The sequence below is a fragment of the Zeugodacus cucurbitae genome, chromosome 3, assembly GCF_028554725.1.
Source record: "Zeugodacus cucurbitae isolate PBARC_wt_2022May chromosome 3, idZeuCucr1.2, whole genome shotgun sequence".
NCBI lineage: Eukaryota > Metazoa > Arthropoda > Insecta > Diptera > Tephritidae > Zeugodacus > Zeugodacus cucurbitae.
Genome location: NC_071668.1, coordinates 24727487 through 24851223, shown reverse-complemented (window position 1 = coordinate 24851223; position 123737 = coordinate 24727487). Strand labels below are relative to the sequence as shown.

The 123737-nt window shown below is 35.7% G+C and overlaps 1 protein-coding gene across 3 annotated transcripts; it reads right to left on the bottom strand.

Annotated features, from left to right (window-relative positions):
• Positions 1-15942: 15942 nt before the first annotated feature.
• Positions 15943-113769, bottom strand: LOC105216913 (uncharacterized). 3 transcript variants are annotated; one of them, XM_011191665.3, is made up of 7 exons: positions 112983-113768; positions 96877-97010; positions 24289-24497; positions 21091-21226; positions 19917-20182; positions 19128-19263; positions 15943-19064 (listed from the first exon to the last, which is right to left on the bottom strand). In XM_011191665.3, exons 2-7 carry the CDS (start codon positions 96920-96922, stop codon positions 18379-18381), a joined length of 1479 nt encoding a protein of 492 aa, XP_011189967.2. In that variant the 5' UTR covers positions 96923-97010; positions 112983-113768; the 3' UTR covers positions 15943-18378. The 3 variants fall into 3 exon arrangements, with proteins under 3 accessions (XP_011189967.2, XP_028899131.2, XP_011189966.2); XM_029043298.2 differs by having other exon boundaries at positions 15943-19263; positions 112979-113769; XM_011191664.3 differs by having other exon boundaries at positions 15943-19263; positions 112983-113769.
• Positions 113770-123737: the final 9968 nt, after the last annotated feature.

The following is a 123737-nucleotide window of genomic DNA, read 5'->3' as shown; positions in this document are numbered from 1 at the left end:
CTACTCCAAAGCTGTTTGCTGTCCAAGGCTACCCCTAGGTACTTAGTGCGGTCCTTCGGTGAGAGTTACGTTCCATTTAATAAGGGGTACATCCATGGAGGAATTTCGTATTTCCTTGTAAAGAGAAGCAGATCGGTCTTCTCCGCATTCAATCCTGTTAAAACTGAAAGCAAAATTTGGTACATAGGATCACACTAGGGATGGATATTTGATGGAATTTTTGGGAAAAGCGAGCATGGCCTCGCCCCCTACTAAGTTTTTGGTACATATCTCGTAAAATACTAAAGCTATATTAACCAAACTATCTAGGAACGTTTCCTTAAGCCACTTCCTTATACAGTATAAAAATGGGAAATCGGATTATAACTAAGCCCGCATACAAAAGTTAAGTTGAAAACGCCTAAAAATGATTTAATTTAGTAAGAAACAAGTAAGGAAGGGCTAAGTTCGGGTGTAACCGAACATTTTATACTCTCGCAATTTATTTATTTAACTTTATTTACATTATATAATACACAATTTGACCCACATATTCGTCATATATATTGTATAAAGTCCATTGAAAGTTGGAAACCATAATATTAGGGTAGAAGCACCGAGGTCCTCGTGTTCAATATATGGGGCCTAAAAACCTATGGTCCGATTTCGGCGATTTTTAGAATGGGGCTGCCACACTATTAACATAGTATTTAGGCAAAGTTATGCACCGATATCTTCACTAGTGCTTACTTTATATATTGTAAAGTAAACGATTCAGATCGTCTTCAAAGTTCTGGTATATAGGAAGTAGGCGTGGTTGTGAAGCGATTTGGCCTATTTTCACAACATATCATTGGGATGTAAGGAAACTATTACAAACCAAGTTTCACTGAAATCGGTCTAGTAGTTCCTGAGATATGGTTTTTGACCCATAAGTGGGCGACGCCACGCCCATTTTCAATTTTGTAAAAAAATCTCAGTGCAGCTTCCATCTGCCATTTCTTATGTGAAACTTAGTGTTTCTGACGTTTTTCGTTAGTGAGATAACCCACTTTTAGTAATTTTCAACCTAACCTTTGTATGGGAGGTGGGCGTGGTTATTATCCGATTTCATCTATTTTCATGATGTATGGTGACGTACGTAAGAGAACCGACTGCAGAAAGATTGGTTTATATATCTTAATTGGTTTGCGAGATATATACAAATAACCGATTTGGGGGCGGGGCCACGCCCACTTCCCCAAAAAAGTTACATCCAAATATGCCCCTTCATAGTGCGATCCTTCATACTAAATTTTATTTCAATAGGCTTAGTTATGACACTTTATGTGTTTTCGGTTTTCGCCATTTTGTGGGTGTGGTAGTGGTCCGATTACGCCCATTTTAGAACTTAACCTTCTTATGGTGCCAAGAAATACGTGTTCCAAGTTTCATTAAGATATCCCAATTTTTACTCAAGTTACAGCTTGCACGGACGGACGGACGGACAGACGGACGGACAAACAGACATCCGTTATGTGGACAAAACTATAATACTCTCGTAGCAACTTTGTTGCGAGAGTATAAAAACACTAAAGGCCTTAAATTTCATTGTAAGATGACACAGAAGGGCTCTGTCCACTAATGGATCTAAAAGCATATCTCAGAAGCTACTCCGATTTTAACGAAATTCGATGTGGATCATTTTCCCAATTCTATAGTTTATACTATGTATACTAGAACTACTATATATACATAAGTTAAGCACCGGTGAAGATATCGGAACAAAACGTTGAACAAATACTTTATTTCTAACAGTGTGCGTCTATGACAAAAATGGGAAAAATTAGGCCAATATTCCCACTAGCACCATATACTTTAAATTCGGATTTTCAAACTACCGGTGGACTTTATACATTACATATATATCTTAATACATAGTATGTGAAATATCTTAGCAAAATTAATTGAACGTAAAATCTTTGATATAATATAGCTTGCTGACAAAAATATGTAGTTGAAATCGGTTTAGAAATTACCCCAATTCCCATAGTATGTATGTATATAACCAGTTTTGTTTTCTTGTGGATTTTATTCCGATTATCCGGGTCAAATTGTATGTTCTCTCGCGTGGTTTCACCCGAACTTAGCCCTTACTTGTCATATATATAATTGTTTATCTAACTCGTTAAGTTTTAGGTGCTACTAACAACCGCCTGTTGGACGAAACTATTATTATCTGTGCAACATGCTGCGAGAGTATAAAAACGGTCCAAATAAATTGAGTGTGAACTTAAAGAAAAATATCTCAAATATAAAATAAGTTTTTTACGTTATACAACGACTACATTCGAACATAAAATAAATCGCATGGTTTATATAAGTGTGCTTTCAGTGAATATATGTATGTTTGTTTACATAAAAATCTTCGTTTATACCAAAATAATTCATGCATATAATTTACTTTTACAAGGTTATACTTACATACATGTAAATGTTCATAAAGACTGTTGAACATATTTTACTAGGTGTGAATTCACATTTGTGAAGTGCTCATTTACTGTCCGCAAAAGAGCTTTTGAAGACATCTAAAGCTGAAGCTGTCAATTTGTTATTTTAATTGAATATCCTTGCAACATAAACTTACCACAATATACAGATAACTGAACATAAGCTTTTGTGCTAATGAGCGCTCTTGTTAAGTACCCAGTAGGGAAAATGATGAAAGCTTCACTTAAGCAGCTTCCACACAATTTGTTGGTAAGAAAGAGAAGCAGGGAACGTTTTACAAAATATTCGTTTACAGTTACGAAGTATGGATTTATGTATAAATACATATTCATATCTATATATATAAAAGAAAGTCGTGTTAGTTACACTACTTATAACTCAAGGAGAACCCGAACCGGGGGCAGGACATAGGATGTGGTATAAACAAGTAAGGAAAGGTTAAGTTCGGGTGCAACCAAACATTTTATACTCTCTCAATTTATTGACATAGTTTAAGAAAATAACTCACAAATTTATCCATAAATTTGACATAAAGTTTAATAGAGGACACAGAGACACACTATTATAAGAAAAAAAATTCCTCTGAATTACATAAAATTATCTGAGAGATTTAATCATATTTTCGGAGCTGAGTTCATCATGTTCGATATCTGAGGCCTTGAATAGTTATACTCAGATTTCGACAATTTTTTCACAAGTGAAGCCAGAGATGATATGCAGTATTTGTGTAAAGTTTTACTCCGCTATATTCATTGGTTCTTAATGTGTACATTATCAAGAGAAGCAATCAGATGGAATTCAAAATTCAAAGAAAATAGTATATACCAAATTTCATTCGAATTGGTCGAGTAGTTCCTGAGATCTGGTTTTTAACCCATAAGTGGGCGACACCACGCCCATTTTCCATTTTGTAAAAAAATCAGCAATTTGGCGGCCACGAATAAAAATGTAGATGACTTAAAATACATAATTCAGAATGAGATCATTGGGACACATCATTCATTCAAATCTATTGACTGTGTATTAAATGAACATGAAGCTATCAACTATCCAATTGACTTTTTAAACTCCTTGGATGTGCCTAGCTTACCACCACACAATTTACGACTAAAAGTTGGTTCCGTAGTAATCATGCTTCGAAACTTAAAATAACCAAAGCCATTCAACGGGACGCGTTTGGTAGTAAGAAAATTGTTGAACAATGTTATCTACGCGATTATAATCAAAGAAAAGTTCGAATCTGAGGAGTTCTCAGATTATCCCAATCGATATGCCATTTCAGTTTAAACGATTCAATTTTAGATTCGTCTTGCATTCGCTATAAAAATTAACAAATCACAAGACCACCCAAATAATAAAATTAACTTAATAACATCCAAAATCAGCTCATTTATTGCCTTTAAGTCGGACCGCTGGACCAGCTAGTAAAATTTATTATTTACATTTATTATATAATCAGTAACTCTAAGGGAGTCTGAATGATATCGTTTTTTCGGGAATAAACCGTTTTCTTTAGTGGGAAAGCGGCAGCCATCGCGCGCAAAGCTTTTCATGTTCCTGCAAGAAAGTTTTTAAAAGTTCAAGAATAATGCAGTCTTCGTGTGCCTTTGAGTTTCCAATAATGTTATCTAAACTACTACATTTTAGAAGTATCACAGGTATAAATTAGAGAAAAGTAAAGTTCTTTCAGTGATCTACATAATCAATGGGTCTTCACTGAAGCTTTGAGCCAGTTTTCGCTGCTGGGTAGGTCTTTAGCTACGGGTATATTATATGATATGATATGAGTGTCTGACGCAATTTGTGTCCGTGACTTGTTCCAGTGCCTGCAAGCCCTATCAGCCTCCCTTTAAAGAGACATCGAGAAAACCGAGCGGTTGTCTACGAGAATAGCCAAATATCTGCTGATGCTGTTGAAATAACCAAATCATTACAACAGGGAATATAAAGCAGCAACAATTTCATACTCCAGACGAAGCTGCAACAATGCCATGTCACATAAACCCATAAGCAATGTGGTTCACATGAATTCTTATACACACATGCATATGTTCGTGTGAGAGTGTGTGTGTGCGTGAGTTCATATGATTTCCTTTGGTCATTTATGTTCAACTACACATTAAAGCTTGTGGCATTGTCCAAACAGATGGTCAAGAATAACAGTACTACAACAATATACAACAATTGGTAATGTTTTGCTGAAGTTGGCAAGCGCTGCTGCAGCTGAGCCAAAACCAAGGGCAGCTTGTGCGTGCGTCGTTCGGCATCTTCTCATAGCGGTGCTTGCGTAAGACTCGACAACACTGACACGGCGTGACATACTGCAAGGAGCAGTAATCGTTGTTGTTGCTGCTATTGTTGTTGGTCAAATAAGATCACTTCGGAGCAATGAAGATACAAACAAAACCAAAATGAGCAAATAAATAATTGTTGTTTTTGCTGTAATACGAGTACAAAAAAAAACGTACATAAACAACAACAAGTAATGCTCAGACAAAAATGTTCGACAATGTTTGTTTAGATACATGTGCGTGTGTCTGTAAATACATACAAGTGCGCCTACAAATTGCAGTCACATTGTTACACACGTATTGTTTTAGTTAAACATAAAGTTGTGTTTTTTATGTGAACATAAAAACAAAACAGCTCAAATACGAAACACGAGCCAAGCGAACAAAACAAGCAAATTACGAATTCCAAACGAAAATACATGTGTACATAATAAAATTGGGCATTCAAATAAGAGAAACAAATAAAATTTATTTATTATTGAATGGTATAAATGACCGTATGCAATGTTAAGGAAATAAACAAATATAATCGTATATGCAATTTTTAAGATGCACAGTCACTACAAAAACTAATCATATATAGCAATGAATTTGATCTAAAAATATTTGTAGTATGACTTAAAATAGAATTAGTGATAAAATCTCGTACATACCTAGCAGAAGATTAAAATCACTCATTTTAGGTAGGGTTTTGACTTGCTTACTCTAAAATACAATGAGTTGTTTTGAGATTTAAATTTCCAAGATAACAAAAAAACTATTTTTAAATAAACATATTATATATTAGGATATTGAATACTTATATGCTATAGAAGGATTACAATGCACCATTATTACAGAAAATTGCAGATTCTATTAGTTACCGAACTTGACGCGCTGATCATCAAATCTCGATAAAGAAGTACTCTACCGAAGGCAAATATTTTCAAAAACAAATTTTCAATTTCCGGCTGTAAAATTTTGGCATTGCCGCAGATTCTGCAGGATTTACAACCTGGTATATGCAAATATTTCGCATGCATTGTTTTTTTGTTTTTCATGTTAGAGACAAATTATTCCATGACGTTCTGAAGCAACATTCTCCGCGTACAATGTACAAACAATTAGACGCACTTTAATTATAGTTTCGTATTAATGGGTAATATACACCAGAAAAAGCGCATTCAATTGCGAACTGTTTTCATTTTACCAACTTCTGAAGTATGGCAAAAACTGTATCGTTAATCGAGACAGCCGGCAGTGCGAATAGGAAAAACTGGTTACTCAATTATATTCTTAATGTACTAAATTAGTTTAGCTGTGCGAAAAGGCTATAATAAATAAACATATAATACAATTTTACAACATTTTTCAAAGGCACTCAAACATTAAACTATCAGATAAATGGCATATATTCAATATTTTTTTTCTATGTAAAAAACTATTTATTTATTTCGAACTTTTTTCTGTCTCATAGATACATACTAAAAGAATAATTTCTGAAATTTTGAAAAAAAAAATTAAAGCTCCTCCACTGTGACGTCATTTCCAGTGACCCCTCGGAAAAAAGGTGCGTCCGCGTTGTCAGCATAACTCCTGACAGGAGCATACAAAATAAAAAGAAAAACAAAAAAAGTGTTTTAGGTGAGACCATAAACTCGTGTTTGAACGAAAAAAAAAAAAAAGTAAAAATTGGAATTTGGCAGACATTTTTCCAAAAAAAAAATAAAAATTTCGGTCAAATTTGAGCGCACACCTTCCAAAGGCTGTATCTCCGAAACTATTATTCAGATCAGAAATTTATGATAATATTCCTGAGATGTTGTAGATTAATAATAATCCAAAAAACAAAAAAATCGATTTTTTGAACCGACGAAACCCATGTAACCCCATAAGTAAGAAATTCAAATTTTATTTGATTGCAAGGGCTGTATCCCTTACGTTAGGCTTACTTGTGGATCAGTTGTAAAAGCCCACTTTGTGGACCGCCTTCACCGATTGTCTTATTTGAAACAAATTTGCTTTGTAAGATCCTGTAAAATATTACATAATACTATGTGCTTCCTATATTAATGTATTGAATTGAATTGTATAGCATATAAAAAAATGAGCCCAATCGCTTTATATTTCCTTTATTATAAACTAGCAGACCCTGCCACACGTTTTTGTGGCTAATGTATACTATACATTAAATTAGTAAATCTTTCAATGCAGAGAAAAAATTCTTACGAAATCAAATTTTAAAATGATTGATAGACATTATTGAGGATCTGTGTTAAGCGTAAATCATCATAATTTGTAAAACTTTGATTTTTTTAATCGTATATTGAAGAAAGAAACAAATGACCAAATTTCATAGTTGGCTTTATCTTGGCTTTGGTGACGATATTGATTACCTTCTTCACAGCCAGTCTTGTTTCAAATCAAAGTTTGATGTTGATTTATGTTACGCAGCGTGATGACAACTCACACTACTTAATTGCAAGTGAGTGTGGATAGTACAGCAATTTAAAATAGTCTGTGGGATAATTGAATACGTCATCCTGGTTTGTAGCTGTGTCAACTTTAAAGGAGAATTCGAAATTCTAAATTGCCGCATTAAGATCAAAGAGATCCTTGTTTTTTTACCACCAATATATGTAGGTCATTCAATCAGCCATTTATGTTTATTATATTATGGTTTCATGTCAGCAAAAACACGATTAATAAGCTCCTCTTTCGAGGCCATGAAGTGACAGAAACCCGTTAAAAATGTTATTAATCCATCGAGGTGTCAACTGCGTCGCTACCATTTTCAACTATTTCTACATTCGCAGTATGATATTTTTGGAAAAACACTCGTATGTTATTTTTTAATTGGCGATTCTTTATGTGTCGCCACAAATTAGATGATTTTAGGAATGTGATTAGTTCGTCAGCAACAGTTGATCCAGGAATAGTCTGGCGAAAATCACCTGCCAACAGAATCATGACTTCACCAAAAATATTTTCGTTGTCGCGTAGATCTTTTAAAGTCCTGTGCAGTACCTCCAGCGACTTGAATATCTGGAAAATCTTCTATATATCTCGTTTTTTTGGCGATTTTGCAGACTGGTGTTTCGTTGATTTGCAATTTAGGAGTAATTTCAAGGCCGAATTGCCGTTTGTCTGCCTACTATCCCCATTATAACTGGGCGTTGAAAATGAGTGAAATCGGTTCAGGATAACCTCAACCCTCATGTACTATATATGCTGATTTTCGTTATTCTATTGGACTTTATTTCAAATTGTGTGTTTATGTGTCAATGTGTCAATAAATTGCGGGAGTATAAATATTCGGTTGCCTTTCCCTACTTGTTTTGGGCTATCGACACAGCCTCATACAATTGAACAAAGCAACAATGACAACTTTCAAAATATTATTATTTTTTTGTTTTTTTTTTAATTTTGTTGTCAATTCAAATAAAATCATCTTTTTGTTATCTTCCTCACAATTTTTCGATATATACTTACTTTCTAATCCTTCCCTGGCCTCCCATAAATATCTCAAAACTAAAATTAGCCAGATCGGTTTGGCCCTTCTCGACTTTTTTCGAGACTAACGACACAAATTGTTTGTATGGGTGATTAGAAAATTGTGGATTTAAGACTTTTTCAAGCAATTTTTCTAATTTTTTCCGCCTTAAGAACCATCCCGGTACCTCTGAAAACATTCTAAACAAAGAATTTGCGAAATCGGTTCAGTGGTTCTCGAGTTATGCGCTTAGCAACACATTTTGCGATTCATTTTTATATTATAGATAAATATTTTGCCTAAGTCGTACCTCGAACAACACAACACTAAAAAATTTTCAAACAATAATTTCGGTAGTCATTGTATGCCACAATTTAAGAATATAATAGAAAACATTCACACCAAGTTCAGCAACACTTGTCTCCATGTGGTTTCTTTTTTGTTAGATATGATAGGAAAAAGAGATTTCAGAAATGAAATGATTTTATTTCGCTGCCTGTACGTGACATGAAAATTATTTCTGTACTTGAATATCGTGACTGCACTTGAGCATGCACATCGCATACAGACACACACACATTTCTACACACTTGCACAGTGTCACAGTTAAAGCTGTAGTTGCATACTCATTGCAACTTTATATACATTATTTATTAAAAATAAATTTTTAAATTCTTAATAACATGTGTTGAGGAATGCAACAATAATTTCCAACAAAACATTGAAATAATATAGTATAGTTTGTATTGAATTTGATTAATTCTAAAAGGATAGAGGTTTTCACCAATAAAAGATCTAAAGATTATGGAATGTTAAGTTATTCTTCTAGCTGATATATATAGAATTCGTATACCAATGACCAACAACAATATTGTCAGTTTACAAAGTGGTAAGATGTGAACTTCGCATAAACATATTTCGGCCCATTAAGTATCGCAAAGTTATATGAAAGCACTACTTCGGAAAAAAATAATGTGTGTAAATATTACAAATATTGTGAGGCCCTTTTCTTAGTATGATTTTTCAGGACGCTAGAGAGATCGATGACAGCTATTATTAAATGCGAGCTTATCGGAATATTTGACGTTTCTATGTTATAACGAAGAACTCTTGCTAAATTTAGAAATAAATACGTTTTAATGATTCTTATGGTCTTCTCATACAAAACAACTGACTCTGAAATAAAAATATAAATACCTTTACTTAATTTGATACCTAAACAAAAATTTAGGTCACTAGAAGATGAGGTCAGTCGCTGTGATTATTTTTTTGATTCTTAAAATTTATAATATTTTTTTTGGTCTTGCATATTTCTGTTAACGTTAATATAAGCACACAAAAATTTATGATCCGATCATGACTTAGATCTGATTATCTCTTAAATATTAAATAGACATGGCCATGTTATTAAAAAAATTTCTCAATTTCCAATATTGAATATTTGGAAATTTTGGCTCAATTAACTTAGACAATTAAAATAATTTTGTAATTTTCCCAATTTAGTTTGAATAATTAGTAGTAAAATAATACAGCTACACTAAAACCTCTCATCATTTTTAAAGTTCAATTTTGTTTAATATAAATAGTAATACTGCAATTAGTCAATTTAATTGTATTGAGGTTAAGCTAAGAACATAAAAGGTTCAATTTACTTCAATTTTTTTACAACTCAATGTGTAAGGCAACTGAAGAATAGTTGGCAGTAAAATTATTCGGGCAACAGTTGCAGTAGGATTACATTTTACGATTATACAAACAAAATTTAAAAAATTGCAATTTTTTTATTACAATTGTACCTGGTATACAATGATGAAATACTAACAACAATTCAATTATAATAAGTTAAAAATAATGATTAAAAGCTAAATATTAGAGGAATTCATTTGCTGTTACAGTTGCCTTGCTAAGTCTGAAGGCCTCTTATGTTTCAGTTATGTTTCTTGTTCAGCAGTTTCGATGAGTCTGGATACCTCTTCATTTACATGCTGTATAAGCCTTTGCAAGTTTGGTTATTTCGTTTACTACTTAATTTACACCAAGATTACGGTGAAGGTGAAGCAGATCTAACATACCAAGGAGCATTAACTATACTTCTTAGTACCTTATTTTGGAAGCGCTGAATGCAGGCAATACAGTTTTGACTTGAACAACCCTGTTGCTGAGCTCCATAGGCCCAAATTGGCTTTAGTACTTGATTGAAAGCGTGGATCTCCTACCGACTAGATGGTAAAACTTAGCAAATTTTACATCAAGCTCACCCCTTTTTTGACATGCTCTTTCCAGCGGAGCTTAGGGTGATTCCTAGGTAGCTTTATTGTGATGTGGTATAGGAGTACCCTTATATAAATGGGATGGTATGATGTTTTTCTAAAGTAAAGTCTACGTGCATTGATTTGAAAGCGGTTAATTTAATGCGCCACTTAGAAGCCCATTTAGTAATTGTATTGACTGCTGTTTGCACTCGAAGGGTAATGAGGTTGACTCTTCTGCTGCTAACAGGGCTTTGTCATCTGCAAATTTCGCTGTCACTTAACTTGAGTCAGTGGGGATATCACTTGTAAAAAGCAAGTAAAGCATTGGCTCCAACACGATTCCCTGGGGAACACCCGCTTCTTTCGGTTGCAAGTTTGAGTATGCATCCTCTTGTTTTATGCGAAAGTATCTATCTTTTAGGATGGATGGATTTTTGGAGGATGGGATCATGTGTAGAAGTTCACGTAAGTGAGGAAAGTTTTTGATTGTCATTCACTTGGGAGTGGCCAGAAACGATTCCTTTCCACATGGTTCAAGCAGCTCACAACTTCCGGTTTTAGACCAAGTATCCTCTGGGTAGCTAACAAACATCCGTTTGAAGGCGAGCTAAAGTGAGAAGGCGAACCCGCTCCTGTGGTTGTGCGTAGGGTTTGGGACCCACCACATAAAAACGAAGTACCAATGAAAAATCGACGAAAGCCTCGGATGGGACACCCAAATTTTGACTCAGCGAATTAAAAGACAGCGACTACGCTGGCTAGGTCATGTTGTCCGAATGAACGAAAACACTCCAACTCAGAAAGTGCTCGATACAGTACCCGCCGGGGGAAGCCGAGGAAGGGGAAGGCCTCCACTCCGTTGGAAGGACCAAGTCGAGAGGGACCTGGTTACTCTTGGGATCTCCAACTGGCGCCGAACTGCGAAGTAGAGAGAGAAGTGGCGCACTATCGATTCGGCTATAACCGGCTAATCGGTTGCAAAGCCAATCACATACATACATACATCTATCTTTTAGGTAGGAAGCAATTATTTTGCAATATTGTTTGAGTAACATGCATTTCAATTTCAGCAGGAGACCCGAATGCAAAAAATGACAAATGGCAATTGAGTTATCTGTCATATCTACTTGTAATGTATTTTTTGACCTATAGTTGTCTGTCGGCAACTACACTTCCTTTAGTATAGATATGCCAAAGGGTGCTAATTACCTAATTAAGAGTACATTTGGACGCAATACTTACTCACATATTAGTTAATTTGCTTTTGAAAAAAAAGTTGATTTCATAGAAAAAAAATCGATAAGGTTTACAAGGTTTCGATTGAACCGAAAGGCTTGAGTACTATTCTGAACTGGAAGAAGTAAAAATAATTTCTTCTATAGATACAATTTTAAATACTTCATAGTTAATATTTCATTTTCATTGAATAATGATCTTGAATATTTGACTTCCGGGCTATTTGAATTGATAAGTGTAAATGTCTGAAATTATGTATGCATTGCCATATATCCGATTGTGCAACTTAATATTTAATTAATAACACAAATACCTTATTTAGCAACACAATTGCTTAATTAACCTAACATAAAACTTAGGCTTAAGGCTACGTGTGATAATGTATGGCGGAAATACAAAAACAAATGGGTAATCCAATTAGGGATTATGCTGCATAAAGGACCGCTAGCTGCTGAGCACTGGCAGTGGCGTTGTGTATAAGTCAACGCAACTACATTTCTAATGTAAAATACAGATATACATACATACATATTTCTTTATCTACCCGCATTTAACTACTAAGTTTGGCCAGAAGTGACAAGTGTGATTTATGCGATATTTGAAGTTTTGCTAAGCCAACACACGAGTCAGGAGTAGCGACCGCCTTTAATACGCACAAGTATGTCTCCCTAACAGAATTTTCAGCTGTAATATGCCAGTTGAACTGCCAAGCGATACTTCTTAAGATACTCAGCTGACCAGCTTAGCACCTAACTACTTCCACTTAAATGACAAAAACACACACAGACAGATGCACAAAGCGCGCTGCTGATTGTAACCACATTGCCACATTGCCACCTTGAACTTGTGATTCAGAGTTGGTTCTTGATTGCGTTGCGCATATGTAAGTAACTTGTAAGATGTGTTCGTGTGTGTGTCATGTGTTTTTGTTTTAAGCCAAGCCAAACCAACCGTCCATTAGTGGCGTATGACATTATATATGTACATAAATATATACCTAATTTGTGTGTAGTTTTGCTTGCCGTTTTTCCCACTTGATCCCATTTAAAGTATTAAGACTAATAAATTTCTGTCATTGTGCTGTCGCATAGGGAAATTTGTTAGGATTTCGACGGTGCTTTTGTTTCTCATGTTCCTTAGGTATTCACCAAATGCGAGTAGATTGCTTCATTGGGGAATTACATAGCTTTGGTAGACGATTAATAAAATAGGATTATATGCCACCACACACTATTTACCTGTATCTTAGTCGGCTTTTGGCCTTTATTTGTGTGAAATAATTTTTCACATACAAAAATACAAATAATTTATAACCATACAGATGAATTAAGCTTCACATGCAATTAGGTATGACCAGTGGAATGTCAAGCCAATTAGAGTGATAACATAAGCTTATAGATTTGTCACAAAATCTATGACATTAATAAAATATTCGATGTGCCATTAGCCACACATACATATATATGAATTCGCATTTATTTCATCAATGTTGACTGACAAATACAGTAGTAGTTGTTAACTATAAATTGCGGATTATTTCTGATCTTTTAGTAATTCCTCAAAGAAAGTTATGGAAGGACAGTCTGGCAATAGAAATGGCATCATCGAGATTAGAAATAGAGCTAAGATAAGAGCACCATGGGTTGCACATGAATTCAAAATTCTTAAAGATGAAATAATTAATCGAACAAGCTCATGTTCAGTATAAATAAACTGTGATATAAGCTTTCTTATTATACTTTATACAATCTGACTAACCGCTAGTAAACATAATTTTTCACACTCAGATAAGTACAATATTTGGTATATGGGAGATGGGAGGGTGGTATGCTAATTCTAATATTTGTTATAAATCACTCTTTTGTAGAGATCTTATAAACGAGATCTAGAGGGAGGCTCAGCCAAACACGTTTTGAAAAAAAAGAAGGACACAGAAGGGAATATATGCCGCCCGACCGATGAAAACTCTGTCATTAAAGAAATTTTAAAGACAGCCGCTGTAGTCAGTAGTAGTGAAGGTTTTTTAAACTTATTAAAAGCAGAAAACATCTTATTTGCCCATGGGGTAACGTTACTTACTTGAGAAAATGGTCCTCATTGTAAATATATTAAAAGAAAATAACAGGACCAAAATAAGTAAAATATTCCGAATTGAAATAACTCTAATGGGTTTTATATTAAGTATATACAATTAATGATGATAAAGACGAGTCTCTTAAAAGTAATGTAAGGATTTATTAATAAATATTTATACAATAGTTTAAGCCTGTCTAGAATTTCCACTACATTGTTTTTTGTCTAAACCACACTTTAGGGTCCCAAAAAGTATTACTGAGTTGGTAGAATAGTGAAAAGGAAAGTCTGCATAATCGGTCGGTGATTGCAACTTGTGTTTGTTTAAACACGGATCAAATACAGCTTTTGGATAATAAATCATGAGGATGTGAATTCAGACAACGTTTCAATATTAAACTAATCTAGTCATTGAATCCTCAGCGAATTCGATTTCGATACGATAAAGGTTTTCGATCGAAAATGTTAATGCAATCATTGATTCCGTCGATAAACTGCTTTACCACAAAGTGAGAACATAAACTGTTTTATCGACCTTAATTGACAAATTTGATAAAAATTAAAACTGGCATTTAACTATTGTGAAATTTCTTCCAAAAATATGTTATTCACCTGAGGCTCTTTGAGAAAATTCTTTCGCTATTTCGAGGGTTCAACTTTATATCGCTTTTAAACATCTTTAAATCATTTTTGTAAGTCTATTTTTGTCTCTTGTCTCTAAAATACCCATTTAAAATATAATTTAGTCCGTCATCGGTAACTGTTTACATAAAAACTTCCAAATGGTTTATTTCTTTTAAATTTCCGCAACTTACTCATCACCGGATAGATTTCGACCAAAATTTTCGATTTTGCGAATTGAATGATTTCGTAATTAGCGACATCTATTAGCCGCGGAATGTATTTTTTCGAGTCGGTAAATGAGTTCAATGTGATCGTAAATTTTATTTTCGATACGGTTTCAATGATTCCGACTTTAAACTTTTCGATCGAATCGATTCTTTTTTCGATCGAAAGGGATTCAATGATTAGGCCCAATATTTTGATACTTTCCAAGCACAGATCTACACAAATTTTTTTATAGTGTTTGAAAACATGCAACTCTTTCTTACCATTTTCTATCAAATTACCTGTCAATAAATAAAACTCTCACCAGTCATCGTCAAACAAATATTTATTATTATTATAATTTATATTTGACTTAATAATTCTTTTGTTTTCACATCATTTCCTGCTCATACATTGAATTACAGTAGTCGTAATGACAAATATTTACAATATATCAATTATCGCACTTAACTACATATAATACATTTTAATTAGTTTATAATTTACTTTTGTTAGTTTTCTTCATTTTTAATTTATTATAATTATTTTATATATAGTTATGGCATTGTTAATTTAATTTTGTTAAATTTGCAAGTAAATACACAATATTTATTTTACAGTTACGAATACTTAGGAATTTAATTATATTAAAAACACATTTCATGTATATGCTGTTGTTGTTTTTTGCTTTGATTTTTTGTAATATTTAGTTTAGCGCTTAATTGAGCTCGGACATATTAGTTAAATTTCTCAAAGATATCTGAAATTTTGATTTTTGTTTGCATTTTGTTTTTCCTTTGACATGTATTGGCTTATAAATAGAAAATTTGGACTGTACGAGTACTTATAAATAATTTTTGGTTAGATTGGCGCACATTTGGATTTTGATTCCTTTTTAATTATCTTTATTTTTATATTTAATCTTAAGTAGAACTCCTGTGCGGAGCTGGATACAGAATTTTATATTGCCACGCCTTAACTGCGTATTTACAACACTCAACCTGCTACTAGCTAAGTATGTATGTGTGTATACAAGTACATATATATTTTGTTTTGTATATATATTAGTCTAAAATTTGTGAAGTATTAAATTTAAGTTAAATTACAAAACTTATATTTACAGATAAAATTTATTATTTTTTTCTTTACTTTAACTAAAAGACCACACATTATTACTGTTGTTTTTGTTGTTGCAAGTGATTTACAAAGTGTTTTGATTTGATTGGCTGCATGAAGAAGTTACAAATTATTATTGTTTATTAATTTAATTTATTTTCAATTTATTCTGCCTGCTATATATTTCACTTATATACTGCATGTATATACATATGGATGTATGTGTATGTATGTCTGCAAGTGTGTAATATTACTTATCACTGTTGATTTGGCAAATGTCCTGGAATGTTTTTATTGTTGTAAAGAAAACTTCCTTATTTAAATTATGAAAGTAGTTTCTTAGTCGTCGGAAATAATTGCATAAAATACACAACGCGCCTACAAAATTCAACCTTTTTAAAGTTTTTCCTCACAAATACATAAGAAAATTTGAAAAATAAACTTTTTTATCCAAAAATATTTATATTATACACTACATTGTTACACGGCAAAAAATGTTTGTTACTCTACTCAACATCATTATCGTAATTATACTCACTATCAGCATATTTATATTTAGTAAAAACTTTGGCAATTCATAAAATGTTCGATATGTTTGTGTTGAAGTTTAAGACTTTCTTTCATTAGTCAACAGTAATGGAGTTTGATTTTGATCATTTAACACTAAGTACTAAAATGTAATCAATTTCTTATTAGCTATACACATTTACATATACTAGGTATATGCTTTCGTGTGTAAAATTAAATATTTTCATATATAATACAGTATATATGTATGTACTTATATGTATGTAAATATTTACAAAAATGTCGTTTCTAAAATATCCAAGAATTTCAAGAAGTGCAACTGAGATATCGTCTTTCTTGATAGGACTATTTTCTTAATGTCATCATATATGTATATTCGAAATATTTTTGAAGTTTTCGTGCAAATTTTTGGGAGATAAATATACTGAACCAAATACAGAAGATTCGGAATACTAGTTTTTGGAACTGAATAAAGATACTGACTATATAGACCAAGAAAACATTTTTTAATCATAATCTATATCTTAACAAAAAATAATGCAATTTTTAAGCTCAAAAGGTTCTATACTTGAAAGCTTTCAATTAATTTTCCATTCATATATTTCTTGGACTGATGTCAAACACAATCAGATTCAGTTTTACAATATTTGAAAAATTACAAGCATATATTAATTGTTTAAAGAAATCTTAGGGAAGGACTCTGCTCGAAACCTAGTGAAGAAAAAAATAAAAAGCAATGTAAATCGCAAGTCAAGGGCCATGGTTGCACCACAACTGCTGTCAGTCTGTTTGAAATAGCAACTAACTACAAATTGCATAGAAAGTATAAAGAAATATCTTAATAAAACGGAGTCTTAAAGCTTCGGAAGTATTTTCGGCGAATTAATCCATACAGTACGGCCTTTGCGGACCTGGGTGATTTTTTGCAGATCTTATACCATACAGAAATATATCTATTTTTTTAACAATAAAGTCGAATTTATCCAAAATAATTGCTGTAGAATTAGGCAATAAAGAAATAATATGCGTCAACGATTTCGATCGCTACTCGCTCAGTTTGACCAAACTCAACACTACTCGCAAGTGTCGGAGATACTTCGTGGGTGCTAAACTTCAACCTAATGCTGGAAAACTTTTGCTGTGAATGATCAGCATAGAACGCGATCGAGAGACGTTGGCGCCGCTAATCTGTTTTATCAAAGCGAGTTGTATGTTCGTTTCGTTTTAACGGCTATGAAAAATATATAAATAATTAAAAATTAAAATATTATCTTTCTAAAGATATCTTGTAAAATTCTTTAATTGCCTCCGACTACATCTCGTTGCACTCTCTTCTTTCTTAGCAAATATAACGATTCTATTTTGATTTATATTTTTCATTTTTTGCTAGCTAATTACATTTAACAGTAATTTGTATGTTATGTATGTAAATGTTCATTGTTCATTTAGACTAGACATTGAGTCTAATGCTAACTTTGTGGTAATTGAATTACAACTATTTTGCAAGTTCTCATACATTTTCAAATAAATTGTTTAAAAAATCAGTAGTTGCTTTTGCTTTATATTTACACATACATGTTATATTTATAAGTAAGTAATTTCGCTGTTTCCAACTGCGCTCGAACGGACTTTTACACACACAATAACAAATTCACACACACAGACACACGCAAACAACGAATACATACACAAGACTGCAGTTTTAATTTGAATTGTTCACATTATAATTTTAAATTTTTATAAATTTTTTTTTGCAATTTTTTGCGTTAAATCATTAATTTCATGTATTTTCAGTTACTGCTTGCAATTTACGCAAATTGGTTTCAAACGGAGTTTTCTCTTTTATATCGCCGTAACTGTAATTTTGAAATCCAAAACGTTATCGGCAGCAGTCGCATTCGATTGCTGTCCTTCGAATTTATTGAAATTAAATTTACACTTTTCACTTTTGTCCTTCTTCCGCTTGCCGTTGTTGTTGTATTTTTTTTTTGGCCAATAGCTCTCAGTTGCATGCCTCGTTACCCTGCAGCACTGCGACACGACAGTCCAGTCCAGTTATGTTCGTAGCCCCTTTTCATTTCGCTTACACTTCTTCAGCCGTTGCGCAGCGCAGTTACCTCACAGCCAGCAATCGTTTAATTGGCAATGCCGCGTCGGCGACAGCTGTGACAACATCGCCATCCGCGGCAACGGCGCCGCAACGTGCAGCGGCGAAAGTGGCATATGTCGCCGTAGCGGATGTTGTCATTGCTGTCAATGCCGGCAGCATTTCCTCACATAAATTAACAAATTTCAATTCTTGCGCGCTTTTGCATTGTCGTGCCACGCCTTCATTGTTCTCATTAACATGCCAATGCTGTCGACACACTTGATTCTCTGCTTGGTGCTGTTGTTGTTGCCTGTGCTGAAGTTGCTGCCACTGAAACAGTGGTATTATAGTTTGGTATTCTGCGCTCATCATCTGATTGATTTCGCCGCCAACAATTCGTTTTTCAGTCGGCTGCTGCCATTGCATTAATTGCTTCTCCGTCTTTCCTTGTTGTTGCTGCTGCTCATGCGTCGATGCTTGTGCATTTTGTTGTTGCACACCTTGTTCGTTATCTTGTCGTTTTTGTTGTAGTTGTTGTTGTTGCTGTTGCTTTAGTTTATCATGCAGCCGCAGCGTTGGCTGCCGCTTGCCGAACAACTGCTGCCACATGTGCAACTGTTCCAGACAGCCGCTGGCGATGGCCGTCGCCACCAGTAGCAACAGCAACAAACTGGGCGCATGCGCCACTAGATGTGAGTCCGTTTTGCTGGCTGCATTTGGTTGAATGAAAAACGATAAGATTTTGGTAACAAATATTTCCCGGAGTGACATACCTTGCACTGGATCGGCGCGCGAATTGCTGGCGTAGACGGTTTCGCGCGACTCTAAGACGGGCGCTTTTTGCGGGCGATCGCCCTCGACGGACTCTTCGTTGCTGCGCCAATACAGTGTGGACAGCGATGCAACGCACTAAAATGGAAAGTGAAAGGAAGACAAAGAAGGTTTAAAGATTTTTTTTTTAATATGAGTGGGTTTATATTGAAAAATTATGGAAGTGGTAAAATAAATTCATTTTCTGTGAACTGATAACAGAAGGAATTTTTCGTATTAAAACATAAACATTATGTCAAAAGCATCAGCAACATTGACTTTTAATAAATATTTGAGTGTCTAGAAGCAATTGAAAAATTGTTTTAACAAATAATTTGGTAGTCAAAACAAGTATTTTAAGTTCATCTTGTCATTATTTTCATAATTATTCTACTACTCGGAGCGGAATCGAGTTCAATAACATTAAAATTATCAAAATCGCTCGAGCCGTTCCAAAGTTATAAAACTTGGTTTTATCAAATTCTTTGATATTAAAAACAAAAAACTAAATTTATTTAGCCATTGTTTTCATAATTATTATACTATTTGTAGCGGAGATGAATTCACTAAACCCGAAATCATTGGAATCACTCGAGACGTTCTTGATTTCTAAAAAGTGTAACTAAACCGATTTCGAACATTAGATATATTTTAATTTGTCACATATCGTTAAATAGTTATAAGTCTCAAACAAGCTATACATATAACTATATATATATACAACATATTTGTTTCCAGAAATTTATACTAACCTTTAGTTTCATATCGGTGTTTCGAAAATGATGCTGTTCAACACGAAACTGCAAGCCCAAAGTCGAAGTCTCCAAGCCCTCACGACCAGATAGGACTGAGGGATATTTTCGCAAAGTGCGCGGCTCAGCTGGTTCACCGTTAACAAACCACGAAAGTTCAACAGCAGGCTTTGAGCGACCAACTGTGCAGTTTATGCGCACCCAGTCGCCAATTTGATAGCGTGGACGGGCACCACTAATCTTCGGTGGACCCTGATCAGGCAAAGCTTAAAGAAGAAAAATGAAATATGAAATAAAGACTTAAGAACAAGTGTTTGGAGGATATACTAATAACTCAAAGTATTTTATATAAATATAAATAAAAAGTTGAAATGTTTAAATTAATTATTTGGTGTGAAATATATAAGTAATCTACATATATATACGAGTATAAGCATGCTTCAATAATAATTAATTTTTGATTTATCCCTCTCTATTCACACTCGATTCATCGCAATACGAATTTCCACAAAAAAATATCCATTTTCACTTGGACTGTACAAATAGCCAAGAAAGAACGACTGCAGGTGGAATAGAAAAGCTGAAAAAGAGCATGAAAAATTCGTTCAATGAGCAGGGAAAAAATAAATTGGCTCACCACCAGACGAATTGAGTTATAGTCAGGCAATTGGTAAAACCACAAGCACAGAAATAAAAAAGCGCAAGAGAAAATTGTGGAGCAGGAATTATGGAAGAAAAAATTAAAGCATATTTTCGATGTGAATGATTCACACGAATCATTTGCGTTTTGCACACTAAACTATATATTGGTGTGAAAAGCTGCACAATTTGACAAATAACTGTTAATTACGCTAGACTAAACGAATAAATTGGCGAGTAAGGTGAAAAAGCATATTCAACGTTTTTTTTTCAGCTAAAAAATGTTATGACAAATTGGGCGAAGTTGAAAATATTTTTGCGAATTTAGCAAAGATAATATTGAACATGCGAATTAAAAATTGATATTTTTTAATAAAATATATTTCTGAACCACTTTAAAATATAACGCTGAAGCTACTTTGTCATATTTATAACATTTTTGGCCATCTCTTTCACCTTGAACATTTTTACTTAAATTATTCTTAAATTATACTTAAATTTGTACATTAGAATTGTTCAAATCATTTATACTTACAAACCACAACCATATCGCCGTGTTCGGTGACTGTTTGAAAAGAAGGCGCTTCACCGGAAACTTCGCAACGGAAACGACCCGCCGACTGTAGGTTGACATTGCGCAGCGTAACTATAGCATCGCTGGAGTTGTGAAGCTGAAAAAGTGTAAAAAATTCCATTGAAAATCATATAAACATATTTAGGCGGAAAAATGAGAAGAGATGTTGTCAGTACATATAAAGCAGCTACTCTCCAGTTGTCAAAATTGTACGAGTATATACCCACATGATAATTTTGTGTTTGCAACTACTGTTGAACGTACGGGGCGTATGAGTAACTTTTGTTGGTGAACTAAGGCGAATTTAGTTCCAAATTGCCCGCATGTAAAATTTATCTTGCTGACTAAACTTTACTACCAAATTGACAGTCAAAACGTGCTTTTTATAGCAATTTGTCGGTATATACAGTCGCGGGCATGCATATGTAATCATTGAATTCATAACTGTGTATTGGAGCGTTCAATTAGCAATTTTACATTAATGTTATTATTGCGATTAATTTTACATACTCGCTTTGAACAAAAGCTGTAATAGCAGCTAGAAAAGAGCGTTTATAAGAAGAAAACTGTATGTAAATTGTTGAAATCAACTTTTCAACTTCTGTTTTTGCTGTCTTAGAGATCAAACAATTTTTATACAAGCGCATGTATGTAACACGAATTCGAAATCGAGAACTGAACATGAATTATCAGTTGTGCAGTCTCGGAACTTAAAAGAATGCAACCTCAGTTATTCTTTGTAGAACAAATAGTATTTATTATCTTTGATTTGTATTTTCATTTAAAGTTTAATTAATATCTTATCATTTTATTAAATTGTATAACAGTATATAACAAAAGTGTAGAAAAAACATGTAGCCTGACATGCGGTCAGAAAGATTTGAGTAATCGTTTTTCGAATCTTATTTATCGCAAAAGGCAAAAAAAAAAATTTAAAATAGCTTTTCTCGTAACGACAATTTGAGCACTAATCGGCAATATGGAGACAAAGCATCTGAAAATTGGCCACTATAAAGGGATCGCTTTTAACTACAAATTTTTCTACATCATAGACATGACATTTAAAGAAAAGAACTCTAAAATTGTTCAAAACACAGTTTAGAAAGAAGCATTTTTTAAATGTGCACCAATGCTTTTCTTTTCTATAAAAATATAAGATAGTACTACCATCGAAAGACAAAAGCTTTTCTGACAGCAAATTCCGTTGATGAGAACCCGGATAATCAAAGAGTGGGACGTTTAATTTGTCATTAATTTTTGTACATCATGAATTGTAATTCTACTATTCTCACTGAATTTTATTAAGATTTCTTTTAATTACAAATATGTACGTTTTCAGACCAACACATTTTTTTAGCCTTGCATTGCACAGTAAAATATATATGAAGTATTGAACTTTTATGAAATATGAGAGAAACCAGTCATTACTATTTTACTAAATTACTAATATAAGAGCACGTAAAATATTTCAATTGAAGAGATCACACGAAAACCTGTTGTTTTAAAGTATTCGAAGTGATCTGTACTGATGTATCAGTGGCTTCAATTAACTCTGTCTTAATCGGACTTTTAGTAGTTTTAGGGAAAAAAATTGAATGGAATATTTAGAACTGTCTGAATACATACAATTTTAAACTTAGTTCCTATAATATTATCTACTGATATTGTATTTTCCAATTCTTTAAATTCATATTGTTTATTCGCATTTGAATTTTGAAATAAAAATTCATGACTTCAGATTTAGATGTCCGCCACTGTACGTGTATTGGTACTCATAAGTGTGTGCACTATGGCTACTATGGCGAAAAGTTTTATTATGTTTACATAGTCTTTTGTGTACTGATCTGTTAGAGCGTGATTTAGTCATTTTGTATACATACAACTACTCAACGCTGCTTTCATGTTTCATACACCGAAGGTTGCAACAACTCGACTCGTTCGCTTTGAAGTTCATGCATTGCAATCAGAAAATTTATTGCTATTTTACTGGAAAGTGAAGACGGCTAACAAACTGCTACCGGAATGCGCTGAACTTTAACCACAATAGTTGCAGCTGTAAAATACAAACATTGCGAAAGGCATGTAAAAGGCAGGTTGTAGCTGGTAGCAGGTATGCAATGTACATTTTTATAACGGAACTTGGCAAACATTTTTCGATTTCTATTTCTTGGAAGCATGTACACTACATTATACAAATATTACAGAGCTATGCACTAGGAATGGCAGTGCACCTCTTGCCAAATATATATGCGGTGTATAGCAGTACACTTACAGAAGAAGCATTTACTTTACATGCGATTGGGTTGCAGGTGAGCTGGTGTATTTGAGTGTGGGTGTGTGCAACTTTTTGTGGAAAGCGCATGTTTACTTAACCACCGCTCTCTTTGCAGCAGTTGCACTGCAGTTTATCAAAAGCCACTCCTTTCCAAAGTTTTCCATTTTGTGGCGCTGTCGCCTTGTTACCTACCAAAAGCGACCACCAATTGGCTGCCAAATTACACTGCTTATACTTTTTTATCTTTTTGGCACTCACGTTTTGCGTTTCGCTTTTACTGAAATTTATCGCTTTCAGTTCGGTTTGCGCGCGCACAAAAAGCGCAAAGTTTCCTACACCTTACTGACTGAAAAAGCGCGCAAATGCACATGGCGTACGCGCTGCATTATGTGCACCTTAGTCGCGCTTACGAGTCTCGAGGTGAACAAAAAATCGAAGTAATACAAGCAGAAAGCAAAACTTATTCAGTTGCACTTTCGCTTTTTATGCGCGGTATGCATATACCAACGCGGCTGACACGGTCGGATGTCTTGCAGAACGCAGGTGCAATGCAAACATGTCTGAAATTTTATACACAAAAGTTTTGCATACAATCGATGATCGTGCAAACGCTGTTGGACATGTCGCCTGCCGCAACTCGAACACATAGTACATATACACAGGCACACCCACAACTGCAGCCTTGATAACGCGTGAATTTATGATTTTGCGTGAGTGAGTTTAAATTTCGGCGGAAGTTATGTGTAGCCTTTGTGCAGCACTTAACTGTACACACATGCCACACATACGCATACAACACTCGGTCACACACGTACCTATAGGTGCGCGCACGTACGCACCTCTAAGCACCGCTACGACTGCAGCTACTCTAGTTTTTCACTCACCTCAACTGATACACCCGGCAGCAGAAACGTTTGTGCTGGTGGCATGTCTCGTGGCACGTATCGATAGAATTCGTTGCCGTCCTTGTACCACTTCACCGAGTACAGCGATTCGCCATCCAAATCGTAGAGGCATTCCAGTTGTGCTGATGAACCCTTAACCACGTAATTTGGTATTCGCACTTCGACCAGCCGCAAACTTTGTGTGTAATCTGCAAGTGAAACGAGCGCCGCAAAGATGGCAGCAAAGAAAAGAAAAGTGGTTAAAGTATGAGTAAAGGTACATAAAACAGAAGTTGGTGAGATATTTTTTGAAAAATTCGCAAAAAACAAGTACAGTAGAGATTTAATTATCACGTAGTTGCAGTCATTTGTAGTTTCAGTATGAGACAACTGGCATAAGTGTATAATTAATGGAACAAAGGATCTGAGGATTTGATTTGAAGTTTTACTTTAGAAGATATTTTAATTTTTTATATTCAAACTAAAGTATCACATAACTAAAATAATATAAGTAATCTATTTTTTGTTACAACTATTTGTTGAAATTCAAAGGCATCACGAAAAGAGACAGACCATTTTACAATAAAGCAATGTTCTCTCGCCAGTTCTGATAAACAATAATTGATTTTGTGCTCTCTGCTCCCGAGCATTTACAACAATCTTCGATGAAGGCATAAAGGTTAGGCAACATTCATGCTTTGGAACTTACATAATCAAACTGGACAAAGTTCTTCGCGAACTAGTTCAAAAAATCTCAGAAATAGTATTTTGTCAAAGTAATCATTTTTAAACTCTAGTGTTTCAGTTCTGTTATAAGAACAATACACTATACAAGGAACCAATCAAGTATTAGGGGTGTATTTAGCTTTCAAGGAATCTTTAGCATTTCGTAGCATTCGTTGTAGTATAGATTAACATTTGTCTTATACCCATGATTTTAAAAGCTTTTTTGTTTTCTAATTATATTCGTGAATTGGTGTTTCCAGACTCTAGGCTCTAATTTCTTAGTTTACACTGTTACACTGTTCTATTCACCATTCCTAAATTTTTGACGATATTATAGAATTAACCTTTAGAAGACCATCCCGGTCTATTTTGTCCCGGTATAATTGTGAAGCTCTACATAGCATAGCTGAATTATATTGTTTTCGAACTGGATCGATCTAGCTAGTTTAATAGAAGCAACGGACTTAAAGTACCTATGTTAAAAGCAGTCCAACATAGTTTAATCGCATAACCTGAGTGGTCATCTGAGAGGTCTATCTACTAACAACAATTGATCACTGAAAAACTTTGTTGCCCCACCTTCCTCCAATTACATGATCAAATTGGGTCGGAGAATGAAGGACCGTAAATCAGTTTAGAAAATAGTAAATTACTACACAGAATGCAATTCTTAAACTAAAATTTTGAGATTTTAGAAACAATATTATTGGAATTCTTTGTAATGATATTTCCCAAAATTTCCAGAGCATATATTGCCTATGACAATTAGTTTGACAGCCAACTCTCTCAGAAAATATAAACCATAAAAGAGCACCCTGTATAATAACAGCATGATTTTGACCTGCAATTATAAAGCAATATTGCCATGTACAATCGATATTTTTTGTAACAAACAAAATAGCATAAATTGTATTTTTTTCGCCTGTGAATTACAGCAAATTAGTACAACTGCAACTAAAGCAAATAAGCAAATGCAACTGATACAGATCAAAATGTTATTAAACGTTTGCACACACACGTACGAAATATGTAAATATTGCACGCATCATTTAATAAATAAACATTAAATGCAACTAAATTTACCGAACATTGATTTAAGGTAAACGCGTAATTGCGACAATATATTTTATCTCATATCTGCCAAATTTATTGAATATGACTAAAATCATCGATAGGCAAACAATAATATGCAAATTATTGATAAATATTTATACAATTGCAGTGCAAATGTATAAAGCGCTTGAAATAGAGATAAAACCATTTCTGTATTTAATATACGTATTTGTTGTTGATTTTATATGAGATAAAAAATATAATAAAAATAATTTCATCAAATAAAATTATTAAATGTTATATAGCTGGCAAACGGCAATTATGTAAAAGTTTTTAAGCTATTATTAAGTGAGCAATTTGGTGATTTAGGATAGTAAAATTTTTAAAAGATACTAATATTTTAAACTACCATTAAAATTGGGATAAATTCCATACAAGACTTTTAGATGCATTAGGAAAGTGAGAAGTTTATAACTAAGAAATATCTCTCTTGCAACATTTCGGAGTAAAGCAGATAGAATTACTGAAATGTGATGGATCAAACGTTTGGTTTTTCCTTTTTTATTTATTATTTTTATTTTTAAAAGAAAACAAATTAATATTGCCTTTTATTTGATTTAAGACTAATTAAATGCCCAAATAGCTACATAACCACATCTAATTAATGTTTTATCTACGAGTTCATACGGAATAAATATTTAATTTGCAATTCTAATATTTTCTCTAATCACTCTTTTATTTATATGCTTTATATTCACCACATACACAAGGCATATACTCGTATACTCATATTAACAAATATACCTAACCACGTAATCTTTGCTTGCTGATTAGTTGCCTCAGCCAAATTCCTGCTTATCAGGAAATTCGAGCGAATCTCAAATTATACAATTAACGACTGTATAAATAAAATGCTTTTAATTAACAAAAGATAAGCAGAAATAATTGCCTTCATTGCACGTAGCAAACTAGCTACTCATAATTTGACTCTAATCAATGAAATATTAGTTCAAATCTAATTCAATTGAATATACTCAAAGGCTAATTGATATTCTCTGAATTAGCTTTAAATAGATTTGCGGTATATATGTATGTATGTGTTTATTGTTTTGATTTTAATTTATTTAAATGATTATCTATAATATTTTAAAAGTGAAATGCTACAAAGTAATCAAATCAATTAGTCATTCAATTATTTTCATGAAATATTTAATTTCTTTTGCTTTAGAAAATACCTTTTTCTATTAGTCACACAAATCAAATAAATCATACTAAATAATACAAAAGCGATTCACTTTCGACTAAGACAATTATACAAAAATCATACATAATTTAAAAGACATACATATTTCGAAAAGATTTCGAGATTTTTTATTTACTAAGTTTACTAATTCCTTAATTTTTTGAAGTGGTTTCCAAGTATTCGAATTCACAAAATCAAGTTAAAGGCAGATCTATATATCGTCTGTTCATTTTTAAAGTTTTATCAGTTCTCATCGTCTAACTGTGAAATCTTTGAAGAAGTCCATCGAAAGCCAAAGTTCATTTGACTACAATGAGACACATTTCACCTTAAAAGTTTTCATATTCAATTACCAGAAATATAGGAAGGTCAGTTATGATGATATATGTAAACTAATAACGGGTGATTTTTTTGAGGTTAGGATTTTCATGCATTAGTATTTGACAGATCACGTGGGATTTCAGACATGGTGTCAAAGAGAAAGATGCTCAGTATGCTTTGACATTTCATCATGAATAGACTTACTAACGAGCAACGCTTGCAAATCATTGAATTTTATTACCAAAATCAGTGTTCGGTTCGACCGCTTTTTTATCGACAAATTTTGTTCAGCGATGAGGCTCATTTCTGGTTGAATGGCTACGTAAATAAGCAAAATTGCCGCATTTGGGGTGAAGAGCAACCAGAAGCCGTTCAAGAACTGCCCATGCATCCCGAAAAATGCACTGTTTGGTGTGGTTTGTACGCTGGTGGAATCATTGGACCGTATTTTTTCAAAGATGCTGTTGGACGCAACGTTATGGTGAATGGCGATCGCTATCGTTCGATGCTAACAAACTTTTTGTTGCCAAAAATGGAAGAACTGAACTTGGTTGACATGTGGTTTCAACAAGATGGCGCTACATGCCACACAGCTCGCGATTCTATGGCCATTTTGAGGGAAAACTTCGGAGAACAATTCATCTCAAGAAATGGACCCGTAAGTTGGCCACCAAGATCATGCGATTTAACGCCTTTAGACTATTTTTTGTGGGGCTACGTCAAGTCTAAAGTCTACAGAAATAAGCCAGCAACTATTCCAGCTTTGGAAGACAACATTTCCGAAGAAATTCGGGCTATTCCGGCCGAAATGCTCGAAAAAGTTGCCCAAAATTGGACTTTCCGAATGGACCACCTAAGACGCAGCCGCGGTCAACATTTAAATGAAATTATCTTCAAAAAGTAAATGTCATGAACCAATCTAACGTAACGCAAATTTTATGCGTTTTTTTTTTTTTAAAAGTTATCAAGCTCTTAAAAAATCACCCTTTAGAAGACTCTTCCCTTGTGTCAGTTCTTGTTAAAAATATTAACTTGAAATTTACGAAAACAACACTACATCATTACATCCAGGAAACTCCAGTGAACCAGTAACAGCTTAAAGTGAACTCAAAGCATATGCAAAAACACGAATAAACTAAATATTTCCCACCAGCAATCCAAAAAACTTCATCCACTTGACTAGCATTAAAGTTTCATGAATTTTTGCACTTCCTTATCTCATTCGCCCATCGCCGTTTGATTAAAGAAAGGAAAGAATTTGCCAACACCTACAAATCAATATGACACGTGCCAAAGAAAAGCAATACGGGAAGCAACAAGAAAAAAATGTATGCTATTCGCAAAATCTTAACTTACATCCGTAGCACAATACTGACTACATTAAGTAGCTGCCGAAGAGTACTTTATTGCTTTTGTTCTTGCCCTTAAATAAATTTGTTGGCTAACTTTAACGCAGCCTCATTGATAGGTGGCGGGCAATCATTATTGTTGTTGCAGTTGTAATGAATATTAAAGGAAGCCCATCAGCATTTTTGCCGGAAATTTCCAAAAATAACGGATGTGAAAGCGCCAAGGCGCAATGCGTATGAAGTGTTAGGAGGAGGTTAATCTTACATTAGTATTTTATTTAGGCGAATTAAGGAGTTAAGGTAAAAAGCAAGAGAGAAGAAAATATCAGAAAATAATTAAAAGGAAAATAGAGTGAGGGAAAATAGAGTATAAGCCGATTTTCTCAAATACAAAAAATGTATCGCTGATCTTATAATATAAGGTCTTAAATATATTTTTTGAATGACTCATTCCGTGAATGAGTATAATACGAACGCCTTATAACTTTATACATATAAGGAACCACTATGAAATATACGTATACACAAACAATATATGTATTAATACGGTAAAGTTATAAGGCTCAAAGATATTATCTGAAGCTGCTGACCTCTAACCCGATCGATCTAATTAATTTTTGTAAAATATGAAATATATCGAAACAATTTGTATAGTAGATGAAACTTTATGAACCGTTGAGAATCGACTTATTGCTTAACTAGTCAAACAAACTAGGTACAGTTGCCTTACATAATGCCAGCTACTGAAATTAATACTAATTCATGTTTTCTTAAGCAGTTGAAGCACTTGTTGATAAGAAAAGGATTTGTGTAAAGTTATTTTTCATAACCACATATTCCTTTAATATGTATCAGTAATGCAGTCAGGCAAAGCTTTCCACAAAAATATTAGGTGTAGAACAGATAAATTTTATAGTCACAACCAAGATATGGTTATATATAACCCACTTTTGCGTTTGCTTAAATAAATAGAGCTTTCCCTCAAGAATGAAACCTTGCATATTGAAAATAATAGCTTGAAAGTCTGCACATCTTTATTTTGTGATGGACAAGCAGTTGAGGTGGTAAGCACTCACCAAATGTGTGGTTTCTAGCCAAGTGCGCATACGTAAATATATTTTATATTTTACCATAAGTGATGAGTGGTAAGTGTCGCCAGTGAGTCAAAGGGGGCATGTGTTCACTTATTCCACGTTATAATAGAAAACCAATATATTAGTGTACCGTGCTCATACGTTGGGATAAATGTTGATATGCTTACCGTGAAAGCTACACATTTTCTATCATTATAGAATAAAGCTCTTACTGAAAGCATTAGTAACCCAGTAGGTGATAGAGGTAGTTTATATGTTTAGCTTTAGCCATCGCTGGTACAATAAGCTATTTGGACATACATATATATACATATATATACAGAAGTAAAGCTCAGTGTATATGTTAGAAGCCTGATCAAATTTTTTAAACCGCAAACTTTATAAAATAATATATATATATATTGGAACGAATCTCCGGGTTTTGTTGGCTTTTACTGTATAAAGTGAAGATCTTTTATTTGCTGTAGACCCCTCCGTTTATCTTGGCCTCAACTAAAAATTTTACACGTACTTGATCAAGATTGTCTGATGGACAGGCAACTGATTTTTGAACATGAAACTTTCTAATGACATTAATACGAGTATCTCCCCGAGACCAGATATTTAGACCGACACCGTTTACAAAGTGATCTCAGAATATAGGAAAACTATCATCCTCATACGCTTCATACCAATACTTGAAAATATATATGATTCCTCCTAAACTTTACTGCTTGGTTAAGTAACAAAGTAATACAGTTATATAGTACGTGTGTGGTGTTGTGGCTGCTTGTGGTTGCATTATCAGTGAGAACGTATTAGGTAAAGAGTTCACGCTTAGTGTAAATGTAACATATTTTTGCCTCAAGCGCAGCATTTAGGGAATAGAACAAGCGCACATATACACAATTTAGCCAACATATCTACTAATACAAATGTGCATCCATTATTATGCTTGCAAACGCTCCATTTGTATTTATATTTACATACAGCCATATGCACTTACAGATCTACACAAATTCACATAAATATATATTCATGAGAGTGTGTGTGTGTTTATATCTCCGGCAGATGACCTGTGGCAATTTGCTCTGAGATAACAATAAAATGCAAAAGATATTAGCAATGGCAGTGGCAATGCCACCAGTGGCCACGCAGCAGCACACAAAGCGCACAAAGCGCTACAACAAACACACACATAAACAAACATACAAACATACACATCTCTGCAACCGCTTGCTGGTTGGCCTGTGTGTTGCTGCTAGTTGGTTAGCTAGAGCATACATATAGGCGAATGTGCAAGTAACTAAGTGTTTCTGCGGCCTTGCGGTCCTGTGGCCACTGAGTAACAACATGTGGGAAAAATAAAAATTAATTTATTATCAGTGGGACGCATAAAGTTGAAAGATTTGTGGTTCAATTATATGATATTGCGCAAGTAAAAGCGCAGGCTACGAAAGGCGCTCAAAATGTGCTCCCTTCGCTTATAACGGCATTAGTAGTCGCGCTCTGTCGGTGGAATGTGTATGTGTGTAACCGTTGAATATGTGCTGCGCATAAACACACTTATGGCCACTAATCTGCCCTCATTTGTTGTTCCTTTAGTATGCTACGTTCAACGAAGTTATAAATATAAATGTATGTATGTATGTATGTATGGCAGAGTTCAACACTAGCAGAAGCTTTAGAAGTGACGCTTTGTTTTATTAAAGATGAAACTCTTTATTTGGTAGTTAATGTTTATGTGAAAATAATTGGCATAGCGGCATAAATTTAATACTAGATTTTGATAAATACATTTTGACGGCATTTTTGTAGTTGATAATTTTGTATCCAAAGAACAGTGCTGGCCAAAATTATTTTATGTGTCACAATTATTTTACGACGTAGGATTTCTTGGAAACAATGAAATGTTAGGCTTATAAGCATATCATTTTATCTACTGAATCATGGAAGTTCCACCAGCCTTTCAGTGGATACCTATCAATCGCTTCGAGGCATATGTCATTCGTTTCCTAATTTCATTATATGTGCAACCTGAATGAAATTTTATTTGAATGAAAATTTATCGAAAGATAATATAATGCGTGACGAGGTCCTGATAGGGGGCATCTTTCTCCCTATCCTCTCTCTCCTCTCTCTCTCTCTCTATCTGTCTCTCTCTCTGAAAGTGCGGCTATTCTAATACGACCACTTTTTTATGATCTTAAGTTTAAACACGAGTTTTATTGTACGATTTGTCTTTTACAATCAAAATTATACAACAGACTCTGATCTTAACTGTTAATTCAAATATAAGCAAAGAGAATCTCAGCCTACATTCTCTTCAAGTCAATGAAGGAACTACAAAATATCCCTGCAGTCCATTTCCTCAGTATGCTGTGAAAGCAAAAGTAATTCGAACCTCAGTTGAATTCAATTTGCCATCGATTTCATTGATTTCTGACTTTATGCAGTGCTTTGAAAAAACATCACTTTCTTCTGCTTCCAAGATTTTCAATGTTCTTGAAAGGTTTCAAAAATGCTATAGTAAGTCCCCATGGATAGGTTATCCAGATTGTAGACACCATATTTTTTTAGCTTTTGTATTTTATATGCTTTGGACTCGGATCATCTATTGGCCATCTAAAGCAATTTTGTGAACTCTTTTTGATGTTTTCATCCGAAAGAACCTCTTTCATAGTATTCGAAACTTATATGATCTGACCTGCCTTACAAACTACCTGCTAACATTTAGTTCGTCTGGTCAGACCCCGAACCAGAACATTGATCAGTGTAATCAAGTCGCTTGTTGAAAGTTTAGTCTTCAAAATGTTTTCATATAAAGAATGTTTGCAATAAAGAATTGGTGTATAGGTAATTAGTACTTGAGTTAATATATAACTGAATGTGGACATATGTTTAAATTAAGAAACCGAAGATTTACTTAGATTTTGACATATTGAGAATACAAAGTGGACTCTGGAAATTATTAGCAGGGTATAAATGAAGAAATAGGCTCCGCCGATTACTCAAATTATTTTTTATTCAATTTATAACTTTTTTAACATTCACTATATTTTATACACAAAAACAGTTTTTTACATTCAATCCTCATAACATATGTACATATGTATTTATGTCTGTAAGTAAGTGATATAAAATGAAAAATTGACACTTCCTACACAAATATAGAAATGTATAATATATCAATTTCCATATACCACACCTAATCCATAATCGTCAGATAAATAACTTTATTTACATTTGTGCCTACAAACTCGTAAAGCAATGGGCATATATAAGCAGCACGTGATTATTTTCTGTTGACACAAAGTTCCACAAGCAATTTGATGACAAACATAATTAAGTAACCGACGCTGCACGAAGGCGCACATACAATATATGTATGTATGTATATGGACGTAGTTAAGAAGAATGGAGACAATTGAAAACGGAAGAAATGAAAGACGTTCGATAATCGCTCAACGGAAGGTCGTACAAATACAAAACATACAAAACCACACATAATTTCTGTTTGGCAATAAATTGAAAACAATTAATAATCGACGGTAAACAGCAGGAAATGAGCAAGAACTGCTTACAACAACTTGCAGTTAGTAAGCAAAAAAAATCAAACAAAAACAAGAAAAAGACACTTTGAAATCATTGACAAACGATATAAAGTGAAGCGTGCTGGAGCACACGGATAATCTATGCCGGCCTCATGGCGTCCACTACATCTGTAGGTAGGTAGGTAGGTACAAGATGTTAGACAAATGAGCGCTGGAAATACGACAAATTACCGTAAAACCCACAAATACTTAGCAAACCGTGCTCTCGGTGTAGGAAGATAGGCGATCAGCAGAGGCGGAGATTTGGAGTGAAGAAAGCATTTGTTTTCGGTTGCAATCGATTTCGAGCGCTTATGGCATGGCAAAGCCCGGCTGTAAGTTTATTGTTTGTTTATTGAAAAATAATTGCGCATCATGGTAGCGACATCCGACGTCCGCAAAAACAACCATGTAATATAAATGTACGGAATTTCTTGAGAGGCGGCGCGCCATCAACGGACATTGAACAAACGGCAGCGGGGCCGATGAATCCCAGCGATAACCCGCAGGTAACCTTTTGTGCGCTACTCAAAGGGACCATGTAGAGCGCACAAGCACAGCGTTGCTCTATGCATATTTGGCTTATCTTTTGGAGTTTTACATCATCCCTGTGGTTCGTGTTTTATGTTGCCTTGCTCTGCTCATTTTTCACTGAATTTGCCGTTTTGCCTTCTGATACACAGCATAGATATGTTTGCCTGTGTGGTTGTTGTTACTGTCATCATTATTGTTGTTGTTGTTGTTTGTATATTACTTATCTCTTGCTGTTGCTGTTCTTTTGGCGACTGTTTGCTGCTCTTGCTCTACCGGCTCTATGGCTGCTGTTGTTTTCCGTTTATGGACAAATGGTTTTAGCATATCGTCTAAATCAATCTGTTAACAATACTTATGGGGATTTTGCTCAATTTTCACACTTCCAACTCCGAATGGATGAGCTAAAAGTACAACAAATAACAACTTTACTTAGCCACGAATTCTGCATAACAATGTGGCGATAACAGCAGCAACAAGCAGCTGCATTGCTCGTGCCCCAAAGTTGATTACCGGCTGCTGTGTGCAAATGCGTGTCCAGACACCGGACTCAAACCGCCCACTACCCCGTGCGGCTGTTGGGAAATTTCGATGCGTGCTTTCGGCTTTCAGCTTTCAGCTACTCATTGCTCATGCTTTTGATCCCGCTAGACGGCCTTTGCCATGGCCTTATGTAGCTTATCTGTGTGGTTATAAATTTTATTGAACTTCAAAGTGTACACCAGAAAGCATTGCTGAAAGCCGAAACTCACTCGTCTAGTGGGGCTTGTTCCTTTTATGGGATTTTATTATAGATATCCGCATGGAATTTGATCGCAACGGTTAAGCGGTTAATCAATTTTCAATAAGGCTGGCAGACGATGAAAGATTTCCGTTAAATTTCTGGTAAGCTCATCGACGTTGTGGTTGGGGTAGTGAAACTATGAATTTTTGTGAAAAGAAAATTGTTGATTGGACGCTATGGAATCTTAGATGAGTTGAAGAGCCAATACAAAGGCAATTGCAAATAGTACATACTATTCATATAATTGAAATACATTTGATGGCAATTATTGTTAGGAAGATGCAACTGAGAAGTAGAGAGTCACACATATACCAAGTCTGAACTCTCTTAAATGCAAATTATTATCACTTTAGGTGTTGTCAAGCGCCATCTGACGGTCCCAACGGAAAGTAGGATATTTGAAATTCTAAAAAGGGTTCTTCACTTCACTTGGTATTTCGGGTGGAATTAAAGCTATATAAAACTGGAAATTTGTTTCAGACTATAAATAATAATCGAAGTGCTATCCACTGCTCAAAAGACTTATTTTTGTTATATACCGAATAATCACGACATGTTTACTCAAGTATAGAACATAACGGTTTCTATAATTTCTAAATCAACTAGAAGTTGTATTCTATAAAATTGTACCCCTTTAGCATTCCTGCTTTTGAAATAGCTCGCTGATGGCAACACTTTTCATTTTCATAAACACATTGTAAGCAGAACATAATTGGCAGCTTCTAAACAAAAAATAAACAAATTTTCATGTCAAAAACTGTAGTATGCAATTATCATGGAAATCACTATAGTAGTATATAGTTTCAGCGGAACATATGATTCCGTTAAAATTTTTTATTTAATTTCCTACTAAACGAATTTACATACTAACTAACGAAATAAACCTTGGTATAGAGGTCGCATTTCAATGAACCCAGTGCAGCATATTCAAAATAACAAACATGCAATAAAAAGCGGAAAACTAACTTTGACTACGTCCAGTTAATAATAGCAGTCACAAATCAACCTTTATTATCTGGCTAAAGTTAGTGCCACCCCATAAGCAGAATGGTGCAAGTGTTTAGTATTTCGCACAGAACGCAATAATAATCACAAAAACTAATGCGCTCCCAGTTGGAAATCTATGTATATGTTACGTGCAAGCGTGTGTATTGAGTTACCGCTACACCTGACTGTTACCTTTGAAATGTAATTGAAGCTAAACAAGTGTGAGTGAACGCAGTAATGTGGGTGTGGCTGGGGTGAAAGTGCAAAGTTTCATTTGGCAAAACATCCTTCGACAAAGTGAAAGTTGTATGCAACCGAAGAAAATTAATTAACAAACAAATGTGAGAAGCGTCGAAAAAGGAAGCCAAACCAGCAAAAATGGGGAGAAAATAAATTACAAAAGCGTGAGCTGCATACCCTTATTACCGTTATAACATTCGTTCATGAGGTAGAGAGGAGTAAAACGGCGTGGGAAGCACGGAAGAAAGCAGCGCAATGTGACTGAATCTAATATTAACAAGAGTCGGATTTTACAACAGACAGAATGCGAAAGCGAGATATTGTATTTCACAAAGTAATGCATTACCTATTGATTACTTGAGTTAATCAGAATTAAAAAGTAGTGACTACTATAGATACATATATAGAATCTAGTGAGGGATTTCGCTAAGTAAAATATAGTAATAGATAGTCTAGAATTATCATAGAACTTATCGCTTCTATGAGAAAAAGCCACTGGAATTAATTAAAATAGTTCAGACATTTGATTATGCACGAAACGTATTGGACATATTTGTAAAGAATGTGAGGGTTTGCGAAAGACCTTTGATGAGTGGTTTCCAAGCGAGCTTATCAAAATCAATACGGAATTTCTTACTCAGGTCAGAGTGTCGATATATGGCAAAGGAGGGGGCTACACCATTTCAAATAAACGACCGACTTCCGATAATTATATATCAATCTCTTGGCACGTCTGACAGACGAATCACAAAAAATTGGACAACTTAAAATGTACCATATCAAAAAGCACTGACGATGTTAAGATTAAGCTGCAAAATTGGTCAACAACCCTATTCTTCGAATTTTTGCTATTCTCTGATCTCCGAAATAAGATTTAATGACACTTGAGAATAATTTATTATCTGATTTATAACTATAGCAACACTTTGTCATGACTAAAGCACAGTTTAGTTCACAGAGAAACTGCTATATTTGGACTTCATAGCTTAGCGCCTTATGTGGGAAGTTTTCACACGTCACTGTTGACAGTCATAACTTTGAAGTTGTAGATAATTTCGTATACCTAGGCGTCAACACCAATAATAATGTCAATCTTGAAATTCAACGCAAAATCAGCCTTGCCAACAGGTGCTACTATGGACTGAGTAGGCAATTGAAAAGTAAAGTCCTCTCTTGACGAACAAAAACTAAACTCTACAAGTTCCTCATCATTTCCATCCTACTTTATGGTGCAAAAGCGTGGACGATGTCAACATCCGATGAGATGGCACTAGGAGTGTTCTAGAGAAAGGTTTTGTGGAAGATTTACAGTCCCTTAAACATTGGCAACGGCGAATACCTCTTCTGCGGTATGGAATGGTGGGCTGTATGTGTTATTCGACGACAAAAAACAGCGGCTACGCTGGCTAGGTCATGTTGTTCAAATAGACGAAAGTGCTCCAGTTCTGAAAGTGTTCGATGCAGTACCCGCTGGTGGAAGCCGAGGAAGAGGGAGACCTCCACTCCGATGGAAGGACCAGGTGGAGAAGAACCTGGCTTCGCTTGATATAACCAATTGTCGCCAAACTGCCAAAAGGCGCTGTTGTGGACTCAGCTATAACCGCGTAATCGGTGTATACGCCAGTCAAGAAGAAGAAGAGGAACGAGTGACATGAGTCCTGAACCCAAAACTATCTCTACATGGGGGAAATTAATAACTTCTAAATTAGTCGTTAGTCTAAAAACTCACCAAAGGTAAGTCACATGATAAAGGAAATGATTTTTAGGTGCCAAATTAAACTCGAAAACTGGAAACTTTGCTCAAATATATGCTGCGAATTTCCTTCGCCCTATTTTATGATAACTCTCAAAGAAGTTGATATCTTTATAAATGCAAGAACTAGCCACCCATAAAATGCTTAATTAACTTTCATATCAGAGAGTTATTTCCACACAGCATCTAATATATCCACTTAATTCCTCGTAACAATAGATACGTACACTTTAAAGCAGTTAGTAGAGTACTAAAAGAGCAGTTTATGAGCACTTACCACTCAAATATCATACACGCACCACACACACCAACCGATGTGGCAAAGAGCCAGCCAGTGGGAGTAAAACTTGTAACTGCGAAGAGTTGTAAAGTGTAAGCCAAAATACAGTTACAGTACGAAATACAAAAAAATGATGCACAAAGCAATCACCCATGGTATGCCAAGTGTCTGTACACACACAAAGCAATAAGAAAATTAAGTATGATGAAAGATAGTCTCTCGTATAATTTCCGTAGGGTCCAATTACAGTTGAACTTTTATGAGGTGGAATGCACTTACACCTCAACTACGGTAGAGCGAAGGAATACAATGAATTTGCTACGCAGTAACTAAAGGAGTGCATACCAATACAATATGTAGCGGCGCATAGTAAGCAGATAAATTAAGCGGCAGCAGTGTGGAGAGCGTGCGAAGTGCGGCAAAATGAGTTGACCGGTGCAACAATGCTCCCACGTGATTGAAGTTTCAAATTTATTTAAAGCAAATTTGTACAGTTGTAATGGCAGAAGCAGCAGAGATCAGTAGTTCACTCGAAGTGTTGTTGAGGGGGGAGTGAAGTGTGGGAATGCTAATGAATGTTGATATTATTTACGCAAGTCGAAATATTCGTGCAAAGTTGCATACCAAACTGACATTTGAACTTTGCGCCAGCAGAGCGCACCGCCCTCGAAGCTGGCAGGCATGCCGAAGCCACTTGCTGGACGGTACAGACAAAATGGATATCGATTACAAAGGGCTTGACAGGCGAAATGCAGGAGTTTAATAAATGTGAAAACGCAAATACGTAGAGTACGTAGATTGCGTAAAAGCGAGCATTATAAATTAGTAAATATGTAGGCGTTCTTTTTGCGCTGTTTTAATGGCAAAGTTTCGAACGGCTGCTCGAAATTCGATTATACGCGGTAAGCTAAGGGTTTAACGGTTTGGTGGGTGGAAACAAAAAAGCAAATAAAATAAATCACTTTTGCAGACTTAAATTTCCTGTAGCTCACCTTGAAAGTGTGCGATTATGCCGCACACAAATGAAATTGCTGCTAACAATGGAGAGAAAGCGCAAATCATGCTGCCGAAACGAGCTTATATTGTTGCAATAACATTAAACTTTGCGCATTTTGCTTTTGAGTAATTTTTATTTTCATGTTTTTTTTTTGTTTTGTTTTTGCTACATCTTCTTTCTTTACAGTTGTTCAACAAACAGATGAAAATATCATCAGCGATAACAACAACAACAGCAGCAACAGAGACGACAATAAGCAAAGTAAGTGGCGTGTATGGGAGCACATAAAATAAAGGAAAAATTGCGCATAAATGTGGGAACGGTAGTGCGACCCATTACTAGAAGTGGACGCACATACAACAACATACAGCCCTGAAAGATAGCGAGTAGAGTAGTACAATAACATGCAACTCTGAAAGATAACGAGTAGAGAAGAGTAGCGAGAACAAGCGGGTAGGATAAAGCGAACGATCTCAGAGTTGGAATAGACGCGGACGCGAACACACGGCACTGGTAACCTTTTTAACTTGTTAAACAAATATTCTTAACTTTTAAAATAAACGTTGTAATGAACTATTTTTAAAACAAACGTTGTAATAAACTATTCTTAACTTTTAAAATAAACGTTGTAATGAACTATTTTTAAAATAAACGTTGTAATAAACTATTCTTAACTTTTAAAATAAACGTTGTAATGAACTATTCTTAACTTTTAAAAGAAATGTGGTAATAAACCTTTACGTTTTAAATAAACAAATCCACAAACCCACAAATTGGGGGCTCATACCGTGGAAAAATTGTGGATAAAATTTTAATGCGTGTTTTACTTATCGGTGACTGTACATGAAGCGGTAAAAGCGTCCGTAAGCGTCGATATCCCAACATTTTTTTCCGTTAACTTTCATTGAAGAAGACTAGCAAATCACTCAAGCTGCGGGCGAGAGTGAGCTAGTAAGAACATATTGGTTGGTGTCAGTGAATAAGCAGAACGTGCGTTGGAGAAGACTAGCAGATCACTCAAGCTGCGGGTGAGAGTGAGCTAGTAAGAACATATTGGTTGGTGTCAGTGAATAAGCAGAACGTGCGTTGAAGAAGACTAGCAGGTCACTCAAGCTGCGGGTGAGAGTGAGCTAGTAAGAACATATTGGTTGGTGTCAGTGAATAAGCAGAACGTGCGTTGAAGAAGACTAGCAGATCACTCAAGCTGCGGGTGAGAGTGAGCTAGTAAGAACATATTGGTTGGTGTCAATGAATAAGCAGAGCGTGCGTTGAAGAAGGCTAGCAGATCACTCAAGCTGCGGGTGAGAGTGAGCTAGTAAGAACATATTGGTCGGTGTCAGTGAATAAGCAGAACGTGCGTTGAGGAAGGCCAGCTGGTGAGCGGCGGTGAGTAAGCAGAAAGGCGAAATCAACTAGAAAGCACAAGCTGAAACAAAAGCGGAGCGAGTGTACAACGTGAAGGCATTTCGGCGAAAATACAAGTACAAAGCTTATGTGTGATGAATGAGCAGAACGGCGATTTAAGGAAAAGCAAAGGTATTTGCAGCAGCGAGAAACATTTCATTCAGAAGTAGTTTGTTTAGAAACATTGTAATAAGAGTAATTTGTTTAGAAATATCGTTATAAGAGTAATTTGTTTAGAAACATTCCATTCAAAAGTAGTTTGTTCAGAAATATTCAGATACCGTAATATTACTGTGTGGTGCCCAAAATATGGACAGACAAACGATACTGACGTTTAACGTCAGGGAACTGCAACAAGCACTCCGTGAACTAGACATTTCCGTTACTGGACGTAAAGCGGAGTTGCAAAAAAGACTATTGTTGCACTACGGACATGAGACAATTACGGACGACAGAAATGACGAATCAGTTAGTTCCTATGAAGATGTACAAGACACAAATTTTACGACCGCGGTGACACCGATTAATAGATCCACCTTTACGTTCAACGATATAAAAGAAAGTTTAACACAATTTAGTGGAGATGATAATATTGATATCCGACAATGGATAAGCGAATTTGAGGAAAGCGCAGTAGTAGTAGGGTGGAATAATGTGCAAAAATTCATTTATAGCAAACAACTGTTAAAGGGAGCCGCCAAATTATTCATTAGAAGCCAACGAGGCTTAGTGAGCTGGGAACTCCTTAAGCAAGAACTGATCAGTGAGTTTGGGAAAAAATTATCGTCGTCAGAAGTACATAATCAGTTAAGAAGTCGTAAGAAGAGGGTAAACGAAACGTTTCGCGAGTATTTGTATGTTCTTACTGAAATTAGCAAACCATTAAGCATTGATACGGAGAGCTTAATAGCATATTTCATTGAAGGTATAACAGACACGAAACTAAACAAAGCGGTTTTGTACGAAGCAAAAACAATTGAAGAATTAAAAGAAAAAATTAAAATTTACGAAAAAATTCATTGTAAACCAGTTAGGTCAATACAGAATACCGGCAATATTCCTTACAATCAAAAACATACAAAATCGTGTTTTAAGTGTGGAAGCTCTACACATCTCATTCGTGACTGCAGCAGTCAGCAAACAAAATGTTTCAAATGTAATGGCATAGGACACAAGTCTTTCGAGTGCAAAAGTGCTGAAAGTATAAAAGTAAAGAAGGAATCAGATAAAATTAATGTTGTAAATGTTACCGGAAAAATAAGTTTACCTGTAAAAATAGTGAAAGTAGGTGGGCTAAAAATTGATGCACTGGTTGATACCGGATGTTGTTTGTGTTTAATTCGGCGTGATGTTTTCGATAAAATTAATTTTGATGGTGAAGTGACCGATGACAAAAGAACTTTGTATGGCGCCTGCGCAAAAGAATTTTCAACGTATGGTAGTTTCGTTACAGAATTGGAAGTTGATGATTTAAAATTCTTACAGCAGTTTCACATCACCAGCGAAACTGCTATTCCATATTCGGTATTCATAGGCACATCAGTATTAGATAAAGTCAACATTAATATAAAGCCAGAAGGAGCGAAATTTGTAAAGAGATACAATATTAAACCAGAGATAGAAGGAAAAAGTAAAGAAAACAGAATGGAATTACTACATGAGTTTGAGGAGTTATGTTTGAATGTAGAAGAATATAGCGATAACGTAGTTATTCGGGAATTGGTAAATAGTTATAAGCCCCAATGTATTGAAAAATGTCTAACTAAAATGAAAATCGTTTTAAGCGACGAAGTACCTGTATTTCAACGTCCACGAAGACTATCTTTAGAAGACAAAAATTTCGTAAACCAGCAAGTAGAAACGTGGTTAGAAGCTGACATCATACAGCCAAGTTTTTAAAATTACGCATCTCCGATTGTTATAGTAAACAAAAAAGATGGGTCAAAAAGGTTGTGTTGTGACTACAGGTTGTTAAATAAGAAAATCATTCGAGATAATTTTCCGATGGCACAGATCGACGATGTTTTAGATAGGTTGCAGCAAGCAAAAATATTCACAACGTTGGACTTGGAAGATGGATTCTTCCATGTACCTGTAGCCGAAGATTCGATAAAATATACAGCATTCGTGACCCCAGATGGGCATTACGAATTTAAATACGTTCCATTCGGTATATGTAACTCGCCAGCTGTATTTTGTAGGTTCATAAACTATGTTTTTAGAGACCTCATAAAAGACGGAACGATTTCTATATATATGGACGACATCATTATTCCTTCCAAAGACGACGATGAAGGGATAATGAAACTGAAACGAGTTTTAGAAATAGGATCACGATACGGTGTGCGTATCAAATGGAAAAAGTGTCAATTTTTGGAGAGAAAGGTTAACTTCCTTGGATACATTATTGAGGCGGGAACAATTAAACCTTCTAAAGAAAAGATTCAGGCTATTCAAAATTACCCAATACCAAGTAACAGAAAGACTGTTGAACGATTTATCGGGTTAACTTCTTACTTTAGACGATTTGTGAGTGGGTACGCATCACTAGCAAAGCCTTTAACAGATTTACTTAAGAAGGACAGCACTTTTAAAATAGGAAAAGAACAGGTAGCATCTTTTCAAACTTTAAAGAATGCCTTAACCACATCACCGGTTCTTCGGTTGTACAACCCTCATGGTGAAACCGAGATCCACACAGATGCATCAAAATTTGGATATGGGGCAATTTTTATGCAAAAGTGTAGTGAAGATCAGAATTTTCATCCAGTACAGTTTTTAAGCAGAAAAACAAGTCAGACAGAAGAAAACTATAGCTCATATGAGTTAGAAGTCTTAGCAGTCATTACAGCGTTAAAAAAATGGCGAATCTATCTAAAAGGAGTAAAGTTCACAATAATTACAGATTGTAACGCTTTCGCGCTTACGATGCGTAAAGAAGACGTACCCCCCAGAGTCGCAAGATGGGCTCTATTTTTACAAGAATTTGACTACCAAATTGTACATAGGTCCGGATCTCAGATGAGGCATGTAGATGCTTTAAGCAGAATGTATTGCCTACAGATGGAAGAGACTTTAAGACATCGATTGTTACAAGCTCAGTTGAATGATGATTGGACAAAAGCTGTTAGGACAATATTGGAAAAGGGTCACTTTGAAGATTTCTATATCTCTCATGGAATTTTATGCAAAGATCCTTCTAAAGAACTAGTAGTTGTACCTTGTTCAATGGAAGAGGACATAATAAGGACAGTGCATAGACAGAATCACTTTGCTGCACGCAAAACACAAGAGTTAGTAGAGAAATCTTATTATATTCCACAGCTAGGACAGAAGATTGTTCGAATAGTAGCCAGTTGTATAGAGTGCATTGTAGCAAATGCAAAAATGGGTAAGAAAGAAGGGTTCCTTACCCCGATTCCTAAAGATGATCAACCGTTAGGCACATACCACTTAGACCACTTAGGACCTTTGACGGCTACTGCAAAACGTTATAACCACATTTTATCAGTTGTAGATGCGTTCTCTAAATTTGTCTGGTTGTACCCAACAAAAGATACTGGTGCATTAGCAGTGATTGATAGGTTAGGTAAACAAGCAGCCATTTTTGGAAACCCAAGAAGAATAATAACGGACAGAGGTGCAGCCTTTACCTCCCAAGTTTTTAAAAACTATTGTAGTGAGCAAGGAATACAACATCTATGTATTGCGACGGGTGTGCCGAGGGGAAACGGACAGGTGGAGCGCATCCACCGAACGGTAATCCCAATATTGACGAAACTGTCTTTGAACAATCCAGATCAATGGTATAAAAACGTCGACAATGTACAAAAATGTTTAAACAATTATCCAAATCGTAGCACAAAGGTGTCCCCATTTAAACTATTAACTGGACTTAACATGCGTTTAGAAAATCAGGTAGACTTGAGCGAATACATTGAAAACGAAGTAATAAAAGAGCTAGAAACCGAACGTGAACAGATTAGAGAGACTGCTAAGAGAAATATTAAAGCAATACAGGAAGAAAATCGGAAAAACTATAATGCGACTAGAAAAGCCGAACAAACGTATGAAGAAAATGAATTAGTAGCTATAAAGCGTACACAATACGGTCCCACATTAAAGATTAAGAAAAAGTTCTTAGGTCCGTATAAAATTATTAAAAAGCTGAACCACGGTCGGTATGATGTCGAGAAGGTAGGTGAACATGAAGGACCGAATCGAACGACAACAGTAGCCGAATTCATGAAAAAATGGTGCGTGTCGTTCGAGGACGAACGAATGTCAGGACGGCCGAGTGTGGGAACGGTAGTGCGACCCATTACTAGAAGTGGACGCACATACAACAACATACAGCCCTGAAAGATAGCGAGTAGAGTAGTACAATAACATGCAACTCTGAAAGATAACGAGTAGAGAAGAGTAGCGAGAACAAGCGGGTAGGATAAAGCGAACGATCTCAGAGTTGGAATAGACGCGGACGCGAACACACGGCACTGGTAACCTTTTTAACTTGTTAAACAAATATTCTTAACTTTTAAAATAAACGTTGTAATGAACTATTTTTAAAACAAACGTTGTAATAAACTATTCTTAACTTTTAAAATAAACGTTGTAATGAACTATTTTTAAAATAAACGTTGTAATAAACTATTCTTAACTTTTAAAATAAACGTTGTAATGAACTATTCTTAACTTTTAAAAGAAATGTGGTAATAAACCTTTACGTTTTAAATAAACAAATCCACAAACCCACATAAATTTCACCCACACTCACACAAACAAACACATGCATGCATAAAGTGAAAGCAAGCGGAGTAAAAAAATAAGGAAACTCAACCACTTTTCTTATCAAACGCGGCAACCAAATTATACCCAAAGGATAAACAAAGCGAAGCACTCGACACTGTGTGTGTGTGTGTACGGTGGGCATGGGAGGGGTGACAAAAACGCCAAGCAAATGCAGAGCACTAAATATATATTGTACTTGTACATAGTGCCAACGCATAGATAAAAGGCATATCTAGTTATCTGCGTGGGCGTGCAGCCACTGCAGGTGAACGCCGACAAACTGGCTGTCGCGCTGTTCAACTCGCTGCCATGGAGGGTGAAAATCCATTTGTGGCCGGTGTTGTGAGCAAAATGAAAATATCAAAAAAAAAAACAACAGCTTTATATTAGACAACAACAAAAAGCAAGGAAAAAGGCATAACAACAAAAGTCATTCACATCTCACGCATGCACACAAACGGACTTATACGCCTGAATGTATGCTTGTATTTGGTAACCGTAGGTGAGCCATTAAGTGTATGCTTTCCTCTAAATAAGTATGCAACAACGGCGAAATGCTTTTAAAAATGTCTACAGCAATGCCTTGGATTAAATTTAACTTTTCATTTGCGTGTCTACAATAAGGCAACGCGGGGTGAGAGTGTTGTGTTGCACGTTATAAGTACATGTGTTCATGCGTACGCGCGCATATTAAAATCTACACATGCAAATATACCAAAAACAAAAAAAAAAACGAAAAAAGCAATAACAAGCTAGTGGATGTGTATGGAAGGGGTGCATATTAACACAACATACACCCACATATAGAGAGAGGTATGTATCTCTTTCTTCACTGCCATTTAGCCACCACGTTTCCAAGGCTGGTTGTTCGGCATGTCTTTCGATATTAAAATTTAACGTCTAATTAGCGACTAAATTTACGCAGCTACTTTTGTTAGCCAAAAACAACAAAAAAACAAAAGTAGGAGTTATATAACATTGAAAATATTAAATTACCCATTGCACTTGAGTTAGTGTCTCGTTAGAAAGTTTCTTTTAGTCGTAATTTATTTGAGTATAAGTATGAACGCCACTGCTTACATAGGCCATACATTACGGTTTTATTTCAAAGTGGAGTGTTTTTTGCTTAGAATTTCTTTGAAAATTATACAGATTTTGTTTTTGGTGGTTATGTAATAATAAAAAGCTATATCTAGCTGTTGAAACAGAAATGGCAATGACCTTGTTTTATGCAGTGAAGCGACTTTGCCAGATTTAACATTTTTTTAAATTTTTTTTACAGGTTAAAGGTACAACTGTTCAAAAAAATAATATGAAAGGTAATGTAAAGCTTTTTATGAAAGCTACTTTGCAACTTTACCTATAAAGCTTTTGCTAATGTGCTTATTGAGTAATTATCTCTTCGTTATTACCACTTTTTCAGACTAAGAAACTCGACTATTTGTAAGGAGCAGCTGCTTACAGCTTGGAGAGTGGTAATTACTACATTCACCTCCAAAAGTTGAACATCACCGACATAGAGGTGTTTTGTCAAGAAAGCGTGGATTTCGAAGGATGGTTAGTTATTCGTCAAAGTGGCTCAGTTGATTTCAATAGAAACTGGCAGGAATATCAGGAGGGGTTTGGTGACTTAACGGGAAACTAAAAGAAATAATGGCACAGTATACTATGCAAAATATGCAAAATTTCTTATTGGGCGTGAGTTAGTTTGCGATTCTCAGAGGTAGAGGTAGTCTAGGGGTAGAGAGTATTCTATTGCGATGCGAATGAAATATTTTTCACATTCGAAAGAAAGGTACTAATTCGAATTATGCTTTCAAATGAGTTGAAAATAGAGTTTTTCTTGCTACTGAAACCGAAATCAACACGTCACTCATCGATATATGTATATTATATAACTCTATATCCATACCACTTAGTTTTAGGTGTTACAAGTAACCCCATTTATAATAAATATGGTGGTTTGAGACAGCGGACGATAAAAAGCTTCTTCCAACTTTTAGAAATGGCTAATTTACCAGTTAAATGCATCTGGCCAACCTATGTGGTACATTGGTGGATGGAAACATATTACTTTAATGCAATTTGTATAATAGAGGGTATTAAACTTTTATTTTTAGAGCGGATATATTGCTAGTTTCATTTGAAGGCTGAAGAAATTAAATATGCAGGGACGAAAGAAGATCCTTCCATCCACCTAGAATTTCAAGTTATTGCATTGTTATGTATGTACCAGGCATAACTGCAATAAGAGGCTCACTGTAGTTTGGTGAAACGCAGACTTTGAGAATCCATCCATATCATCACAGAGTCCTTTTTCCAAAAACAATTATTAGAATTATCAAAAATGCTTATAAAGCTCCGGATTGTATGAACTTTTTTGTTTATTTTGTTTTCATTTTTCAAATTTGATCAGTATTGCCTACTAATACAAAATGAATCATTGTTTGTCATGCGAAAACATTTCAGAGTCCCAAATGATTATATATCGCTCTTCGTATCGCAATACAGAGTAGACCCCAAAAAAAAGCTGCACTAATATTGGTAAACGAAATGAAATTATTGTTTAAAACCCATAACTATCCCACCAATTTCAATGAAATTCAGTTCACACTATTTTTTAGCATCTCAATGGTATAGTTTGAGAACGAGAGAAATCTCTTATACCAAAATTGTCAAATCGATATGATTCGTTCACTTGTAAGTAGTGAAATGAAGATATCGGAACAAAACTCTGTACATATACTGTCTCTCGTGTGTGATATCTCTCATCCAAAAATTTCAAGGTTTAATTTAAATTTTTTTGATTTTGTTTGTAGTAGTATAGTACATACAAATTAGAAAAAAATTAAATATATATTGAATATTTTTCCACCACATTGTGCTACTCTACTACCTCTTTATACTGGGATGCTCTTCTTAACTGTGAGTCACAGCATTTCTGCAGACTGTTTTAAAAAACACACACATCACATTCACATTCAAACTTAAAGCTTGCAAGTGCACCTGTGGAGAGCAAAACATAAATGCATGAAAAAATGAAAGAGCACAAAATGAGTACACACTATGTTTTGCTTCATGCTCCTTTTTGCATACTTGTTGTACATATATGGTGTGTGTGTGTTTGTTTTTTTTTCACTTAGAATTACAATTGTAGTACTGTGCACTATCTCTTACAATACAAGAAAAGTAAATTGCATTTTCTGCACCGGCGGCTTTTTGCCTATAAACACAATAACTGAGAGTGCACCAATGCGCACACACACAAGCATGCTCACGCATACAAACAAGAAAACGCCTGCAAACATGAATGCTTTTTGTCGAGTTGTTGTGCATGACACGAAGATGAATGTAACATTTTTAATGTCTCTCACTATGTGAGTTTCGGTGTGTATGTTAGGCATGTACTTAAATGTATGTATGTGTGGATATGAATATTTAATGAAAAATATATAAAAAATCATACGAGTATACTTATTTCAATTTTACAAATTTAAATATGGTAGTGTGAGCTTTAGTATAATTTTATAAAATTCTATTATTTTCAAAATTAATATCAAAAATTATTAAAATCGATATAAATTTGTTTATGAATTTATGCCTTTAGGCAATTTCTTCAAAAATTGTGTTAATATTTCTCCACTTTAAGTATAAATTTAGTTAATAAACATAATATTACCATTATAAAACTACTCTAGATTCTATAAAACAAAAAAACTTAAATTTTTTTATTTGTATAAATATATACTTAGTATATTAATGGCAATTCGAACACCCCTAATGTGTGTTTATGTGAGTCCGTTAAATTCGTTTTTTTTTTTTCTTTATGCTTCGAGAAGCGCATAGTGTGGATAATCTTGTATGGACTCAGTGTACACTGAATGGGCGCAAAATTTACTTTTCTCATATTTTACGCCCCTACTTCCTCGAGTGGGCTTGTTGCGAAATCTACTTGTTTTTGTTTGTTTTTTTGCTTCTACTGCATTTTTCTCGTAGCTATAGTGCCACAACGTAGATGGCAGATAATGCCATTTGCCATGAACGAAAAGGATATGCGTATTATCCTTGCATTGGTGATTTGTATTCGGCTTGTTTGCAGAAGGCATTTTAAATGCAACAACCTGATTTGACTAATTGCTTATTTTAAGATGTGGACAGGTTTATTTCCTAGCCGAATATGTATTGTAAACAGATTTTACAGCCAATTTCAATACAAACAAAACAATGGAAAAATATAACTGAAAAGGTACGGCTTTTAGTGTACATAGCTAGGTCACTTGTTAGCACTTATCGCCAGGTGGCAGCCATAATTATCAAATATAAAGATACTTTTTATTACTTTGGGATTTAAAGCACGAATTTTGAATTTTCTGGGAATTTGGAATATATGTAAGTGACAGAGAGGGAGAGAGAAAGGGATAGAGAGAGACAGAGACAGAAAGATGGAAAAAGGTGGAAAGAGATAGAGAGTGAATAAGAATGCGAGAGATAGAGAGAGGCAGAAAGGTACAGAGAGACAAAGAAGGAAAAAAAGAGAGGAAGAAGGAGGGAGAGAGGCAATGCGAATGATATAAAAAGCCCCGAATTTAAATGCTGCGACTTGTATGACATAAAGAATTGAAAATTATTTATCGTGATTAGAGAAGAACTAATCGGATTTATTCGTTGGAATAACTCTATAAATATTCTAGAGTAATGGTTCTGTTGACCATTAATACATGATATAATATTCAGCGAATGAAATAATTTGTCTTTGTCAGTGAGCTTCAATAATGTCTTCGAATTTACCTTACAACATATTCTGATTCAGAACCGATCGATAAAACTAATTGTTCCAAAATTTCGTCGAAAAAACTATGTAATACGTTTCTATATTTTCCTAGAAAAATGTAGATGGTAAATTAGAATCATAAGAAGTGACTGGTACGTCAAAACTACTAAGATAAATTATAAAAATGAAAACATTCAACCATTATCAGCACACGATAACACAGGTTTTTTTACTATTTCAGTCAACGATTTCGTACAGTTAGCATTCAGAAAGATTAAATAGAACTGACAAATCATTAGAATTATCTTATTTCTGGAATGTTGAAACACGTCCAACTTCGACAAAAATCTTAACTTTTGGTAATTTTTAAAAATTATATTTCAATAATTCATATACAAGAATCACTAGTAGTAGACAAAGGCAATATAATATAAAAATTATGTCTAAAAGTAAAGTTAACTAAGTGCTGTCAAACCGAAAAATAATTATTTTATTTTATCGCAATTATGCATGTGTATATATAAAAACAAAAATATATAATAAAGTGTGCACATAAATATATGAGTTTTGGTAAATTTATTGTTTTTGTATGTGCATAAGTATTGACAGTGTATGTCCGCAATATTTGCCTGTCAAACAAAGAGTGCGCACTTAACAACATTGACATGCAACCATGAATTTGTGCATAAAGTTTGAACTTTATGCGTCTGCTAAGCACAAATAAACTGTCATTTTGTCTGGAAATTGCCTATGCAAAGCAGCACATGTCATGCGCACTCACACATATACACAATCTGGCTGGCAAAGTATAAGCTAAGCATGTAGTGGCAACAGTGTTGCCACATCTTAATTAATTTTCTGACTAAAAAAAATTCCAAATTACTAAATAATGTCTTTGACAGAAATATTGGAGAAGTGTAGGAACATCTACTGAGTAATAAGAGTTTCAGAATTGAGATGAGAAATTTCAGAAGTGACGGGTAATTTTAATTATTTTGGTTCTGTTTTCACTACTATTGTGTTTCGTGAATGCATCCTAACATTCATTGATTCAGTTGTTGAAAATATCAAATCTAGATACATGGAGACTAGATATCATATTGTCTACTAAATATACATATCGTTGGCTTAATATAGAAAAGGCATATCCACATTTTTTTCGAAATTGAGTTTTTAATATATTCTGGTAGACCACAATTGAATTTGTTACCTGTTTTGAATAAAAATTGCAATAGAAATGTTTTTTGTATCTTAAGTTTTTAAGGTTTTATTCATTTTTTTCCTTCTCCTGAAAAGTAACGAAAAGTGTAGATACGCCTTTTCTATATTAAGCCATCGATATATATTTAATATATATTTTTTTAGAGTGAAGAATAAATAAAAATATTGTTAAATATAATATTATCCAAAAATAAAATAATTCTAATTTCAATCAAAAAAATATTTTTGTCTACAAATAACCAATACGGCAACGCTGCGTAGCACTTGTGTGCAGGCGATGACTGTGCCAACTATGTACATATGTATGTATGTACGTATGCAAATGGTTTTTAATTAGTGAAATGTATCTGATGTGAAAGTTAAATGAAAACGTTGTGACACGATAAACAGATATGAGCAAACAAGTTAATTACAAAAGACAATGTCGATTATGTAAAGAAAGCTAAACACTCATGCATCTATGTACACATACACACACACAAGCACATTTGAGTTTTACTTGTTGAACTGTGTACATTATTTACAACTTTATTGAATTTACCTAATTGCTCTTGCTGTTATTTGGGTAATTTAAAGTTTCATAAATATTTGTTTATTATTCGATAGTTTCTTGTTATTAGTTTATTTTATTATTATTGTTCGACAATACAAACGTTTAAGGAGCAAAGGATTTCAATTGAAGGATAACATGCTGAACAACTGTCTGCAAATAAAATGGCTCATATATTTATATACTTTGGACAATAGTTTAGTTCTATTTTTTACTCTTATTAAAACAAAAAAATCTAAATTAGGATTTTTTTTATATTTGGAAGCTCGATTATAAGAATTATAATCCATGCACGGAATCGTGTTCTAAACCATAGGCTCTAAAAAAATGAAGGTACTACGTACTACTGCTCGAACCAACTTCCACATCTTGACCAAACGATATCCAGTTTTAAGTTCAAGGAATAGCTATGAGGCTTAAGAATATCAATGTTCTCTAAGATAGAGTTGACAGATGGAAATCACTGGATTAGAACCACAGCTCTCCTTGGGCATTAGTTAAACATCTTCTTTCTTATAGGGATATTTCGGTTTAGCAATTCGAAAGAAACACCTACGAATACTATTATTATATTCTATAATATAAATTTGGGCGAAAGAGAGTTGAGAATTATTGTCAACGCAAAACATTATTATGGGGTTTTCCAGATTAAAAAAAGGTGAATTTAAGCTCAGAGCAACTTATTGCAGTTAAGATATCATTAGGGTGATGCTGTCTCTACAATATCGATAAACTGTGGCGTAGTTTCCTGGGAATTTTAGATGTTTGATTGTTAGCGTCACATCAATGCATTTGAGTTATTAAAAGATTCCGACCGATTAATCGACAACGGCGCCTGTCAATTATTAGGTATCGGCTTAGGACGGACACTGCTCATTAAATTCAAATTTACCCTTCTCTTTTGCAGTATGTGCATTTCTATAAAGTGAAATCACACCTTCTATTACGCATACCAGATTTCATCCTCGCAATTTACTTTATTAAATTCTTATTTTGAGTAGAGAGAAGCCACTAATAAATTAAAAGGATAAATCGATTTCAAATGCAGACCGAAATACACACAAATAAATTGTTGTATTGGTTTTCTGACTCAAGCTACCCAATAGAGCACACACATTTTAGCCGCTCCCGTTATTTAACAGATGCACATAAATAACGGCCACATATTGTATCAGGCCGCATATTAAAATATTAAAATATTAAGTTATTAAGAATTCAATTCAACGTTCTTATCGACTTTGAAATGCAATCTAAAATGGAAAGCGAGAAGCAAAAAAAAGAGGATTCTACACACATTCTCCTGCATTTCTTGCCAGTCATAAAATATGACTCCCGCTGCTGAGGCTGCTACCAAAAGCATGCGACGCTTTGCAAATACGCACATCTTGAGCACCAGCTAGCGATAGAGATAAGTGCGCGCCTCTACACACACACACACAGATTTTCTGGCTTTCCATACACGAATGCCGCTACGCAAACCTCTACTTTATTGCAAACTCGTTGAAAAATTGCTATCCTCGCGGCAGATTTATATCGCATCGGTAGCACTGAATGCTAAGTAAATAGACGTGAGGGGTGCGTGTGGTGGGCTGCGGTGCACAGCAGGCGGCAGCTATGGCTCATAACCTTCAGACGCGTGCATGCCGCTGGATTTTTTTATCTGACAGACAGCGGCAGTGAACCGCTGCGCAGCTGTCTAACGCGACGTAAAGTGGCAACGAGTAGCTGCTGTTCCTTGCCACTTTTTTCTGCGCACTTTGCTGCTTTTCACATTTTTCGCCACGCTCGCTAGGAGTCTGTGTCGAAATTAATTTTAGTGTTTGCCTTCGAGTGTATGCAAGCGCCCGCTTTTGACTCCATTTTCCAGCGTTCTCACACCGACTGCCTGCCTGGCTGCTTGCTTGCCTGGCTGCTTGCTTGCCTGCTTGCCTGCTGACAGGTGCCGTCCATCTTGGCGCATTTTAAATATTGACAACTATTTGCCAATTGCATAAGCAGCTGTTGCTGCGACTGTCATTTTTCATTTTCCGTATATCCATCTCTCGGTACATTCATTCACTTCGCATACAAGTACATATTTTCGGGTTTATGCGCATATATTTTTTCGAGTTTACCGCTTTTCATTTCGTACATAGCAGTGCTCGTAAAGCACTTCTTGCTGCTTTATCTGCTTTTAAGCGCAAAATTAAGTCCATTACAAAAAGTGTATCCTTTCGCAGTTAATTTTCGGCTGTAAATTCATACATATATGTATGTATGTATATGTACTTGTATTTTTCTGAACTTTAGTTTGTGTTATTGTTCTGGGTGCAGTTGTAGCCTCGTTTTGGGTTAACGCGCGTATTTTATGTATCATAAACTTTTCATCTACTGTTGGTGTTTCAACTTTCGTCTACATCCGTACAGCCAAGCATGCTGACCACTTTAAAGTACATCTACAGGGTGCACCATCATTTATGTATGCATGAATATTTAAGAAAAAATATTAATATTTGAGATGTGTTTCATCCCGGAAAAATATTGACGTTATTTTATTTTCAAACAGTTTTTTTTTTTTTTTGAATAAAAGTCCTTCGTAATTTGCAAGTCCTTGTAAATTGTATCTCGAAGACCGATCTAATCAGAAATCTTGACAACCTCCAACCGAATATGCATATACAGTTCTGATTGACAAGCTTAACTTCACGCGGAACTTCTTCCGACTGTATATCCAAAGCTGTTACTCGGATCGACTTGAAATTATAGGAGAATATTTGGGAAATGTTTTATAATAAGGTAGTAAATAAGAGTAACAATGTCAAACAAGTGGCCGCATTTATTGATGACCTTTAAATTAACTTTTTTGATGCGTTTTCATTTAATTTCGAATAATAGTCAATTAACGATCAAATAATCATATAAAACCAACTTACGAGTTTAGTCTAATGCCTAATGTTAGTTTTTTAATACTTATATACCGACATAGCAAATGTTGCACCCTGTATCCATATATGTATGTATAGTTCAAAATATGTATTCAAGTACTTTAAACAGCAGTCGGCATCAACACTTTTCACTTTACTAGCTGCCCTTCGACCACTGGATGCCACTGGAATGGATGAAAAACGTGCAGAGAACCGTTGTGCCTCAACGGGTTTTATTGGCTGTTAGACACGAGTGTCTTCAAGTTGCTCATAAATTGCACATTTGAAATGTTTACTGCACTTTTAGACCAAGACTTTATTTCCAAGCAAGATTCTGCAGCTTCATTTATGCGTAAGCAAAAAGTTATGGAAGTATCAAAACACATATATATGTATGTAGCTCCTTAAAGTACATATGTTGCTATATATCTATCACAGCTATGCATGTGTTGTTAAGAACACTCGAGCAAACGTTTTAGGCCAAGTTAAAATAAGTAAATATGGCAAACTTCTCTAGTATATCTTCCAACTCGCTTATCTCCTTCTCACTCACAACATCTATACACATTTACACATATACATTACAGTTATATTTTTTATTACACAAAATATGTTGAAGTTTCCTATTCACCATATTTGATACGTTGTGGGCGGTTGCTTTGGGTGGCTGACACAGCCGTGGCTATGTAAATTGATGGAAAAGGTTATATTGAAAATAAAATTTCCATAAATTTAGTATCCATAAAAATAAGTTGAGTGAAGTTGATAGCCTTAAAGGACTTACGACAAGACATGCTCTATATATGTACATATGTACATATGTGGGTATATATTTGTCTGTATATACTGCATGCATAAATTTAGGCCGTCTACAATATATAAATTATGTTATGTGCAGTGGTGAATGAGTATTCTTGTCGGTTTTTAATTTTCAATATTTTTTGGCATATCTTAAAAGCGTAATTTTTCTTGCGCCAATCAATTTCATATTGCGGTTTGAATTTTTGATGCTCCCTCCAGCAAAATTTTTATAAGAAAAATTTGCTTTCATTTTTACCTTTATGATTTTATGCACTTTGTATTTAAATTTTTAACTAATTTTACCTTTCAGAATATTTTTTATTTGTAACTATGCATAAGATTTGTGGAACGATTTTGGAAATATTTGCCCAATACAAAATTTCTTAAATTGATGAGGATTCTTATACTCTAATATCCTGTTTGAAATGTTTTTGAGTAGTTTTCGATATCATAAATATACTCGAAGGGATAACAATGAATCAGAATTAATTACTATAAAACTATATCAATGGCGTCATCGATTCGCCATTTCTTTGCTCGCTACCTACTGGTACTACCATCTTGCTCTCATTTAGAAAGAGCAAACTGAATCGACACAAGGGAGTATGTAGAAATATTTTAAAGAGTTATTTTTGGATTCTTTAATGTCTTCAAGCTTTGTACTACAGAGTTTAGTCCAGTCAGTTTAGGAATGCGCCAAATTGCTGTCAATAATTAAGATACTAGGATCTGTCATATAAAAAGCTTTAATAAAATAAATCTGAAACTTAAATAGATTTAGTGACTTAAATATATTAACGATGACTAACATCGTGAGAAACCTTATGATGAAAACTTAACCATTATCGCACAAAATTCCATATATGCATACTTCGTTCTATGCATAGTGAGAATATCATTAGTGTATAGTAAATATATTTTCCAGAATATGGTAGATTTATAAAATTATTTCATGCAATCTTTGTTTTTCTAATATATATTCCATACACCTACTATATACGAAAATATTTAAATTTGCATTTACTATTTTCAATTATACCAAATATATATTTAGTTTGCACAAAATGGGAATTTTTTCGAGTACATTTGCTCGTTATTAAGTTATTTTATCATAATACATAATGGAGCGATGACAAAGTTAACATATCAGTTTTACACTCATAAAAATTTAAATGATATATATAAATGACATATATGCAGATAAATATATAGTTATGGATAAATGTCATACGAAGAAAAACAAATACCGAAATTTGTATATGCCAATCAAGCAAATTTTATGGAAATTTAACTATTTTTGCAGTTAACTGCACATTGGAATTTTGAAATATCATTTGTTGATACTATAAATGATAAGAAGAATTCTATACATTAACAAATTATTTTTAAGAATATTTCTTTCACTGAAAATAGCTATTTTAGTGCTTACCATAGCTGTTATAATAAAAACCACGTTGTAAATTTTTACCTGAAAGTAAAAAAGAAAAATACTTTTAGTAAGGATAAATACGAGTATAAATGTAGTACAAATTGTATGTCTAAAATTAAAATATTTTAAAACTAAGTGCTCATACTCTATAAATAATATTATGGTAAATTTTAATAAAGGCGCAAGTTTTAAAACCTCCACTGTTTTTTTATTTTTTCAATGATAAATATACACGATTATGGGTTCTAAATAAAAAGTAATTGATAAGTTTTATATTGAGAAAATGGTAAGTCTACAATAAAGCTGAGGATGAAGTTTCATACTGCTATAATGCCTTGACTGTCTATCAACAGTCCACAAGCTCCTTCAGGCGATCAGTTGCCACGACCATTTCGTCACTACTCTTAACTATATTCTACGTCATAAGTTTAGTACTCTTTAAGCTTCTGAGTTAACCTTCCACTAAAACTGTATCATACTGCATCCCTGCTCCGCATTCCAAGCTAAGCCTAGTCAAATGATATACAATTTTTAGAAATCACCCCTTCTTGCGCTCGGCTGCAGTCTAAAATGTTTATGTGTAGAGACCTAAAAACGACAGATATTTTCGTGGTACAATATAAATGGGGTTCATTTAAGTCTTGGAATAAAAACAAACCCATCATTAAAAAATAGAGAAAAAGGTGGATAGATGTTCTGGATTTATTTAGAAATTATGGTCTTAGATAATAATGGGATCTCTCCATATGGGACACATATTGGATCTTGACTCAAAATGAGTTTTTCACATTTGGACTGCTTTAATCGATCTGGTCGTAAATACCAACAAGACGGTCGATGAACATAGGCTGGTACACAATTTTTTTTTCCATCACATTTTCTCTGACAACGCTATATACATATGCACCTATATGACTTATACTACGACAGATAAGAAAATATCCGGATAGTCAATAAATACATGCAATGCTTTCCACAAATCGACCGCAGCGTGCATAGAGTAACAGCAAAACAGTTCAAATTAATAAAGAAAGACGAGTTTCACGGAACACCAAATAGGGAAAACAGTTTCGAACAAATCAATTGAGCACCGAAAACATAACAGTGACAGAAGGAAATGTGCGACAACAACTAGTGAAAAGAAACGCGAGCGCTCAGGAGATTTTAGCTGTGAGTACGCAAAAAAATACCAATAGAGAGAGAAAAGATGAGCACTGCAATATATAATGGGAGTAAAGTAGAAAATAAACCCAACAAAGTTAAGTCCCCGACTGGACGTAGTAAAGCTTTCCGATGGCTGCTGCCTGGCACATAAAACTAAAATTGCGGTTTTGTGCGCACCAAAGGACAGGCAATGTGCCGCGAAGAAAGACCAATAAAGCGCAACAACAACAACAAAAACTGCACAGAGTTACCTTATATATGTGAAGTTTCAGGGGAAAAAACTATAAAGAAGAGAAAAATTGCAAGTAAAGAAAGCATACGAAACACAATAAAGCAGCCAGCCATTCCCAATGCTGCATGCCGCATTGGCAAATGACATGTCGAACTTTTCTCTGACAACACGCAGAGTGTCATGTTGCTGCTGTTGCACGCCAAAGAAGCAGGAGTATAAGCAGCAGCAGTAAGCAAGTAAGAATAATGACAAGCTATGCAGTAGCAATGCAATCGCAGCGTCGACTTATCTACTAGACAAATATCAATGGCTGCGAAAAAGTTGCTGCGAAGCGGGAAAAACACAGCATATATTTTTTCTCTGCTCACTGAAAATTGTACGTATTACGCGTGTACACGAGTATCTTCTACCATTTCAATTAGTTGCAAGTGCGCGTGCAGGATAAGTGTCATGCAGCAGTAGCAATGGCAGCAGCGACAACGCGGCGGTGGCAACGATTTAACGCTGACCAAGTGTACGCCCCCAAGCGCCCTTCGCGCACAGAACGCAACTGAGATCGACAAATATTTTGCCAGTGGCGCATTACTTGTACGCTGTCAGCTTTCAGTTTATTTTATTTGCAGTAATGTCGGCGAGCGCAAGTTGGCTTTGTTGCGTGTTGTGGATTTTGTCTGCTCGTGCGTGCAAATAAAGATGACACATTGTGTGCCAATAGTGCCACAATGACTGGCGGCAGCAGCAACTATAGACAGTGCAACAAAACAAAATAAAAAAATTAAAAAAAAAAAAACAAGTAAACAAACCGCACGTAATGACACCAACACTGCCGGCTATAGTACAGCAACAATAATAATAATCCAACAATCGACAACAGTCGATGTGTAGTTTAAAGCGATTACGCGTCTGTCCGAAACTTGGAAATGTGTTCTTCGCAGCACCATTTCCACTATGCAACAAAGTTTACTTTCAAGCCATATAAGATAAGTATGTATGTCTTCATATATGAACATCATCACATATGTAAGTACACCGTTATATGTATGTTCTTAGCGCACCCGTGCGGTCCATCCGTGCTTTACCAGTTGCGTCGTTTACCGCCGCATGGCTGATTGTTTGGTTGATCGGAGAAGCATAAGACATTTTCAATTACCGTTGCTGTCTTGACTCACTGCCATCACCCAACTCAATGCCACCGCCAACAGCGCCCTGACTACAGCAGTCTTTTCGCTTATCTTACGCTGCCGCGTGCACCCTTTTGCGTGCTATCCATCTCGCGCGTCTCCTTCCAGCAATTTTATTGTTCACATGCTTCGATTGTTGTGTCATTTTCTTATTTTTATTGCCTGCACCCGTACTGGCTGCTACTGCTCCAAAACTTTGTTTTTCATGCGGCACTTACTAGATAAAAATCGCTTTTGCGCGTCCCGCCTTGTCCTGCTGTCCTGCGCTTCACTTCACTCACTGTGGCGCGCACCGCACTTGGCTTGCGTTGCGCATTTTTTACGCCGCTCTGTTGGCGCGACGTGCGTGTACGTCAATTAGTGGCATTTTAACGATTAAGAAAAACTGCAACACTTTAAATATTGCAGCGTTGTAAATTCGCGCGTTCTTTTCTATGGCTCTTCTTGCATAGCCTTTCCTGTAGAACATCGAATTTTATGGTTTCTGTAAATGATTATCGCTCCGATGTCAATTGCTTAAATTGAAATGTCAATAACCCCCGGCGTGCGATATTCCATTTAAGCGGTTTTATTTCTTTCTTTATCGTAAGCGATAAGAATGTTTGTAAATAGTGTGAATTGTTTTCGGAGAATTTCGTTCATTGATAAGTAAAAGAAACCAGAGGGTACGAGGAAGTAGTTGAAGTAATCCTTTGCGGATAAATGTGTAATAAAAACAACTAATAATTGTATCTTTACTTTTGTTGTTGTTCTAGTGCCAGGAGACACCACAAATAATTTTCGGGTCATTCGTTCCAGTTAGACCCGATTGCGGTGGGAAAGAAAAATTATATCTATTTACATATATGAAATGCCAAAATCTCTAATTTAACTTAGGAGATGATAAGTCATTTCAACATTTTCGTAACAGTCGCGAATTCTGACTTTACTGGAAGCGAGCTGTGATCGAATATGCAATAATTTAAAACCATTCCTCGATACAAATCAACATATAAAGCCATTTTTCCTATGCACCTGTGCCTCCTATTGTGGATCTGTGTAAATAACTCGACCATAGACCCATTTCAACTGGACTCCTCTCTTTGCTAACGCTCATCTGGAATGATTTCACATTTTGCTTTAGTGGATTGATTCACACTTTTAAGAACCCTAATAGCCTATTGGAAAATATTTGACCGTCTGGTTGATGATTACTGGTTGTGTGATTGGTTCAAAAGAGAGAACGCAAACAATAGCAAAACAATTAGAGCATCATATATTATCTATATTATCATATATTGTTCCTCAACTGAACCCATTAAATGAGTCGGTGTATTTAGTGTAAACTTTTTAAACTCATTCCTAATTTTTTTTAATTAGAATATTGGAACCCGTGGCGGATATATCGTTTAAACAGGCTAAAGGTGCACGTTCTACATTTTGGAGATTCAACCAAGTTTATGGAGGTGAGATCTTAGTGTTCAGTGTCCTGTGATGACCTTTACCAAAGGGATATCCATTATTCACATCCACTCAGAGTAATTTTGCGAAATTTATCCCAAGACTTAGTTCCTCGCCTAATATACATTGCTTGAATCAAACCCGTAAGATCTTGGGGAGCTTATGAGTACTGAGTTCCTATGCGCAACAAAGTGGGCCACTTTTTAGCTTCTTTCTATAATTAAATGATTGGGTACTCGTGTTTATTGTGTTTTCCATTAAAAACAGTCTTGACGACTGATATATTATGATGCTGACTAATCGATTTGGTAATTGTTTTACTTACTTTAACTTCATTGAAACGCTAGCGAGAAATATGTAAGAAGATTATAATTACTTCAACTCATACTGGTAATAATTTATTAAAATTTGAATATCTGTGCTACGTAAATGTAAAATTTACCGCTATTTTCTACATTATGCAGCTCCAAATACAATAAAAATACAATTCTCTATTAATTTCTAATTTCATGAATAAGTAACTACTTAATTCTCTACGCTTTATCAATTCGCAATTAGTGAGCATGAAATTATTGTAACCCAAAAAGAACGCTACGCTCAAAACACCGGCACCCGCATACCCAGGTCAACAACACAACGGGGGTGCTAATGTGTATGCCTAGTGCCCCCCCTGTGTGTGTCAATAAATTCTCTTTCGCCACTAATACGACAGTTGGCCAATTGTCCGGACGGCAGCCGCACAAATACTAATAATGCCGTGTCGTGGTCAAGCGTGACGAATGCACGCGGCGAGAGGGTGCGTCTACAATTAGAGAGCAGAAATGAAATGTGTTTATAAAATACGCATAAAATGAAAGGATCGAGGTCAATTTTGGTTGTATTGTAATGCAAGTAACATATAGAGTTTTTGTTGTTATTGTGTGTCTATGCATTTTCATAAATATATACACATGCATAAATACAAATAGCAATAGAATTATTTCTAAGTAGATTACTTGGTGTTTTCCAGCAAATACCCAACATACGGCCTACCCATCAGGCGATCTGTCCGTCTGCGTGAGTGTCTGGTGTTAGTAATGGTCAATTGGAGTGTGAGATAAAGTCATTCAATGAGCGAGTATTACCATTGATACAATCACCCCTCTTGTAAATAAACGCATAGAACAAAAGCTTGAAGATAATATGAAATGACTGTATAACGAACAGCTGTTATTTCGAATGTGTGGAAATAAACAATGGTTGGGTCAGTTTATGGCACTCCTGGACTTGAATTTTCGGTGGTAGGAAAAGGTTTTTCTATATTTATGGGTTACTTTTGTGACGATTTTGTTGTTATTTAGAAAGTGAAATAATAGTGGTGAGAATTGTCATTCCATTTGTGGGTCAATTTGTGAGGAGTGAGTGAAATACACTAGATTGATGTTCGAAGGTTACAAAAATAAATATATTTTAGTAAATAAATATTAATATTTTTTCTCTATATGAAATAAATTGAAATTTCAAAACAAAATTGATTAAAACAGTTAAAAATGATCATTAAACTCAAATGACCACCCGAGGTTACTTGGGTTTAAAAGTCTAAGATCCACAATTTTTGTATAAGATGGAGGTTCACCGGTATAGTTGACCTCGAAATTGGCTTAAGACAATTGCTTCAAGGCCCTTCGGCTTACTTTTTTATGTGTGTATCTTTATCTTGTTGTAAAAACTGATTCATGTATCTAATCTACCTTAACAAATGTAGTCACATACATAAACTCAAGTATAGTAATTTCACTTTCATTTTCCAAATACAGTTCCCCTATAACTTTGCAACACGAATTGAAAAGTACTTCAATCCTTTCATATGTGCTGTAGATTATATAAATCGCTTTATTTGTTCAAACAACCAACCTGCAAGCTGTTCCAAATAACAACTTTAGCAACATTTTGCTCCTAACGCCTTTTATCAGCGCACACTTTTACGTGCCACTTACAATAAAAATCACTGCAGTTTCGGTAATTTCTTTATCTAACCACCTATTACAGATAGCCATCAGCACACCCTTTACTTGTTAATTACACTCACCTATGAACGTATGTATGTGTGTTTAATCACGCACAAGCGCTCGCACTTCCCATTCCCGACGACCCCAACATAGCGTATATGCACAGCTGCCAAAAACAGGCCATAATCCTTAACACTTTAATTTTCTACGCAAACGGGGCTGGAAGAGACCCCTGGCGAGTGGTGCGCCACCAATAACAAATCCATAGCTGCAAACTCACAAGTAAATTACAAGCTGTCTTTGTTTATTTATAACAAGGTACATCCCTTTTATGGCCATTACGGTGTGTGTGCGTGATCGTGTTGTTGTGTTGTTGGAGCACATTAAATTGAAAAGTAATTTTCCAGCGCATAGCCACTGTCAATGTCAGTGCTCTGCCGGTGTGCGAGAGTAGTTTAAGGCATGAAGGGTGCTGTGTGGGTGTGAGCACACACGCACATATACAATTTTCATATACGTATGACGCGTACGCACAAGCACACACAACACACAAATTAAGGACCCATCTCACCCAAACAACCAAACAAAAACTCAAAAACCACAAAGGCAGGCTACCAACAACATTGCGCTTCACCAAATCGGCATTCAGTTGAAGTTCACCACCTCACCACACATCGCACAACCGGTGTGGGTGCCATGCGCGCACGTGTAGCTGTGTGTATGGCTGTGTTATCGGCAGCAATTATGTTGTCATGCACATTTATTGTTGCCGGATTTACGATGTACCCAACTATTGACATTTGCTTTTTAGTGCTTCGTCTTTAGTTGTATTTTCATTTATTTTTTCCATTTTATTAAATTTTTTCTGTTGAAAGCAGCAGACGACAGACACTTTTAATGCTTCACTTATTTATAAACAAGTTCTTTCGTACGCATAAAATCGCATATACGGCATGGCATAGCATAGCAGCGCATACACATCCACATATTGACATTTACGACATGATTTTATGTATTTGTACAAATACTTAAAAACTACAAATAGTAGTGATATATTTGCATACATTTAAATGTATTACGATGCTCGTGTGCACTTGAAAAAACGTTTGTAGTCCAAAAAGGTACAAACGTGTATTTTTACGATTATTTCATTTAATAAATTGCTGCTGAACTCATATTTCATATTTATGCGTATTTATTTAGTCGATTGTGCACACAAATAAATCACATTTGAACTATGCGTTTTATAGTTCTCTCGGTCCAACTAATTTCTTTTTTAGGTGCCATACATTATGTGGAATCGCACATGGGTGCTGTGTATGACAGCTGCTAAGTGCTCACATTAACTCTATTAGTAATATATATTTGAATTATATATTTGATAGCATACATATATGAGATATTTTAAACAAACTTATATATATTATATTATAGTATGATAGCCAGGTTAAAATTCAAGAGCTCTTAGTGGTTATAATGAGACAGCCATTAAGAAAACATATTGCTTTGAAGGAAAGCATTAACAAAAATATCCCATCGTCTAATGAAAATTAGTAGAGACTTAAAAATTTTAAAATTTTATGGTATTCATAGAGACCAATTTCCATTCCCATTTCTCTGCTCACTAACTTAGGCGCTGCTTTCTTGTTAAAATAATTGCATGGGAAAGTAACTATAAAATAGCGACTCTCTTAACTCAATGGATACCACTTTAAAGTGCTGTGGACGTTTTTTTCCATGTTGAGTTATGTTTTACAGATCTTAGACAAGTTTTACTGTTGTAAAGTATTATACAAAAAACTACTGTTAAATAATGCAAATTCTACATACTTATAACGATCAAAATATACAATAATCGATCGAAATTTGACATATGTATATTGCCAATTCAAGAGTACGAGTAATGGAGAACTACGAGTTAAGGAGTGATTAAAAGCCGATTGTAGTGGACTGTAGGAAAATAAAATTAAAAACAGCCAGTTGTTTAAGAATTACTATTGAACTCAAACTCTCTTCGCAGAATTTTCGAGTCATGAGTCAGGGCTACGCATATTTGATCTAAAAATCCAGAGTTTTATATCACTGGGTTTTTCCATAATCAAGGGGCGATTGCAGCGAATGATCTTTTGCGATAGAGTTGGAGTCGAAGAGTGTACAGTTTATTTGAATTAAAAAAAGATATTTTCGATATGGAATGAAAGGTGTATTAACTGCGCTACCAAGGGCTATATAATAGAAGTTCTCGAAAGAGTAAATATACACAAATATGTTCCCAATTGGTTAATGGAATGTCTTGTGAGATTGAAGTCTAGAATTATACACTGCTGCTATTGAACTTTGTACTAAAATTATAACATGATTTTGATGTTCAAGCTTATTTGGCGTTATAACACTTGAAGAGACAGCCTGGGGATTAATTTAGATCTTGTTTATTCCCTTACGGCACCATAATACAACATTCCAATATTTTAGGAAGAAGAGTTTAATTATTTTGTGAATTTAAAATTACAAAAGTGAATTTTAATAATTATTAATAGACATGCTTACCTACTATATTCTCTATATATGTGTAACATTTAGGAAAATATCAAATATCGAACGAAAATTTCCAACCACAAAACTTACCCCCGCCGCCCTCGACACAAAACAAAAGCGGGCCTACAACTATTTTGAATTTTTCGCATTTCCGCCTGTACACAAATTTTTATCAGCTCATTTCCTTGTCAATAAACGCATTTTAGCGCATGAAAGTTGAGCCTTTTAACAGCAATACTCACTCGCTCTTAGCTAAGCTATTTTTGCGTTGTACAAAATATTCATTCTATTTTGCGAATATTGCCAAAAGTTTACAATTACAATGTGTTACACAAAAATGTGGGTGTAAATGTTGTTTGTTTTCCACGCTGTTGTTGGTGGTGTTGTTATTTTGCCATATTCCGCTAAGCCAACATTGCTAGCATTCAATAACTGCAGTTAAAATGAAAAGCAAACAACAAGCAACAAACAACAAACACAAAGGCAAAGGCAAAATGAAAACTGCTGTTGAAATTCACAAATATTGATTGACTGACTGCCACTTTGACATAGTGTGTGTGTGTGTGTATGCGTTTGTGGAAGCATGAGCCAGTGCTGTGAGAAGTAGGCAGTTTTAGAAAGCGTCTCTCCGCTAAAACTGCAATTTGACACGATGCGGATACAACAAATATTTGAGTTATTCCAATTGCTGCATGCCACATAGCACATGTGTTGTTGTTTGTATGTCAGTTGTATGTATGTGGGTTAGCATTTATATTAAACTTCATTTTACGTTTTCGTATACCATTTACAAACCTTTTGTACAATCGGTTTCATTATAATCTAACTGTATTTAGCAAGTAGTTGCTCATTATTGAGAACTTTTAAGTAAGCAGTACCAAGTAAAACGTCTGTAAATATTACTATTCAGCTTTTTAGCCCATTTTTCCCACAGAACTCCAATTAAAACTTTCTTTTGATTAGACACAAGTTGTAGAATGAGAATTAAAACCATGTAACTACTTTCAGCCGATCGGTTCCTACTATCTTTGGTGTAAATGATGCCGAAGCATGAGAAATTTATACATCCATATATGGAATAGGTCCTATATATAAAGGTTCAGGAAAATAAGAACGACTTTCACCGTAATGGATAGGAATATGAGCATAAAGATTTCACAATCTATCGTCTATCCGTAAGATTTTTTGTCGAAAATGCTAAGAGCCTTGGAACCTTGGCTATGAGTACCTTCCGCTTTGAGGCTAATTTTATCTACCCTGGATAATGTAAATAGTTTTTCAATCCCGCCTCGAAACTTATCATTGACCTTTGAGTAGTTCTGCTATCGTTAAGAGTTGTACAAGGAACTCAATACCTATTATGTTCACCCAATAATTGTTTGTGATACCAAAGGCTCTTCGGGGTGGATAAAGAGTAAACTATATTTAACTGCTTAGGCTCTCGAGACGAATTGTGTTTCGGATGTAGTCCGTTCATTTGTTCAAACGATGGGTAAACTAAAAAGTGATATCTTCATTAAATTTGGTATAGATGCTCCGTGGGCCGAAATTGTAATAGTGTCAACCCCACAAATCATTAAATATTCGTAAAAACTAGAATTTGTTATAGGTCTGTCCAAACACGAATTTAGAATATGATTCATTGTTCGAAGAGGTACTCCTTACTTTAAAAGTTTCGAAAAGTAGGCGTGGCTTCTCCTTTTTATTGTATATATTTAAATAGCTATTAATGGCATAATCATATTCAGTAAGAGCCTTAAGTTTTGCATGCAAGAGGTGAAAGTGGAGAAAATTTTATAACCACGCCCACCTCTCATGTAATAGTAGATTCGGAACTAGTTATAATTTAAATTAGTTATGCACAAATTTCAACTAGATCTAAAATTCAATAAATTTCGATGAAAAATCTATTCCAAACCAGGCAAAGACTGTGGTAGAGCCCGTTTCTAGGAGAGCATTTATATCTCATAGTACTTAATCGGTTTGAAACACTATCATTTCATATCATTATTATTTCATCCTCTTTGCATACTTTTAAAATTATCCTCAAACACGTACACGTACCCATATATAGCAATTTCGAAGTACACTAATATGCCTTATAATCGTTAAATAAACTTTTCAAGCTGCCAGTCAGGTAAAGCGAAACCGCCATCTAAACGAATCTAATTTGACCTGTGCTAAATGGTTTCGCGAAATTTTAATGCACTGTCTGGTAACTATAATTTATTGCCATTCACAGTGTGTCAGCCAGCGCAAGCGCATTGACAGCCTGACAATACGGTGTACTGTGCAAGCGCGTATGCTTAATGTAAGTGAGCATATAAAGGCTTTCCGCACGAGTGGAAAGTAGCTCAAATACGTCCGATCCGATTCAACAACTAGTTATAACAGTATTACACAGCCAAAAGCGTACACTTCAGCGCACAAAGTAGGGAGTGTGTGCGCAGCAACATCAGGCAGACAGTGTATTAAACTAGCCGAACAAATACATGCATACCCGCAAGCAAATATACGCTTGAACTATACAAAAAGGATTAAATAGTCAATAGGAGTACGTGGTAAAGGCAAAACAGGCACACTACACCTATTTAAGCGCATACAAAACATACATACATGAGTAGGTATTTTAGTTATTGGCAGCCATGCCAACAAAGTCAACAGGCAAACAACTTGTGCAAGTGGACAAGGCACGAAATGATGTGCTTTAGCGGGTCTTTCGATAGGTAGAACTGAATTGTGTGTTTCAACTAAGCTTGAACGAAAGCTTGAGCGAAAGCTTTTATATGCAAACGAAAGCTCACCTGAAAGCTCTGTGGCGCGCAAACAGATTTCGATAAATCTGTGTTAAACTTAAGAAGCTTTATCGTTGCACTAAAGCCAATTATGTGCGGTAAGATACTACAAAAGTGTAATATTTTTATACCCAAGCTCTTGAACTTGCTGTTAAGTACTTCATAAAATTCACTTTACCGCTAAAATATTACTTTTCATTTAAAAGCTCCTCTTGATAAACCCTTTTCAGCTGCAAGGATGAGCTTTAAATGGATGGCCATAAGAGCAGCTGTCCGCTTACAATCACACACATATGTACTTGTTCCCCAACAACACACTCAACCCGTACAGGCGAACATCAAACATACAATGCGCCAACTGGCGGCTTGTCAACTGGACGAGTGATAAAGCATTTTCCGACATTATTTCGGATAAGGACTTTGGTCAACATGCCGTACACACATAAGCACACACACAATACACCAGCAGTTGAGCGCCACCGAAAGTCATATACGTAAGGATTTTTGAGTGAAACCAACAACAAGAACTTGTAGCTGGGTGTGTGTGTGCGTTCAAAAGCACGCTCTAAGCCTACAGTGGCATTATATTGATGCATAGATCCCGCTTTGACATGTTTCACATTTCACTTAACAACTTCAATATATGTACCAATAAATGTTCACACACAAAAAAAAAAACAAAAATCAGACAAAAGGATATACAACATTATGTGCGCTGGTGTGGAGCATAAGTTAAAATGTGTGCGCATGTGTGTGTGCTTTTGTATAAATATTAATCTACTTTAATGTGTACGAGTATATCGGGCAAAATTCATGTATGTACATATTTCAGTACTCCTCACTGCTTTTAACACACGAGTGACTCGACTAAATCATACGTGACATAATCACTTGGCGAACATACACACACTTACACATATATAAACAACCTTTATGAGTTGGCGTTTGTTGGATCCACTTTATTATTTATTCGAAACAATTTTTTGCTCATTTTACACTCGCTTAACTTTCTAATTTTGATTCCAGTGAAAGCATGTGAATTATAGGTAATAGCTGAAAGGTGTCTACGCTGACCGTTACATTATTTTAGGTTCAAATGCCCTGTAAATTATGCATACCATTTGGAATTTTTTGGTGAATTTTGCATTATTTGTTACATGGAAAATTTAATATTTTAAACAAAAAGAATAATTTATGCTCTCAAATGTGCAGCTATCATCGGGTGGCGCTTCGTTGGTATGATACTCCAAAGAGTTTGCAAATATACCGAAAAAATCATTTGTCTCATGATCTCATATGGTTGTCCAGCCTTCAGCCACTGGAGAAGAGAAATTGCACAGTAAAGGCGTTAAATAATCCGAGAGTTAATCAAATCGATTTAGGTGCCGCTGGACTGGCACTTTTACGATCTCTTCTACAAAACATCAAGATACGGTTAAATAGTGTCTAAAGAATGCTCCAAAAGTAGAGTTACTTTGGAAGAGGAGTTTTATTACTTCAAGGATTCCAAATTTCTGGACAGTTACATAATACCCTCGATTCCTTCGAAATTTTGTATGAATATAGTGACTAATACTGTATTCTGAAGAGAAGGTCATGATTAAAGCGTTGGACTGTTAGTTATTTTAAATTTGAATAGGTATTGAATAGTGCCACTGCTCGCAGGATCATGTGAAGTAAAAAAAACGTATTTATTCAACCTTGAACTTGGATAAAGGTAAACAATTAAAATTAGATTTTTGTTCTTGCAAATTGTATATAAGAAGGTTTTCAATATGGACGTTACAAAAGTAGACCGATAGGGACAGCAAACGACACCACATTTTTTCCCGCTCGTTTGACATTTCTGTTCAGTAAGTTTTGAAATTTCATCATTGAAAGATTACGATCTAACAAAAAGTCGAAATTATTGAAATTTACTACCGAAATTCTAAATTAGTGGCCTCAACTTTAAGAGCGCTAAGTCCAACTTATGGTCGTCATAATCGTCCTGCCTGACTGCTCAATGATAACCGAAAATTTTTGGCCCGAATTGAATGATATGGACTTGGACACTATGTGGTTCCAACAGGACGGCCCCACAAGCCGAACGAATCAAAACTCGATTTATTGAATACCAAGTTTGGTGAGCGTGTTATGCAAAAGTAATCGAGTTCCATACATAATGGCATCGAATGTACTTTCACAGGAATAAAGAAAGACAAGTCAGTTTTTAGGCGTCGACATATGAAACTCCTCAGCTACAGAAAAACGTTCTTATTTTATCTCTTGAGAGGTCGATTATTTGCTTGACCTGATTTCGTGTATACCATATACCAACAGTAGACTCGTTTGCCTCAATCCACAACTACGAAGGTAGTCTCTGTAGCTCCGCACCCTCTTCTGCTTTACAACTTTACCTATCTATTTGTAAAATTTGTACTCAATATCTCCCCTACAATCTCGCTGATTATCAGCAATTTAAATTAATTTACCAGTTCAGTTAAATTTTTAACACACATTGAGCTGACGGAATTAATTTTGTGCTTTCGAAATAGCAACATATCTTTAAATCACATCAAATTGAAGAAGAAATTGAAATATTTTTCTTAGTTATTTTCCAGTGTTTGTTTAATTTCTTTTCTCTCTCACACACTCTTTTCCACTCGCACTCTTTAACTTTGGCGCACTAACAAATTCCACTTAAATGCAATGGGGTCATGCATAGTCGCTGTAGCAGTTGAAATTAAAATGATTCTTGCTTTTAAATAATTTATTCCGCTGCTGCTCTAACCCCATACCTATCTATACATAGGTATATATATATACATGTACTCGTATGGTCGCCTGTATAAACTCGCATTTGGGTGAGCATTTGTTGGACGAGTTTACAAGAGCATTTTTAATGCACTTTGCTAAAGTGTATATACGTATACAAGGATATAGGTGCGTATGTTTGCAATAGTATCGGCTCGGAGTGGGTAAGCATGTGAGTGCGAGTTCAGAAATGCAAAGCATGAAATATTGACATAGTTACCGCATAATGCAGCCGTCCATCGTATCATTGAAAGGCAAAGGAAAAACCCAATAAAAATTATTTCATTTCACCTTCGATAAATACCAGTGGCGTTTAGTATACGGAGGAAATACAATGCGGATTTAGACTCACATGCGCAAATACATGCATAGAAACATAGTGAGGCATATACACTTATAAGTATGTATGTATGTCGTAAATACAAGCCATTCCATGCCTGCAGTTATATATTGTATACATGAATATGTGTGTCTCTGTGAAAACGTCGGGCAGACCAGGAGTTTAGTTAGTTTTAGAATAAAAACCGCATATGCATCCATATGTATGTATATGTATATGCTTCCCTCCCATTTGAAAGTCTTGAATTAAAGCATAAAATCCGCATTAAATGTTTTAGAAATAAACTACAACAAGAGCATTTATGCTATAACTTCAAGTAATCATTGATCTTAATACGCATGCATGTAGCTATAATAATATACAATACATGCAGATACATAGAAAATATTTATAATGCCGCAGCATTTGAAATTTTTACCGAATTTTAGAAATTATTAAACATTTATTATGCACTCTTAATTACACAAAATGCTGCTTTTAATAACCTATGAAATAGTGCAGGAGAGAAAAAAAGCTCATTAAAAGCAAAATTATATGCACAATTTCAGATTGTATAATTTTTTCGTCATACAATTTATTAAAATTGCGGCAAATAAATTTGATTTTAAAGTTCAGTAAAAGTTCACAACATTTCATATAACTTGCACGGACATATATACAAACATATGTGGTTGCACTGCACTTCATGTTATTCAGCACTCATACATACTTATATTTATATATATATATATATATATAAGTCGAATGCTTATATATTTTTCTTGTTGAGTAGTCTAAAATTATTCTAAATTCATTAGAGCACACATACAAATATGTAGCGCAATAATTTATTAATATCTACATAGAAATGAAAATTATGTTATACTCAAGCGCTCTCAAAAATGGCGTTCTTATCGCTATGCGGCAACCACCAAATACTTCAACTTAAATAAAGTGAGTATTCTAAAATGAGTTTAATATAATTTCATGGAATGCATTTTCATAATATTTGCTAAGTTATTACCAATTAATTATGCCAATGGAATCTAATATAGTGAATTTATGATAAGAGTGGTATAGATAGCTATTGGCATTTCTAGCTCAGTACAGTATTTGGTCGATCATATTTTTATTTTTCTAAGTAGTAAGCGATTTCATACTGAGTAGACTGAGTCGAGTTTTTTATACCAAATACACCCAATCTGCCTCGTATTCTTACTAAAGAATGAAGGCCTCTAGTTAAAGTTATATGACTAATTTTGCCGTTACTATGCAACAAAAATTGTGGATATCCACTCAAGTGAATGTTAATATCGATGTAGATCTTTTGGACATCGAGTTAATAACATTTGCTGTCAATATTTATGGCTGTCAAATATTATCGGCAGGATAACGCTTCAATCCACACGAAGAACTTCTTTAACGACCGGAAAATTAATGTATTGCAATGTGCAGTATTGAGTTCGAACCTAAATCCTATTGAGGATCTCAGAGGGATCCTCTCTGCTTCTGTTTTCCAAAACGGAAAGCCGTTTGCGACGGTGCGGTAAGAATTGGTCAATATTTACATAACTATTCTACAGTCATTAGTTAATTCTGTGATTAAGCGGCTTAATTTAGTTTTATAATGCTACTGACTATTCAAAATAAACATTTCGTTTCAAATGAACATTTCATTCAATTAAACTCAAATGTATAGGATTTACTGGTAAAAATAGGATTTACTAGTAAAAAAGGCACATATAAATATTTACTATTAGCCTAAACTTCAATTCTGTTTTATAGTTTATAAAAATTTTAAAATGTGTTAATTTTTTGTTTTTTATATCGTATACATTAATCATAACAAACCTGCATACCCAGAAATATTCTACAATTTTGAAATCTTTAATTTGTTTTGCAAAAAGTTCATGCGCATATAATTATTTGTATGAGGCATGTATATTGGTATTGGAAAATCTATTATTGATGCTAATAATTGATAATGCTAAATGCTTCTGATTAAAGTTATTCTTTCTTAGCTTAACGCTGTCAAAATTATCTAAAATTTTATTTGATTATTTGAAATAACCAAGTGAGTGTTCTCATTTGATAATTTAGGTAAAGCTTGACCAAACATAAACGCGAACATTCAATACCAAGAGGATTTTAATTATTCTAGAAAAATATTTAGAATAGTACCTAAATTGATTTAGAAAATATAATGCATTAGCAAGTACCAATTATTGGATTTCAATACCGAAGAGATTCAATCGCCGTTAAAGTTGTGAATATAATCTTCGCTCTTAATTTCTTTTATCAAAATTCATATACATATTAGTCCTTTATACTAACTTTATGCTAAGTTACAAAATAGTAATATTTGAAATTCCATAACAAGCTGAAGTACTTAAGCCTTTAAGAAATTGAGCGCTTTATAAAGACCAAAATTAATTGGAAAATAAACTCGTTTTATACATTTTCCTTCTTCTTAAACACATTGAACTTTCTTACGCGGACGCATCCGTATGCCATAAAACACAGAGCGGCAAAAAAGCTAAAATCTTTTAGTCGTTCAGCGCGCACAATCAACTAAATTAAATGCGGATGTCAGCCCTTCTATAGGCGTATGTCTACAAATGTATGAACCGACTGTAAAACAAAGTTAAGTATATTAGTGTCTATGTGTGTGTAGCGAGGCTCGGGTCGTTGGCTAACGACAACTAAATTTGGTTGTTGGCCTGCTTAAAAGTGCATAAAATGTTGAATATGCTCTTAAAAAAATGCAAATGACTTTATGCCCGCGCATTAATGACACTTTAAATGTCTTTTGATCCATTTCATAAATTTTCTTTTCTCATTTCGAACTTTCCACTTTTACACTACTTCATTTTCATTCGGGGTTTAACTGCAAGTGGGTCTTTTACTTTTGGTCGCTCGTACTCGTATATTTGTGTGCCATTCTTTGCACTCAGCGAAAGGGCCAACCGATGTGGCATTAGGTCGTCGATTGTGTGGCATGACAAGCGAAGATTGTGCAACGCCGTTGCTATCACTCGGCTACTTATACACTCCATACATACGAGTATGTACACAATTCAGTTGTCGCGATCCGCGCGCTGTCCCCACAACTCTTTCGCTGTCATGCAACCGAATTGGGTTAAACTTTATGTGGGCGTATGCGCTTCGCCCGAAAATACCATGTAACACTCGGTGTCTCTCGCTAATATGCCGTTAGTTGGTGCGTGTGCCACTGCAGTTGGCTGTAATTTGTTGCGGCAGCTAAAGGCCAAATGCGTGTCTTATTCAATTTCGCTGGCATTTTGGCGCAGCACACAGCATAAACTATTTAGTAATTTGCCTACAACATTAGAACGGGGATAGCGAGGGGGCGGCGCATGTCAAATTAATTAAAATCGTAAAAATGTCAACTTTCAGTGTTGGCCATGCGTGATAAATTTTATTTAACAAGTTTAGAAGGTGAGCATTTTATGATTCCGCTGGGTGCATAAGTAATTTCGGCAGCTTAAGTACATACATATGTAGATCTGGCAACACCTATTTCAATTAAGTATTTAAGACCTTAAATGAGAAGGTATTAAATATGCATTTACAAATGGGTTTATAAACACACATAAACTTGATTATTTCTTTGGCGATTCAGTAGTTTTTGGGTAAAAATAAAATTTCTAGAATTAAAATATATTTATAGATAAAATATATTTATAGATATGTAAATACATCTAAATTTTTTAAAATATTTTTATATGATATAGGCTTCTCACAAATTCTGTATTATTATTATTTTTTTTTTCTTTATTTTATTCTAACTAAAATGCACCACAGCAGACTTCACAGTCTCAACAACCCTCAAATTCGACACATCGACGAACATATCAAACAATTGTAACTTAATACCCCGACGATGTCAAATGTCAAATCTTTACAGCTGTCATAAGTCATTTGCTATGCTGTCGCTCAACAGCCAGTCGGCGATAAAAGTATCGTTATCGGCGCTAAAGACAAAGCGAAGACAGCAAACAAGTGTTGTGTACAAGAAGGCGCACAATGCCGGGAATTGTAACTAAATAGAATAATATAATATACTTTGGCGCGGACAAAGCTGGCTGACAAGTCACACATTGCGTGACATTAAATATATATAAAAAGAGACACACAAACAGAGATGCACTTGTAGTTGATTAAAATGGGGATAGTGGCTGCGCGCAGTCACCCATAGAGCCTGACACAAGTTAATGTGCACAAATCTATGTAGATCATATACTTTTAACACAATTTAAAACACTAAAATCATGCGCTTACATGCGTACATCTGTTTACATGCGCATGTACGTAATTATATGTTGCCACATTGTAAGAAAAAATGCATTGAAATCAAGATTTTTATTAAACTTTTATGGCTTTTGCTGTTGATATGCTTTTGTTTTTACTTATTTTGGCATTTTATGTAGTATTTACTTGTACGATCGTAAATTCGAAATCACAATAAACTTTTTGACATTTTCTGTACATAATTCACTGGTTTTACGATCGCCAGCAAGTCTAGTGTTTTAGATTTTTTGATTTTCAATTTGTAGTAACAAGTGTAGTTGAAGCGGAGTTTTATGTGTTTTTAAGTGCTTTTAAATATTTTACTACTTGTACAAGTTTTGTATTGAGTACGAATTTGTATTGATCCACTACGTGTGCTGATTAAATATTTTCAATTAGTCGTGCTGTAGATTAAAGAGATAGACATTTAAGTTGAAAACATTACTACATTAAAGACAATATTTCACAAGCATACACTTTTTCTTCGAACTTAACTAATTATTAATTTATTGGAGAGATATTCACACAAATTGTTCAAAGTAAAAGTAGAATTCTCCCTTTTTAACAAAATATTAGCCAAATTTTAAATTAACAATTAGCCAACAAGAACTTATGCAGTATACAACTCAACCCAGTGGTATTGAAAATGAAACAATTTAACTGAAAAACAAGTAAGGAAGGGCTAAGTTCGGGTGTAACCGAACATTTTATACTCTCGCAATTTATTTATTTAACTTTAGTACAAAAAACCTATTTGGGGGCGGGGCCACGCACACCTCCCCCAAAAAATTACATCCAAATATGCCCCTTCATAGTGCGATCCTTCATACCAAATTTTATTTCCATAGCTTTATTTATGGCTTAGTTATGGCGCTTTATGTGTTTTCGGTGGTGCCAAGAAATAAGTGTGCCAAGTTTCATCAAGACATCTTAATTTTTACTCAAGTTACAGCTTGCACAGACGGACGGACGGACGGACGGACAGACAGACATTCGGATTTGAACTCCACTCTTCACCCTGATCACTTTGGTATATATAACCCTATATCTAACTCGTTTAGTTTTGGGTGTTACAAACAACCGTTATGTGAACAAAACTATAATACTCTCTTTAGCAACATTTGTTGCGAGAGTATAATAACTAAATTTAAAACAACCAAACTCTATAGCCAACTAAATAATTTTAAGGATGGACAAAACTATTGAAAAGAACCTAATTTATTTTACAACAACGAAATTTTTTGTCAAAACTTAGCACAATGTTTTCTATTTCATTAAAAAAACTACTTAATTTAAGCTTGTTTCAGACAGTTTCAAAATGCTTCTTCATAGGTTGAAGAGATTTTCGAAACGTTTCCTGTTCTAAACCTGTTTCCTTTATATATATTGTACAAAATTGGTGCTTACAAATTAATTTAACTCAATTGAAAAGTGTTTATTTATCGATTTTCGATTTCATATTTATAAATTTCCGAATAAAATGGCAATCGTTGTATCGCATTACAACCATGTCGTAATATAAAAATTCTTATTCCCACGGCTGTCGAGTATGGACCCTGAATTGTATCCAGTCAAGTATTGTAACCCGGAAAGTTACTCAAAATTATTTGTCAACATTTTTTCTCGCTACAACTAAAAGAAGGATAAGCAACAAAATTGAAGGCGTTGACAACTCAACTAATAATTTGTTACAGGTTAAACAACCGGTAGATAATACCAAATTGTAATATTTCAACTGAATTGGAGTTGAGTTGTAAACAACAACTGACTCCTATATGAAACATATTTTGTAGGTCAGAATCGATTTCGTTTCTATTTAACTGAGGCGGAAAGGAATCTCTGTCGAAATTATTTTCTTGATAGATCAGTCTGTACAGAAGTGATAAAAATTTAATTTAACCAAAACTTTTCTTCAACCCCAAAGTACAACCACTTTTATTTAATTTGTACATGCTCGTAGAACAAAAATGTCAATTTGAAAGGAAATCTCAGCGTAATTGTCATCAAGCCGGCTAAAAAATGGCTTAACTTAAAAGTGTAAAAAAATCTGCGAAAACAAGCACGAAACACGGTGGTGCGTAACCAATTGAGTGACATGCAATTTCATACAATTTTCCTGCCGAAAACATCAACACATTTCCCACCACATGCACAGCTCACACAGGCGCGCGAAAACAGATTTCTGTGAGCGCGAAAATTTATGAGTTTTCTTGAAAAATAAATTGCTGCACCCTCCGCTTTTGCGCTGTTTTTTTTTATTTCCCAACATAAATATTACGGATGATCACAAATGATTGTTGTTTTGTCTTCTTGTGTACAAGTGGATGCCGCAGGCGAGGTATCCGAAAGATTTAAATAATTGAAATGGCGACGGACAACATAAGTCAGAAGAGGCAAGGTGAAGGCATAGCAACACAAAAACAAGCGAATCAACAAAGAATGGATGGAAAACACGCGGGAATACATTGGAAAGGAATGCAAAAACATGCAAAAAAATTCGCCGCACTTTGTTAGTTGAAAGTGTCACACCCGCTAAGCGTTGTAACCCTTTTTGTCCAGCGAAGTCCACGCAGCCCACGAGCGCTATGACGCGCGGATGAGGTCGCAACTCCGCCGTTGTCGCCGCACGCCTAAGCCAGCAGACATTTTTCATAGCCGACAGTGACGCTAATTTATTTTACGCTCGGTTTGTTGCTCTTGTTTCCTACGCTTTATTACATTTTAATTCTCCCTCTTAAATTTTTATGGCAATTTTACTTTGCTTTCATTGAGCATATTTTTTCAAGGCATTTCTGCTGTTTTTTCCCCAACTTGCGCATAATCCTAAAAAACTGCGCTGCCAGCCGACATCCCATTCAATCTCTTTGGTATTTTCTCGTCTCTATGCAATGCAATATGCAGACGCCCCCCTCTCGTTAGTCCCCGACGGCATGAATTGAATAGAAAATTTTTGAATATTCGCGCCACACGCTGAAGGGCATAAACTATTCACAGCTAGCGCGTCAGCAGCAGCGGCAGCAACAAAAAGATTTGGCGTTGCCATCATTTTTATTGCATTTCATTTAATAGATTTTATATTCTTTGTTTTTATTTTTTTCGCTTTTTTGATTTTTCAAATTTTTGCGGTTGACTTTGTACGGCATTCTGTTGATCTTTGTTGACTCCGTTTTATTGCGTTTGCTCTTTGCGGATTTTCACAAGGTATTTAGTTTTATAATGGTTGTTAAATGGGCGCTACACTCACACACTTTTGGGTGTATATCGCTCATCTGCTGAGCTTGTTGTAAAATATTTATTTTGTTGTATTGCAGCCATTGTTGTTTGGTTTTTTGTTTGTTTTGGAAAATATGCCTCCATTTTATTTGGTACAAAATCGTAAAATTTTGCTGAAAAATGTTATGGTGAAATCGAAAAGTGGCTCTATACGAAACTGTTTGTTTTTGGAAAAATTCCACATTTTTAGTTTACCAAAATATTACACGATTTTGGTTCGTGTGAAATAAATAGAAAGCGCTTTATTGCACTTCATATATTTTAACACTAAAAGCTAGATAATATATAAATATATGAGGTAAAATGTGTTTTTAGCCTTCCATCGATGCGTTAGATCATTTTCGTTTTTGTAATAATTTTAGTTTTTTTTTCTTTTAATAAGAATTTAATATACACTATTTTAATATAAGAGGTCCCTTTCGATTTTTTCTCCATAGTAAGCACAGCCTTATAAATAGATTTTCACGATAGGCAGATCTGTTGAAAGTCGACAGCTAAAGGAATTCAGCAAATCTATAACATAGCACAATATAAATTGGCGTAAGTCATTATATGGAAGTAAACAATCTCGTTTTCTTATCCTTGAGCAGCAGATTAGACCCAATAGGTCATATAATTCAGAGATTTATTACAAGACCTCAAGATTGTCTCGGCCTGGAAGGAAGTTTTAAACAAAAATAAAATTGGACTAGTAATATAATCAACTAAATTTTCTCAAGTTTCCTTACGACTAATTAGATTAGTAGCGTTAATAAACCTCTAACATACTGAACCATAATCCAGAAAAGGCAAAAATACAGCAAAATCACTCCTCTACATGAACAACTCATAAATAAGTGCTTCACCTAAAATACTTATACAAACTCTACAAATTTCGAATAAATTTCAACAACCTCAAAAAATGCCGTAAATAAAGCATCAAGTACGTTTAAAAATATTATTCACCATCCATTATTTCTCTTAATTTCATTGTTTCCGCAACACATAGATCACCTTGAGCACTCGACCGTTAATAAATTTTAAAAATACATTTTTGACATTAGAGACATCTTTATTAATTTACATATATGAGCGTGATATTTACTCAGCCGAGTGCGAGTATATAATGTTCAATGAAAATAACGGCATGACAACTTTAGCTTAAGTGTATCAATTGATATTCTCTACCGCCTACAAAAGCTTCGATAATTTATGGCCATAAATCCATTTACATGCAAAATTCACACATTTCAAATATGATCTTTGCCCTGCCCGTTAACAGTGGATAGAGGGGTGACCACATACCCACACACACTCATATCTCTTATGTACATATGTGTGTGGCACTAACCCAATGTGGCATGCCACACCATACCACGGCGCTTTGCAGCAGGGCAGGCACAGTCAGCAGCAGGCGGACACATGTGTTCGATTGCCTGAATGAGCAATAATCGAAATGATTCAACGAGATTTATAGCTGCGCAACAACAGCAACAGCAACAACACACTGATAAAAGACTAAAACACAGACAATGGCCCATCGACAGTCCATACAGCAGCAAGAAGGCAGCAAGAAAGCGATTGGTGTTGAATTGAGATTTGCTGAAGTAGCTTGATGCTGTGAGCTAGATAAATATTATTTATACGTGCACAAATACTAATAAGTATATACATATACACTTAAATACACACACACACACTATAATGTGTGAGCATGACTTCATTGAAATCACCAATAAATTTAGTTTGTTGAAAGGAAATTTTGTTTACAGTGTGTTTGTGTGTGCATAAACATATTCCATTTGATACGCAAAATATGTTTTATTTACTGACAATTACTCCCAAAGCAACTTAATTGATTACTACATCCACTTTACTCGAAACCATAATTAAGTTTTGAAAATTTTGTGATTACAGTTATAACATACATTTATGTGTCATCAGTAGTCAAAAGGTTTAGACTATCATTCTAAAATCTGTTCGAACTATATAGCTATTATGAGGTTCAGGAAATAATTGTAGCTTAAGTGGTATATTCTTTCTACCCTTAAAAAAAGATCGTAACTACAAGAATTTTGAACCAAATGAAAATTATAAACAAAATATTATTCTTGAAGAGAACTCCAAAATAGTTTCACCGAAAATTTTAATTACCGTCGGATGGGATTTCCTTCACCTCATTCATGATCTTCAGAAGCAAGTCTTCTTCTTCTTGACTGGCGTAGACACCGCTTACGCGGTTATAGCCGAGTCCAAAACAGCGCGCCACGCATCTCTCCTTCTGGCAGTTTGGCGCCAATTGGTTATTCCAAGCGAAGCCAGGTCCCTCTCCACCTGGTCCTTCCATCGGAGTGGAGGTCTCCCTCTTCCTCTGCTTTCACCAGCGTGTACTGCATCGAATACTTTCAGAGCTGGAGCACCTTCATCCATTCGAACAACATGTCCTAGCCAGCGTAGCCGCTGTTTTTTTATTCGCTGGACTATGTCTATGTCGTCGAATAACACATACAGCTCATCGTTCCATCGTCTGCGGTATTCGCCGTTGCCAATTCTTAAGGGACCATAAATCTTCCGCAAAACCTTTCTCTCGAAAACTCCTAGTGCCGTCTCATCGGATGTTGACATCGTCCACGCTTCTGCACCGTAAAGTAGGACGGGAATGATGAGAGACTTGTAGAGTTTGGTTTTTGTTCGTCGAGAGAGGACTTTACTTTTCAATTGCCTACTTAGTCCATAGTAGCACCTGTTGGCAAGAGTGATTCTGCGTTGGATTTCCCGGCTGACATTGTTATTGCTGTTAATGCTGGTTCCCAGGTAGACGAAATTATCTACAACTTCAAAGTTATGACTGTCAACAGTGACGTGGGAGCCAAGACGCGAATGCGCTGACTGTTTGTTTGACGACAAGAGATATTTCGTCTTGTCCTCGTTCACCACCAGACCCATACGTTTCGCTTCCTTATCCAGTCTGGAGAAAGCAGAACTAACGGCGCGGGTGTTGTTTCCAATGATATCGATATCATCGGCGTACGCCAGTAGCTGTACACTCTTATAGAAGATTGTACCTTCTCTGTTTAGCTCTGCAGCTCGTATTATTTTCTCCAGCATCAGGTTAAAGAAATCACACGAGAGTGAGTCACCTTGTCTGAAACCTCGTCTGGTATCGAACGGCTCGGAGAGGTCCTTCCCGATCCTGACGGAGCTTTTGGTGTTGCTCAACGTCAGCTTACACAGCCGTATTAGTTTTGCGGGAATACCAAATTCAGACATCGCGGCATAAAGGCAGCTCCTTTTCGTGCTGTCGAAAGCAGCTTTAAAGTCGACAAAGAGATGGTGTGTGTCGATCCTATTTTCACGGGTCTTCTCCAAAATTTGGCGCATGGTGAATATCTGGTCCGTTGTTGATTTTCCAGGTCTAAAGCCACACTGATAAGGTGCAATCAGTTTGTTGACGGTGGGCTTTAGTCTTTCACACAATACGCTCGACAGAACCTTATACGCGATGTTGAGGACGCTTATCCCACGGTAATTGGCGCAAATTGTGGGGTCTCCCTTTTTGTGCATTGGGCAGAGTACACTGAGATTCCAATCGTCAGGCATGCTTTCTTCCGACCATATTCTGCAAAGAAGCTGATGCAAGCACCTTATCAGCTCTTCGCCGCCGTATTTGAATAGCTCGGCCGGTAATCCATCGGCACCCGCCGCCTTATTGTTCTTCAAGCGGGTAATTGCTATTCGAATTTCTTCACGGTCGGGCAATGGAACATCTGCTCCATCGTCGTCGATTGGGGAATCGGGTTCGCCATCTCCTGGTGTTGTACTTTCACTGCCATTCCGCAGGCTGGAGAAGTGTTCCCTCCACAAACTCAGTATACTCTGGTCATCAATAACTAGATCACCTCTGGGGGTCCTACAGGAGTGCGCTCCGGTCTTGAAACCTTCAGTTAGTCGCCGGATCTTTTCGTAAATTTTTCGAGCATTACCCCTGTCGGCCAGCTTGTCAAGCTCTTCATACTCACGCATTTCGGCCTCTTTCTTTTTTTGTCTGCAAATGCGTCTCGCTTCCCTCTTCAGCTCTCGGTATCTTTCCCATCCCGCTCGTGTTGCGGTCGATCGCAACATTGCGAGGTAGGCAGTCTGTTTTCTCTCCACTGCGAGACGACAATCCTCATCATACCAGCTGTTTGTTTTTTTTTTTTTTGGCTTTTCCGAAAACCAATGGTTTCGGTTGCAGCTGTACGTAAGGAGTGTGATATGCCGTCCCACAGCTCCCTTATACCGAGATGCTGATGAGTGCTCTCAGAGAGCAGGAGTGCAAGTCGAGTAGAAAATCGTTCGGCTGTCGGTTGTGATTGCAGCTTCTCGATGTCGAACCTTCCTTGTGTTTGTTGACGTGTACGCTTTTCTACACAGAAGCGGATGCGTATCTTAGCTGCTACAAGATAGTGGTCCGAGTCGATGTTGGGACCACGAAGCGTACGCACATCAAAAACACTGGAGACATGTCGTCCATCTATCACAACATGATCGATCTGGTTGCGAGTGATTCGATCCGGGGACAGCCAAGTAGCTTGATGGATTTTCTTATGCTGGAATCTAGTACTACAGACGACCATATTTCGGGCCCCGGCGAAGTCGATCAGCCTCAGACCGTTTGGTGATGTTTCGTCATGGAGGCTGAATTTTCCGACTGTTGTGCCAAAGACACCTTCTTTACCCACCCTAGCGTTGAAATCGCCAAGCACGATTTTGACATCGTGGCGGGGGCAGCGCTCATAGGTACGTTCTAGGCGCTCATAGAAGGTATCTTTGATCACTTCGTCCTTCTCTTCCGTCGGGGCGTGGGCGCAAATCAGCGATATGTTGAAGAACCTCGCTTTGATGCGGATTGTGGCTAGACGTTCATCCACCGGAGTGAATGCCAGGACTCGACGACGGAGTCTCTCTCCCACCACGAACCCCACACCGAATTTGCGCTCCTTTATATGGCCGCTGTAGTAGATGTCACAAGGACCCACCTTCTTCCGTCCTTGTCCCGTCCATCGCATTTCTTGGATTGCGGTGATGTCAGCCTTTACTCTTACGAGGACATCAACCAGCTGGGCAGAGGCACCTTCCCAATTAAGGGTCCGGACATTCCAGGTGCATGCCCTTATTTCGTAGTCCTTTAAACGTTTGCAGTGGTCGTCATCAAAATTGGGGTCTCTCATCCGAGGCTGTTTTTTCTTTTTCATTGGGGGGTGTTTTTATGTGGTGGGTCCCAAACCCTACGCACAACCGCATAGGCGGGTTTCGCCTTCTCACGTTAGCTCGCCTCCAAACGGATGTTCCTGGCCACTCCCAAGTGAATGACAGTCAGAAACTTTCCTCACTTACGTGAACTTCTACATATGACTCCATCCTCCTTCAGAAGCAAGTGATGACATATTATTTAGATTTCGTTTCTCCCGATATAAGCATATAATCTTCATATTCTTATGGATATTGGGAGAATCCCAAAAAAATTAAATATCGGTGCTCTTTTAAGTAGGCCTTTCTTCCAGCCAAGAGAATGACATTTAAACTAACTGCGCAACTGGAAACAGTTTAAGGGGACCACCCCCATTCTCGGTTTAAAAAAATCGATTTTTTTTATTCAATTCGAACATATAACTATTCAAGAATGTTCCTTTAAAATTCCAAGTGAAAACTTCTTGAAGATATTTCCGATTTATGCTGCAAGCGCCTTAAAACTTTAACCTCGAAACAGTGTTTTTACGACTGACGCATGAGGTTACTCAGAACCTATTATTCCAATCGGTTCCAAATTTTAATACGTTATTATTTACATTTCAACTTGATTTGAAAAAAGGCTATTTTAAAAAAATTTCAAATTCCGCCATTTTGTTAATTTTTGTGCGAAATTAATAATCCTAGTTCATACCAGAACCAAACATGTACTCTTTCTAATCCCGTTGGAATTTTTGGCTTCAGATGTTCCAGTGAGCGGAAACCACATGCGCCGCCGAAAAGAACGGCTTTTGTTTGATCACAAAAAAAAAAAAAAAAAAAATAATAATAATAATAATTTATGTTCATTTACCCATCAGTTCAGCCCATTGAAAATCGTCAAAATTTGAAATCGAGAATGGGGGAGGTCCCTTTGGATTACTGCTCAGCGGCGTGTTCCATCTTCATTGGTTTATGAGGAAGGCTTCGTTCGTTATAAAGTACGCGTCCCTTGACTTAATGGAATGTCATTTAAATTTGTCCAGTTTTGTATTTTCGTCTGTCTGTGACCTTACAAACAGTACTACATATGGATTTATAATAACTGAACTTCAAGTTTTAAGAATTTAAGAAGAAGAAGAGCAGTCTGTAGGTATAGGTTACTTATTTATAGTAAGATACAATATTTTGTCCTTTTTACTGAATTTCTGATATCTTCTATAGATAATTATACAAAATATTAGAAGCACAATAACCTTCAGTGCTAGTAATTTTCCAATTTTCTTTACTGGCGGCAAATTATCAGGCTACAATATTAAAAATTCTGTATTCTGTATTTGCAAATTTCTACCGAACTAGAAGTCCACATACCTACTACCTCAGAATTCATTACAACATGCTCAAAGCAATAATTGCAGCTTGCTGATTTAAAATGCTGTTTTTATTATGTCAATGTGAGCATAAAATGTGCACCTTTTCGCTTTTTCCATTTAATTTCGAAGTTTTCATATTTCTTTTTGCATGTTTGTCGATGAGTTTTCTCTCTTTTTTTTTTTTGTCGGCGAACAAACCAAAAGTCAAGCAAAGCACTTTTATGCGCCACTTCATGCCAGGCGCTGAAATTACAAAGTGAGTGGCATTCATAAGTAGTCAGGCAAATCAAACCGACAGCCAAGGAAATACGCTGTGTACTTGTGCTAGAATATACACCAACAAGCACAGCTGTGCCACCGAGTACGATTATACGGTACCACCTAACGCCTAACAGACTTGCGCAGCATTTCTTTGCGCTGAACTTTCTCATTGACTCGGCGCTTAAAGTATCGAAACCAGGCGTTTGACACTAAGCTTTACGATGGCCATAAGCGACGCTAGCGATAAGCGCACCGCTTGCTTCCTGCGGCAGCAGCAGCAGCAGCCACTTGTTGTGCCACCCACAACAATCTGTGCCATTTTTGCAGCGTAACGCGCCGTGGAATGCGTAGAGAATCCAATTGCTGCTAACACCGATTGGTAATGGAAAAACTTTGCGTAAAAGAAATTCAATGTTGTACCGGTGCCTTGAATTAGACTCACGCACACGCAAACTCATAGCTACACTTCTTCCACCAAGGCGGCGTGCACTTGTTGTGTTGTTGCGCGGAGGTCTCCACGTGGAAATACAATATACTCGTACAATGGCATTCGCATGCCGCAGCGCTATTTCAAATAGTTTAACACACTTGCTTGGGCAATAAAAAAACGACAACAACAACAGAAATAACAACAGCAACTGCAAAATAACGCAAAGAAAAACAAATTTTGCAAAGTTTTTGTTTCGCAATTGTTATTGTTTTACTTTTCTTCCCACCATCGGCTTTACGCGGCGCCTCTAACGCATAGTGCTGTGCTGGGAAAATTGAAATTGTTGAATATCAATTTAGCTGGGTAAAAGGAAATAAAAAATGTAATTTTATAGTGAGGAAAATAGAACGAATGAATTGCGTTGAGTCTTCGCTATGAGTTTAAACTGATTTTTACTTCATTACACGCAGCATTTCTCATGGAGATCTTTAAGGGCCGCTTGTTAAAACTCTTCCACGCAGTTACACTTTCAATAAAAGCGGATTTATTAGCTACCATTTGTTGCAGATACCTTTGTTTGGAAGCAGTTAAAGCATGGAAATCTGAAGAAATAAAAACAAAAAATGGAACTTTCTCCTCTTTCTCCTTTTACATTTAACCCATCATTTCAATACGCAATCTGCACAACTTCCAGATCTTCATGAGAGTTAATAAGGTTAGATTCTAAACTTTCCTAAGGAATATTGACTTCTAATTTTAAGCTGAGGTATTTGAAATAATCAAAACTATATGAAAGGAAAAGTCTGTAGTGATTGTAAAGATTATTTACTAGCGAATGCCCGAAAAATGATTAATATTTTTGGGACAAGAACCCGATTCTCTATAATTCCTACTTGCATCACTTTTAAGAAACATTCAATAATGATCATGTGATATGCAAGACTTTGAACGACAATTTCATATTTTTCACAATCGCTGAAAACTGTAAAGCCGATTAGCTTGCCGTCACTCATACCTATTGTAATCAGATTGGGGAGGGTCGATACCGCTTTGTTCTCTTGTGGTCTAGGGCTATGCGGACGGCCTTCTACGAGTTCGGTGAGAGCAGAGAAAAAATTCCACTGAATTACGTGCTCAAACCCTCTATGGTTTTAACCGGACACTGTCCAGTAGTCGTAGATGTTAAAAATTCAGACGGACGTCAATTGTCAAAGTCAGCTGTTAGAAGGCGAAAATATCTTGGATCCTTTCCCGATGAATTGGCTGTCTTATCTATCAGGGTCAGCAGATTTCGGATAGGCTTAGAATCCTAAAATACAACATTTGATCTGGACGTCCACTGAATTTTAATACTCCATTCTTGTTTGTATAACTAGCTTAACTTGTTAGTTAACCGAAGATCAGTAAGTAAAAAGTTGGAAGGAACAAAAAAAAAATCGGAAAAATACATATATACATATATAATTAGAAGAAGGGTTTAAAGCGGCTCAATTTAAAGGATTACGTAAGATAAACAAGTCAAGCCAAGTAAGATTGGACCAACTTTTCCTGATAGTAAATATCAGTTTTAACTCAAAAACCCTCCTAAATTTTTTCGTAATTTCAACCAATCAACGTTGTTTATTAAACAAACTTCCCGATAGAATTTCACATGGTTTGTTTTGAGAGATATAAATAGCAGGGAGCAGTGTGCGAATAACAAAATCCGCAATTTGCAACACACGTGATTCATGCCAGGCCTGTTTTCTGGTTATTGGATTTCATCGATGCGTATTACCCGCCAGGCGCCCAATAACAGCACAGCTGGTGGCAGAAGGCGTCTATGGCAGCGCGACACAGCACGTCTCAAGGCCCATTTGGGAAGTGTTAATTACAGCGATTTCGCACGAAGTGGCAATAAGAAAAATTAGCTGAATTATGAGTGTGTCAGGGACAAATTGAATTAATGAAGTGGGAGGGAATACGCGCTTCCATACAGTTGTATTTCATAAAGTATTAGTAGAAGTACATCTGTATACAATAAATATATAAATGTCTATATGTTTCTTGCGTATTTATTTTAATTTTTTTTATATTCACTAAACGCGCCACTGATTTATTTCGCCGTATTTGTACCCCCAATTCGGGTTAATACCATTGCTTTGTGACATTCCAACGGCAGATATTTCATTCGTTAACCTCATTTCCGAAATCCCACGGCGAGTTGTGTTAAAAAATAGCTGCGCCGTCTCACTGATTACCCGCCACCGCTAGGCTTCTGTACGGCGCAAGCAAATTGCAGTACTGCCTATGCGGCGGCGACGGCGGCGGTGCAATGTTTCCCTCAATTAAAAGTGCGCACTGTGCAAAAAACCAAAGACTGGAAAATCGCATCGCAATTAAAGTTTTCACTTACAATAAATGTCAGGCGGCGGCGGTTGACGCCGCGGATCACCAAGACGCAATGCGATGCCTACGTACGTACGAGGCTTAACATTACGCGCAACAATGCGATGCGACGCGACGTAACGTCAGCGCACGCAATTGAGCATCAACATTGTGGCACCGCGCGCTACCGTTGTCGATGACGACGCGGCGTACCGCTCCCCGCCACGCTACTGCTCAAAATACCACACCGAACGTTCAGCGTACACAATGGCAAATCCCTTAGCGTGAAATGCAAAGCCATAGCGATACGTTGTGTATCGCGGCGGTGGTGGCGAAGGGCTGCGACTCGTGCAACGCGTCAAATGACAAGGCGGCTGCTCGCCTGACACTTTGTTAACAAGACGGAAAACAAGCGACAACGCAATAGGGAACTCAATAACAAGGAAAAGGCGGCAAGCGTTATATATGAAGTAACTAAGCGCATCTGCCAGCGCGCAAAAGCTCCACGATGCGTAGGGGTTCTAGTGGATATAAGCGCTATGCATTCATGAGTGAGCCCTATACGTACTATATGGCTGTAGTTGAGTGCAAGCACGTATGCCGAAACTGCTATAATATTTGCAATACGTCCGTGGTTGCCTACAACGCGTAACATGTGAGACATTGAAAAATACCCAACTGTCCGCCGAGTGAATGCAATTTTTTCCGCAAGGAGCGAGCGGCAAATAATAATCCTAGTGTTGAGACACAAAAATATATGTAGCTGTCTAACATATATATCTTAGCTTTTGTTTTTCTACTATGTACTACAATTTTTCAGCTTTCTTCAGACGAACTCACACACAAGTTGAAGTTAGCGCGCAGTCCCTTACCGAGAATTGTCCAAATCATTCAGCAACTGAATAAATGAAACGCAAAATAGGGTCGTCAAAGTCACCACTTTTCCCAAGAATACCCCTTGTCTAATGCTTGGCGTGTTTTTGTTGTGTTTTGTTTTTGCACATTCATGCTATCTTGCTGACGGCAATGACATTGACTAATCAGCTGACAAACACTGCGCTGCAAACCCATACAAATAAATTGAGCACAATTTATTCAGCTTGAAAGGGATCCGCACTTTTGCTATTGTGTTCAATTAAATTAATGTCAATTATCATTAAATTGTATTAAATGGATCTTAATGCAAATTTGCTTGACTTCGTTGTTACTTTAAGAAAATTAGCTTTAAATTTGTGTCGGGAATTATAGCATGCAATAGAAGCTTATAAATGAGAGCGTCATTGGTATTAGAGCAGCTATAAGCGTTTATTGCGAAAATATACATATATTGGATTTATTAAAAATTGTTTTTAAAGCTTAGTTCAGTGGATGATATCATACCATCTATAAAAAAAATATGATTCATTCTTTACCAGTACTTTTAGCCTTTCACGCACAAAATTGAAACTAAAATATTACGAACGTTACAATATTGCTGAGAATTATGGAGTTTTGAGCGGCTCAGTGCTGAAGCCGATACATTCGCCTGGTCTCGAGCAAAGGAAGATTCAACGCAACGTCAGCAGATGATTATCAGAGATCTCAAATTCCTCGTTCATAAGGTTCGACAGTCGCGGCATTTTAATGGAAATTTCATTCCAAAAATCATATCTTCGGATATACTCTATATCCACGTCGATGGCTGTATACAATAAAGTCACAAGGTAGAGATAAGAAAGTCGAACAAGTCCCGTGCGAATCAGAAAAATTCAAAGAAAATTCGAAACAGGCGGCTCCAATTTTTCTTTTCTAATACTAGTACTAATAGGACAAGACGAAATATCTCCTGTCATCAAACAAACAGTCAGCGCATTCGCGTCTTGGCTCTCACGTCACAGTGGACAGTCATAACTTTGAAGTTGTAGATAATTTCATATACCTGGGAACCAGTATCAACAACATCAACAATGTCAGCCTCGAAATCCAGCGCAGAATCACTCTTGCCAACAGGTGCTACTTTGGACTGAGTAGGCAATTGAAAACTAAAGTCATCTCTCGGCGAACAAACACTAAACTCTACAAGTCCCTCATCATTCCCTTCCTACTTTATGGTGCAGAAGCATGGGTGAGACGGCACTAGGAGTTTTCGAGAGAAAGGTTTTGAGGAAGATTTATGGCCCTAAGGACATTGGCAAAGGCGAATTCCGCAGACGATGGAATGATGAGCTGTATGTGTTATTCGACGACATAGACATAGTCCAGCGAATAAAAAGACAGCGGTTACGCTCGCTAGGCCATGTTGTTCGAATGGACGAAAGTGCTCCAGCTCTAAAAATGTTCGATGCAGTACCCGCTGGTGGAAGCCGAAGAAGAGTGAGGCCTACACTTGGATGAAAGGACCAGATTGAGAAGGACCTGTCTTCACTTGGTATTACCAATTGGCGCCAAACTGCCAAAAGGAGAGATGCGTGGCGCGCTGTTGTGGACCCGGTTATAACCGCGTAAGCGGTGTCTACGCCAGTCAAGAAGAAGAATACTACTGAAGAGCCCCTATCTTAAAAATCTTGCGGTAAAAATTTAAATAATCGATATGGACTTAGGATATTTACAATTATAAAGTATATTGGATAATTCGAAACCTGATAGACTTAGAAATATTTATTGGATAGCAATGGAATATTAAAAGAATTCGTTATTTCTTGTATTTTGTCTTCTGTCTGGCTACTGTACTTAAGAACTAGTAACAATCTTTAGTTTAAATTTTTGAGAATATCTGTACTATACTCTCCATAATAGCCATACAATATAGCCAATAGTTACCGTACTATATTTCACCATTTAATTTAGATAAATTTATATCCATTGGACCTTCTGCGTAAGAATGTAAGACATTATCTTATATGGAACATAATGTGAAATGAACTACTTAATTAGTGCACATAAATATAAACTGGTTTATCATCACAAACATACAAAAATATGTTTCTCGTTTTTTGAATGCAACTCAGAGTACGCGTATTAGAGAGAAGTAAGCTTCAAATAAGAAACTGTAACATTGCTTTAAACTAATTATCATCAGAGTAGTATTTATTATTAAATCCCTCGAAGACTTTGACTAAACCGTTTATTCAAAATGGTATTGAAACGGTAATGAACTTGTAGAATATATACATTAGGAGGTGTATAAAAATATTTATGCATATTGTATGTACATTTATTCATATACTATATAGTAAATATATAATTACTAAATACGCATGGATCCAAGCTTGTATTCCTTATGTAAGTACATTAACATAAACATGCGGAAAGGATTACTGGCAAACTGATTGAATATTCAAAAGTACACACAAATATGTATATATGAGTGTGAGTATTAACACATACATATGCACAGGCGTTCTTATACCGGCTTAAATAAACATAAGAGCGTACGCATGTGAGCAGGCATATTAAAAGAGCCAACAAAGTTGATGGCTACCAGCAATTTATTTGTCGTGTCGTAAATCGAAATGAATTTTTATGTCACATTGTCGTATTAAAATCGCATTAAGTCCATATAACCTATTTTACACATGCACATATGAAGTGAAGGTAAACGGAGAGTTACAAGCATACATACATTAGTATATGTAGAGTGAACATACATATAGGATGTAAGTGCAGGCAGGCCGGCAGTCGAATAAGTGAAGCTCCATGTCCGGCCAGCGCTGTTCTGTTAGCGGGTGTCCGCAGCCTGCGAGTTAGTGGCGTGCCAAAATGCACAACTTCATATTATTCTTACTCGATTGTTTCCTGATTTTTTTTCCTTTTTTGCTTGACTTCTGCGTTGATTCTTCGCCTCAATTCATTTTGTATGCCGATCAGCCGCGAAGTCACGGGAATGCCGCCGCAACGCCTTATGGCCAACAGCAGCCCATATTTTCGAGACTCAGCATGCTTAAATACATATGAATGTGTGTGTATATAAGTATGTAGTGTCTTGCATTGACGGTCTGCGGTTCGCCTGTATGCAAGTGCAACTCGCTGCATTAACCATTTGTCCACATCTCAAGCAACATAATATAATTTTATGCGCTCTCATATTGGGATCGAGGGACATTGAACGCTGCAATATGTTGCGCAGACGAAAATCGCAGAGCAGTAGCATTTTATAGTTAGTACTCGTATAGTTAATGTATGCAAGACGCTGCTGCAGCATGACTACCCAGCAGACTCTAGGTGGTGTAAAAACGGAGAGTTTTACTAAGAGCACATGTAGACTATCAAAAGTATATTAGTAAGACACTTTTTTTTTCTAAAAAAAAAGATTTTTTATAAAATAAATTTTGAGAATAAAAAAATATTCAAAAATATATTTTTAATAATTAAGAAACAAGTTTCAATTTCATTATAATTCATTTCACTTAGTCAGCCCGTATACCATCCAAATTGCTTACCGGTTAACATGCCACCATCACAACGGTGTGTGTGGGTGCATACGTGCGAACACGAGCACCTCGTAAAAATGTTAATGTGCAGTTTATTTGTTTTATCGGTCGCTACATATTTGGACCAGCAGCCAAACTATGGTATTTCTACTTGTAGTCTCTTCCTTAAGTGAACGCGAGAGCCAATCTTCCAACACACATATTTCCTTATCAAATTCATACTTAATGTTTGCTAGACTTTTATGCAGCAGTTTTTCTTAATTTTCAGACGAAGTTGTGGGTGGAAGCCGTAAAAACAACATAACGGCTTTTACTTGCATACGTTAAAAAAAGTGGCGCAAAAGCGAACACTTAAATTCGAACATAATAAACATTTTTAAGACAAATGATTAATATTAACGAATCTACTATATCTGTGCGAGTTTAAGAAATACAGCCACACTATAAAAATAGTAAACACGTTTTAATGAAGCTCGTTAGCGTTGGAGTTACAACATTAAACTTTTTGGTGCGTCGAAGGTGGTTGTATGGGAAAGCTTTAGTTTGATACGGAGCTAATATTTCAAAGGTTTATACTAGGGGTCTCTTCTCCATGAAGACACTCTTCGATCTGATCCCATAAACTTTTTTCGTTGAAAGTTTTATTAAATCTTGAAATAGAAATTGGAGTTTTGGCTTAGGATATTACTTAATAGTAGTTGGAGATGCGTTTCAACTCTTCTTCTCAAGATCTCATTTCGATCCAACAACAAAAACTATTTTCAAATTAGGTTATAATAGTTCTTGAAATACTTTTCGAGCTTACAGAGGCCATTTGAAGCTTAAGCTGTTAGCTGTTTAGCTGTTTAGAGTCGGCGCACTTCCCGAGTAGAAGGAGGAGAAGTCGACTAAGCATCTACTATAGCTGTAGGCGTTATTTGATAATTGACAAATTATACGCTTTACTTTTATATACCAATATTAAAATTGTCTAACCCTATGAGTTTTTCTATTCCCTGGTTTATATGGTAATATATTTTTTTACAAAAACAACTTCCTGAATACTTAAATACCCAGTAGGATATAATGTGTTAAAAATGCATTGATATATCCTTGCCTAAGTCCACACGTATAACTGTAAACAAAAGGCGGCATATTTTTGTGCTTAACGGTGGTTTAGCAATAGGTTTTTTTCATTTTTCGATTCAATTTACGCTTCATAGAATATTTTAATATGTGTGCACTCTCACTTTGAACTGTATAATGCACACATAAGTACACATGCGTAAACTTCATTAATTCTATTATTATTTTAGCCAATGCAAACTTCATTTCGCAAACAGAAAATCATAATTTGTTTACCTGCGCAACTTGCTGTGTGTGTAGTTTTCTGTTTTTTTTTTTAATTTTTTTTCACTTTATGTGTGCTGCTTTATTTATTTATTTATTTCCACAGAAATTAAACAAACATACGGCATACGCGAATACATGAAAGAATTATTAGATTGCGGCAGTCAGCCAAACCGCAACAACAAATTCTGTATACATTATGGCATTAACACAATAATGAATATCTCACCATGGCAGCGCTAAATATATATGCACCTTTATTCCTATGTGTGTTTTCATATATATGTATGAATGTGTGTGATAGTGTTTGTGCACTGCATTCCGATAAATAAGCAAATAAATAAATGTGGCGTGTGCCACAATAGTGTGATGCTTGCAGCGCCATGCATACATACATAACTGTGTACAACTGTGCTTTTGCGTAAATACACCTGATTATATATGCATATTAAATATCGGAGTACATATGTTTACAAGTTCATAATCGCGTGATAGAATTAAAATTTGCAATATAGGAAAATGTTTTGAAGCAAACACCGGCGTTAGCATAGAGCAGGATTAATTTTTACTATTTCTAAATACAGAGATATACCAGGTAGGTTAAATTGTATCGTTTATAATAAAGAGCGCCACTAAAATTCAATCCACATAAAAATTCAATTCAACGCCACCTTACGCACACAATTCACAACTCTTCCGATAATTGGTTCAAGAGATTACATTTTTAGTTTAGTAAAAAAATAGATAATGAAGCTCATTTCTTGACAAAACCCCAAAAATAGTATTAAAATGTCCATTACTAAACTAAGGGTATCTAAACCTATAATCTAACCTAATTTTGTATGCGTAATATGAGTACCACTACCATCCTCACGATTGGGATTATGGAGGGAACACTTCTCTGACCTGCTGAATGGCAGTGAAAGCACAACACCAGGAGATGGCGAACCCGATTCCCCAATCGATGACAATGGATCAGTTGTTCCATTGTCCGACCATGAAGTAATTCGAATAGCAATTACCCACTTGAAGAACAACAAAACCGCGGTGGTCGAAGGATTGCCGGCCGAGCTATTCAAATACGGCGGCGAAGAATTGATAAGGTGTATGCATCAGCTTCTTTGTAGAATATGGTCGGAAGAATGCATGCCTGACGATTGAAATCTCAGTGTGCTCTGTCCAATCCATAAAAAGGGAGATCCCACAATATGTGCCAATTATCGTGGGATAAGCCTCCTTTTTGTTTTTAAAGCTGCTTTCGACAGCACGATGTCTGAACATGGTATCCCTGCAAAACTAATACGTCTGTGTAAGCTGACGTTGAACAACACCAATAGCTTCGTCATTATTGGGAAGGACCTCTCCGAGCCGTTCGTTACCAAACGAGGTTTCAGAAAAGGTGACTAACTATCATGTGACTTCTTTAACTTGATGCTGGAAAAATTTATTCGAGCTGCAGAGCTAAATAAAAAAGGTACAATCTTCTATAAGAGTTTACAGCTGCTGGCGTACGCCGATGATATTGATATTATCGGAAGCAACAATCGCGCCGTTAGTTCTGCTTTTTGCCGCCTGTCATCTCTATCTCCTGTCATCAAACAAATAGTCAGCGCATTCGAGTCTTGGCTCCCACGTCACTGTTGACAGTCATAGTTTTGAAGTTGTAGATAATATCGTCTATCTGTAAATCAGCAGTAACAGCAATAACAATGTCAGCTTCGAAATCCACCGCAGAATCACTCTTGCCAACAGGTGCTACTTTGGACTGAGTAGGCAATTGAAAAGTAAAGTCCTCTCTCGACGAACCAAAATCAAACTTCATAAGGCGCTTATCATTACCGTCCTGATTTATGGTGCCGAAGCGTGGACGACTCTTGGGGTTTTCGAGAGAAAGGTTTTAAGGAAGATTTATGGTCCTCAGATCATTGGGAACGGCGAATACCGCTGAAGATGGATCGAGATATCTGATACTCTGATAATTAAAATTAAAGGATCGTTTTCAATATAAGGATCGGTAAGATTTAAGTATTTTATGAGCATTGTGTGCAGATAGCCAAAGTGTTCCCGAAAGAATTGCTGTGCTGAACACGAATCTGAGCTTGACAAAAAATTTAAATTCAGTCTATTTCAATGAACCATGGTCCTTCGGGCATTTTCGGTGTCGCTGATTAAAAATCTGAAGTCAGATTTCAAAAATTCAAAATGTAGGAGCCAAAACGGCGGACATAAAAATTTAATAGAGTATCTTAATATGCAGTAATGAAACGACGGTCGATGCCAAAGTAGTTTAAAATTATATATTATAATACGACTATATACGAAGTTATTATACATATAAGTTTATACATAAATTAAACAATATATCGGTTAAATATATTTTCAAATTTGTTGGACTTACCTTGAAAGATGAGGAATATCAATGCAATTTCCAGCCAGTGCCACATTGTGAGTGCTTTTGTGTAGAATTTACCGAAATATTTAGAGCAGTAATGAAAACGCCACAATTATGAACTCAGTCAAACTGTGTTGTAACTGTAAAAAGAATAAAAGTAAATAAATTATTCACTAAACAAAACTTTAACAAACACACTACTCTCAAAAATATCACCACAAATAAAGCCTGAACCCCATTAATTGCCTTTAAATGCACAGTTAAACAAAATCCACAGGGATTCCCTTTTAACGGCCGACCATTTGACACACCTTATCACCAGCCACACGCCAAAGCTACAAAGTCGAGTGTAAAGTGTTATGCAATGGCACACCTCTTCCTTTCGCACCTTGTCGCATTTAACAACGCTCCTAAAACGTATTCAATGGCCTATAAACTGCTTGCTCTGCCGCTTACACCTTCATTTGCCACCTATAATACGAGCATAGTTTGTAAGCAGCTACTAAACTAGCTGACACACGCACAGGCGGTGTGGTGTGTGGCGCTTAAAACTTGCCGCAGACAAAGTAGTAAAATAGTAGTTAGTCGTATCGCAGTTACGTTTTATGCCATTAGGCTGACCACACTCGGTTGGTTACTGATGATACATCGGAATGTTTACGTATATATCTGCCTGCTGGCTGGCTGCCTACCGGACAGCGAGCACACATGGAGCGGGACATCGGTGGTGATGGCGGCTGCGGGGAAGTGAGGCGAGGTGGTGGTGTGCGCCACCACACACAATGCGGCTGCGTGCCCGTTCAATTACTTAATTGCCATTTCGGGTACTCTCGCACACAAGTGTAATCAACTCATACAAACAACAAAGCCACACAGCGCACAACACACCTTTCGTATGAATGTATGTATGTATGTATGAGTGTTTGTGTGCATTTCAACGCCCACTTTCATCATAACCGCCAGCTATACGGTTGCAATCGGTACTAGCTTTTAGCAAATTTGTATTCATGCGAAACGCTAATACCCTCTACATCTACATTTATATGTAAGCATTGCTGTGTTAATACCACCTTGTGCTGTGTTTATTCTATGTTCGCCTTTGTAGTGTCCCTAAAGCGACTGCTTGTAGTTGAGTATCTTGATTAGTGGCACGCCGACCGCTTCAAGTGGCAATTTGTACACGAAATACCTTTCGGCATTCGCTTACTCCTTCCGCGATTGCCGCGACATGCTTGTTGTTAGCGCTTATGTGTACACATCATACATACATACATTTGGAGGTGCGGTTGCAGCGCTCGTGGCGCACGCATTAAATGTCTGCTGACTATATTGCCGTACAAACACGTGCCGGTTGTGTGTCTTGTATACATACAGTTATACATTTGTACCAGAGACTGGTTTACACATTTGAAAATTTGCAACTGTTTACATAGTCGCGTGCTAAATCCTTGTATTAGCGGCTAAGTGAGGAAAGACTGCAACATTTTGTGTTGTTTATCACTTAATTCCTTTAATTTTCAAACCTGTGAGCATATAGTATTGATTAGAAATATTAAGGCTTAATTAGTTTCTCATTAGTTTGGAATAGCCGAACACAATACGAAGGTATCAGTGTGGCACGAGACTTTAAATGACTGATAGTATAAAGCTGTCCTTGTAGAACGGATGGATGAACGGAAAAGAAATGAACTGGAAGAACAGTTACAGCTGCGAAGAAGACTTTCTATGTGCGAGTACTGTCACAGGGCCTGTCTATATGGAAGCAAGAAAGCCGTGGAAACAACATTATCGATAATATAAAGCGATTTATATTAGAAAGCAAACAATCGAGAACTTAAAGGCTTAGAGGCTTTCTCGTAAAGAAAACCGAGGTAAGGATAGCGAACAGCATCCATATTTTCTTAGTAATTAAAAGCATGAGAGACCTTGTGATAATCCTTAGTGAGTGATTTAAATAAATTTTTATTTTTAAGACTCTTTCGTTAATTGGACCTGTATCAATCCATGCCATCAGAAGAAAATAATGTTTATCATTCTACTAGATACTTCAACAATTTCTTCCATCTTTTAGTGAGTGTGACTGAAAAATAAATTACTTTATGACGTCATGGATCGTTCGATATACTATAAATACTTCGAAAGTTTGACAATTCGTTTCGGTTAAAGCGTGGGATCTCCCAATCATTCTTGACAAAACTTGTCATTCAGATCGTTTATGAGAAGAACGGTTACAAAAGAGAAACCGATTACATTCCATAAGCTCTCAAGACAAAGCGAAAGAATTCAATTTTAAAGAATGATTTTTTTCAAACAACTATTCATACATATTTAGGTATTTATTACATACGGATTTTGGCTGCTAACCTATTTTCTGGGCATTAGGAATGCAAAAACTAATGCTTTCAGCAGCAGCTCAAAAAGATCAAAGAAACTTTGTGCACCATCCCAAGTTACCCAGATTTCGTATTCGACATACTTTTGCCGTTTCAATGTGTTATCCAATTATTAAAACCATTATTGCAAACAAAGCTCACAGGGCTTTGAAGCGGCGCAAAGAAGTCGTGAAAAGAAGAAGAAGAGGAGAAACGAAAAAAATACGAAAAACACAAACAAAAGAACTATAGCAGACGCTGTGTTGAACCCAATGGACGTCTAACGAATGTACGCACTCACATGACCCACTGGTGGGGTTGTGGCGACAGGCGCGACGGCAATGGCCACCCTTCGTACTCGTATGGTTGCAGCGGCGCCGCAGCAGTTGTGTGGCTTCCATGCGCTGTCCGATTGACCGTACGGTGCCATACAATTGGCATATGTTTCTCTGTGTGTGTGTGTTGATGTATTCGCGCTCTTATATGCTTTATTATTGTTTTCTTTGCTTTGTTTTAGTTCTAATGCTTCAAAAGTTTTTCACTTCCTTATTTATTTCTTGGCTGAATTCAAAAACACATTTATTTATACAACTTTGTATATTTTTTTATTTTTTATTTTATATGAGAGCATGTGTGTGTGTTGTTGTTGTTGTAGTACATGTTGCGCGCCTTCTTCAATTGTGAGATATAACAGTTGCTGTTAATGGCCTTTGGAAACTAATGCGCCACATTTCGCTCGACTTGGAAATTACATTTGCCCACTCAAAAGAAAATAAAACACGAGAAGGACGACACGTCAAGTAGTATAAAGAAGGCATACACAATTTTTGCCTTCGAAATGTAAAGTAAACAGCAAGTAGTATTTTCATTTCCAGCACTCCAAGCTTTCTTGTTTTCTGCAAGGTCTCATTTTTTATTCGGCTCAGACACAGGTACATATACAGTTACATATGCAAGAGTACATCCACATGTGTCACACACTTTTACTTTTCGTTAAGGATAACTGGCAGCGGGAAGTAACTAATGTGAAAATAGATTTGTTGGGGAAAAGTAAAATAGCTGCGGGTGTTTAGTAAACTTTTTTGCTGCGGCCTTACTTTGTCGCTCGAAACAATTCACTTAACAGCAATCAAAGCGGAATAGCGGTCGGAAAAGGTTTGTTTATGTCACATAAACACATGGCAGCCCACTTATTTACGTGTGCCAGTAAATTGGGGGATATATTGTTTTGAAACCTGCTGACTATTGAAATTATTTATACTTCTCTCCCTTTTTTTTTTGCTTTTTGTATTACGACTTTTATATTATTGACTACGGTGCTTCTGTTATTATTTATTATTCTGTGTTGTCAATAGTTCATTTAAATCATAGCAACATAGAACTCTAGATTTACCTGCAGTGCGGGTAGCTAACTGTCACATAGGCCATAAACCAAACGTTGCAGAACTAATTAACACCCTTACACCGATAAGAAGTATTGAAATATATGTTTGTTTTCGTAAACACAACAAACAATATTAGGTTTCAATTGATTGCAGTTTTCAATGTATCCCATTAATTTTTGCTTTTTTTTTGGAAAAACGAAAACTTAATATGTGTAATGTGTACTTTATCTTTCCAAGGGTTTTGGGTTTTGTCGGGTAAAAAATGGCATATTTTCAATATTTTTTTTCCTATAGGAAAAAATTATTTATTTAATTCAAACTTCTTTATGTCTTATAGATACATATTTAAAAATAATTTCTGATGTTTTCAAAAAAAAAAAAATTAAAACTCCTCTATTATGACGTCATTTACGTTGACCCTTCGGTAAAAGGTGAGACCGCGTTGTCAGCATAAGTCCTGACAGGATCATCCAAAATAAAAAAAAAAAAACAAAAATAAGTGTTTTAGGTAGACCATAAACTCGTGCTTGAAGGAATGAAAGACAAAAAAGTAAAAAATGGAATTTTGGCAGACATTTTTCCAAAAATAAAAATTTCGCTAAAATTTGCTTGACATTTTGCTTTTTTTTTTAAATAGTTGTAATTGAAACAAATGAAATCCTTCGTTCAATCACTAGTAAATTGTATCTGAACACCTGTGCAAAATTTCATCCAGATCGGTTGAGTAGTTTTCGAGAAAATTTGACAACCGACTTTGAAAACACGGTTCCGAGAAAAACGAGTTTAAAGTTTTGAGTAAGAATAATACCTGACTGTGAGCGCACATCTTCCATAGGCTGTATCTCCGAAACTATTAATCGGATCGACTTGAAAATTTAGGATAATAGTAGAAATTAATAAGCCAAAAAACAAAAAAAATATTGTTTGTAACCACGAAACCCATGTAACCCCTAAAGGGAAGCATAGATCCTAAACTCGTCTGATTACTCTATATTTAGGTTTCTAATAGACCAATCGTGAACATTGACAATAATTTTCACTAATAATTTATATTTATTTCACATAACCGATTTCTTTGACTAGACTAGACCAGAAGCAAAGACAAGATGCGTAATTCCATAATGGTGTATACCAGAACTCTTAGGGTCTACACGAACGAGCGCTACAGAACTATGATCTCTTCCCAACTTTAATGAAATAGTCGTCACAAGGTGAAAGCAAGCCTTACAAAAAAAAAAAAAACAAAAGTGATTGTTTTTACACCACAACCAAACGATCAAGTCATTAGTGCTATTGAAATGATTGTATGCGAGATATTTTCAACCGAATTTTTATCGGCAAAAACTTAAATGATTGGGCTGAAGAAACCAATGTATTTCCAGAGATTATTTTACAATTCAGAGTTTCGATATCTCTAAGGAATATATTCCTATATCATAATTTGATTTATTAATTTTAGTTTCCTCAATAATCAAGAGACTTCTACAGTTGAGCTTTCATAACTCAAACTTCTATATCTCGAAGTTTTCTATAACTGGATCTCTTGAATTGGCAATAAAAGTCAAATTTCATACAAATTACCTTCAATAACTTGAAATCTCTCTAACCCAAAGTTTTTTTGTGAATTATGGAGATCTGAATTAGGGAAGTTCAACTGTATATATACATATACCAGTAATTTTTGTTAACTCAAGGACAAATAACAGAACTATTTTCGTCTGTATTTTTGGCAACGAATTAGCATTTTTCGTTTGAATTTCCAAATTTTCCTAATAAAAATAGTTTCAAAAAAATTTTTTTTTCTGTTCTCCCACACATAGAAGTAATCAAACGCACATATGTATATATTCATATGTAACTGTATGTGTTAGCTTTTCAACGTTTCCATTGCATATTCTCGCTGTTTTAATAATAATTTTGTTTCGCTTGCAGGATGATGCAGTTAAACTTTGTAACTTCATGAAAAACAAATTTATGGCAGCAATATAAATAATGCATGTGTGCGTATAAACATATATAACTTTCTGCTCACATATACATACATAGGTAACCTGTAATGAAGTAAACTGTAGGCACAACTAGTCAAACGACTACTATATAAGTAACTGGTATTTTTCAAGTGTCGATGGCTTTGACGAGATGTCCGCTTTTAGATATCACTCCGAAATTAACCACTTTCCTACTAGTCTATAACTGTTATATAAATTTTTGGTTCAATTTAAATTACCAGAAGCAATTTTACTGTGAATTTTGTTCAGATTCTGCATAATTGTGTTGTTGTTGTTTTTTGTGTTTGGTGTATTTGTCCCTTAAAAAAAAAACTTTGAAAAAATTACAATAAGTCTGCTGCTTTCCCCGACTAGTTCCTATTCTAGTCAGCAAACCCACGTTGTAAACTGATATCCTTCCTGACTAGTTGGCACTAGCGCAATACATACACACATGCAATGTAACAATAACAACACTAGTTTTGCAACTGTTTCACACGATGGCATCTCATATGTGTTTTTTGTTTTCTTTAACGCGCACAGCGCCAGCGTTGCGACTATTTTTGGGGCGACACGGCGACGGTGGCAACGTGTCACATCGTTTGCCTGCAGCGTAATCTGCGCTGACATCAAAAGGATTTTCACTCGCTAGCTTGATGATGCGCATTTTCATTTTCCTGCCGGCGCTAGTTGGAAGCTGTAAAATGTGAGCACTTCAACGCTGGAAGTTCTTTGCGCAGCATTGCGCTTCGGTAATGGGCGCCCACACGTTATTAGATGAATATGTATGTGTGTGTGTTTCTTCGTGTATGGCGTATATGTGATTATATGTGTCTATACATTCCTTGTTTTTACTTGCTGCTGCCTGCGGTATTTCGACGTAAATGAAATATCAATATTTTACTAGGCTCTTAGAGCGGCTTGTCAAACAAATTACAAAATAATAAAGATCCTTGCCACATAATCCGAAATCAAAATTCAAATAGTGCTCCAAATTTCATACAATTCCACTAATAAGGAAAATAAGCTTAATTAAAATGTTACTTGGCATTATTTAAACACGAAAAAAGAGTAGCTTCCCAAGTTAAAATTAAATGTATATAATTTGCTTTTCGAACAATTAAGTACTCAATGTTTTGACATATCTATCATTGTGTGTTCAAGCCGCTGGCGCCAAAGCCATTATTAATATATAAAGAATGTATGTGCTTTAACTCACAGCTCAATAACACAATATGCATACATTTATATACGACAGACTTGTATGAGAATCATGATTGACATTTTGCAGGCCCACACGCGCCGCATGCTGTCAGTCACACTCAGAAGTTTTTATTACAAAACTGCTGATTCACGGGTTTTTTCAATTGCTCTTAGTTCATCATAGAAAGCAATTATAGCTGCGATATTGTCAGCACAAGTGGATTAAAATTTATTTTTTTATTAAACATGATCGGCCTAATTGAGCAAGATTGTTTTAGGGAGCGACGTTTGATTTTCTCAACTTAGAAAAAATGAAACGAAAGCACTTAAGCTTATCATAGGGTAGACATGTGATTCACAAAAGAAAGGAATATGATCGATAAACAATAGAAGAAAGCTAAAAAGCTTCCATAATGTAACGTGGCTACAGTTTTTGGTTCAAATTGCTACTTTTCTACCAAATAACGGTATATAAAATTAGATTCTTATATTTATGAACATTTCAACGCGAAGTCTAACTTGATACACTCCTGTTTAGAGGAACGTAAAAAGTATTTTTTGATTCATAGATATAAAATAATATTTCTTTCGTCTGGTAACACTGTTGTCATTAAATTAAGGGCTTGTTCGAAGTGTTCCATTGCTTCAGGCTGAATATTTACGATAAAGGAACCAATTTCTTTGGGATCACAAAACTTGAAGTGGAAAAAAGAGTAAAAAATCAAAACAAATTATTGAAATTATAAAATATTCTTAGGATCGTTGGAAACCAAGTAGAATTATTTTAAAACTTTCGTAATAAAATATGCATCAAGCTAAAATCCAAAATTATGATATTCATCCGAGAATGAAATGATCTGTCAGCGTTTTTTCAGAACAACGAAGACCCATTACAAACTGATGATGTATGGATTTCGATACAATAAGCAGGTGTTCTGCTCTAGCCAATCTCAAGATCTCTATTCAATTGATAATGAAGTTTACAACTGAACAGTAACTTGAAGAATAATTGCCGCATCTTCAGGGATTAGTTCCCCTGCCAATCTTCAGTTTTCAATACTATTAAGAATCATTGGGCTGAACTCAAAAACAAATACATTTTTTGTCAAAATAAATCAAAATAAAGTGTGGAACAAGTCTCAGGTCGAGTTCCATCGGATGTATACAACGACACGATTAGACAAAGCGGGTGAAAATAAGAACTAATATTAAGTATTTGGTAAGTCTAATAAGACAAAATCGAATATGCAAATATTTTAGTTTAAGTTAGCTGGTTAAATGTACGAATTATTTAAAAAAATTTGAATCAAATATTATTATTATTATTTCGAAAATTATTTTGTTTTAATGAAAAAAAAAAAATATTTTCTCACTTTATTTATATTCACTGAATATTAGTGTACATGTACCACAAACTAACTAAGTTACATAAATAAAAACACAACAATAGTTCTGATTTGTTGTTAAAAATATTTCAACATAGTCATCAAACAATAAAAAATTAATCAAGCCAATTAAATAAACATTCATCATTCACGAACAAGTGAAACGTTTCTACTCAAAATAAATACAATGAAGAGAATAAATAACAATTGAAAACAAAACTATTTTCTATCACTAACAAATACCACAATAATGTTATGGCTTGTAAAAAAATTTAAAATAAATAAAATACAATTATTTTTACAATGGCAAAAAAGCATCGATCAAGATTTAATTGTTATCAACAAAAAACGACAGTTGAAGTCGCTTGAACCAATAAATAAAATCCTGTAAAATCACCTGTGGTGAATTTCGAGTATAAAAGAGCGGCTTTTGTACTAAAAATATAGAAAATATTTCACTGCCCACACACCTACATACATTACATAAAATGAGTGTTTCAAACAATACACCGTTATTTTGTGGGCGAACAAGTGTTCCTAATCCAATAACAAACAACCGACACTCAAAATGAATGCCGTAAGCACACAAAATTGTATGGCTTTCCAAGGCAAATAAAATCAATCAACTCAATGTGTGTTGAGTGTCTAAGCGATTTTGCCGAAAAATGAGAGCAATTAAACAATGTGTTAGGAAAATACACGTACTGATTTGAGGGTGGCAAACGATTTTACTAATAAAATTTTCAAACTAAAACACTTATGCGCAGCTCACAGCATGTAAGAGCCAACATTCATCATAATAACTAAAAGTGAAAACCGCAAGTGCATTTAAGATATTGGAAAGTGCAACAAAGCTTATTACGAACATATATTGTATATATGTATGCAAGTAGATAAGTTTGTGCCGTCTTACAATATCTTACAGCGCCTTGCAGTTCAACGCAGACACCCTCACCGCATTATGACAGTGTTGTAGAAAAATATTGGATTTACACTTTGCCACAGAGCAAATAATTAACAACGCGTCTGCCCCACCATGCACTTCACACTTACAGATATAGAGACGTTTACATATTGAGATTAGTATTCCATATATTGTATATACATATATATGTATGTAGATATGCTCGCATTTTCTTATAGGGGAAACTAAGCGCTTCCAACCGCATGAGTTTGTATATGTGTGTGTCTGCATGTAAAGTAGCGCAGCGAGAATTTAATCCATTTCCTTATCCGATTGATAAAGTGTCAATGGTATGAAAAAATTGTTCGATGGGCAAGTCCTTACTTACTTACGGTACTTTTTCTCGATATTGCTTGCTCCCCCTTTATTGTAGAGAAGTACTCACACATACGTATATGTGTAAAGTAAAATCATGTATGTCACTACTAATATACTTCGTCGCGTTAAGTGATTTATTCGTTAAGAGTTCGTATGCTACATACAATATTGGTATATTGTTGCCTCTATATCTACATATATAAATAAGTTTGTGCAGCGAGAGTATAAAAATATATAAATACGCTTAGATAATGCACTTATTTTTATAAACTGTACCCAGTATTGCATTGTTGAAATAATTAGTTAACTTGAAATCGATGGCATTAGAACGACAGAGAGTGTAAACATGTTTTCATTATGGAAGAATTCTTTGAAAGAAGATTTAAGAAAATACTTAATTAAACTATACTATAAACATAAACAAACTATATTTACTTATTATTTTCGTGACATTTTCTTTAAGGAGTGATGGTTGTATTGACTTTGGGGAACATATGGAGAGCCCTACTACTGTAAATCCACTTCAAAAAACCTTTTAATAGGTGGATACCATCCTAAAGGAAAATTATATTCAGTAGATTTATTAACTATTAAGTAATTCAAGAAAATAATTTATAGTGAGGTTAGTTTGAAGAATATTTAGTTCAAGTTTTGCACAATTTATGAAAATTTTAGGAAATTGTACTAAGTACAAATTGTACTAGTCTACAATAGAATTATACAATCTTTTTAACGGAAATATATACAGTAAAAGGCCGGTCCTAATAATATTCGTTTAATAAAACTTTAAATAATCCTCATGAACTCCTTTAATTATTTTTATTACTGATTCGTATTTTCTTGTTTCCAGATTTTATTCAGTAGATTCAGAATATTTTAGACAAGTTCAAAGTGGAAGGTTTTTTTAAAATCGAGAAAGTGGAATTGAAAATGTTATAATTGAAGTCAGATTTGGAAATTCCTGAAATCCCGAGATCATCCCAAATTTGTTGAAATTGGATAATGTTTGTTCCTTTTAAAAATGTCTTTTTCGGCTTGTCATTCCAATCGAAGCAGCGAAGAAAACGCTCTTTTGACAGAATTGTTCTTTAATTCCAAGAGAGTCAGACTCATTTAAATAGATTCCGAAGTAAAAGTTCTTGAGAATCGAGAAAGTACCAAACAATTTTTTTCCGTTGAAGAAGGATTTCCAGATTACAGTGATCTCTAATTCATCATAAATATTGCAATTTCAAATAATGTTTTCCTATTTTTGAGAATTTCATTTCAAGCCACATATCACATTACACTACGTTAAACTAGGTAGTATTACAGAAGCATACTGCATTTCCGTAAATTCCACATCCATCCAATTCCACGTAATTTACTAGAAAACCCCAAAGCTTTAGCTATTATTGATAACAGTTACGGCTTCCTGTTGAAATTATCTGGGATTGTTTCAGACAACAAAGCAAATGATGATCGTATATTACCTATCACGAGTCAATATTTAAATTATTTCTGATATAAAGCAAAATAATGTAAAATTCGTAAATGTTCATTATATAAGAGTAAGTAGAGCATGTAAAACATGGTATAGATTATAGAATGAAATTTATAAAAAAATTTTACAAAATAGTATTATGTATTTTTTTCTATACTATCGTCAGATTATTCGAAATATGATCTTCATTATTTAATTGGTATAATGTTCACTTATAACAACAATGTTGTAGCTTTCATTATACCAGCACTAAGCAGGACTTTATTAGTTTCCTCCAAAAATTACTTCGTGTTGACTGGGTGAAACAATCCCACATAGTATAAGGAGCAAGCGATGTGAGCTTCAAAGCTGCAGTGGCCAAGAATAGCTGTGCTGGCGAACGGATGACATAGACAGAAATAAGCTTGCTGCACAGAGATATAATAGAAATACCGAGAAACTTAGAACTATAGAGTTACAAACACACACACACATCCTATGACATGCTTAATTATCATTGATTTGCTGTCCCCGAGAGCACGCAAATATGTAGCACCAACAACCGACGACAGGGCCAACTGCACACGCTTAAGGGCAGCAATTTCCGCAAAATTCATTATTATTATCAGCATCATTGGCAGCCAGTCAGCAGTGCAACAGCAGCAGCAGCGGCAGCAACAAATCAAACCAATGCCAATGCTGCTGAGATTGCGTTTGGAATTTTCATTAGTCAGTGGGTGAGGTGCAAATTACTAAACCACTACCACAGCACCCTTGGCCACAGTGCATCACAAATGGAAATACACTCGCATCGAATGCATGACTGACTATTCAAATTACTTCTTTGTGGTGTTGGCTCGCTGTGTTTTTGTTTGGCTTTATTGTTCCATGGAGAAGTGCATATTAACAGCCAAGGGTATTTAAAACGACCACTTTGCCGGCATCACTCGCTTCACACTCAATCGCTCGCACTAAGCACATACATACTTTGTTGTAGTAGTTGGGTGGATTCGGCGTGATGTTGTGTGGAATTCCTCAAACTGGGAAATTCTCTTAAGATTGCGCGCGTTCAAGCAAATTGCGGTGCACACCATAAAAATCAATCAGCGCGCACACTTAATAGCTGAGTAGGCGACGGCAATCATATGCACAAACTATACGTACATATGCACAGATATGCATAGCTATGCATAAACAATATGCGCTGAAGTGCGGATGAGCTGCCGTGTATTTGACAGTTACGTGCGCGCTCCAAGGGCGACGTGGCCGCCGGTCGCGGGCAACGCGTTGCTGGCATTTTCATTAAGCATAAGCCGTAAAGGCAATGTTGTTGTTGGTGTTGCTGGCTGCGCGCGGGTGTTGCGGTGCGGTGTTTTCATGTAGGATTTTCTAAAAGCGACAAATTGTTTTCATTGTCTGTTTTTTTGACTTACCATTTCAATGGGATCATTTTTTCGTTCTTAGTTTTTTGTTTTTTTTTTTTCTTTTTTGGTTCCTTCGTCGCCAAAAACAAAACAGAAAACACCAAAATAATTGAGGCGCTGCATGTGCTAAGCATTTACGCATACATTCCGTATGCATGCGGAGCGGTTTTTTTCTCAGCGCGTTCTTGCTTAAAAATTCAGCGTTTTTTTACACAAGCCGCTGTGCGTCGCGCTGCATAGCTTGACGCGTGCTCTGATTTTTCCCATTTCGAAATTCCAGTTTGACTGTTGGTTTTTCGATTTCCCCCTTTCGCAATGATTTCGTTTTTTATAGCGCGGTGTATTGTAGTCAAATGCATGTGCATAAAAATTCAACAGCGGTACGCAAAGTAACTCCCACACACACATACGCACATACTCACATACAAACCAGCAGCCATATATGCAGATTGTTCATATATTTCAGCCAAACAGCGCTACATTTTTGACTAGCAGTATGTATGTGTTTGTGTGTGCGCCGATTGTGGAAAAATGCGCGAAAATTTACATTTAGCCCTGTCGTTGCTGCTGCCGCTGCCATTGCTGTCATTACTATGTTTTCGCATTTCACTTGCATTAGTTGTTGTTGCTGTTGCTGCTGCCCCGATTTTCACGCCATCAGCGCGCCCTGTTGTATATATTCGTATGCGTTTGTTGTTGTTGTATGCGTCAAAGCGCTGTTGGCTTACTTTTCCTGCTTTATTATTGTTGCTGACAGCATTTTTTTTGTGTTTTTTCCTTTTGTTGTTGCTTTTTATTATTGAAAATCACTTCTCAACTTCTCCAACCACTTTGTGGGTGCTTAAACTGCCGACAGTCGTACTGACACTTTGATGGATGCATTTTCGATTTTTTCACTTCGCACTCACAATTTTCATGCTTTTAAATTAAAAATAATTTTTTTTCGAAAAATAATCATCCACTCAACGGTGGCGTGTCGATATTTTCATCTTTCTTTTCGAAAAACCTCCATTGATCGCTGTGACGTTTCCTTGACTGCAAAATGTTTGACTAGCAATACAGACATATAGAGCTCACTGGGATTGTGTGGAAGCGCACACACTCAAGCACACACACGCATACATACAGTGACTCGTAAGTCAGTGCATTTTTAGTAGCAGTGTATTTAGTAACAAAGTAACATTAAATCAAATCTAAAATAACAAATCGCCTACAACTGAAAGCTACAAATCGCTGATCGACATGCACATTTTTCATAGGGATTATTGACTTCAGGCGCATTTTGGGATTTACTAGCCAGATGGTGTGGGAAAATAGATCTAGTTGTTTATGCAGCGCAACTTAAATGTTTACGCAGTGTTCGTTTTTGTGTGGTTGTTTTCTTTTCTTTCCATTTTTTGTGAGGAATTTCTTAGTTGAATTTAAATATAAAATCTCATTGGATTCGTATAAACGTACGGACGATTTTTTTTATAAAATAGCATAATTCGCAATCTTATTGGTCATAATTGTTTATGTTTCAGTTAAAATATAAATAAAATATAGTTGTTGATCTCCAGATTGATAACACAAAATATAGTGTGGGCACCACTTTTTGTTGATTCTTAAACTTAAGAAACATGAAGATATCTCTCAATGATGATAATGGATATGTGATGATTTAGTTCGATATCAACCCGACCCGAGAATTAATTATTAAGTTTAATATCAACCTGACCAACATAATTATTTTTCTCTTTTACTGATCTTGGGTTACGTAATATTTGTCAGTTGTTTGTTGTTCTCATTTGTTATGTATTAATATTACAGAAATACCTATGGGAATCAGATCTCTATAAAATGCATGTCCGTTTTCGAGATGGAAATAATAATCATAAAGTTTGTCGAGAGGATGGAATAAAAAAGAACAGTAATATTTGATTCAGAACAAATCACAACAAACAAAGAACATTACTATATTATAATACAAAAAGTAATGATATCAGAAAATCACTGCCGAAAGTTGTTCAAAAAGGAAAAATTAATTTCATATATACTCTCGCATCAAAAGTTGCAAAGAGAGTAAATAGTTTTGTTCACATAACGGTTGTTTGTAACATCCAAAACTGAACGAGTTAGATATAGGGTTATATATACCAAAGTGATCAGGATGACAAGCATATTTGAAATCCGAAAAGCGTCAGAAACATCTCAAGAACTACTTGACCGATTTCAATGAAATTCGGTATATAGTATTTTCTTGAGACCCTGATGACAGGGAAAAAATCTGCGAGATCGGTTCACTACCACACCTACTTCCCAAATAACTCTATATTGAATTCCATTTGATTCGTTCACTTTATAATAAATAACATTAGGAAACAATAAAGATAGTGGAATAAAACTTTACACAAATAATGCATATCATCTCTGGCACCACTTCTGCAAAAATCGTCGAGATCAGACAATAACTTTTCAATGCTCATCTTCTATGAGTTGCTAAGTTATACAATGCTTTCTGTGAACTTCAAAAACTATTAAATCTGACCAATGCCAGTCTGCCGAAAAAATACTAGTTAAAGGTAAATAATTATGAACTAAATATCAGAATCCGGGTGTTACAGTTACAAAGTATAAAGTAAGTTGCATTTTATTGTTTCTTTCCGATACCAGTGTACAAAGATTGAGTTTGGAAAATATTGATTGTGAAAAGGACCAAATGTTGCTGAGTTCTTCTAAAGCGCTAGGATCTTGTGTTAAATTACTTCAGATGATTTAGGGCTACACTTTTGATTTCTACAACTTGATCCCGAGCAGTATTATGGTTTTTGAAAATAACTGAAATCTTTAAATGAATTGCTTAATAATTTACGGCAAACGCATCATACTACGAGGATTCGTAATATAATTTAGGTACTCAAAACAATGATTCAATAACACCAAAGAACAATCAGCAAAATTATGTTTCAATTTATTAGACGAAGCGATCACTTAATCATATACATATGTATATGAAAATGTTGTACTTATCTTCTAATTAAGTATGGTCGCTTAATTCATTCGTAACAAAAAATAAATTATAAAATAAAAAATAAATTTCATTAATGATTTCACTACTGTAAAGATGTTCTAGCTCCCAAAATTTTAAATCTATGCATTTTACTTAATGAAATAATATTTGAACTGAAGAATAAGCTTATAAGCAGAATTTTTTACCGAAAATTGTATTGGCCGGTATTTGTAGAGTATTTTATTTCACTTGCACGATTTGAACAATCTTTTTAGAAACGAGAGTTTGTCTAACCTATGTCAAAAATATTCAGCCTCTAAATCTAAAAATGTTTCCTAGAGAAAGGTATACAGGTAAGGTTATGATACAGCTGATTTAAGATCTTTCTCCATACATTAAATAATTTTTTATTTCATATTCACGTACAATAATCATTTCAGAACTTAAGGAGCTTAACTATGGACTCAAGCAGACATTTCGATTTAAGAGTACTTAAGCTGGTTTCAATGTGCCTTATTTTAATATAGAATATAGGGTACGCTTAATGATTAAGAATCATGAATTTAATTAGCAATTATACTGCTGAAGGTAAATTTATAAATACTCATGAGTATGTACCTACTTTGATCGCATTCCAAGAGGACAATAAATCCGTTGCTCGCTTGACACTGAAAACTAATGATCACTTTTTTATGTTACAGTAAGCTTGCGAGAATTCGTAATGATCACGCTGTTTAAAATTCTTATTTTTTTGTGCGCTTTACAATTAACCGTTAGTAACACTCTTCTAAACACACAATTACCGCTGAGTTTAAATTTTAGGCAAACACTTACGTACACACGACAAAATTAGTTTTACGTTTGTTTCCTTTTTGTTGTTTCCGTTTTTGGCAATAAAAATCACTTCAATCGTTAATGTTGTGAGCCAAACACTCAAAACATTTTAATGCGAGCCTAAATTGGGTCGGTCATTTGTAGATACAGATGTAGCTTGAAAGCTCATTAAAATTGTGCACTTTTTAAGTAAATATTTCACGAAATCCACTTTAAAAGGTTTTAAACATTTAACCGTTATTTTTGGTATTTTCCAAATCCAACTTATTCCAATTTACGCGGCACAGTTATCCAAAACAAAGCAACCTTTAATTATAGCCAAAGCTCAATGTGTCATTAATTGCGTGCAACACTTTCGATTTCAATCACCGGCGATTAACTATGGTCTGTGCCAAACCCGAAAATACACACAAATACACGTGTAAAATATTTTTTATAGCTTTTTTTCCTCAAATACACAGTGGTTAGATTTGAATTTGAAAAATTTGAATCACTCGCTAACAGTGAATATCCGTATGTAACGAACCTTCTTAGCGCGCGCGTCTGTAATGACTGAATTTCCTCGGCAGCACAGCAAGTCGAGCCAAGTGTCCGACATGGGCCACCAATAAACAGAGCACCAAAGCAAAGCAAAGAGCAGAGGCAATGACGATGACGACGGCGGTGACGTTGTCGGTGGTTCTGGCGTTGGCGTTGTGATGGTCGTACTGGTGCTGGCGGTGGTGGTGGTGGTGTTGGCGTCAGAGCGTTGTTGGTAGTCAGTGGCTGCGGCAACAGCATAATTTGTTCGTCGGTTGGCAAGGGAACGCGTGCCGTTGAGTCGAACAGCCAGCGAGCAAAAGCAGCTGGTCGTCACATACGCACACGCACGAATGATGTTGTTGTTGTAATCGTTTGGTTCTTGCTGTCATCGTGCATAGGACAAGCGGACAAAGTAAACATCGACTATGTGTGTAGCGAGCAAGTAAGTAGCGCGCTCGTTTCTTGCACCCGGCCATCGCATTGGAGCATAAGCATAAATTGAGAGCGCCGTGAGCGTACTGTGCATCGGCTATAATTTTGTTTTCAATTGAGTAATGCACAGTAAATGCATTACAGCTGCCTTTTGTTATTGCTGTGTGGAATTGTTGTGTTCCAATTGCCATGCTGATAAGAGCGCATAAAAAGTCATAGAGCGGTTTGACAAGCCGGCGAAATTTGATAACAGCTGCGCTGGCGCTCAGAGTGGCAGCGGTCAAGGTACGCCGAAGAGAATGCAGACAAAAAAATGAGAAATACAGTGTGTGAGCAGTGTGTGAAAGAGCGGCGAACAGAAGACGAAGCTGACATTTTTTCTGGGTCAATCCATGTTAAGAATTACAGTTCTAGCATGCATTTGAATGCTAAACTGCAACTGTTAATGCAGACAGCAACGTTAAAGCGCTGTTAATGAATTCGCCGCATGTTAACATTTACATTTCTTGCATTAACTGTTATACAGTCAAAGCGTAATGTTAACTTAGCCCCTTTACAAAGAGCAACCATCTGTTATTGTATTTTCTCTGTTTTAATTGCTCTCACGTAGAAACATCCCCAACTCTATGTGAAGACGCATTAATGTCTGAAACTCTCTGAACGACAGGTGCTAACACAAACCCAAAGCATTAAGAAGCCTTGCTAGTAGTTCAATTAAATACGTACGCGTGGCATTAACACCTGTTACGATGTCTTGTTTAAATTTGATGCAGTCTTGGTGTCTTCTATTAAAGGCTATTACCAATGATTGTTTGTAGAAATTTTAGGTTGCATTCGAGGATTACTAAAATTAGTTATTTGATCAAATGCCGTGTGAAAGCCTATTCAAATAATGCTGCTCTTATTTCTTATTTCTGGATACCATTTATGAACTAACCCAAGGATGGTTTGCGGGTGGTTGCCAATTGGGTGAACAGAAACGGCTTAGCCGTTAATTCTAGTAAAACCGAATTGGTGTTATTTACGAGGTAATACAAAATACAAGACTACCCAACCCCCCTCACTGGGAGGATCTCGGCTTAAACCTGTAGATAAGGTAAAGTATGTGGGCCTCATCCTGGATAGGAGTCTATTCTGGAGGCCTATCCTGAAGGAGGAGGCCTATTCTGAAGAAATAATTAAGAAGCCATCGGTTGCCTTAAATGTGGCCACTCGCCAAACGTTGTGGCCTGGCTTTACGAAACCGTAGTCAAGCCAATACTGTTTTACGGGGTATTAGTCTGGTGGAAGGCGCTCGGAAAGCCTACACTTGCTAAAAAGTTAAAACGTGTACAAGGAGCGGCTCTCAAAAACATTTGCGGGGCACTAAGGACTACACCGACAATGTCACTCAAGGCCATTCTAAGCATAGCAATGTTAATATTGATATTGCGGGTAGATGCATTGCCGCGAATGTGGCTACACGGCTCAGTAACGTTGGGTACATTAAAGGTCTCTGGAAATCTGCATTACGGTGTTGCGGAGCCTAATCACCGCACCTCCTTCTCTGTCCGCATTCTTACGAAAGAGATGTGGTGGAGAAGAAGCGCGGTGACCTTTTCACGGATGAATTTAAAATCATCAGCAAAGTAGGAGGAGATAGTCAAGGAGTGCGACTTGGATCCCAAGTCGCTGACTAACGTAAGATATTTGTGGAAGGGACTAGTTATGTAATTGTTCTCTAGAATCCATTTTGTGTGTTGCTGGAAAGTTTTCAACATTTTAACTTTATTCAAGTTCTTCTCTTTTTTGAGTCAATGCAGTTCCAAAAGAGCGTATTGGTATTCTCAACTGTCCTGGTTGAAAATAAAGGGTGATTTTTTAAGAGCTTGATAACTTTTTTTTAAAAAAAAACGCATAAAATTCTGCAAAATCTCATCGGTTCTTTATTTGAAACGTTAGATTGGTTCATGACATTTACTTTTTGAAGATAATTTCATTTAAATGTTGACCGCGGCTGCGTCTTAGGTGGTCCATTCGGAAAGTCCAATTTTGGGCAACTTTTTCGAGCATTTCGGCCGGAATAGCCCGAATTTCTTCGGAAATGTTGTCTTCCAAAGCTGGAATAGTTGCTGGCTTATTTCTGTAGACTTTAGACTTGACGTAGCCCCACAAAAAATAGTCTAAAGGCGTTAAATCGCATGATCTTGGTGGCCAACTTACGGGTCCATTTCTTGAGATGAATTGTTCTCCGAAGTTTTCCCTCAAAATGGCCATAGAATCGCGAGCTGTGTGGCATGTAGCGCCATCTTGTTGAAACCACATGTCAACCAAGTTCAGTTCTTCCATTTTTGGCAACAAAAAGTTTGTTAGCATCGAACGATAGCGATCGCCATTCACCGTAACGTTGCGTCCAACAGCATCTTTGAAAAAATACGGTCCAATGATTCCACCAGCGTACAAACCACACCAAACAGTGCATTTTTCGGGATGCATGGGCAGTTCTTGAACGGCTTCTGGTTGCTCTTCACCCCAAATGCGGCAATTTTGCTTATTTACGTAGCCATTCAACCAGAAATGAGCCTCATCGCTGAACAAAATTTGTCGATAAAAAAGCGGATTTTCTGCCAACTGATTTTGGTAATAAAATTCAATGATTTGCAAGCGTTGCTCGTTAGTAAGTCTATTCATGATGAAATGTCAAAGCATACTGAGCATCTTTCTCTTTGACACCATGTCTGAAATCCCACGTGATCTGTCAAATACTAATGCATGAAAATCCTAACCTCAAAAAAATCACCCGTTATAAAATATGTAATTATTTTTTCGGGCTCATCCTATGTAATCCCAATATCTAGTATACCATACATAATAAAGTTATAAAATGTGTATCAACCTTAAACCCAGAGAAAATTAATTGCTTTGATTCGATTCATCTGAGACAAGTTCAAATTATGAACGTCATTCCTTTTTTATGTTCAATAATTTTTCATACTTTTAACTTTTAATAAGTACCTCATACACATGCATCTGTTAGATTAAGTATTAAACTTATGAAATATCTGTAAACATGGAAGAATTTATCCTTCGCTGGTAAACAACACTTTTGTTTATTTAAGTGACAGATATCAACAACTCGCCAGAGATAAGAGAAAAAATCGCACATCTTAGATAAATTTTATTTATTTTGACACGCCTTGTTAAAAGACGCTGCAATAGTCGACAAATATTTTAAAATTTGTATAGCTGCCTTGCCGTGCCTTACTTAGAGTACTCCTCTTGTTATCAATCTTCAGCTTATTAAGGATAAGATTACATACAACTGAAGAAAGGCATACAAAAGGATGCGCTGCGTGATTTCGTGCCGCGAGTAAACAATGAATGACTCGAAGACTGGCAGCCAGCATTCAGCGCCAACAAAAGACGAATGAAAAGGCAGCAACTGAGTACATACAAATACACCTATACACACACACAGGCACACACATTAGTTGGCAAGTACTTACACATACTTACAAACATTTTGCTTGTAAGTGTTAAGGATTGAATTTTATGACAGACACTCGAAAATGATAAGGATGCCTTTTGCTAAATTTATATGTATGTATGAAAGTGCTCTGGCATACATACACGAAGGCGCTTGTTGAACGCAAATATTTGTTGTTGCAAACAAAGTGTGGGCGTTCAACAAATAAATTTGACTAATCTGTTGAAAAACGTCGGTTTCCAATAACACTTCAAATCATCCTTCAACTTAAGCATATATAAGTATGTAAGTGTTTTAATGGAATATGTAATTGTAGAACATCTTTTTCGCAGCGTTTACGAGATTCTTTGAACTGCCGATATTTGAGTAGGTCAAACCGAGAGTATGCATGGACAAGTGGTCATAGAGAAATGTTAATTTGTCGGTCAGATGGCGCCAAAATGTCCAAATAGTAGTCTCGTTTCAATAAAGGATCAAATTTGTTTATGACAAACAAACCACACACGCAACGCGCCCACATGGGGACTTATATTTATTTGATATTTACAGCTTCCAGGTCAATGCTTCCTTAAATAATTATGTGATGTAGGTATTTTTTTGATAACTGTTTTTGCTTCTACACCGAAGTATCGATTTTACTATCAGTGTTTTATCCCCTTACTATTACTATAATCTGAGAGCAAGAAATCTGCAAAACCTGATATGGAGTAACTTTACAGGATTTTCTGCAAATCAAAGTCCAAAAATAATGGGATTTTAGAAAGGATCTATCCAATTTTCCAAGGCTTGAGAAAAAATTTAGAAATTTCATTACCAAAGTAGGAACGATGAGTCAAGTGTATGTCATCTGAACCTGAAGCCAGAACTTACTTTGTTCTTCTTCATAAAGAATTATCCTGTTTTACTGTCTACATAAACCTATGTTTAATATCGATGTCCAATCAAGACAATAATTCAGTGGGAACCACAAAAAATACCGTTACCAGCCAAATTTTGTGTGTTTCAAGCGCTTTGAATGATGTCTACGGAAAACAATTATGTTGTTAATTCAAAATCACGAAATTCACTTTTTTCGAAATAAAAATGTATCTCAGTTAGAAAAATAATTGTAAGAAATCACAAGCAACGTTGACATTATTCATTAATATTACTACTCTAAGGCTGGTTGGAGATTTTTTGGGACACGATCTCACAAAGGACTGAACATTTTCGAGCACAAGTAGTAATGAAATCATAAGTTGTAATGTAAGGTTGATTTCTACAACTTTGAAAAACTACGTTTTCGAAAATGAATTAAATAGTTATTAATGAATTTGGATGATTTTGCATAGAGCTTTATGCTTGTCTCCTCTGACTCTATTATCCAGTGATGAAAACCGTGGAACGTGTCAGCTGATATCAATTAATATGTATTTATACGACACTGCCGGTTTAAAGAAAATTATAATCGAAGAAATTCATCTACCTGATTAAAGTTACGTATATAAATAAAATTTACGTATTTTCATATGATCTGAAAGCGTATTTCACAAATAAAACCTGTGAATGAAGATTCATAAATTCCAATAAGAAGAGATATTTTTCGAAAATCTGGGTATTTTGAAAACAAATAGTTTGATATACGGCTTCGAAAAGGAATCTTTTTTTTTTTGGGAACACAAATTGTATGCTTTTTGAAACACTCTCCCGCTAATTAAATCGCGTACTCATTTTCAAACTTTTTTAGGTTATTTTATTTAATCACCATATTTTAATCAACAAACATCGCTCTCGGTTAAACCTTCAAGATCAACACATCCAGACCAGGCTATTTGTTTGTTCTAATAAATTAGAACGCGTTGAAAGTAAATAATTAAATTTCAAGCCTTTCATTAAATTAATCTCACTTAACCTGATTATACCAGGCAACATACGCAATGTGCAAAGCATTCTCGAATGTAAACCATTTTCAAGTATTTTAGTTTGCTAAACAAACTTCATACTTACTGCGCGCAGTCTTTTCGCCACCGGAAGAAAGCACTTTTCTAACATAAAAACCAATGAACGCAAACAAGTCTAAACTTTGCACATTTTTTATATTTATACGCCGCCGTCTTTTTTCTCCGCTCGCCGCAGACTGCACGTAAGTAAGTGGAGTCCATCGGCCACCAGTAGCACGGCCCAGTTGCCTGCCGTCCATGACGCGCTGGTTACCCGTTGGCGTTGTGCTGTCGCGCCGTCGTCGGTCACAGACAGTTTGCCCGCTCATTTTTGTTAAATGATATTATGAGCATTTTTATGCATTCCTTCCTTCCTTCCTATGTACTTTCAAACGCGCACCAAAGCAGAAGGCGTGCGTCCCTAGCAGTGGCACTTTTTAGTAGTTATTTTATGCCTTTTATTATACAAACATACACACACACACAGTAAGTTGTAGTTTTTGTCTTCCAACCATTTGCGGTAATTCGTTGTTTTTGTGTCTCCGCGGCTGCCTGTTGTGTCATGTGAGCTCGACACCCGCTGTTTGGCGCAGGCTCCGGAGTAGCCAGAAAGCCATCTGCTCGTCGACGATTAATGATAAATTAGCTGTGGCTTTAATATTTTTTGTCGAGTTTTGAGTTTTTTATTTCGCTTTTTATTTTAGTTTCACTTTTTTTCTTGCAACATTCTTATTGAAATATTGTGTAAGGTTGTTAATGCGCTGCTTTTTCGGTTCTTTCTCCGGGAAACTTCCAAAACTGCTGCATGTTCCGGCGCAAAGGCTGTCAAATTCAATGACAACGTCATCATTAAAGTCAATATCTTCGTGAGTTTATTATTTGTGTGGTGCGCATGTGCAGCAGTTGCCTCATTTATTAATGTTCGCGCTTAAACACCACGCTTTTAATGCAGCGAGTTTGCACGCCGGGTTAATTAACGGCTTTTAAATTTTACTACTTGCAGTCTTGGCTTTTTAATGACTTCATTTAGAGGCGATTACGAAATTCTCGCTGCAATAAATAGTTACAAATTTCGCTTGACTGAGGTGTTTCTTGAGGCCGTTACGCATTCATATGGTATGTTGGAGGCATATATACATATGTACATATCGGTAGCTGTTTGCATAGCATGGCGATCGGTGTCATTCTCTCATGACCATTCATCGAAAAGCACAACTCGACGTTTATTGAAGCTTAAAGCACTATGTTGCTGAAACTTATTGTATACGTACAGTGTTTGGTTTTGCGATATCGAGACAGCAATTCTATAAACTTAGCTCATAAGACGTCTTACACTCGAAGGTTTGCTATTGAGGAGTGACTGAAACAATGATTTTTCTTTTGAACTTTTGCTCAGAAAAGGTTTCAGTTGGTTACCTTATATTAAAGAGAAAGCAAAGAGTTTCGTGTTGAGTCCAAGAAATTGAGGCTTTATGTGTTCTATGGAGAAGTCAGCCATACCGCATTAAAACGTTGGACATATTTAGTAGGAACCTGTTATCAGTATTCATACATCTCCGAAACTAAAGCTTATTCTTCATTCAGATAAAAAAAGAGATAAGCTGTTGAATACACAGACAATTCTGTCTTACTAAAATTTGGATAAACTATCACTAAGAAACAGACATTGCTGTCCTGGAATTAAAAAATTGACAGAAATTTTCACGGAGAAATACCAAATATATAAAGACTGTGTAGAGTATGACTGGACAATAATTGGATGGGAGTCTATTCTGACGTCACCAGCGAATTTAACGAAGCGGTTCAATATTCACGATGTTCTTTTGGTTGGAAAACCATCATTTGGAAATCTTTCTAGCGCGGATTATGTGAAGTAAGAATGTAAAAGGATCGAAAAATGTCACAAGAAAATGTATTGAAATGTATATATAACTGTAGTTCTCAGTCACTTAAATCTTCAGAAAACATACAGTCCCTCTTTGGTTGAGAGTGAAATCGTTGTCCTTTCCCAAAAAAAAATCAAATGTTCCACTGTGCGACATTTGTATAACCCACTGAACAGTAAACAACAATAAACAAAAAAGTTCATTCCGCCTTTGTCCATCCACTAGCACCTACTAGACCACTGCAAGAGAAGTGTCTGAATAGGCAAAATTGAAATTGTTTCATTCACGTAAAGCTGACCGGTAAAGTTTCCTTTACTTGGTATACCGTTACGGTGTAAAGTTAGTTACGATTTGCTTCATTAGGTGCAAGCAAAGCAGCCAAGAATTGAGCATTGACTTTTACCAACGTTCAGTGGTTGGCGTGTGAACTGGAAGTAACTAGAAGTGCATGCATACGGACTTACAAATAAATGTGGGCACGTACCCAGTAGGTAAAGTAACTGGTTTTAAACTACTTAGCAACGGACATGAAACGCGAGAGTAACTGGTCTGGCGACTGACTTTTTTCAATACAATCAACTGATATTTTGTATGTTTTAATATGTCAATAGGCTAATTCGCTCTAAAAAGAATCTCTGAATAGCTCAAAACTTACCGAAGCTAGTTGTATAGTTATTATGAAACTCACTTTGGGTTTACAAAAAAAAAAAAGAAGAAAAATTTCGAACAATAAAGTTCTTTTTATTAATAATATTTTGAAATTTAAATTTCGTAGATTATTATTTTTTATTTATTTTTATTGATTCAAATATTATTTTATTACTAATTTATTTTATTGAATTAGTTTGTTGTTTTTCTCACTAGTTCGATTTTAGTCAAATATGGACTAGGCTATTTCGTAAGTAGTTTGTTGTTTTTTTACAGGGTACCTACGGCCTGCCATGCATCCACGAGGCATTTGTACACGAAACATTTGTGATAACTCAATGACGTAAGCTGCTGATAAGTGCGCATTTGGAAATAAAATCAATGAATATGTATAAAGTTCAAAATCGAATTTCCAAAAATGCACAGCAGGTTGCTATGTGGCAGCTGAAAAGAAAAAATGAACCGTTTCAACGCTCCCACCGCTGCATTGGTCTGACTTAAAATTTGTTAAATAGGGGTGCGCCAACTTGTCAGTCGCTCAATTGTTATCTTGCTGGCAAGCGGGCAATATAAGAATAATTTATAATATAAATCAATTACTCAGGCAGTCGGTTGCCAGGGGTGCATTTGATGATAATTAATTTAATATGATATGAAAGTAGAATTTTTTTGTTTCAATTTAATTGAGCGTCGGCGCTGTTCATATCTCAGTTTTTATTACTTTTCAATTGTTCGAGGCAGTGAAAATTATAAAAAGAAATAACAAAGCGAGTAACCTTTGACTTTCGCTTTTCATGCTAACATTCGTCTTATGTAATTGTATGCGTTGTATATACGTTTTGAAGTCTCATAGCTGTGTGTGTGTGTGTGCAAACCTCTGACGTTGTCCCTGCAATTTCCTACTTACCTACATTAGCAAGTATTCTTTGCAGGAATCGCATTATTTTATTGCCTGTCCGTTTCTATTTCCTACATAGTTTTTCCACTTATTGCCAACATTTGTCTGTTGCCACTGAGCATTGCCAGAAACTTGTTTGGCTTTTCGCCATCTGAGCGCCAACGAAAAAAACGACAGCAAAAACTGCAAAAAAATAGCAAATAAATACAGCAAAAACAATAAATACATAACGTCTGACCTGCACTTCGCAAAGCAGGAGAAGGATATTGGCAAAGTCCGATAACGCTGTTGCTCCAGCAATGGCTGCTGTCTGTCACACCACTACCGCTAGCTGCTCCTTTTTGGTCCTGTTGCACTTTGGCTGTGTCAATTTGCATTTCACCAAGCATCGATTTCATTGCAATTGAATAGTTTTACGATATTTACGTGTATGTGTGCATACAAGCATATTTACAAAGTGCATATATATACAAACTAATACATATAGTATATACTCGGTTGCTCATAGTTATTTATTTGCTTGCAATCATCAAATATTTTAAATTATATATGTATTCTTGTATATGTGGGCGTATGCAGACATTATGACTATGTTTACATGGTGCTGCATTCGTTTTATTAGCCATAAAAATATTTAATACATTTAGTGTTTATGTGTATGGGTATGACATCATAAAACTGCAGTTTTCTATAACTCGAAATAAAATATATTTGACCAGCGATAAAGTTAATTCTGTGTCAAATAGTGATATTATAAAATGCTTAATGTACT

Excerpts from the sequence above, each read along its gene's own strand:
- LOC105216913 (XM_029043298.2), bottom strand. The coding sequence starts at position 96,922 with ATGTGGCACTGGCTGGAAATTGCATTGATATTCCTCATCTTTCAAG. Across the intron at positions 24,498-96,876 it reads GATATTCCTCATCTTTCAAG|ATTACACACAAAGTTTGCGG; the intron begins GTAAGTCCAACA and ends TTTCACTTGCAG. Across the intron at positions 21,227-24,288 it reads TGCCGGGTGTATCAGTTGAG|CTTCACAACTCCAGCGATGC; the intron begins GTGAGTGAAAAA and ends ACACTTTTTCAG.